This window comes from Nansenia antarctica (assembly GCF_963989245.1).
Source record: "Nansenia antarctica genome assembly, chromosome: 3".
Taxonomy (NCBI): domain Eukaryota; kingdom Metazoa; phylum Chordata; class Actinopteri; order Argentiniformes; family Microstomatidae; genus Nansenia; species Nansenia antarctica.
The window spans coordinates 65,874,595-66,017,898 of NC_137688.1; the positions used below are offsets into that span (position 1 = coordinate 65,874,595).

At 46.2% G+C, this 143,304-nt stretch overlaps 21 protein-coding genes and 2 pseudogenes across 24 annotated transcripts; 9 read left to right on the forward strand and 14 right to left on the reverse strand.

Annotated features, from left to right (window-relative positions):
- Window positions 1-8,112: 8,112 nt before the first annotated feature.
- Window positions 8,113-8,424, forward strand: LOC308152927 (histone H4; the record flags this gene model as incomplete). Its single annotated transcript, XM_080525999.1, has 1 exon — window positions 8,113-8,424. The coding sequence occupies one exon, from the start codon at window positions 8,113-8,115 to the stop codon at window positions 8,422-8,424; it is 312 nt and encodes a 103-aa protein (XP_080382125.1).
- A 795-nt stretch (window positions 8,425-9,219) lies between these two features.
- On the forward strand, window positions 9,220-9,594 carry LOC308152905 (histone H2B-like; the record flags this gene model as incomplete). The annotated part of the gene is made up of 1 exon (XM_080525977.1): window positions 9,220-9,594. The coding sequence occupies one exon, from the start codon at window positions 9,220-9,222 to the stop codon at window positions 9,592-9,594; it is 375 nt and encodes a 124-aa protein (XP_080382103.1).
- Window positions 9,595-11,397: 1,803 nt separating this feature from the next.
- Window positions 11,398-27,228, forward strand: LOC308154273 (uncharacterized protein; the record flags this gene model as incomplete). The annotated part of the gene is made up of 2 exons (XM_080527440.1): window positions 11,398-12,026; window positions 26,502-27,228. The coding sequence occupies 2 exons, from the start codon at window positions 11,398-11,400 to the stop codon at window positions 27,226-27,228; spliced, it is 1,356 nt and encodes a 451-aa protein (XP_080383566.1).
- LOC308152894 (histone H2A-like) lies at window positions 13,013-13,399 on the forward strand (the record flags this gene model as incomplete). Its single annotated transcript, XM_080525966.1, has 1 exon — window positions 13,013-13,399. One exon carries the CDS (start codon window positions 13,013-13,015, stop codon window positions 13,397-13,399), a length of 387 nt encoding a protein of 128 aa, XP_080382092.1.
- Window positions 14,376-14,786, forward strand: LOC308152874 (histone H3.2; the record flags this gene model as incomplete). Its single annotated transcript, XM_080525946.1, has 1 exon — window positions 14,376-14,786. One exon carries the CDS (start codon window positions 14,376-14,378, stop codon window positions 14,784-14,786), a length of 411 nt encoding a protein of 136 aa, XP_080382072.1.
- Window positions 21,283-21,594, forward strand: LOC308152923 (histone H4; the record flags this gene model as incomplete). Its single annotated transcript, XM_080525995.1, has 1 exon — window positions 21,283-21,594. The coding sequence occupies one exon, from the start codon at window positions 21,283-21,285 to the stop codon at window positions 21,592-21,594; it is 312 nt and encodes a 103-aa protein (XP_080382121.1).
- On the forward strand, window positions 22,262-22,636 carry LOC308152910 (histone H2B-like; the record flags this gene model as incomplete). Its single annotated transcript, XM_080525982.1, has 1 exon — window positions 22,262-22,636. One exon carries the CDS (start codon window positions 22,262-22,264, stop codon window positions 22,634-22,636), a length of 375 nt encoding a protein of 124 aa, XP_080382108.1.
- Window positions 24,508-24,882, forward strand: LOC308152919 (histone H2B-like; the record flags this gene model as incomplete). Its single annotated transcript, XM_080525991.1, has 1 exon — window positions 24,508-24,882. The coding sequence occupies one exon, from the start codon at window positions 24,508-24,510 to the stop codon at window positions 24,880-24,882; it is 375 nt and encodes a 124-aa protein (XP_080382117.1).
- A 4,991-nt stretch (window positions 27,229-32,219) lies between the features above and the next one.
- LOC308154274 (polyprenal reductase-like) lies at window positions 32,220-41,457 on the reverse strand (annotated as a pseudogene). The gene is made up of 6 exons: window positions 41,435-41,457; window positions 40,168-40,293; window positions 39,823-39,966; window positions 33,345-33,532; window positions 32,765-32,896; window positions 32,220-32,479 (listed from the first exon to the last, which is right to left on the reverse strand). The product of its transcript is annotated as a polyprenal reductase-like (transcript).
- A 129-nt stretch (window positions 41,458-41,586) lies between these two features.
- On the reverse strand, window positions 41,587-41,997 carry LOC308154275 (histone H3.2; the record flags this gene model as incomplete). The annotated part of the gene is made up of 1 exon (XM_080527441.1): window positions 41,587-41,997. One exon carries the CDS (start codon window positions 41,995-41,997, stop codon window positions 41,587-41,589), a length of 411 nt encoding a protein of 136 aa, XP_080383567.1.
- A 727-nt stretch (window positions 41,998-42,724) lies between these two features.
- LOC308152889 (histone H2A-like) lies at window positions 42,725-43,111 on the reverse strand (the record flags this gene model as incomplete). The annotated part of the gene is made up of 1 exon (XM_080525961.1): window positions 42,725-43,111. One exon carries the CDS (start codon window positions 43,109-43,111, stop codon window positions 42,725-42,727), a length of 387 nt encoding a protein of 128 aa, XP_080382087.1.
- Window positions 43,112-43,864: 753 nt separating this feature from the next.
- On the reverse strand, window positions 43,865-44,386 carry LOC308152864 (histone H1-like; the record flags this gene model as incomplete). Its single annotated transcript, XM_080525936.1, has 1 exon — window positions 43,865-44,386. One exon carries the CDS (start codon window positions 44,384-44,386, stop codon window positions 43,865-43,867), a length of 522 nt encoding a protein of 173 aa, XP_080382062.1.
- Window positions 44,387-57,719: 13,333 nt separating this feature from the next.
- Window positions 57,720-58,094, reverse strand: LOC308154277 (histone H2B-like; the record flags this gene model as incomplete). Its single annotated transcript, XM_080527443.1, has 1 exon — window positions 57,720-58,094. One exon carries the CDS (start codon window positions 58,092-58,094, stop codon window positions 57,720-57,722), a length of 375 nt encoding a protein of 124 aa, XP_080383569.1.
- Window positions 58,095-59,971: 1,877 nt separating this feature from the next.
- On the reverse strand, window positions 59,972-60,346 carry LOC308152911 (histone H2B-like; the record flags this gene model as incomplete). The annotated part of the gene is made up of 1 exon (XM_080525983.1): window positions 59,972-60,346. One exon carries the CDS (start codon window positions 60,344-60,346, stop codon window positions 59,972-59,974), a length of 375 nt encoding a protein of 124 aa, XP_080382109.1.
- A 668-nt stretch (window positions 60,347-61,014) lies between these two features.
- LOC308152937 (histone H4) lies at window positions 61,015-61,326 on the reverse strand (the record flags this gene model as incomplete). The annotated part of the gene is made up of 1 exon (XM_080526009.1): window positions 61,015-61,326. The coding sequence occupies one exon, from the start codon at window positions 61,324-61,326 to the stop codon at window positions 61,015-61,017; it is 312 nt and encodes a 103-aa protein (XP_080382135.1).
- Window positions 61,327-69,735: 8,409 nt separating this feature from the next.
- On the reverse strand, window positions 69,736-70,146 carry LOC308154278 (histone H3.2; the record flags this gene model as incomplete). The annotated part of the gene is made up of 1 exon (XM_080527444.1): window positions 69,736-70,146. One exon carries the CDS (start codon window positions 70,144-70,146, stop codon window positions 69,736-69,738), a length of 411 nt encoding a protein of 136 aa, XP_080383570.1.
- Window positions 70,147-71,118: 972 nt separating this feature from the next.
- Window positions 71,119-71,505, reverse strand: LOC308152885 (histone H2A-like; the record flags this gene model as incomplete). Its single annotated transcript, XM_080525957.1, has 1 exon — window positions 71,119-71,505. The coding sequence occupies one exon, from the start codon at window positions 71,503-71,505 to the stop codon at window positions 71,119-71,121; it is 387 nt and encodes a 128-aa protein (XP_080382083.1).
- Window positions 71,506-72,589: 1,084 nt separating this feature from the next.
- LOC308152857 (histone H1-like) lies at window positions 72,590-104,665 on the reverse strand (the record flags this gene model as incomplete). 2 transcript variants are annotated; one of them, XM_080525929.1, is made up of 2 exons in its annotated part: window positions 72,590-73,154; window positions 104,598-104,665. In XM_080525929.1, the coding sequence occupies 2 exons, from the start codon at window positions 104,663-104,665 to the stop codon at window positions 72,590-72,592; spliced, it is 633 nt and encodes a 210-aa protein (XP_080382055.1). The 2 variants fall into 2 exon arrangements, with proteins under 2 accessions (XP_080382055.1, XP_080382054.1); XM_080525928.1 differs by lacking the exon at window positions 104,598-104,665 and having other exon boundaries at window positions 72,590-73,222.
- Window positions 75,009-75,383, reverse strand: LOC308152904 (histone H2B-like; the record flags this gene model as incomplete). Its single annotated transcript, XM_080525976.1, has 1 exon — window positions 75,009-75,383. The coding sequence occupies one exon, from the start codon at window positions 75,381-75,383 to the stop codon at window positions 75,009-75,011; it is 375 nt and encodes a 124-aa protein (XP_080382102.1).
- On the reverse strand, window positions 88,389-88,799 carry LOC308152879 (histone H3.2; the record flags this gene model as incomplete). The annotated part of the gene is made up of 1 exon (XM_080525951.1): window positions 88,389-88,799. The coding sequence occupies one exon, from the start codon at window positions 88,797-88,799 to the stop codon at window positions 88,389-88,391; it is 411 nt and encodes a 136-aa protein (XP_080382077.1).
- On the reverse strand, window positions 89,771-90,157 carry LOC308153143 (histone H2A-like; the record flags this gene model as incomplete). Its single annotated transcript, XM_080526236.1, has 1 exon — window positions 89,771-90,157. One exon carries the CDS (start codon window positions 90,155-90,157, stop codon window positions 89,771-89,773), a length of 387 nt encoding a protein of 128 aa, XP_080382362.1.
- Window positions 104,666-107,847: 3,182 nt separating the features above from the next.
- On the reverse strand, window positions 107,848-108,222 carry LOC308153524 (histone H2B; the record flags this gene model as incomplete). Its single annotated transcript, XM_080526692.1, has 1 exon — window positions 107,848-108,222. The coding sequence occupies one exon, from the start codon at window positions 108,220-108,222 to the stop codon at window positions 107,848-107,850; it is 375 nt and encodes a 124-aa protein (XP_080382818.1).
- Window positions 108,223-135,077: 26,855 nt separating this feature from the next.
- Window positions 135,078-135,445, forward strand: LOC308154279 (histone H2A-like; annotated as a pseudogene). The gene has a single exon. The product of its transcript is annotated as a histone H2A-like (transcript).
- Window positions 135,446-143,304: the final 7,859 nt, after the last annotated feature.

The window sequence follows — 143,304 nt, forward strand, 5'->3', positions numbered from 1 at the left end:
AATTGAAAATCGAAACTTACTGCTGCCAACTTTCGTTTTTTGTTGTTGTTACTTTTCCCACTTTTCCCCGTCACTGACAGCAACACGCATGATAATCAAAAACATTTGATAGCCGTACCTTTTTCACACACATTGACCTAGACCAGGGGTCGGCAACCTTAAATGTTGAAAGAGCCATATTGGACCAAAAAACAAAAAAACGAATCTGTCTGGAGCCGCAAAAAATGTAAAGCCTTATATAAGCCTTATAATGAAGGCAACACATGCTGTGTATAAGTGTCTATATATTAGCCTACTATCAAAATAGTAGGCTACAAATACATAAGCCTTAGCACATATGCATACAACCGAATGCAAACGTATTGTGCTTTACAAAAGTGAAACACTAGGATAGCGTAAAGGGAGTCTGGGGGGTTCCCCCCAAACATTTTTTTAACAGAGTAGATGCAATTTCGTGTATTCTGGTGGGTTGATACTTTTATCTGGCTATACTAGCCTGAGAAAAAATATGGATAAGTTTGTAATTTCATCCAGAGGAAGTGAGCAAACCAAGAGATCGTCAGCCAAAAAATAGACACATCTACAGACTGTAGACTACAGTACCAAATGAAAACTAGCCTCCCTCGTCCTCTTTTCACCCACAGGAACGCCGGCGCTCCCAAATATCATACCTTCTTTAGAAGTTCATAATTCGGAAACGGTTTGAGCTAAAGACAAGCCGCTTTTTGCATTTAAAAGTAGGCAAATAGCGCTCACCGGGAAGCTCCCGTTCATCGATGTGCGTCGCCGATGTGCGTCTATAAATCTAGCCACAAAGTTGTAGACAATGTGGATAGTTTCTTGCTTTGCCTGCCGCAGTACTTCGTCAATCCCTGTGGATATAGGTCTACTCTTGAAAAAAACCTGTCACATCCAGTCTCATGTTGGGTCCAGTCAAAATACTAGTCATGCGCCAACATATCCGAATCCTATTGGCCCTCGTACAACATTACGTAAGCAGGGAGTTGTAGTTCAAGGAGAGACACCACGGCAACGTAAAAAATAAATAATCGTTGTTAATTTCCATTTGTGGTCAAAGCCACAGGGAGCCACTGAAGATGGGCAAAAGAGCCGGGGTTGCCGACCCCTGACCTAGACATAAGTAGCAGTGGCGGCTGGTGCTAAAAGTGTTGGGTGGGGCACAGCAGTGTTTCCTCCAGGATTTTCACATTAGTGGCGGGGGGGTCGTCTTTCGCGCGCACCACCACATTGTTTTATTTTTTTGTAAAAGCCGGAAATTGCAAAACGTCACGTTTGACGTCAGACATAAAAACCGGATATTCAGGACGTACATTTTTGCGCCCCGGCCTAGAAATAGGAGACAGCCAATTGGAGCGCTGCTACAGCTCACGTGTAAGCAAAAAGTATTCCGCCTGTCATAGACTTGCATTGACCGGCGCCCCGACGCCTCCCCCTATGTATTTTAACAGTGAATTTTACACACACACAGATCAAATGTTTATTGTATTGGAGGATTTTTAATGAATGCTGATAGGCGCCGACAGAATATCAGCCGCATTTTGTGAATAAACAATGTTTATTTAAAAAATAAACTTTTACAAATCGCAACTAGGAAGTGAAGGTGGGGAACTAGGAAGTGAAGGTGGAGTAGCGCCCTCTATCGGCCAGCCGCCACTGATAAGTAGATACACAGATAGTTGCATGTACCGTATGCATGTAGCCAAACCCTTTTTCTCTTTGTTATATTGTTGATAATATATTTATTGTTATTAGTAGGCTACTAATGTAATTATATGAAACTTTATCATGTTATTATAATTATATAATGAAACGTGATCATGTTATTATAATTATATAATGAAACTTGATCATGTTATTATATTTATGGATTGATTTATGGTTGACCATGGACCTGTTTTTAACTACGTTAATCTTTTAGGAAGCCATCTCTTCGACGTGATTGTGTGACCGTATGCTGTTTTTATTAAGCGAATCTGTCCGTTGATATGCTGCATTTTGTTAATAATAATAACCATTATTTGTATAGCACTTTTCCTGCAAAAGTTGCAGCTCAAAGTACTTTAATCATTATATAATCATCATTTAATCATTTAGTCATTTAAAGGCAATATAAAAAATATGGGTTTTTAGTCTTGACTTGAAAATATTTGCTGAGGTTGCATCCCTAATGTAAACTGGCAGTGCATTCCACAATTTGGGAGCATAAAATGAGAATGCAGCCTCACCAAATCTCTTCTTTTGTACATGTGGTACACAGAGAAAACCAGCGTCAGAAGACCAGGGGAGGGACTGGGAGAGACTGGGAGAGACTGGGAGAGACTGGGAGAGACTGGGAGAGACTGGGAGAGACTGGGAGGGACTGGGAGAGACTGAGAGGGACTTGGAGGGACTGGGAGAGACTGGGAGAGACTGGGAGAGACTGGGAGGGACTGAGAGGGACTGGGATGGACTGGGAGGGGACTGGGATGGACTGGGAGGGACTGGGAGGGACTGGGATGGACTGGGAGGGGACTGGGATGGACTGGGAGGGACTGGGAGAGACTGGGAGGGACTGGGAGGGACTGGGAGGGACTGGGAGGGACTGGGAGAGACTGGGAGAGACTGGGAGAGACTGAAAGGGACTGGGATGGACTGGGAGGGACTGGGAGGGACTGGGATGGACTGGGAGAGACTGGGAGGGACTGGGATGGACTGGGAGGGACTGGGAGAGACTGGGAGGGACTGGGAGGGACTGGGAGAGACTGGGAGGGACTGGGATGGACTGGGAGGGACTGGGATGGACTGGGAGGGGACTGGGATGGACTGGGAGGGACTGGGATGGACTGGGAGGGGACTGGGATGGACTGGGAGGGACTGGGGGAGACTGGGAGGGACTGGGAGGGACTGGGAGGGGACTGGGAGGGACTGGGAGAGACTGGGAGAGACTGGGAGGGGACTGGGAAAGACTGGGAGAGACTGGAAGGGGACTGGGAGGGACTGGGTGGCACTGGGATGGACTGGGAGGGACTGGGAGGGACTGGGAGAGACTGAGACAGACTGGGAGGGACTGGGAGAGACTGGGAGGGACTGGGAGGGACTGGGAAAGACTGAGAGGGACTGGGAGGGACTGGGAGGGACTGAGAGGGACTGGGAGGGACTGGGAGGGACTGGGAGGGACTGGGAGAGACTGGGAGAGACTGGGAGGGACTGGGAGAGACTGGGAGAGACTGGGAGGGACTGGGAGAGACTGGGAGGGACTGGGAGAGACTGGGAGGGACTGGGAGGGACTGGGAGGGACTGAGAGGGACTGGGAAAGACTGGGAGGGACTGGGAGGGACTGGGAGAGACTGGGAAAGACTGGGAGGGACTGGGAGAGACTGAGAGGGACTGGGAAAGACTGGGAGGGACTGGGAGAGACTGGGAGGGACTGGGAGAGACTGGGAGAGACTGGGAGGGACCGGGAGGCACTGGGAGGGACTGGGAGGGACTGGGAGGGACTGGGAGGGACTGGGAAAGACTGGGAGGGACTGGGAGGGACTGGGAGGGACTGGGAGGGACCGGGAGGCACTGGGAGGGACTGGGAGGGCAGTGGCGGCTCCTGCCAAATCTCTCAGGGGGGGCAATTGTTGCGTTGATGGTTAAGGTGACACGTTCAAGGGTAAATTCACCTAAATCAGCGGGCTTAAATAAATTGACTCTCACAGCCATTGGTATTCAGTTATCACATATTTTATTTTAGGTGCAGCAAATCCAGGATAAAGAGCAGTGGCACAGGGGCTGATAATGTGCAATGGATGGATAAAACTATTTACATACTACAAAATACAAAATATGGACGGCATACATACTGCTCACTTGTATTGAAATTTAGCTCGTCTCTCTTTCAAAGCAGCAAAACAATCAATGACCCTCTCATTAAAATCAGGCATCTTCCTGACTAGTTCCCTCTCCATTGAAAGCATGGCCAGTGCATTCAGGCGCTCCTGGCCCATTGTGTTTCGCAGGAAGTTCTTGATTCTCTTAAGGGTCGAGAAACACCTCTCAGCTTCAGCTGTTGTCATGGGAGTGGTAATTAGGATGTTCAACAGAGCTACAGTCTCAGAGAAAGTCTCCTGGAGGTTGTACCTGTGTAGAACCTGGTACAGTGCCAGTGCACCAGAGCAGCCCTTGAACTCAGCACTCTCATAGACAAGGGACAGCTCAGTCTTGAGCTTCACCTGGTTCAGCATGGGGTATGCCTTGACAGTGGTGTTCAGAGCCTCAACAGGGAATGCATGGCAGTGCTGTTGGAACATCTCTCCTTGGAGCAGCGTGGCACTCACAAGGTGGTTGGTGAAAGAAAACCTTTCTTTGGAGTGGGCCAGGATTGTGTCGCAGATCTGTCAAAAGTATGGGGTGTGAAAGAAAATGTGGAAATAAGCACTTTGGAAGTACAACACTGAATAAAGACTGCTACCATCCAATCCCTGAATGTAACTCTGATTGGTGGTGATTTTCCAACACTGTGTTTCAAAACTTGGACCTACCTCTTTAGACAGCCTCTGCTTCTCTTCTTCTCCCAAGACCCTCCTTGATGTTCTGGTTCCTGTGGCTTCTTGCTGCTGCTCTTGAGATGAGCTTTGGTCCCTGAAGGCAGACAGACCAACAGTGTTACGATTTCAAATAAGAAAATGTAGCTGAACAATCTGCTGTCTTGTAGTTGTAATTGTATCTACAGTAATTTCTGAAATGTAGTCTAACGATGATTTAAGGTCTCCAGGAGAGAGGGATCTGTTTTAAGTATAACAGTTGACTTTAGCTTTAACAGGCTGTGCACATGAGTCACTCCCGACCACTTAGATATCTTGGAGCTATTTAGGTAGATATGCTTATTCTTGAATAGAAATATGTAGGTCTATCTATTCACAAATTAAACCTCAGACATTTTTAGACATGTTCTATATATTAGCCTAATACATATATCTAAAAAAAAATGCTTAGTTGTAATTCGCTGACAAAATGTATTGTATAGTTTGATAAATGTAATATACTACATTACATTAAGTAACTACATATTAATATAATGTAACATAATAAATTAAATGCAAAGTTTTGTTGCAAAAAAGAAGCTTCGCATAGCAACCTACCAAATGAATAGTGGAATATCCTACTCCAATTACTCGGGCAAGCCCTAATTTTAATTCAACTCATTGTTATAAGCCTACTACTACTACTAGCCTTTCCCATTCATCATAGCATGCATACATTTGATTATTACAAAGTTCTATATTACGGAGAAGGTACAAACTATATTTTTTGATCTTACCTTATGGCCTGCATGCTGCTTGTGAAGCTTTGGACGGCATGTTTTTTGAAGACTGCGTCAGCTCGTCTAAAGCTACGCCGTATGACATGACGTAAGCACGTACGATTCTTTGTGCATGTCCCAAAATCCCATAGAGAATGCCCGAATGGCCTGAAGTTACCAAAATAGATTTACATGTAAGTCTACGAGAACAGCCTAGTGCAATTTCGAGTAGAATGAAAGTTGCACTGAAAGGGGCGGGACTTGAAGCTGATTGGAATATACTCCACAGAACACTAGCTGATTGGACTATGATATACTCCACAGAACACTAGCTGATTGGACTATGATATTCAGAAGCAACACTGTCTAGAAGTCATAGAAAAAAAAATCTCTCTCTTCTCCCTTTGGTGGGGCATTGTCCAATTGCCCTAATGAACCAGCCTCCCCTGTGGACTGGGAAACACTGGGAGAGACTGGGAGAGACTGGGAGAGACTGAGAGGGACTGGGAGGGACTGGGAGGGACTGGGAGGGACTGGGAGGGACTGGGAGGGACTGGGAGAGACTGGGAGAGACTGGGAGAGACTGAGAGGGACTGGGAAAGACTGGGAGGGACTGGGAGGGACTGGGAGGGACTGGGAGGGACTGGGAGGGACTGGGAAAGACTGGGAGAGACTGGGAGAGACTGGGAGGGACTGTGAGAGACTGGGAGGGACTGGGAGGGACTGGGAGGGACTGTGAGAGACTGGGAGGGACTGGGAGGGACTGGGAGGGACTGGGAGGGACTGGGAGAGACTGGGAGAGACTGGGAGAGACTGAGAGGGACTGGGAAAGACTGGGAGGGACTGGGAGGGACTGGGAGGGACTGGGAGGGACTGGGAGGGACTGGGAAAGACTGGGAGAGACTGGGAGAGACTGGGAGGGACTGTGAGAGACTGGGAGGGACTGGGAGGGACTGGGAGGGACTGTGAGAGACTGGGAGGGACTGGGAGAGACTGGGAGGGACTGGGAGGGACTGGGAGGGACTGGGAGAGACTGGGGGAGACTGGGAGGGACTGGGAGGGACTGGGAAAGACGGGGAGGGACTGGGAGGGACTAGGAGGGACTGGGAGGGACTGGGAGATGGGCTGATATACTAGCAAAAGATCTTTCAGATATTCTGGTGCTGTGCCAGTGAGAGCTTTATAAACAAGCAGAAGGATCTTGAAATCTATTCTGAACTTAACAGGAAGCCAATGTAGAGTTTCTAAATGCTGCTACACACACACACACACACACACACTCTCTCTCTCTCTCTCTCTCTCTCTCTCTCTCTCTCCCTATCTCTCTTTTACCTTTGCTATGTATTTTTCTCTCTCTTTCCTTCTCACTCCCTCTCTCCTTTACTTTCCTTCCTCTGATTTCCCTCTCCCCCTCAGTTGTTAGAAGCAGGAAGGACTCCTGACCTCAGTGCCTCATAAACTATAACCATAAACAAGACAAGTACAACACCACTATGGGGTTGAAAGTCCCCTCTGTGTTGTGTTCCAGGTAAAGGTGTGTGTGTGTTTGTGTGTGTGTGTGTGTGTGTGCAATACATTTACATTTACATTTACAATACCAAATATTGGGAATTTGCATTTACAATAGGCCTGTACTGAAGAATGTGGGCTCATGTTGACCTCACAAACACTGAGACAAAGCGGGTACATTCATGTAAGGTGCAGTCAGCTGTCTGTGTATCTATTAAATGTGTATCTGAAAGGTATGGCTATTTGAACTGATAACAGAGCAGGATGCACACAGACCATAACAAGTTGGATAACAGCTTATAACGGCAGCTGTTACCTGCACAGCAGTTTAGTAAATCCTTAAATTGTCCTTGTAGGAGCCGTACAATAAGATATTTCAGTGTGTGCTTTCCCCCTCCTCTAATGGTCAGCTATGACAGGTTTAGGCTAGTTAAGGATGACTCCACGGTGCAACTGGTCTGAGTGACTTTTAATTAGTACATCTCTATCTCTCTCTCATTTTGGGAGGAGAAAGAAGAGATCAGAAGAGATAGAGTGGGAGAGCCATATAAGGCGTGTGCAAATAGGCGGGAAATTAAGTGTAGGTGGGAAGTGTTTTTTTTTAGCAGTTGAGCTGAGCAATCAGTCTGACTGCCTCAAGCTCCAGCAGATTGAGGGGGAGTACAAACCACTGGTCCCTGGGGACTAGGACCATTGCACCCTTTGCCAGCAGATTCGCAATCTCCTCTCAGAGTGCCCTTGTCTTTACCGGGCAGGGCAAAACAGTCTCTCTCACCCCCCCTGAATAAATCAATAAATAATTCAGTCATTGGCTACCTATAGGAGTAAACCAATAGGAGCAGAGCTCTCCTATGGGGCAGAGCTCCACAAAATAGATCAGTTGAGCCTACATTTCCTACTACAACATTGCTAAAAGATTGAAATGGTTGCAGTCATAATAGTGTCTAAATTTGACCATGTGCTGTTGTAAGGAGTCAATCTTACCATTCCAAACATCTTGATTAATGTTATGTTCTTTTACTGATTGTGAGTGTGTGTGTGTGTGTGTGTGTGTGTGTGTGTGTGTGTGTGTGTGTGTGTGTGTGTGTGTGTGTGTGTGTGTGTGCGATGTCCTTTTGCTTCAATAATGCCCATAATGCCAAACGTTGTCCCTAGCAGAAGCTCCTCCCTCGACAAAAATCCCCCACAAGAAAAAAGAAAAAAAGAGGCAAGCGATAGCGCGCGGTTCCTGTACAGCCTGGTCTCAATCACGTCCTCGTAGCTGAGATAAATTCAACCCACAACTTCACCGAAGTCATAATCTTACTGAACTCAACATGTCTGGAAGAGGAAAAGGAGGAAAGGGACTCGGAAAAGGAGGCGCCAAGCGTCATCGCAAGGTTCTCCGTGATAACATCCAGGGAATCACGAAGCCCGCTATTCGCCGCCTGGCTCGCCGTGGGGGTGTGAAGCGTATCTCTGGTCTGATCTACGAAGAGACCCGTGGTGTGCTGAAGGTGTTCCTTGAGAACGTTATCCGTGATGCCGTCACCTACACCGAGCATGCCAAGAGGAAGACCGTCACCGCCATGGATGTTGTATACGCTCTGAAACGCCAGGGACGTACTCTGTACGGCTTCGGCGGCTAAACTATTCGTAAACTCAACCACCCCCTACAAAAAACAACGGCTCTTTTAAGAGCCACCCATCTCCACACAAGAGAGTTGATTCCATTATTATAACACATTTTGTCAGGCCTGTACATTCAACGGGTTTAGCTGTCATGAATAAAAACATACGTTGCCAAATCAATGTCAACGCAAGTAAATGCGTAGTCTTGGCATTCCACGACTAGAAATGACCATCCCACATTTGCACCCTAGAAAGATGGTTATTATGGATTATTACGCACACAACACAGTGCAGCCCCTTTTTCTATTGCGCATCTAGTGATAATAATAATGCATGCCCTTGTCGTACCATCCCAAAAGGACAATTCCTGGTAGTAATCGCTAGGCTGGTTGGGAGTTTGGGGGACTTGGGGCCAGTTTCACAGACAAGGCTTAAGCCTAATCCTGGACTAAAAAGCATCTTCAATGGAGATTTTACATTGAAAGTGTGATTTAGTCCAGGACTAGGCTTAAGCCTTGTCTGTGAAACCGGCCCTTGGTGTTCTATGTATATCATTCTCAATCTTCCTCTTGACGTTTTCATGTTCATATCGCCATCGGAAACAAGGCAACCCGACAGCCGGGTGAAAAAGTTAGGAAGGGGTGGGGGGAGGACCCCGCGCGTGCGCAGATAATGTATTTACCCGCGAGGCAGACTAGAGCTTTGGAAGTGGATGTCAGCAGCCGCCTAATTTGCATAGCCCCACCTTTATATTACGGGTGTGCGTTTGCGCGTCTTCATTCGTTTCTGAGAAGTAACGAGCCACTATCAACATGCCAGAACCTGCGAAGCCAGCGCCCAAGAAGGGCTCCAAGAAAGCCGTCACCAAGACCGCCACCAAAACCGGCAAGAAGCGCAGAAAGTCCAGGAAGGAGAGCTATGCCATCTACGTGTACAAGGTCCTGAAGCAGGTCCACCCCGACACCGGCATCTCCTCCAAGGCCATGGGAATCATGAATTCCTTCGTCAACGACATCTTCGAGCGCATCGCTGGCGAGTCCTCTCGCCTAGCCCACTACAACAAGCGTTCTACCATCACCTCCAGGGAGATCCAGACCGCCGTGCGTCTGCTGCTCCCCGGTGAGCTGGCCAAGCACGCCGTGTCCGAGGGCACCAAGGCCGTAACCAAATACACCAGCTCCAAGTAAACAGATTTTCGTCTGTATTACTTACCCCAAAAGGCTCTTTTAAGAGCCACCCACCCTATCAAAAAAGAAAGCAATTCCATAGTGAGATGACCTCGCGTGCTACAAATCAGTCGAATGTATATGCTGTACTAATTGTGTATTGTAACAAGTAAGTACAATTATACAGTATTTATACAGCACCTTTCCCAGACCAAGGGTCTCAAAGTGCTTTACATAACAAGGAAGAAAACACAAATAAAACATAATACAGGAGTGAAAGCCACAGCAGGTTAAAACAGGCAGAAAGCATACATAACATAACAAGCATGTATAAGGCATATGTATCAATTACTCGATGTTACAATTTTCAAAGACTCCAGTCCTTGAACGCGCAGGAGGTTTTGCGCGCCTTTTTTGTTCCTCACTTGTTTGTTGCTCACTAGTTGTCTAAAACGGTTTCCTCTATTAATATAATGGACAGGAGTGACTACACTGCATACATACGCATGGCCAAATTCTCGGGACAGGTGGATTTAAAAGAAATAATAAAATATAATAATAGTTTAAACGGCGTTCACATGTGGATCTACCATCACCTCCAGGGAGAATCAGACCGCCTGCCACTGCTCCACAGCAGATGGATGTGTGTATCTTAAACGGCGAAGACAAATGTAATCTTCTTGCACTTGAATAGCATTAAGGTTGATGCAGGCTCACTAGTCAGCTACCTGGACAGAACCTCAAGAACCAATGATGTGAACGAGTTCGGTCATGCATGTCTTGTCTATGTCTATTATTGTATTATTGGTGAATATTAATACGATTAATACGAGGCTCAAGGACAGCCAAGCAGCGGCAGAACCATTATATTATATTATGTTACATTACAAATGTGATGTAATTTAAACACCCCGGTCCACAAAGACCCACACACACATGGAGAGAGGAGGCAGGCTGACTACGTCACCATCGATAAACAACACATACATATAAACATTTAATTTATTGAATTTACTTATTACTATTATTATTTATTTATTTACAAACAAAGTTATGATTGCAATTTCAGCTAGTTACCAACTAGTTTAGTAGCCGAACATTTTCATCATAAGGCTGCTGATGTCCTCAACACAATTCTGGTGATAATATCGCAATTGATTCCTCAGAATCGACATGCAGCAAGCATAGTCTATCTATGGCTTTCACCTGTCTTGTCTAGATTTAATGGGAGGGAGAGGGACACCATCTGAAAAATCACCTATACGGACAAGCTCTCAGCCCCATCCCCGCGACTGTGTTTCACGACCACCAAAATAGCTCATATTTATAACACCCCGCACCACATCGGGGGACCCTCAACCTTTGTACTCCCTTGCCAGACAACATGGCTACCTGGACAACGAGTGCTGGTCGCAATCATATGCACTTTTAGCCACTTTAGGAGACAAATAACACAGGAAAAGCTGTGCGCACCGCTCCCTCCGACGGTGCAACGGTGGGGTTTTGATCGAGTCACAACAAAACTCACGAGGCCTTCGCGGCTCACATGACTTTATTCTAACCGGAGGCAAGTCTGCTCGCTGGCCCGTTTGCATTTGGACCTCAACTCGGCACCACGGGTGACTTTTGGCCCGTTATTCGCGAGGAGAAAACACAGGCGCCCAAACATTTCGGCAGCTACGACTGCTGAGCAGGGATGGCTGAGTCTGCACGGTTCTCATGCCGCGTTTAAGGACAGCCCCCTGCTCCGGGTTGAGCTTCATTCTCACAGAGCAGATTTGCAGACTAGTTGGTTTACCGGAACGAACGAGACTTTCTACAGACATGGCAGAAGTCGCACCAGCACCAGCCCCCGCGCCGGCCAAGAGCCCCAAGAAGAAGGCAGTAACCAGGCCCAAGAAAGCTGGCCCCAGCGTCGCCGAGCTCATCGTGACGGCCGTGTCCGCATCCAAGGAGAGGAGCGGTGTTTCTCTGGCCGCGCTCAAGAAGGCGCTGTCGGCCGGTGGCTACGACGTGGAGAAGAACAACTCCCGCGTCAAGGTCGCCGTCAAGAGCCTCGTCACCAAGGGCACTCTGCTCCAGCTCAAGGGCACCGGGGCCTCCGGCTCTTTCAAGCTCAACAAGAAAGCCGCCGAGGCGGTCAAGAAGCCGGCGAAGAAAGCCGCCGCCCCGAAACCCAAGAAGGCGGCCGCAAAGAAGCCCGCCGCTGCCAAGAAGTCTCCGAAAAAGGCAAAGAAGCCTGCTGCTGCGGTCAAGAAGGCTCCCAAGAAGGCAAAGAAGCCCGCGGCAGTCACCAAGAAGGCCACCAAGAGCCCCAAGAAAGTCAAGAAGGCCACACCGGTCAAGAAGGCTCCGGCTAAGAGCCCCAAAAAGGCCGTCAAGGCAGCCAAGCCCAAGGTAGCCAAACCCAAAACGGTGAAGCCCAAGGCAAAGAAGGCAGCCCCAAAGAAGAAGTAAACATTCAAAGTGTTCTTTCCGACACCATTTGTACCACAAAAAGGCTCTTTTAAGAGCCACCCACATTTTCGTAAAAACGCATTATCATCCATGACGACAGGAAAAGTCGAGTGTTTATTTTAGTATTTTACACCAGTGTCAACCACGGACTTACACACACGACAATCATGGTTTTACTTATTGAGTAAATAATGAGCAGTAATGAGAGATTTGACATCTAGGTCTAGTTTACACTTTGACGCTATAAAGTGTCACTCGGTAGATCTGTGTGCGGGAGAGGATGGTGGGGGTATGACAGTGTCCATAATGATAAAGTTGCATATAATATCAACATATACAGTTAGTTCCTCTTTCCGTTACACCAATAAGTTATATTTGGACAGAAAGGCGGGAGATAACAGAACACTTTTCGCTCAGTCAGGAGTAACGTACTACAGAGAGCTGGGAACGCACTTCACAATGTACATATTATATACGTATCAATTATATATTATTATTATTATTATTATTATTATATTATGGCATATACTAGTTTTAGTATATTGAATATGTCATGTCAGGTCTTCTGACGCTGGTTTTCTCTGTGTACCACATGTACAAAAGAAGAGATTTGGTGAGGCTGCATTCTCATTTTATGCACCCAAATTGTGTCTCCACTGCCAGTTTACATTAGGGATGCAACCTCAGCGTATATGTTCAAGTCAAGACTAAAAACCCATCTTTTTAATATTGCCTTTAAATGACTAAATAATTAAATTAAGATTATATAATGATTACATTTCTATTAATATTTCTGGCGCGCGAGGGAAACTCACAAAGACAGAAGTGTCACAATCTCTGTCTCTTGATTGGATGAGGTGACATCGACCCAGTGGCCAATGAACGCCGTCAAGGCGAGCTATAAGAACGACGCGCCAAGCGGCGGAACTGTTATCTGAAATTATTTTCTTCATCTTGTTTGAGATCCCGCTAAACCGTCACCATGTCAGGAAGAGGCAAAACTGGAGGCAAGGCCAGAGCAAAGGCAAAGACCCGCTCTTCTCGCGCCGGGCTTCAGTTCCCTGTGGGCCGTGTCCACAGGCTCCTACGCAAGGGCAACTATGCTCATCGTGTGGGCGCCGGCGCACCGGTTTACCTGGCCGCCGTGCTCGAGTACCTGACTGCTGAGATCCTGGAGTTGGCCGGCAACGCCGCCCGCGACAACAAGAAGTCTCGTATCATCCCCCGTCATCTGCAGCTGGCCGTCCGTAACGACGAGGAGCTGAACAAACTGCTGGGCGGTGTGACCATCGCTCAGGGTGGTGTGCTGCCCAACATCCAGGCAGTGCTGCTCCCCAAGAAGACCGAGAAGCCCGCCAAAGCCAAGTAAAAGTTATACTACGGCTTTGACCCCACTACTTAACCCCAAAGGCTCTTTTAAGAGCCAACCACTTCTCTCTCCAAAAGTGCAGTCCATCTCTCCCTCCACTGTTTGTCTGCGTTATGAGTGTTTCATGTTGTGAAGAACACTAATTGTGATTTCATGTACGAGGCAGAGAACGCACCCATACATATTACACAGGGTTGGGCAGAAAACATCCTCGTGAGGTCACTGCCTCAGCATTTGAAATAACGTTTAGTCCTTTTTTACGGTTTTAAACATCACCCCTTCCTTGTGTAGTGGACCTTGTTCTTCCATAATAATAGTTTGCGTTTGTTGGTTCATCATTTGTATGAACTGGGTGAGGACAACTAGTTATGAAACTTTAGATTAAAATTAGAGGACAACAATGTTGAAATTATAGATTTAGAATAGAGGACAACAATAATGAAATTATAGCTTTAGAATAGAGGACAACAATGATGAAGTTATAGATTAAGGATAGAGGACAACAATGTCCACAACAGCAGCGAGATTAAAGGACGTCCAATGGCACACAACCACCGTAAAGACAAAATAAGTGTCTGCACCACGCTGATCTCTGTACATAATGTTTACACTGTTCTTGTTCATTTGTATTCATATAGTCGTACATTACATACTTTTTTGTATCTTCACATTTGTTTTGGCTTTAAAAAATAATAATTTAAAGGATAGATTATCATTGACAAAAGATATCGGAATTACATCTCTTTGAAGCCAACGGTTTGGGGGAGGGGCCAAACAAAGGAAGCGCGCGGCAGGGTATAAGTGTTTGAATTTGTGGACGGTGCTCGTGTCCAATGGCAGCCGGAGAAGGAGGCGCCAACGAGCCAATGAGCTCGTCTATAGTCGCCAACCAATCGGGGCACGACTGGGGGTTTATAAATGTACAACGTTCTGTTGAGATTGGTTATACTCCAACTGACCGAAGGAAGATATCGTCATGGCCAGAACCAAGCAAACCGCTCGTAAATCCACCGGCGGCAAAGCCCCAAGGAAGCAGCTCGCCACCAAGGCTGCCCGTAAAAGCGCCCCGGCCACCGGCGGCGTGAAGAAGCCTCACCGTTACAGGCCCGGCACCGTGGCTCTGAGGGAGATCCGTCGTTATCAGAAGTCCACCGAGCTGCTGATCCGCAAGCTGCCCTTCCAGCGCCTGGTGAGAGAAATCGCCCAGGATTTCAAGACCGACCTGCGCTTCCAGAGCTCTGCTGTGATGGCCCTGCAGGAGGCTAGCGAGGCTTACCTGGTTGGTCTGTTCGAGGACACCAACCTGTGCGCCATCCACGCCAAGAGAGTCACCATCATGCCCAAAGACATCCAGCTGGCCCGCCGTATCCGTGGAGAGCGCGCCTAAGATCACCACCCTGATCTAACAGTAGATCCCCAAAGGCTCTTTTAAGAGCCACCTCAATATTTCCCTCAAAGGCGTGTTTCTATTTACCACCCGTGTAGGGCGTTAATCTATAGGTTATACGACTCATGAGTAGCCTGCAGGGATGCTGACCGTGCCATCTCGGTAACCGAAATACATGTAGGCCAATTCACAACAGCATAAGGCCTTAATGTGTGAATTCGTTGTGATGGTCTAACTATGATAAGCACTCCTTATGTAAAATAATCCGAAGTAAATCAGGGTCAGTCAGTGTATTCTGTAGGTCACGGATTTTCTCCACACAAGGTCTGTGATTTACTTCGGCTAAAGCTTAATGGTGCTGGGAGGACATCAAAATGCGGTACCCCCATAGGCTGTTCTTAAAATAGATAGTATATGTATATATACAGTGTTCAGACCCCTTCAATTTTCCACATTATGTGGTGTTATAGACTCAATTTAAAATGGATTAAATTAGAAGAATTTGCCATAAATCCACACAAAATGAGCACATGATTATAAAAGCATGTTGTATTGTATTGAATATGTCAGGGTTATTAAAACACGTAACACTGCATATGTGAATGAAATGTGCCAAAGTATGTATTGTAAATAAAGTTTAATCTGATTTGATGGTTAGGGTAATTTACATTGTACAAGGAAAACATTTAAATGTAGAAAATAATAATAATAATCTCTAAAAAAAAAAAAATCTCTTACAGTTTATTGAGAAAACATTAAAAACAAATGTCCTATTTGCAATCATTGGATCATTCAAATGAAGATGACCTGACCCCAGGAATATGTAATAGAGGTCCAGTCTGACCAGATATGAACATCCTCTGACTGTTGACACCATCACAGGATTGGGTTTCAATAATCTCAGATTCTAGACTTCACAGAGAGAGCTCAATCTGAGAGTCAACCCTCTGAGATTCATTGAAGTGGGAAATAATTACATATTACTCTTAAAACCAAATCACAGAATAGTAGGTTATGATAAAGCATCACTCACTTATGGGGAGCTCTAATATTACACAGCTCAGCACTGTCACCCCAACAAGGCCCAAAGACCCCTTCCAGCCCAATTGGGCTAGTTTAGGTTGCATTGTGCTGGTAAAATTGGGCTTGGGCTGGTGGACAGAATTTGGCCTGGTTTCCCATGATTTATTTATTTTTAAAATAACTTGACAGAGACTGTGTTAACTGTGTTAAATATGCTGTGATCACCATGCTAATGTGTGTTTAATTGCAGACCATGCTAATGTGCAATTAACACATTTTATTATATTGCCGATTCAATTGGGGGTTGGTTTTAAAATGGCACATTCATTGAGACTATAGAGGATGTCACATGGAAATGGATTTCATATGATAATACCATGATTGAATTGAGGTTATCTTCCATGATCATATTTTGCCATTGCATTGAACATGAAACAAGACTAAGCATTGTCATTACTTTGACACAGCATTGCTAATCGAAACAATCAACAAATATTATTTTTGGTATTTGAGCAGTCCCTTTGTTTACTCTATTCTATTCGTTTTTGATATGTATAATTATTATATATTCTATGCTATAATATTTGGTCTGGTTTTTATCAATTTGGGCGGATTTTGAGCACTTATTGGGCTGGTAAACATCAGACCAATCTGGCAACACTGCTGACCACTCCTCTCAACCTCCCAGTAACAGCGTCCAGACAGACCCTTACGATATCTAGCTAGCTACATAGCTAGCTAACTTAGCTAGTGCTAACAGCTGAACTGCAAAACTAATTCGCTTCATAACTTAGCAAATAACGTTACATTGATGAACAAAACATCCATTAATTGACTAAACATATCCATTAGGTAATGAATTCTAAACGTAATAACATAATTAATTAAAACCACATTTAACATTACCTGAACAGGCACACCGCACAGCACAAGAGACAGCTCAGCAGGCAAATTCAAATCTCTCCACGTGAAATAGGGTGCAACCATTCGGGTGCATGACATTTTACATTGTTTACATTTTTGGCATTTAGCAGACGCCTTATTCCAAAGCGACTTACAACAATCAACCATTCGGGTGCATGAAATAGGGTGCAACAGTTTAAAAAAATAAAATAAAGATCCAATAATAAAAATACAACAAATTATATCAGTTGGTCTGTGTAACTGGGGTGGCAAGTAGGTTGGCAGGACTTTTTTCAATGGTGGCGGCTCCCACCCTTTGTTACCATTGATAACTACGCAGCACATACCGAGACCCCCTATTGAATCTCTCTGGAGGCTGGGGTTGGTACCTGTCTTTCCCAATTTTCACTGCATGGCGTGTGTCTCCCGAATTCACTGCATGGTGTGTCTGGGTCCAGTGTGAGCTCACAGGCATCTGGGAGAAGAGCAGAGACCAAATCAGAGAAATAAGAGGAGTAAGATATCGAGCCTGTTTTTCATGAGTCTCTCCCTCTCCTAGATCTCTCTAATTATATCTCAGGGTTTGTGGAGAGTATCAGTGGAGAGAGACTGTTAGCTACTTCAGGATAAAGAGACTCACCTTGTGAAAACTGCGCTCTGGTCTGGGGCTCTGGTGGTAGTAAGATATCCACTGCATTCACTACAGACACACAAACACATTCACAGAAAGAGAAAACATTCACTTCATATCATATTAGACACACATTATGTACTGTACACAAAGTGATGAGTAGGACATTGGTCTGAAGTTAAAGGGACTAGAGCAAAGTGATGATTAGGACCGTGGTCTGAAGTTAAAGGGACTAGAGCAGACGTGGTCCAACTAAGGCCCATGGACCGGATCCGGAGATGTCGGAGTTTTAATCCGACATCTTTTAACCAAAACAATAGATTTGATTCTGTTATGCCCTAATTAGTTTCAGCACAATATGAGGTCACATGCTATAAAGGTGAATTGTTTCAGTACAGCAGAACTCATGTAGATGGCAGTAGAAGTAGGAGCCCCTGCCTGTTTCTGCTCAATCTTAGTGTGTATGTTACGGTACATGTGGGAAAACTAGGGTTAGGGTTAGGTGCTAGGGTGCTACAGTTAAGGTTAGGGTTAGGGTTAGGGGTAGGGTTAGGGGTAGGGGTAGGGTTAGACATGCCAGCATGTACCAAGTCAACGTAGCACCTAACCCTAACCCTAGTTTTCACACATGTACCGTATTACCACATGTACCGTAACATGTAGACAAAGTCCGAAAATGAATGAATTAATGAATGAATGAATGGTCTTTATTGTCATTAATACAGTACAGGTACCATACAACGAAATTTAGGAGGGGGGGCTCCCCTGGTGCTAGGAAAAAAATACTAAAAACAAGAAGGGAAAAGAGCTGGTTTACATAAATAAAGGCTATATACACTATCCACTATACTATATGAATGAATGGTCTTTATTGTCATTGCTATAGTACAGGTACCAAACAACGACATTTAGGAGGGGTGGCTCCCCTGGTGCTAGGAAAGAAAAAAAAAAGGAAAAAAAAACCACAAGAAGGGAAGGAGCTGGTTTACATAAATAAAGGCTATGTACACTATCCACTATACTATACTGTACAGATAGACGACTAGGGTTGTCATATTGCACATAGTGTTATTGCACATTCATTTGAAGTGTTAGCCGCAGTTTGCAGGCTAGAAATGTACATATTTGTGCCTCAGCACTACACCTGATTTTTTCAGTCCAGCAGCTGCCATCAATCCGTCCAGACTGTCCAGGGCCCAGAACCTAGGTCTTTGCTGTGTTCAGGGCCTGGATGGCCCTGGGGTAGAAGCTGTGCTTCAGTCTGTTTGTCCTTGCGGCCATGGTCCTGTACCGCCTTTTCGAGGGCAGCCGGGTAAAGTGTTCGTACCCAGGGTGGGTTGGGTCTCTGGAGATCTTGGAGGCCTTCCTGAGACAGCGTGTGTTGTACAGCTCTTCCAGAGAGGGGAGGGGGGCGCCGGTGATCTTCTGGGCTGTTCTCACGACTCTGTAGCGCATTTCTCTCCGCGGTTGTGCAGCTGGAGAACCAGTTGCAGATGCCGTAGGTGAGGATGCTCTCCACTGCGCCGCGGTAGTAGGCCACCATTATCTCCTGCTTGATGTGTTCCTTCCTGAGGACTCTCAGGATGTAGAGCCGCTGTTGTGCCTTCTTGATGGTGGCTGTTGTGTTGTTCTTCCAGGACAGGTCATCCTGTATGTGCACCCCCAGGAATCGGAGGGCTGAGACTCTCTACTATACTATACAAATAAAACACTGTGCTGTACTCTATGCTATGCTATAAATATCCTAACATTTCCTATCTCTGAACCTTATACCTTCCCCACCTTCCAACGCAGCCCCACTTCGTAGTTGCTACTTGTAAAAGATTTTTAAAAATAAACATTGTTTATTCATAAAATGCGGCTGATATTCTGTCGGCGCCTATCAGCATTCATTAAAAATCCTCCAATACAATAAACATTTTATCTGTGTGTGTGTAAAATTTACTGGGAAAATACATAGGGGAGGAGTCGGGGCATGCGCAGATTATAGGTTTACCTAGGCTGCAGCCTAGGGCCACTACCACTAGGGGTAGTACAAATTTAAAAATGCGTGAGACTTGAGAGCCCTGAATATCCGGTTGTTAAGTCTGAAGTCAAACGTGACGTTTTGCAATTTCCGGGTTCAAACCAGAAATTCTCCGCACCAGAATACCAGTATACTACAGCGGTAGAATGACAGTTTAATCGTTTTTTAGACTGGGATCTATTCATACAACAAGGGACACAGCACTTTCCCGTTTTCCCCATATTGTCAGGGTATTTGAGCCTCAGAAAAGCGCTATATAAATATAATTAATTATTATTATTGCGGCATTTCGAAGACAGCGCCTCAGCCAACTTTGGACCCGGAAACACGTCGTGACTTAACAACCGATATTCGGACAGACAACAGGAGAGGAGAGCAACAGAGAGACAGACAACAGGAGAGGAGAGCAACAGAGAGACAGACAACAGGAGAGGAGAGCAATAGAGACAGAACTGAAGTGAGGTGAGCAACAGAGATAGTTCAGGATGATAACAAACAGTTCAGTATGACAGAGACAACTAATAGAAACAACTGTATGATTATAGAGTTTACATGTTCAAGGAAATATTGTATGATAATAGAAAGGTACACTTTAATTTAATTAAAGAAGTAACAAAGAACACATTTATTATCACAATTGCATTGTGTTCCATGTCTTTCTCCATTGAATAAATAATGCCTAGTTGAATGGCTAAACAAGACAACTGTCTGGACAGTACTGCTAGAATTATTCACCTTACCGCTGCACAGATAGACAAATAGTATAAGTCCATTCTGTTAACATTATGTCTACTCTGCTAACAAAGACTATTCCAGTTGATTTGTCAGTTGTTGTGCATTATGTTTTTGTTGTGTTTGCAGTTTGCCCTTTAATAAGTTATATATACAAATAATTAAGTTATATATATATTCTCATGCTAAAATCGACTGTAAATCCAGATTTTAAAGTTGATATTCTTCCCCGTGGAGCATGCCCCCATAACCTGTGCCCCACCCAAAAATATTATCACCAGTGGTTATCACTGTGGTCAGCTATGACAGGTTTAGGCTAGTTAAGGATGACTCCAGGGTGCAACTGGTCTGAGTGACTTTTAATTAGTACATCTCTATCTCTCTCTCATTTTGGGAGGAGAAAGAAGAGATCAGAAGAGATAGAGTGGGGGAGCCATATAAGGCGTGTGCAAATAGGCGGGAAATTAAGTGTAGGTGGGAAGTGTTTTTTTTAAGCTGTTGAGCTGAGCAATCAGTCTGACTGCCTCAAGCTCCAGCAGATTGAGGGGGAGTACAAACCACTGGTCCCTGGGGACTAGGACCATTGCACCCTTTGTCAGCAGATTCGCAATCTCCTCTCATAGTGCCCTTGTCTTTACAGTCTCTCTCACCCCCCCTGAATAAATCAATAAATAATTCAGTCATTGGCTACCTATAGGAGTAAACCAATAGGAGCAGAGCTCTCCTATGGGGCAGAGCTCCACAAAATAGATCAGTTGAGCCTACATTTCCTACTACAACATCGCTAAAAGATTGAAATGGTTGCAGTCATAATAGTGTCTAAATTTGACCATGTGCTGTTGTAAGGAGTCAATCTTATCAGACCATTCCAAACATCTTGATTAATGTTATGTTCTTTTAATGATTGTGAGTGTGTGTGTGTGTGTGTGTGTGTGTGTGTGTGTGTGTGTGTGTGTGTGTGTGTGTGTGTGTGTGCGCGATGTCCTTTTGCTTCAATAATGCCCGTAATGCCAAACGTTGTCCCTAGTAGAAGCTCCTCCCTCTACGAAAATTCCCCACAAGAAAAAAAGAGGCAAGCGATAGCGCGCGCTTCCTGTACAGCCTGGTCTCAATCACGTCCTCGTAGCTGAGATAAATTCACCCCACAACTTCATCGAAGTCATAATCGTACTGAACTCAACATGTCTGGAAGAGGTAAAGGAGGAAAGGGACTCGGAAAAGGAGGCGCCAAGCGTCATCGCAAGGTTCTCCGTGATAACATCCAGGGAATCACGAAGCCCGCTATCCGCCGCCTGGCTCGCCGTGGGGGTGTGAAGCGCATATCTGGTCTGATCTATGAAGAGACCCGCGGTGTGTTGAAGGTCTTCCTGGAGAACGTGATCCGTGACGCCGTCACCTACACCGAGCACGCCAAGAGGAAGACCGTCACCGCCATGGATGTTGTATACGCTCTGAAACGCCAGGGACGTACTCTGTACGGCTTCGGCGGCTAAACTATTCGTAAACTCAACCACCCCTACAAAAAACAACGGCTCTTTTAAGAGCCACCCATCTCCACACAAGAGAGTTGATTCCATTGTTATAACACATTTTGTCAGGTCTGTACATTCAACGGGTATAGCTGTCATGAAAAAAACATACGTTGCCAAATCAATGTCAACGCAAGTAAATGCGTAGTCTTGGCATTCCACGACTAGAAATGACCATCCCACATGTGCACTCTAGAAAGAAAATGGTTATTATGGATTATTACGCACACAACACAGTGCAGCCCCTTTTTCTATTGCGCATCTAGTGATAATAATAATGCATGCCCTTGTACCATCCCAAAAGGACAATTCCTGGTAGTAATCGCTAGGCTGGTTGGGAGTTTGGGGGACTTGGTGTTCTATGTATATCATTCTCAATCTTCCTCTTGACGTTTTCATGTTCATATCGCCATCGGAAACAAGGCAACCCGACAGCAGAGTGAAAAAGTAAGGAAGGGGTGAGGGGGAGGAGCTCGCGCGTGCGCAGATAATGTATTTACCCGCGAGGCAGGCTAGGGCTTTGGAAGTGGATGTCAGCAGCCCCCTAATTTGCATAGCCCCACCTTTATATTTCGGGTGTGCGTTTGCCGCCTCTTCATTCGTTTCTAAGAAGTAACGAGCCACTATCAACATGCCTGAGCCTGCGAAGCCTGCGCCCAAGAAGGGCTCCAAGAAAGCCGTCTCCAAGACCGCCACCAAAACCGGCAAGAAGCGAAGAAAGTCCAGGAAGGAGAGCTACGCCATCTACGTGTACAAGGTCCTGAAGCAGGTCCACCCCGACACCGGCATCTCCTCCAAGGCCATGGGAATCATGAACTCCTTTGTCAACGACATCTTCGAGCGCATCGCCGGTGAGTCTTCTCGCCTGGCCCACTACAACAAGCGTCGTACCATCACCTCCAGGGAGATCCAGACCGCCGTGCGTCTGCTGCTCCCCGGTGAGCTGGCCAAGCACGCCGTGTCCGAGGGCACCAAGGCCGTGACCAAGTACACCAGCTCCAAGTAAACAGATTTTCGTCTGTATTACTTACCCCAAAAGGCTCTTTTAAGAGCCACCCACCCTATCAAATAAAGAAAGCAATTCCACAGTGAGTTGACCTCGCGTGCTACAAATCAGTCGAATTTATATGCTGTACTGATTGTGTGTATTGTAACAAGTAAGTAAAATTATACAGTATTTATACAGCACCTTTCCCAGACCAAGGGTCTCAAAGTGCTTTACATAACAAGTAGAAACACAAATAAAACAATACAGGAGTGAAAGTCACAGCAGGTTAAAACAGGCAGAAAGTATACATAACATAACAAGCATGTATAAGGCATATGTATCAATTACTCGATGTTACAATTTTCAAAGACTCCAGTCCTTGAACGCGCCGGAGGTTTTGCGCGCCTTTTTTGTTCCTCACTTGTTTGTTGCTCACTAGTTGTCCAAAACGGTTTCCTCTATTAATATAATGGACAGGAGTGACTACACTGCATACATACGCATGGCCAATTTCTCGGGACAGGTGGATTCAAAATAAATAATAAAATATAATAATAGTTTAAACGGCGTTCACATGTGGATCTACCATCACCTCCAGGGAGAATCAGACCGCCGTGCGTCTGCTGCTCCCCGGTGAGCTGGCCAAACACGCCGTGTCCGAGGGCACCAAGGCCGTGACCAAGTACACCAGCTCCAAGTAAACAGATTTTCGTCTGTATTACTTACCCCAAAAGGCTCTTAAGAGCCACCCACCCCATCAAAAAAAGCAATTCCATAGTGAGTTGAGCTCGCGTGCTACAAATCAGTCGAACGTATATGCTGTACTGATTGTGTGTATTGTAACAAGTAAGTACAATGTATTTATACAGTACCTTTCCCAGACCAAGGGTCACAAAGTGCTTCACATAACAAGGAAGAAAACACAAATAAAACATAATACAAGAGTGAAAGACACAGAGGGTTAAAAACAGGCAGAAAGCATACATAACATAAGCCTGTATAAGCCATATGTATCAATTACTCGATGTTCCAATTTTCAAAGACTCCAGTCCTTGAATGCGCCGGAAGTTTTGCGCGCCTTTTTTGTTTTTCCACTCTGCCATTGTTTCTTTCAACTGCTGGAGTAGTGTACGCACTAGTCGTCTAAAACGGTTTCTGGTATTAATATAATGGACAGGAGTGACTACACTGCATACATACGCATGGCCAATTTCTCGGGACAGGTGGATTTAAACATAAATCATGAATATAATAATGGTTTAAACGGCGTTCACATGTGGATAATCTCGTACAATCAATACGTTAGCCTACCACTACCGCCAAGACATGCCCACTTATCTATCGATATGCCTTCATATCACCCCCATTATGTCATTAACTGGCCAAGTCAGTGTGACAAGTCAATAAAAGAGCAATTCCATAGTGTTTTGAGCTGACGTGCTACAATGAAGTCGACGTTATAGTATGGTATAGTATATATTATATAGTACTGGTGTTTAATAACTCGATGTTACAATCTTCAATGACTCCAGTCCTTAAGTGATATCCCTCCCAAAGACCTCTTAATCCCCACTACCTCCCAGTACAGGTTTCTCCACAGTAAATAAGTTAATAATGAAAACATGTAATTCTTCCTTGTTCTAGCATTGTGACTGCCTGGTCCTAACATAGATGTATTTTTCTTATGATGACTGATGGATAGGTGATTCTTAGACAACCTGGCTAACTGGACAACGAGTGTTTTTTCAAATGTTGTTCAGAACCAGACTCGACCAATAGAATCTAGTGTCAGGAGTCGCCTACTTTGCATAGCTCCCCCTTTATATAGCGGCTGCACTACCTCCACCCTTTCATTCGTTTCTGAGAAGTAACGAGCTGTTTTCATCATCATGCCTGAGCCTGCGAAGCCTGCGCCCAAGAAGGGCTCCAAGAAAGCCGTCACCAAGACCGCCAGCAAAACCGGCAAGAAGCGCAGAAAGTCCAGGAAGGAGAGCTACGCTATCTACGTGTACAAGGTCCTGAAGCAGGTCCACCCCGACACCGGCATCTCCTCCAAGGCCATGGGAATCATGAATTCCTTTGTCAACGACATCTTCGAGCGCATCGCCGGCGAGTCCTCTCGCCTGGCCCACTACAACAAGCGTCGTACCATCACCTCCAGGGAGATCCAGACCGCCGTGCGTCTGCTGCTCCCCGGTGAGCTGGCCAAACACGCCGTGTCCGAGGGCACCAAGGCTGTGACCAAGTACACCAGCTCCAAGTAAACCGATTTTCGTCTGTATTACTTACCCCAAAAGGCTCTTTTAAGAGCCACCCACCCTATCAATAAAAGCAATTCCATATTGAGTTGAACTTGCGTGCTACAAATCAGTTGAACTTATATGCTGTACTGACTGTGTGTATTGTAACAAGTAAGTACAATGTATTTATACAGTACCTTTCCCAGACCAAGGGTCACAAAGTGCTTTACATAACAAGGAAGAAAACACAAATAAAACAATACAAGAGTGAAAGCCACAGCAGGTTAAAACAGGCAGAAAGTATACATAACATAACAAGCATGTATAAGGCATATGTATCAATTACTCGATGTTACAATTTTCAAAGACTCCAGTCCTTGAACGCGCCGGAGGTTTTGCGCGCCTTTTTTGTTCCTCAGTTGTTTGTTGCTCACTACTAGTTGTCCAAAACGGTTTCCTCTATTAATATAATGGACAGGAGTGACTACACTGCATACATACGCATGACCAATTTCTCGGGACAGGTGGATTTAAAATAAATAATAAAATATAATAATAGTTTAAACGGCGTTCACATGTGGATCTACCATCACCTCCAGGGAGAATCAGACCGCCTGCTACTGCTCCACAGCAGATGAATGTGTGTATCTTAAACGGCGAAGACAAATGTAATCTTCTTGCACTTGAATAGCATTACGGTTGATGCAGGCTCACTAGTCAGCTACCTGGACAGAACCTCAAGAACCAATGATGTGAACGAGTTCGGTCATGCATGTCTTGTCTGTCTATTATTGGTGAATATTAATACGATTAATACGAGGCTCAAGGACAGCCAAGCAGCGGCAGAACCATTATATTATATTATGTTACATTACAAATGTGATGTAATTTAAACACCCCGGTCCACAAAGACCCACAAACACATGGAGAGAGGAGGCAGGCTGACTACGTCACCATCGAGTTATGATTGCAATTTCAGCTAGTTACCAACTAGTTTAGTAGCCGAACATATTCATCATAAGGCTGCTGATGTCCTCAACACAATTCTGGTGATAATATCGCAATTGATTCCTCAGAATCGACATGCAGCAAGCATAGTCTATCTATGGCTTTCACCTGTCTTGTCTAGATTTAATGGGAGGGAGAGGGACACCATCTGAAAAATCACCTATACGGACAAGCTCTCAGCCCCATCCCCGCGACTGTGTTTCACGACCACCAAAAGAGCTCATATTTATAACACCCCGCACCACATCGGGGGACCCTCAACCTTTGTACTCCCTTGCCAGACAACCTGGCTACCTGGACAACGAGTGCTGGTCGCAATCATATGCACTTTTAGCCACTTTAGGAGACAAATAACACAGGAAAAGCTGTGCGCACCGCTCCCTCCGACGGTGCAACGGTGGGGTTTTGATCGAGTCACAACAAAACTCACGAGGCCTTCGCGGCTCACATGACTTTATTCTAACCGGAGGCAAGTCTGCTCGCTGGCCTGTTTGCATTTGGACCTCAACTCGGCACCACGGGTGACTTTTGGCCCGTTATTCGCGAGGAGAAAACACAGGCGCCCAAACATTTCGGCAGCTACGACTGCTGAGCAGGGATGGCTGAGTCTGCACGGTTCTCATGCCGCGTTTAAGGACAGCCCCCTGCTCCGGGTTGAGCTTCATTCTCACAGAGCAGCTTTGCAGACTAGTTGGTTTACCGGAACGAACGAGACTTTCTACAGACATGGCAGAAGTCGCACCAGCACCAGCCCCCGCGCCGGCCAAGAGCCCCAAGAAGAAGGCAGCAACCAGGCCCAAGAAAGCTGGCCCCAGCGTCGCCGAGCTCATCGTGACGGCCGTGTCCGCATCCAAGGAGAGGAGCGGTGTTTCTCTGGCCGCGCTCAAGAAGGCGCTGTCGGCCGGTGGCTACGACGTGGAGAAGAACAACTCCCGCGTCAAGGTCGCCGTCAAGAGCCTCGTCACCAAGGGCACTCTGCTCCAGCTCAAGGGCACCGGGGCCTCCGGCTCTTTCAAGCTCAACAAGAAAGCCGCCGAGGCGGTCAAGAAGCCGGCGAAGATAGCCGCCACCCCGAAACCCAAGAAGGCGGCCGCAAAGAAGCCCGCCGCTGCGGCCAAGAAGTCTCCGAAAAAGGCAAAGAAGCCCGCTGCTGCGGTCAAGAAGTCTCCCAAGAAGGCAAAGAAGCCCGCGGCAGTCACCAAGAAGGCCACCAAGAGCCCCAAGAAAGTCAAGAAGGCCACACCGGTCAAGAAGGCTCCGGCTAAGAGCCCCAAAAAGGCCGTCAAGGCAGCCAAGCCCAAGGTAGCCAAACCCAAAACGGTGAAGCCCAAGGCAAAGAAGGCAGCCCCAAAGAAGAAGTAAACATTCAAAGTGTTCTTGCCGACACCATTTGTACCACAAAAAGGCTCTTTTAAGAGCCACCCAGATTTTCGTAAAAAAGGATTATCATCCATGACGACAGAAAAAGTCGAGTGTTTATTTTAGTATTTTACACCAGTGTCAACCACGGACTTACACACACGACAATCATGGTTTTACTTATTGAGTAAATAATGAGCAGTAATGAGAGATTTGACATCTAGGTCTAGTTTACACTTTGACGCTATAAAGTGTCACTCGGTAGATCTGTGTGGGGGAGAGGATGGTGGGGGTATGACAGTGTCCATAAAGTTGCATATAATATCAACATATACAGTTAGTTCCTCTTTCCGTTACACCAATACGTTATATTTGGACAGAAAGGCGGGATATAACAGAACACTTTTCGCTCAGTCAGGAATAACGTACTACAGAGAGCTGGGAACGCACTTCACAATGTACATATTATATACATATCAATTATATATTATTATTATTATTATTATTATTATTATTATTATTATATTATGACATATACTAGTTTTAGTATATTGAATATGTCATGTCAGGTCTTCTGACGCTGGTTTTCTCTGTGTACCACATGTACAAAAGAAGAGATTTGGTGAGGCTGCATTCTCATTGTATGCACCCAAATTGTGGAATGCACTGCCAGTTTACATTAAGAGGCAAACAGAATCATTTCTCTAAAAGCAGACGCCATATCAATATTCTCCCATGTTTTACACCAGCAGCACTAAGCGGCAGGGGACCCATTTGCATCTGATTAGGAGCTATAAATCTAGCTAGATCCTTCTCCAGCCTCTGGGTTTCATATGTGCTATTGATCTGCAATGGACTATAGACAGTTAAGACCAGGGTTCGAGTTATAAGCTGATCTCTGTGGGGGTCTCCAAAATAACAGTGCGAAATGTTCTCATGCACGCGCGAATCATGCCCACACAGCGATGGGACTTACAAGTTTTAATTAGCTATAGGCAGTAGCGGATTAAGGTGGTCAGTGGCCCTAGGCTACTCCTTTGTGTGAGGACCCCCCGCCCCCATACACAAGCCTCCCCCCTCCCCAAAATATACAACTCACGAGCACCCTGCACACACACCACTCATAATGCTTTACCATAAAACACTTAAACACTTTAATAACACAATAACACAACAGTGTTAATAATGCAAAGAATTTAAAAAAAAGTTCAGTGCATTCAGTTCTGTCTCTATTGCTCTCCTCTCCCGTTGTCTCTCTGTTACTGTCCTGTTGTCTGTCTCTCTGTTGCTGTCCTGTTGTCTGTCTCTCTGTTGCTGTCCTGTTGTCCGTCTCTCTGTTGCTCCCCTCAGCTCTAAATGACAGAAATGAATTAGCTAATTAGTTGGCATGTAAACATATAGTTAGGGTTGGGTACAGTTTGGGTTTTATTCGATACCGGTGACAAATCGATACTTTAAAAACGGTACCGGTACCGAAACATCATCCTCATCCTCATCCTCCTCCTCAAATACCAACATATCCTGACGCTACAGCTGCAGGCTACTCATTTCACCACATCAACAGCCCCACATGAAACAACAGCTATAAAAGCGATAGTCACACATGTATCTCGGCCAATAATTGTGTTATTTTTGCTATACAGAAGGAGCGAAAAATACATGTACACTAGGTTAGTAAAAAGTAAAAGCCACCTTACCTTTACGGAGACAAGATAGACCTGTTTGGTCTGTTTTCAGTAGGCTGCGGTCGCGGTCCTGGAACCCATGATGCTGACGTCCGATGTCCTTTCTTTATCCAAGATTGGATGAACGGGAGAGGGTCAAAAAATGTATATACTCCTGTATAGCTAATGAATGAATGTTTGCTTCTCAATAATAGGCTAGGTGCACGATCTCACTACTTCCTGAAAGGCAACTGGTATATGAACATATCCTGTCTCACTCTATTGGTTTAATTGATTAATCAGCTGTGCACTGTGTGTTCCAACGGTTTACCGCACAGCTGATTAATCAACCTTTTGCTGTTGCACAATATTCTACTGCGCCCCATGGTGTCTTGGTGGTGAAGTGCAGGCAGTCAAAGGCCTACTGTCATTCACAGGAGATTAATGGTGCACGTAGCTCTTTTGGAAAACGTGTTTATTTTACAATATTTATAATATAAATTAAATAATATTCATTACATTGACATTTTGATCAAATAATAGTTGTGGTAATGTATTATTAGCGACCCCCACAGATTTTTGATTTTACTGCCTTCATGGGAGCTCAGAGAGTCTCAGACCATCTCTATGGGAGCTCAGCTCCCATTGGCTCCCACATAACTCGAACCCTGGTTAAGACACCAGACACCCTGCTGTAAAAAGCACACACGCTGTTGTCAGGAGTGCAGGGTTTGGCATACATGTACGAAAAGTACTCCCGAATCTCCTCATAGGTGGCTGGAAATAACTCTCTCATAATACGTCATCCGTAGTGTAATGAATGGGTTAATTCATAGTCAGGACAGCGCATGCGCCTTAGAGAGAGTTCATGATATACCAGTAGGTGACTGACAGGTGTCGAGAGAACCGAAGTAAACTGGTTATACCTTTGTTGAACCCAGACTCAAGTGTCTTGAATGAATGAATGAATGAATGAATGAATGGTCTTTATTGTCATTGCTATAGTACAGGTACCAAACAACGAAATATTATTCTATGTCCAAGTGACATTACACGTAGTATCGTAGAAAAGCATTGACGCTCGCGATTCATTCACAACTTGAATTTTTAGGCAGCTTGCGAAAAAAGCGTTTGAATTAGCTATATCATCCAAATAATAGGATTACTTGATATATAATTAACAAATTGGCAAGCTAAGCTACATAGTATATATTAGTATCCGACGACGAGGTTTCGTTTACTGGGAGTACGGACCAGTTTTAAACTTGCGAATTGTGCTCACTGAAAGAGAGCTCGAACGCCAATGTCATTGGGTAGCTGTAAGGCAGACGTGTATGTTTGTCACTGACGTAAGCTAGTATGAAGTACTGTCATTGGTTGTTTGAACTGTCGATTATGTGTGTCATGGAAAATATTGTCAAGTTCGAGAGACTTGTAAACACCGAGATGGATGGAATCCTTTTATAATACAGGTGAGACTGGTGACATTTGACATTTAACCGACGCCTTTATCCAAAGCGATTTACAACAAATACATGTGTAGGGTGTAAGTGAATCACCTATCCATCAGTTATCATAAGAAAATGATGCTAGGACCAGAGGTCACAATGCTAGAAGAAGGAAGAATTACTTGTTATTATTATTATTTATTATATTATTATTATTATTACATTTTTTTTCAATTGCTTCCACACGGTTTCTGAAAGCATGGCTCATTTTCTCAAAACTCTAACCACAAATCCAAGAACTCACACACAAAACCCAAAACTTCACAAATCTCTTGCAAAAGTAAACACTGTATTTAAAATGTTATGTCTTCTCAAAATTAAATGTTTGTCGTCAAATGACACACACACACCATCAAATGAATAGACACTTCTAAGAACCAATTGAACACTGATATGCTCAACGGAAAACACTAGGCCTACTATTATAAGATTATCAGTAGGCCTTTTGCATTTTCAGTGTTACACTACATACTGCGCATACAGTAGCCTGTTGTAAACTGTTATGTTTTCATACTCAAATATAAAACACACAAATACAAGAATAGAATGTTTTTTTATTCTGAAACACTGTATACACCTCAGCAAACACAGTTGGATTTGTAAAATTCATACAGAACAAACAATAGACATAAGAAAATAAACCTTCTGCACAGTATATACTGTAAAGAAAAAGAAGATTAGGCTGCATCCTGCCTTTCGTTTCCGACTGGCCACAGGACCTCATCGACATCACAGGCAATGTTCTCCCTGACCACGAATCCACCCCTGATATGCTTTAGCAGCTATATCACCACATGCTTCCTCCATTGCTTGTAGGAGGGGCATGCGCTCATGCTCTACGTTCATATACTTTCCAACCCCAAGCTGAAAAAAACTCCTCAATAGGGTTGAGAAATAAAGAATACGGTGGCAGATGAAGAACGGAAAATGTGGGTGGTTGTGGACCAAAAGAACAGCAATATGAGTGAAAAGCAGGAAATGTGTTTCGCCACACAGGATAAGTGGTTGTCATGGATCAACCCAAAATTCTTGGCTGTCTGGGAGGAGGTCGCAGTAGAGTTCTCTACTGTGGTGGAAATGCCTTGGAGAGGGCCGGCTTTCCCAGGTTGCTGGTGAATAGCAAGCAACTACTCAAATCACATACAGATGAATTTCTGCTATATGGGCCAATGAAGACAATTCATAAAGGCTAGGCTACTGATTTGTGGTAGGACAGAATAATAAGTAGCCTTTATGAAATGTCGTCATTGGTGCATATAGAACAAATGTATCTATGTAATTTGAGTAGTTGCTTGCTGAAGTATCCATGTTAAACTTTCGTCTATTCTACTGTCATAACAGAAATAATTTCCCTTCAAATATAAAAATAAAGAAGAACAAAGAATACAAAACTGAACCTGATGACATGGTAGCAGACAGCACAAACATGAATAATAATGTTCTATTCAGACCTGAGCAAAAGACATATTTGAAATATGAAATATTAGAAAAGCTTGAGGTGTGCTTGATCTAGCTTGCCTTGCATGTAGCTCTAGCCTTTCTGTGACTATTCCAATGCTTTCATTGAGCCTGACATGGAAATCAAGCACGTAATGTTTTTCAAAATTCAAATGTTGCTCTGGTTTGTTTGTGTGTGTGTGTGTGTGTGTGTGTGTGTGTTGTCTGCGTTGTCTCAATTGTTGTACGAATTCCACCAACCTTGATTGTGGGGATAAAAAAAAGGATATTGAAACAATTAATTCAAAGTAATCCTTTCTACGTGAATATGGGTGTATTTTATTCCAACATAGGTTGTGCAAAAGACAACATTCACACAAAGGAGTCATAATAAATGAGGAATGAATGCTTTACGATGTTGTGGATAAGACTCAAATTTGCTCCGGTAAAACTCATGACAAAGCTGGGCAGCCAACGCCTGGTTGAAGAGCACATAGAGGACAACGAGCCACCAGGTGAGAGAGTGACCTCCGGAAACTACACCCAGAGACACGTAGATCAGCAGCTCAGCAAAGTAATGCGGACAAGAGACCAGCTCAAACCAGCCTCCGCTCGGCACTCTGTGGGCAAGAGTCTCCACTGTCCCTGAAGACATCAAAGAGAGCAACACAATGTTTATTACGATACCATACAACCCATCTACAGTGGGGGAAATAAGTATTGAACACATCATCATTTTGTCCACTAAATGTATTTCCAATGAGCCTATTCAAGTGAAATTTCCACCAGACTTTGGTATTAACTCAAACAATCCAGACAAAAAATCTAAACATTAAAGTCCATATGTAAATAAAGTTATGTGTAATCCCTAATGGCAACACATCTACTTGTGAGTCATGTTGAGGCTCTCAGTCAGCTGCATGAGCTCACCTGAGCCTTCGGTGCGCAGCCTAGCCAGCAGGATCAGGGAGCGGTGCTGGAGCAGCGAGGCCCAGGTGAAGAGCACAGCTCCAGCCACGTGGGACCACCCCAGCTGGGAGAGGAGAGGAAGAGTAGGGGTCCCTACAAAGACCACACAATCACCATCACATCTGCAGTAGCACACCATATCGTGGGTCACCAGAACAGCTGCTAAGATGCCTTATCTTCTAACCAAAATATTCATATTAAATATTACTTACTAACATAAGGTCATGAAGGTCCAATTTCCCAATTGTTTTTGCTCTTAAGCATCATCAAGACTAGAGGAAACAATTCAACAACTTGACTAAAAACCCATTACCAATATGCAAATATATATACTATGTTACGGTACATGTGGGAATACGGTACATGTGGGAAAACTAGGGTTAGGGTTAGGTGCAAGGGTGACTTGGTACATACTGGCATGTCTAACCCTAACCCTAACCTTAACCCTAACCCTACCCCTAACCCCAGTTTTCCCATATGTACCGTATTCCCACATTATGTGGGCCACATGTACCGTATAGGGATGTATATACACACTAACCTTTTCCAATGATATAATGATCCGAGCAAAGGACTGTCAGTCCTAGTAAGATGTAGTAGCTCAAGCCATATACTGAACAATATGAATGACCCCATCAGAGAAAATACTGACGAACAGACATTCCAACAGTCGCCTAAGGGAATGGACCCATAGCAGCACCTGCACCAGCACAGCTGACACTTGCGGAACTACACGCAGGAGAGGAAACACATGACAATATATTACAAACACATTACATTCTACAGACACAGTGTTGTGAAGGCCCACAGTTCAGAGCCAGTTTAGTTTCCCCAAACCAGCCCTATTTTGCCCCAGTTATTTTCCTTTGTTATTTTCTATACTATTCATATACGTTTTCGTGAAGTGTATGTATTATTATTGTAATGTTATGTATATGTTTGATGACGTAGTATATCCGGGGTGTGTCCGTGACCCGGATGTTAGGTTCGGTGGTGTATATATAAGAGACGGAAGTAGTCCGCGAGTCAGTGTGTGATGAGAATCAGAACGAGAGAGACCAAACGAGAGAGAGTAAAGAGAAGCCAATCTAAGATGGCGGATTCAGCAACACGCACCCCGTGCAGCAGCTGAAGACGCCAGGAAAGTGATTATTGAGTGTACCACTGTAGCCCGTTTAGTTGTGTTCCCGTTGGACCGCCTTGCCAGCAGCCGGCTGTTCAACGTTGGACCAAGCGAGACGCCAACTGGACATAATCGTCGCCTCCACGAGCGGACTGCGACCGAACACTGACTCCATCGGAGCTTCGACGCGGACCACCGGACCTGGGCCCTTCACCTCGTTGTGGACCACGAAGACGGCCCTTTCCCTCCGCGTTGCTACGTCACCCCCCCCCTTTCGTCTGCTACCTTCATCGACGCACATGCCATCCAACCAGGCCTCAACGCGCACCACAGCCCTGGACTATAAGCCTGTTCAGGCCAGAGACTATGAGTGAGTGATTGAGTGTGTGTGTGGCCGGCGGGGAGGGAATATATATCTGGGGATGTATACCTCAGTCATGTAAATAAATGTGTTGTTCATATGTGATACCGTTACCGTGTGTTAGTTGTTTGTAATGCTAATGCTAATTCCAAGGCTAATGCTAATGCTAATTCCATGCTAATGCTAATTTAATGCTAATGCTAACGATAGTAACTGCTAGTCTAACGGTTTGCTGGCGCCCCCTGCCTGTATCCTCCTACACTGCCTATTTAGCTTAGAGTTAGTTAGATAACCAGCCCCTTCCTAAATTATACAGTCCTTTTCAGCTACTCCCTGGTTACAATTGGTCCTTCGAGCCGGATCGGTAGTGTAGTGATAGCATGGCTGAGCGCAGCCAACCAGACCAGACAGTTACCCCCCCTTCTCCGCCCCCTGAGCCAGAGCCACGACCACAGAGAGTCCCGCGGTTGCCTCCGAGGTTACAGGAGTATGAGCTTGAGCTCGAAAGCTCACTGAGTGGTAGCGAGGAGCGCACTCCACGGGATACAGTGGTCGGAGAGGCCGAGGTGTCCGCCGGCGCGCGGGTGGCTAGCACTGAGACAGCCCTCAAAGAGCACCAGCCTGAGGATGAGATGGCAGAACCGCAGGGTCTTGCCGTGGAAACGGAAGAGCAGGAAGGAGAGGCCCGGTCCGACAGCGCCTGCGGGCGGAAGAGGGAGGGCCTCAGCCTTAACGATCTGCCTCCCAGTACGGCGCGCTCGAGACCTAGCTCCTGCCGCTCAGTGGCTTCCTCCCGGTCCAGGGTTTCCGTGGGCAGTTCTGCCTCTGGGGCGGATAGCCTGCACTCCAGAGGGAGTAGTGCCGCGCTGTCCGAATGTATGCGCCAACAGGCCGAGATGGCGTTAGAGCGGGAGCGCCAACAGGCCGAGATGGCGTTAGAGCGGGAACGACTCCAGTTCGAGCGTGAACGCCTCCAGCGCCAGGAGGCGCTAGAACGCGAACGCCTCCAGATGAACGGAGCGGAACGCGCGGCGGAGAGACAGCGCCAGGAGGCGCTAGAACGTGAACGCTTCCAGATGGAGCGCGACCGCCTCCAGACGGAGAGGCAGCGCCAGGAGGCGCTAGAACGTGAACGCCTCCAGATGAACGGAGCGGAACGTGCGGCGGAGAGACAGCGCCAGGAGGCGTTAGAGAGGGAACGCATCCAGTACGAGCGCGAGCGCCTCCAGATGGAGGGGGCGGAACGCGCGGCGGAGAGGCAGATGGCGAGAGAGCAACTGCACGCAGAGAAGATGGAGGAAATGATGCAGACCATGCGCGACGTGTGCATCAGCAGAGCTCCGTCGGCCCGTAGCTCCCGAGCATCATCCGCACGGCCCTCTCGAGTGCCATCTCCTGAACCCCCCGCCGATGGCTCCATGACCCCCGCCATGACTGTCCAACTACAGGCCCAGCTGACCACCTGGAAGGAAGAGGACCAGGGACCCGACCGCTACGCGGCCCAGAGGGAGCCAGCGTCGCTGCCCGGGAGGGGAGCCATCCCCCAAGAGCGTAGCACACCCCTAGGTCCTCCAGTGCACCAAAATGCATGCAGGCCGGACACCCAGACCGTCACTCCAGCCCCGATCATCCACTACAGGATGTTTCCCCAGGTGGAGGGACCCAAGTTCCCCTTCTTCAAGGACGAGGACAGGAGCCAGTATGTGGAGCTACGCATCTGCCTAGACACGCTCTTGGACGACTCCTGCTCAGAGTCCTACAAATATGCGATTCTCCTTCAGCATGTGAGGAACCCCAGAGCCCACAACATGGTTCTGGCCCATGCCTCCGCACCGACACCTTACACCAGAGCGCTCGCCGACTTGGATGCCCGCTACGGTCGTCCCTGGAACCACGCCCTTGCTGAACTGCAAGCCCTCGAACAGCAGGCCCCCATCAAGGATGAACGGGCGCTGGATGACTTCGCGCTCCGCGTGCACACCTTGGTTGGAATGCTGAAGACGCAGGGCCCAGCTGGCGCCAGCGAGATCAACAGCACCTCCAACGTAGAGCGGCTGCTCCGCAAGATCCCACGCTTCCGGCAGGAGAGGTTCCGGCGACAGCAGCGCGTTCGTAACCCCGGGAAGTTGGGTCTGAGCATGGCTGCCTTCGCGGAGTTCCTACTGGAGGAAGTGCATGACACCAACGTAGACGCCATGGGTTACGCTGAGCCGAAGAAGGAGAGGGAGAAGGGAGACCGCTGGGACGGGCCGAGCTCGAACAGAGGACGCCCAGTAGGAGTGCTGCACACGGAGGAGGAGCCTCGGAGAGAGAGGAAAGCCCGACCTGAGGGAAAGGATTCCTCTCAACCCCCTCAAAAGGGACGGAGAGGTCCACCGCCATGTCCGTACTGCACCAGCGAGCACTGGTTCAATGAGTGCAGTGACTTCAACAACATGAGTACCGAGGCCAAGCAGAGGTGGCTCGAGGAGAACAAGAGGTGCTGGAACTGTGGGCGCGACCATCTGGCTACGAACTGCACCTTGAGGAGAAAGGGCAACCGCTGTGAGGAGGTCCACCTCAACATCTTACACGAGGTCTCCCTCGCCAGGTCCACGGAGGGCACCAGAAGCCCTAGGTCCGGTAGCGCACCGGAAGAGGCAACACCTGTCTACTACCTAGACCCAGCCCGGAGCAGCGGCTCCAAGGTCCTACTGAAGGTGGTGAAGGTCCGACTGCACCACAACAACGCTGTGTACGACACGTACGCCGTTCTAGACGACGGGTCGGAACGGACCATCCTTCTCCAGGGGGCAGCGCGCCAGTTGGGGCTCCAAGGGACTGCGGAGAAGCTGACTCTGCGCACGATACGTCGCGACCTTAAAGAGGTCACCGGGGCGAGAATCAACTTCTCTATCTCCCCGGCGGGGCGGCCGTCGGACAGATATCGGCTTCGGAATGTCTTCACCGCAGACCAGCTAGCGCTCTCCCGCTACGACTACCCCCTGGAGAGATTACGCGCCAGATATCCTCACCTACGGCGAGTAGACCTACATCCGATAGAAGGAGCGGAGCCAACCCTTCTCATCGGCTCGGACAACGCTGAACTGATCGTGTCGCTCCGTCCTCCGCTGAGAGGACCACGAGGCTGCCCGATGGCTGTTAAGACTGCGCTTGGGTGGGCCCTCCAAGGCGCTACCGAGGGGAGAGATAGAGACGGGAGAGCTACGTCATCCCTCCATGTCCGAACCGAAGAAGCAAACCAACCAACCGGACCGCCTGGAGTGGAATCTATTGCTGCCAGTGCACCTGGAACAGTTAGTACCACAAATGGTTCACCACAGGATGACCAACCAAAGAAGAAGTCTCTGTGGACAGAGCATAAGTCTCTGGATGGGAAGACCTACTTCTACAACACAGAGACTAAACAGTCCTCAGGGGAGAAACCAGACGACCTGAAATCTCCTGCTGAGCAAATGTTGTCTAAGTGCCCGTGGAAGGAGTACAAGTCTGACACGGGAAAGCCTTACTACTACAACTCCCAGACTAAGGAGTCCCGGTGGTGGCGCTACCGTGCCATGGCGGCAACAGCTGTTGCCGAGGAACACCTGCAGGTGGCCATGCACCCTCACGTGGCCGAGGTCAGCATTGACGCACCCGTCAACTCCGTCGAGTACACGTCAGCCATGGAAGTCTCAGCCAGTATTGTAGACGCCTCCAAGGAGGAAAGGCCGGAGTTGGCGAAGAAGACGTACAAGTGGAACCCAAAAGAGGAGGCCAAGCAGGCCTTCAAAGAGCTTCTGAAGGAGAAGGGTGTTTCATCCAACGAGTCATGGGAGCAAGCCAGGAGAATGATCATCAACGACCCACGCTACAGCGCCCTGCCCAAGCTGAGTGAGAAGAAGCAAGCGTTTAAGGCCTACAAGGCTAAGAAGGAGAAGGAACAAGCCAAGCAGCTCAGGAAGAGGAACTGGGAGGCGCTGAAGAGCATCCTGGACAACATGGCCAACGTCACCTACCGCACCACCTGGTCCGAGGCCCAGCAGTACCTGCTGGACGACCCCACCTTCGATGAGTACGAGGAGCTGCAGAACATGGACAAGGAAGACGCTCTGATCTGCTTCGAGGAGCACATCCGCGCCCTGGAGAAGGAGGAGAAGCAGAAGACTCTGCTGAGGGAGAGAGACAACTTGTCCGAAGGTGCCGTGGTACTGGTGATCGACCAGTCCCTTCCACGCGCCGCCTGGCAGACAGGCAGAGTGACCAAGGTCCTGCCGGGTCCGGATGGAAGGGTGCGGACGGCCATCGTGGACGTTGGTGGTCGCACTTACACCCGACCTGTGGCACGCCTGATTGAGCTCCCTCCAATTAGCCAGGACACTATCACCTCCTACCTCACGCTGCTAGAGCAGCCTAGCCAGTGAGCCTTCCTTAGTTAACTGAAACCGAGGGTTTCATGGGGCGGCTGTTGTGAAGGCCCACAGTTCAGAGCCAGTTTAGTTTCCCCAAACCAGCCCTATTTTGCCCCAGTTATTTTCCTTTGTTATTTTCTATACTATTCATATACGTTTTCGTGAAGTGTATGTATTATTATTGTAATGTTATGTATATGTTTGATGACGTAGTATATCCGGGGTGTGTCCGTGACCCGGATGTTAGGTTCGGTGGTGTATATATAAGAGACGGAAGTAGTCCGCGAGTCAGTGTGTGATGAGAATCAGAACGAGAGAGACCAAACGAGAGAGAGTAAAGAGAAGCCAATCTAAGATGGCGGATTCAGCAACACGCACCCCGTGCAGCAGCTGAAGACGCCAGGAAAGTGATTATTGAGTGTACCACTGTAGCCCGTTTAGTTGTGTTCCCATTGGACCGCCTTGCCAGCAGCCGGCTGTTCAACGTTGGACCAAGCGAGACGCCAACTGGACATAATCGTCGCCTCCACGAGCGGACTGCGACCGAACACTGACTCCATCGGAGCTTCGACGCGGACCACCGGACCTGGGCCCTTCACCTCGTTGTGGACCACGAAGACGGCCCTTTCCCTCCGCGTTGCTACGTCACCCCCCCCCTTTCGTCTGCTACCTTCATCGACGCACATGCCATCCAACCAGGCCTCAACGCGCACCACAGCCCTGGACTATAAGCCTGTTCAGGCCAGAGACTATGAGTGAGTGATTGAGTGTGTGTGTGGCCGGCGGGGAGGGAATATATATCTGGGGATGTATACCTCAGTCATGTAAATAAATGTGTTGTTCATATGTGATACCGTTACCGTGTGTTAGTTGTTTGTAATGCTAATGCTAATTCCAAGGCTAATGCTAATGCTAATTCCATGCTAATGCTAATTTAATGCTAATGCTAACGATAGTAACTGCTAGTCTAACGGTTTGCTGGCGCCCCCTGCCTGTATCCTCCTACACTGCCTATTTAGCTTAGAGTTAGTTAGATAACCAGCCCCTTCCTAAATTATACAGTCCTTTTCAGCTACTCCCTGGTTACACACAGTAAGGAAACACTGAAGCAAAACAATGGAAAAAAAAGACAGAGAGAGGTTACCTTGCTCTACTGGCACGCCCACACCTGTCAGGAATCCCAATATATGAGTCAACCATAATGGGTATTGATACAACCATGTGCAGTGACAGGGCAATAAGCACCCCATTCCAGGCAATAGAGACTGCATAGAAGTGCCAGAACCATCTAAAAAGACCAGAATAATGAAAAGCAGTATCAGAAATGTGTAGGCTAATTCATTCTCAAGAATAGATGTTTTAATCATCCCTGAAAGCTATTGATCTTGTGTGCTGGGACCAACATTTACGTTAAATAGTAGCAACAATGCCTATATTTAGAGGAAAGGGTAATCTAAAAATGTCTAAAATATTTCTAATACCCTGTCACCTTTTGGGGACATCAAACACACGCAGCCAGTTGTCTCGTTTCAATTGTCGCTTGGTTTTACCATATCTGATTATGTCTTGGAATAATAGATACACGTAAGTTTTCTCAAATTCAGTCGTTAGAATCCTCCGTAGGACAACACGAATTAAGTTCCATCGACGCACAAGTAACAGTACTAGTGTTCCGTGGTAGACAAAAGTCGATGGCCCTTTCTCAATTGTAGAAACTCCATTCCTCGCGTCCTATCTCCTGTCCACTCGTCGCATCATAATTGAAATGCATTGGAGGAGAATATCTAGGTTGTTCCCCTATTCTCCTCCAATGCTATATGAGAAGCAGCAAGTGAGACACGCGAGAGGAAATGAGGAATCAAGTTTCTAACAGGGAAAGGGCCCTGGCTTTCAACTATATAATATATAACCCAATATATATACCGTAACCCAATGTTACCCAATACTCAAGTATTCTGGTTAGGACATAAGTGTTTAGTGATCCTAAAACTGTTGTTTGTTATATTGAGTGGGCTCACTATATCCAAATCATATTGGTATGCATAAAAAAAGACAGAACTCATTACTTTAAAAAATATATTTTTTTATTTGTATGTGTTGGGATGAGGGGTTGGGAGTGTGTGTTTGGGTGAAGGGGGGATAGTTGGGAGGTGTGTGTGTGTGTGTGTGTGTGTGTGTGTGTGTGTGTGTGTGAAATAAATGATTAAAATGTGTGTGTGTGTGTGTGTGTGTGTGTGTGTGTGTGTGTGTGTGTGTGTGTGTGTGTGTGTGTGTGTTGGGTGGTGGGGTTGTGTGTTTTGGGGGGTGGGGAGTGGAAATGGGGGGATGTGTGTGTTGGGGGTGTGTCTCTTTAACGATTTAATTTACACAGCCCTTGCCCCTTTCAATACAGACACAGTAAGCTCTCACGAAGCTTTCCCTGTCATTCAGATCTAGGACTGTGTACACGCACCGAAAAATGTCAAACAAATGCATTGCGATCGTAGGGACGTGGTACAAAGGAACACATTGTGCGTAAAACCATTTAGTATTATTTTTGTATTAGAAATAGCCTAATAATATGACATAAGCCGTCGAAATTGCAACAGTGCGCTTATCGAGTAAAATGTGTAGTCGTCATATGGATATCCTGCCCCCCCCCCAAAAACGACTGGAGCCCAACTAAAAGCTCATTCCGCACATTACAGCGAGGGATTTCAAGTCCTTTCCTAGCTTGTGACAGTAAAACTGTTCTGCTATTACTTGTCATATGGTACCCTCTGGCATTCTGCGATCTCATTCTACTTTAACCCATCTATCGTTTTATAAAAGAGTAGTTAATGGAAAAAAATCATTTTGAGAAATATTGAGGTGGCTCTTAAAAGAGCCTTTGGTTTTTGTTTATGAACATAGTCCGACACTCATCATCTTAGGCGCGCTCTCCACGGATGCGACGGGCCAGCTGGATGTCCTTGGGCATGATGGTCACCCTCTTGGCGTGGATGGCACACAAGTTGGTGTCCTCGAACAGACCGACCAGGTAAGCCTCGCTGGCCTCCTGCAGGGCCATCACAGCAGAGCTCTGGAAGCGCAGGTCGGTCTTGAAATCCTGGGCGATTTCTCTCACCAGGCGCTGGAAGGGCAGCTTGCGGATGAGCAGCTCTGTGGACTTCTGGTAACGACGGATCTCCCTCAGAGCCACGGTGCCGGGCCTGTAGCGGTGAGGCTTCTTCACGCCGCCGGTGGCCGGGGCGCTTTTGCGGGCAGCCTTGGTGGCGAGCTGCTTCCTGGGGGCTTTGCCACCAGTCGACTTACGAGCGGTTTGCTTGGTTCTGGCCATGATGCAAACTTCTTCTTGTAGAGTCAAAGTATAGATGTTCTTCACAAGTGAACTTGCTAAGTTTATAAAGCCGGAGCCGTCGTGCTCCGATTGGCCGGCGAATGTAGACGAGCTCATTGGCCCGCGAATGTAGACGAGCTCATTGGCCCGTTGTCACCTCCTTCTCAGGCTGTCATTGGACACGACCTCCGTGCACCCTTCCCGCCATAAATTAAAACTCTAAACCCCTCCTGCTCCCTCCATTGCGCGCTTCCCTTGTCCACCCGCCCCGCCCATGTGAATTATAATAATAAACATAATATGAAGATTTTAAACAAAATCGGTGTTATGGGAAAATCCATAATTATTAGTCAACTGGCAGATGATACCACTGTTGTGATACCACTTTCTTAAGGACAACGACCCCAGCTATAGCTTTTACGCTATTCTCAGATGCATTTGTTGTGTTTATGCTTATAGCCAGCATTCATCATGAAGGGAACATTGGTTGGCAACACCACGTGGCCAAATCAAGTGTTGTGGGTGCGTTCTCTCAGCCTGACGAAGGTATATGGTGACTGTTTAACTTAGTGATTGCAGGCTTCAACATGAGGCACACTAGGGTACTCATAGCGGACAAACACCGTTTAGAGATGAAAATACAAATTGCACTTTTTGAGAGACAAGTGGTTGGCTCTTAAAAGAGCCTTTGGGGTTAAGTAGTGGGGTGAAAGCCGTAGTAGAACTTTTACTTGGCTTTGGCGGGCTTCTCGGTTTTCTTGGGGAGCAGCACTGCCTGGATGTTGGGCAGCACACCGCCCTGAGCAATGGTCACACCGCCCAGCAGTTTGTTCAGCTCCTCGTCGTTACGGACGGCCAACTGCAGATGACGGGGGATGATACGAGACTTCTTGTTGTCGCGGGCGGCGTTGCCGGCCAACTCCAGGATCTCAGCAGTCAGGTACTCGAGCACGGCGGCCAGGTAGACCGGTGCGCCAGCGCCCACACGATGGGCATAGTTGCCTTTGCGCAGGAGCCTGTGGACACGGCCCACTGGGAACTGGAGTCCAGCTCGGGAAGAACGGGTCTTCGCCTTTGCTCTGGCCTTGCCTCCGGTTTTACCTCTTCCTGACATCTTGAAACTTAAAGCGGGTTCTGTGCTAGTTAAAGAAAAAGCGGATACTAGTTGCTCGCTTGGGGTGGTGTTCTTATAGCTCAGCCTGACCAGCGTTCATTGGCCACCGGGTCGATGACACCTCATCCAATCAGCAACCCGGATACGCGCGCCTCTTCCCGCCGCCCAGCGATTGGCCGCTGTTTCACTCGGCCTTTGTGAGTTTCCCTCGCGCGCCAGAAATCAAAGTTCAAATCAAACCAATCATTTCCTAATAATATACTAAATAGCGAAACAATACTCCTTATTGGCATTACAGCGAAAAGTGAAGTGCATTAGGCTCTCACAGCTCTCCCCATACGCAATGTAGTAGGCTACTACTAGAGCGAAAAGTTGACAATTTCTATCCAAATAACGTTATATAAAGCAAACTACCGTATGTCGATATTGAAAGGTATTTTGTGGAGTCTAGCATAGAACCTCCCCCTCCTCGCTCACGCAGAGACCGAGTGAGACAATATATCGTTTGTTTAAATATGTTTGTGTAAAGTATTAAACTCTCATTAAGGCCATTTCAATATTTAATATAGCTATTATTCTCGTGTGCATAGGTCAGTGATTGAGACTGGTGTAAATCGGACCTTCTTATTTGAGAAAGTTCCATTATGTCGACATGGATGAAAATGCACTTTTTATGGAAAGGTGGGTGGCTCTTAAAAGAACCTTTTTTTGTGGTACAAGTGTCAACATGAACACTGTCGTGTCAACACAAGTTTACTTCTTTGGGTCTGCCTTCTTTGCCTTGGCTGCTTTGGGCTTCGCTACCTTGACGGCCTTTTTGGGGCTCTTGGTCGGTGCTTTCTTGACAGGTGCGGGCTTCTTAACCTTCTTGGGGCTCTTGGCAACCTTCTTAGCGGCGGCGGGCTTCTTTGCTACTATCTTCTTGGGTTTTGCGACGGCGGCTTTCTTCACCGTTTTCTTGACCGCCTCCTTGTTAATCTTGAAAGAGCCGGAGGCACCGGTGCCCTTGGTCTGGACCAGAGTGCCTTTAGTGACGAGGGTCCTAACGGCGACCTTGACGCGAGAGTTGTTCTTCTCCACGTCGTAACCACCGGCAGACAGCGCCTTCTTGAGCGCGGCCAGAGACACGCCGCTCCTCTCCTTGGATGCGGACACGGCCTTCACGATGAGCTCGGCGACGCTGGGGCCAGCTGCTTTCTTGGGCCTGGCTGCTGCTTTCTTCTTGGGGGCCTTGGCCGGAGCGGCGACGGCGACGGCTGGTGCGACTTCTGCCATGTCTGTAAAAAGTGTCGTTTGTTGCGGGCTACAAATCACTCTGCGATGCTGCTCTGTGATAATGAAGCTCAACCCGGAGATGGGGGCTGGTCTTAAACGCGACATGAGAACCGTACAGACTCAACCCTCTATGCTCGGCAATCTTGGCTGACAAAATGTGCTGGCGTCTGTGTTTTCTCCTCGCCAATAATGGGCCAAAAGTCACCGATGGAACCGACTTCATGAGGTCCAAATTTGAACGGACCAGCGAGCAGACATGCCTCCGTTCAGAATAAAATCATGTGGGCCGCGAAGGCCTCGTGTATTTTGTTGTGATTCGCTCAAAACCCCGCCGTTCCACCGTCGGAGGGAGCGATGCGCACAGCTTTCCCTGTGCTATTTGTGTCCTAAACTGCTTAAAAATGGATCCTGCACTTTGCTAAGCGGACACATGACGTCATGCATTTATTCTAGTTATCATTTTGCAGTCTTAATAGCTTTAAGTAGTCAATGTCTTTGCTAGTATAAGTGGGGTGTCTTGTGTCAAAATGTATTTTGAGCTTACTTGGGACCATTGCTGCAATTTAAAGTTGTAAACTGCAGAGGTATTCTGGGATGAGACAGTTAGGGTCACCACTGTATGAAAGTATTGGTTTATTATAAGACAGCAATACCGTGATGTCCAAATCATATTGGTATGCATAAAAAAAGACAGAACTTTATTTTATTATTTTATTTGTACGTGTTGTGTGTGTGTGTGTGTGTGTGTGTGTGTGTGTGTGTGTGTGTGTGTGTGTGTGTGTGTGTGTTGGGTGGTGGGGTTGGGATTGTGCGTTTTTGGAGGTGGGGAGTGGAAATGGGGGGATGTGTGTGAATTGGAATGGAGGGGGGGGGATAGTTGGGAGGTGTGTGTGTGTGTGTGTGTGTGTGTGTGTGTGTGTGTGAGTGAGAAGAATGTCACTTAAGATCCATTCTGGTGTGTAGGCTTGCGAGATCGTCTAGCAACTGCAGCAGATCTCCATGTCCTGCTGGGCTGGCTACTGCGGGAGCGTTTGGCTGAGCTGCTGACGTCTCCTCCTTCACTCTGGCTGGCTTCTCAACTGATAAATAAAGCAAACTACCGTATGTCGATGTGGGCCTAAGAAGTCTCAACTGGCTTGGGCCTGCCGTTGGATAGGTTGCAGGGAAGATTGCCTGGCACCTGACTGGCCTCCATGTACGTCTGCTGCAGAGCACTCTGGGACAGGCCTGTGAGGCACTGTGAGGCCTGCTGAGATAGCCAGGGACATGATCTATCCTTCTGATAAGACTCTCGACCTAGAACAACCAGGGTGGACTCCTGCTTTGAAGCCCTCACAACGTTCTCTTGGTTCCTGACACATGGGAACGATTGTTCACACAAGTTTACAAGCACATTCAATGTTAAATGACCTACAGCTTATATAGGCCAATTACCTGTCAATTTGACTTTGCCGAGCATGCCAGGAGGAAGACCGTCACCGCCATGGATGTTGTATACATTATTATAACACATTTTGTCAGGCCTGTACATTCAACGGGTTTAGCTGTCATGAAAAAAACATTCGTTGCCAAATCAATGTCAGCTGAGTGGTCGGTGCCGGTGTCAGAATCAGAAAGCTCTGATGAGAGCGAGCGGCAGGTAGAGCACGTGCTCCCCGCCCTCGCCGGTTTGTGGGGGTCGCCTGATGGCAAACGCGGTGGTGCAGCAGCGACAGATGTGGCTGTCTCTCACCACCATGACCGGGGCGGACCGGATGGCCCTACTGAATGCTCCAATAGAGAGACAAGGGCTATTCGGTCCCGCCATGGACACCTTGACGGTGCGCCTGGCCGCGATGGAGGAGGCTAAGAGGCACCTTGCCAGCCACCTCCCCCTCCAGCGACCCTCCACCTCTTCTTCTTCCGCCGTGGTGACGATTAGACCGTCAACGGCTGCGAAACGGAGGTTTCGGTGTGATGCGGCACTGGCTCCACCTCTACAGACGGAGCCATGCCCCACTCGGCATCCCCAGCCCCCGCCGCTGACCACTGGGAGGGCCCGCTACGGCCCCCCACGGCAGTGTGGCCCGGTTTCACTGGCGGAGGGGTCGGTAATGACCCCACCACCGGTTTCCTCTTCATGGCTGCTACCTCATAAAGAGGTAAAAGAAGGAAAATCCCGACCTTACTTTTTCAGTAAAGGTGATTTTCCCATGTTATCTACCGGAGCGGAGACCCGCCTGCCTTGTCGGAGTGTGGTCCAATCGCTACCGGTTAGAAACAAAGCGGAGACTGGCCCAGCGTACCAGCGTGTGGCCAGCTCTCTGCCTAACAGACTTACCCCTATCACGACACAAACGGGGTTAAACACCCCTGTCTGTAGCCGTATAGAGGGACCGTTATTTACATCAATAACCCCTCCATGTCTATCAGGATCTGGCCCAGCTCATGAGCGTGCGGCCGGTTCTTTGATTATCAGGCATAATAAACCTGCGTCAATAAAGGGCATTGTTACACATAGCAAACACTCTTTACAGACGGCAGCCCATCCCTTTCGAAATGACCCCACCTTGGGCTGTGCCACCTCCTCGGTGTGCAGCGGCGGCTGGGGTCATACAGAAATTCAAGCTTTTTCTGTCGACTGCACCACAACAGACGGCCCAGCCGCTGTCGTTGCGTTATGCAGAATGGCTAGAAGGGGCAGGTATTCTGTCGGGCTGGCTGGACAGGACATTGAGGAGGGGATATGCACTACAGTTCATTCAGCCTCCTCCGCCCTTCAGGGGCGTGAGAGAGACTGTTTTGTCCTGCCCGATAAAAACACGTGCGCTCCAGGAGGAGATTACGAATCTCCTAACAAAGGGCGCAGTGACAATGGTTCCGAGGGACATGGGGTGGTACTCCCCGTATTTCCTTGTCCCAAAGAAATCCGGAGGCATGAGACCCATACTAGATTTAAGGGTCCTCAACGAGAGAGTGGCGAAACGCCCCTTTCGTATGTTGACGACGAGGCGCCTTCTGTCTTGTATACAGAAGGGCGACTACGGAATCAGCATAGACCTGAGGGACGCGTATTTTCATGTGCCAATCACAGAGAGGCACAGGAAATTTCTACGTTTTGCCTTCCAAGGGAAGGTTTAAGAGTACACGCGCCTGCCCTTCGGGTACGCGCTTGCTCCTCAAACTTTCTCCAAATGTGTGCAGACAGCACTCGAACCACTGAGGCGAAACGGGATACGCATATTAGCATATCTCGACGACCTACTGGTCTTGGCCCAATGCCCAAATCGAGCCATTCGGGACGCAACCTCACTGGTGCAGCACCTCACTCAGCTGGGGTTAGCTGTCAACTGGACAAAGAGTGCTCCGTGGCCGGCTCAACAGTTTTCCTATCTAGGCATTCAGTTGGATACTGCCAAGATGAGGGCCAGTTTATCGGCACCACGGAGAGCGACACTGACGTCAGCTCTCCGGGTGTGTCGAGTGACAAATACAATCACCGCTCTGTCAATGATGTCCTTACTAGGACTGATGTCTGCAGCCCATGTAGTGGTCCCCTTAGGCCTATTACACATGCGCAGACTGCAGAGGTGGTTCGCACGACTGCGACTGGATCCAGTGAGACACCGTCGCAAGTTGATTGTAATACCGAGATCGGTCAAGACCGACCTGAGCTACTGGAGAGACCCGCGCGTCATCGCGCGCGGAGTCGCCATGGGCAGACCGGCATCCCACTACCCAGTCTTCACAGACGCGTCGTTGACTGGGTGGGGAGGAGTGTGTCAGGCAGGTTCGGTGGCAGGAAGATGGGGACCGTTAGAGACGCGTCACATCAACCTGCTGGAACTCGAGGCGGTGAAGTTAACGCTACTTCATTTTGCCCCGGTGTTAAAGGATCTGGATGTGTTAGTCAGATCCGACAACAGGACAACAGTAGCATACATCAATCGTCAAGGGGGAGTACGCTCAGCGTCACTTCATCGCCTAGCGACAGATATATGGCTGTGGGCAGTCACACACCTGAGTTCGCTAAAAGCTCTCCACATTCCAGGTCTGCTCAACGAAGGAGCAGATCTGTTATCACGGGGAGGCCCGAGGGACGACGACTGGAGGTTAGCACCCTCCATTGTGTCTCTGATTTGGGCACGGTTCGGGCAAGCAGAAGTGGATCTGTTTGCGTCCCGGACGAATGCGCAGTGTCGCCTTTGGTTCTCCCTGCGCGAACAGGACAACCCGCCATTGGGAGTCGATGCATTCGCACACCACCCATGGCCGAGGGTCCTGTTATACGCGTTCCCACCCCTGACATCTATCCTCCCACTGTTGGCATGAGTGAGGTCAGAGAGGCTAGAGTTAATTCTTGTAGCCCCGGACCGTCCCGGAGCCCCGTGGTTTCCGGAACTGATGGAGATGTTGGTAGAGGGCCCATGGCCCATACCTCATCGACAAGATGCACTCTCTCAAGCCAGAGGCTTGGTGAGGGGGCCGCCTATGATGGGGGGCCCCCTCATGGCCTGGTTACTGAGAGGGATTTGTTAGAACGCAGGGGTCTGACAGACGCGGTCATTCAGACCATTCAGAGTGCGCGCGCGCAATCCACTGCAAAGGGATATGCGGCGCGCTGGCGAGTGTTTACACAGTGGTGTGAGGGACAGGACGTTGACCCAGTCTGCTGTCGGGTCGAAACGTTCTTGTGCTTCTTACAGTCGCTGTTTGACAAGGGATTGGCGGCGGGAACTATTAAAGTTTACGCGGCTGCCATCTCAGCTTGTCATGAGGGTTTTGCGACAACGACACTGTTCAGTCATTCGCTGGTTAAGCGTTTTTTGACTGGAGTGTGTAGGCTTAGACGCCCTCATAGGACTCTAATGCCAAAATGGGACCTGTCGATTGTGCTAGAGGCGCTGTGCGTGCCCCCATTCGAACCCATTGACACTGTGTCGTTGCGTTTATTGTCTCTCAAGACGAGTCTACTCCTCGCCTTGACTACGGCTAAACGAGTGAGTGATTTATGTGCTCTCTCGACACGGGCAGATTGTTTGATCATATCTGATGACGAAACAAAAGCTGTGTTACGCCCTAACCCGGCTTTTATCCCTAAGGTTAATCGTGGGTTTAGGGTTCAGAGCTGTGCTCTGAGCGCCTTTTTTCCTCCTCCTCACGACGGAGAGAGGGAGAGGCGTTTACATTGTCTATGTCCGGTGCGCGCGTTGGCACAATATGTGAAGCGCACAGCAGGACTGAGATCTTCTCCCCAGCTTCTGATCTGCTACGGCGGACAGAAAGCCGGGGCACCACTCTCGAAGCAGAGGCTGTCCCATTGGATTTGCGAGGCTATCGAAGGGGCAGCCCGTGCCGACTGGCATTCGGGCTCATTCCACCAGGGGCATGGCCACATCAGTGGCCATTCTTAGGGGCGTGGGAGTGGAGGAGATATGTGAGGCGGCGTCTTGGTCGTCGCCATCACCTTTTGTACGGTATTACTTGAAAGATATTTCTTCCTCATCCTTTTCTCATTCTGTCCTCAGTTTTGCTGATGACTGATGTAGTGGGGAAGGCACTTGGATTACCCTGGTCATGGGGATTCTATTCAAGTGCTGTCAGGATGAATACGGATGTGCCTGGGGAGGGGACCCTCCTCCAGGACATATTCCGTTAGATCAACAACCCTACGTGCTCACGTAAGGGTTAGATCAGTGATATTTCTTCCTCATCCTTTTCTCATTCTGTCCTCAGTCTTGCTGATGACTGATGTAGTGGGAAAGGCACTTGGATTACCCTGGTCATGGGGATTCTATTCAAGTGCTGTCAGGATGAATACGGATGTGCCTGGGGAGGGGACCTTCCTCCAGGACATGTTCTGTTAGATCAACAACCCAACGTAAGGGTTAGGTAAGTGATATTTCTTCTGCATCCTTTTCTCATTCTGTCCTCAGTTTTGCTGATGACTGATGTAGTGGGGAAGGCACTTGGATTACCCTGGTTGGGGATTCTATTCAAGTGCTGTCAGGATGATTAAGGATGTGCCTGGGGAGGGGACCCTCCTCCAGGACATGTTCCGTTAGATCTACAACCCTACGTGCTCACGTAAGGGCTAGATCAGTGGAGCAGACTCGGTGTGGGTTGGGCCAACTTTTTAAGGTTGTCTTGAACCAACATCAGTGGTCAGCTCCGGGTGCCGCTGAGATTGTTTTCGGACTAATAGTCTCAGTGGGGGTACATTTGGCCTCGCTCGCTCCGCCTAAACCAATAGGAGCAGAGCTCCCCTATGGGGCGGAGCTCCACGATATAGAACGATAGTTATGGAGATAGACTCCAGTTCTATGAGTGGAGTGGAGCCCCATAGGGCTGCTGGCCCACTTCGACTTGTTCAAACCCGGCTGTTTTGTATGTTTGGGAGAATGATGGAGCGAAGTACGCCCCTTTATATAGCACCCCAGGCGGGCGCAGGCATTGAAAAATGCAGTCATTGGCTACTTTAGCGGGGTAAACCAATAGGAGCAGAGCTCCCCTATGGGGCTCCGCTCCACTCATAGAACTGGAGTCTATCTCCATAACTATCGTTTCTTGCTATAGGCGGTCCTTTATATCAGGGAACGCCCATTGGGAAAAATATTATTGATCGCCCCCAAATATATCACTGTAACCCTAACCCTAAACACAACTATGTAATATATCACTGTAACCCTAACCCTAAACACAACGATGTAATATATTATTATTATTATTATTATTATTATTATTATTATTATTATTATTATTATAACCTTTATTTTACCAGGCGAGACAATTAAGAACAAAATTCTTATTTACAATGCCGGCCTGTAGAAATAGCACTGTACACACAACTATGTAATATATCACTGTAAACACAACTATGTAATATATCACTGTAAACACAACTATGCAATATATCACTGTAAACACAACTATGTAATATATCACTGTAAACACAACAATGTAATATATCACTGCAAACACAACTATGTAATATATCACTGCAAACACAACTGTCATTTCAATAAAAATACACAATGAAAACACTTGTGCTGATTATAGACGCTTAATGGCACGTTTGTGGTGACTAGACACCCACTGAGTGATCAGGGCGAATTCACTACATTACCCAGGTGCCTTAGCAGGGTGATGAGGTGTATTTAAGGCGACCAGGAAGTGTGAATGAGGAAGTGAATGCAGAGTGTGCAATAAACACAGCTCTTGTTTACACATTAACCATGTGCTCCTAGTCCTTCTTCATATCCCTCAAACCAACAACTACATTGGTGACCCTGACAAGTGAGTTTTTTGGACGTTTTTCTGAAACTTTTTTGAACATGGCTAATGCAGTTGCTCTCAAATTGCCTGAGTTTTGGGAGCAAAATGTTAGTGCTTGGTTTGTGCAAGCTGAAGCTCAGTTTGCCATCAGGGATATAACTGCAGAAGACACAAAGTATTACTATGTGGTGGCATCTCTGAAGGGTTCAACTGCCGCACGGGTGATAAACCTGATAGAAAACCCACCAGCCAGGGACAAATATACCACTCTTAAAGGGCACCTGAAAGGAATTTTTGGATTGTCAGAACCAGAAAGAGCCCGGCAGCTCCTATCTCTCCCTGGGCTTGGAGACTCAAAGCCCTCTGAGTTAATGGACCATATGCTGGCTCTGCTTGGCAATCATCAACCATGTTTCCTTTTTAAAGAGCTTTTTTTGCAGCAACTCCCAGACCAGATTCGTTTGCCTTTAGCCAGTTCTGTAAAGGCAAACCTTCGTGAATTGGCTAAAGAAGCTGATGTTTTTTTTTCAGCTGGGAGAAAGACTGTTTCAGTCACGCCCCTTACCAACACCAGCACTGCCTGGGAGGAATGCATGCATCAACCGCACACACACTCTGTCTCCGCCAGCGCTGTGGCCCGCCGTGAGAAGTCAAGTCTCTGCTTCTATCACGGCAAGTTCGGCAACAAAGCAAAGAAGTGCCTGCCACCTTGTAGCTGGTCGGGAAACGCGTTGGCCGCCACTCGTTAGCAGCCCTGAGTGTCGGCCCTTCCAGCGGATTGCTGTTCATTACTGACTCTATATCTGGCCGCAGATTTCTTTGTGACACTGGAGCTCAGGTCAGCATTCTGCCGGCGTCAGCCTTGGATATCCGAGCAGCCAAACTGGGCCCCAACCTTGAAGCAGCTAATGGCACCCCCATCCCCACGTTTGGCACACGCCCCTTAACACTGTGCTTTGCTGGACAACGTTTCTCTTGGGACTTTGTGTTGGCGAAGGTGTCCACCCCGCTCCTGGGTGCTGATTTTCTTTGTGCTAATGGGCTGCTGGTGGATGTGGGTAACCGTCAGCTTGTCAACGCTGAGACCTTCTGCTCACTGGCTTGTGAGCACACCACCGCTACATCGACAAGACTGGCCGCTCTCCTTTCACCGGCTGATGATGTCGCCCAACTCCTGCTGGAGTTTTCAGACATCACAACGCCAACGTTTTTGGCTGGCTCCATAAAACACAATGTGACACACTTCATACCTACCAGTGGTCCGCCTGTGCATGCTCGAGCCCGCCGGCTGGACCCACAAAAGTTGGCGATAGCAAAGGAGGAGTTCAGCTCCATGGAGAGACTGGGCATCATTCGTAGGTCTGACAGTCCCTGGGCCTCGCCTTTGCACCTGGTTCCCAAGGCCAATGGAGGCTGGCGCCCGTGTGGTGATTACCGGCGGCTTAATGATGCCACTACGCCTGACCGGTATCCAGTTCCCTACATTCAGGATTTCTCAGCCCACCTGGCAGGAGCAGTTATTTTTTCAAAGGTGGATCTCATTCGAGGATATCACCAAGTGCCAGTCCATCCTCAAGACATCACCAAAACGGCAGTCATCACACCGTTTGGCCTCTTTGAATATTTACGAATGCCTTTCGGCCTGAAGAATGCCGCCCAAACCTTTCAGCGGTTGATGGACTCAGTGTTGCGTGATCTGCCTTTTCTTTTTGTTTACCTTGATGATATCCTGGTGGCCAGTACATCCAAGGCAGAACACATGTCACACCTCCGCCTCCTTTTTGCTCAATTGCAGCAGCACGGCTTGATTGTCAATCCAGCAAAATGCCAGTTTGGGGTGCCCTCCATTGATTTTCTCGGCCATCACATCACTTCTGCCGGTGCAACCCCACTGCCCTTAAAGGTGAAGGCGGTGCTGCAGTTCCCACGCCCCACAACAGTGAAGGCCCTACAGGAGTTCCTGGGTATGGTGAATTTTTATCATCGCTTTATTCCACAAGCAGCCTGCCTCATGCGACCCCTGTATGGGGCCCTCAAGGGCAAGCCTCCCAAGCACATTGTTGACTGGTCCAGTGAAATGTCAGGATCATTCTCTGCCACCAAGGAAGCTCTTGCAAATGCAACCATGCTAGCACATCCAGTGCCAGATGCCCCCATTGCCTTGACATCTGATGCCTCAGACCGCGCAGTTGGTGCTGTTTTAGAGCAGCAGATTGACGGGGTTTGGCAGCCTCTCGCTTTTTTTAGCCGGCAGCTCCGTGCTAGTGAGCAGAAATACAGCACGTTCGACCGTGAGCTACTAGCCCTTTACCTGGCAGTCAGACATTTCCGTTTCCTCCTAGAGGCTCGACCATTCACTGCTTTTGTAGACCACAAGCCTTTAACTTTTGTCATGTCTAAACTGTCGGAGCCATGGTCAGCCAGGCAACAGCGTCATCTCTCCTACGTTTCTGAATTTACTACAGACATACAACATGTAGCAGGAAAGCAGAACGTCGTGGCTGACTGCCTTTCTCGCACCTTCACAAGCACCGTCCACCTCGGCATCGATTATGCCCGCATGGCTGTGGACCAAGATGCAGACCCTGACATTCAGGCCTTTCGGACGGCGACTACAGGGCTTCGGTTGGTGGATGTCCCTTTTGACGATAAGGGTACGACACTGCTATGCGATGTCTCTACTGGCCAGCCCCGTCCTCTGGCACCCAAGATGTGGAGACGGAAGGTTTTCGATGTCATACATGGCTTGTCACACCCAGGCCGGAAGCCATCACAGCGTCTGGTGACAGAAAAATTTGTCTGGCATGGCATGAAGAAGGACATTCGCGACTGGGTCAAAACATGCATCGCATGCCAGCTCACAAAAGTCCATCGACATGTGAAGGCACCATTGGAGCAGTTCACAGTCCCAGAAAGGCGCTTTGACCACATCAACGTGGATTTAGTTGGACCTCTTCCTCCTTCTGGAGGGTTCACCCATCTCTTGACAATGGTGGACAGAACGACACGGTGGCCAGAGGTGGTTCCACTGTCGGGAACAACGACAGCTGAGGTGGCCCGCGGATTCATTGGTACTTGGACCTGGTACATTGGTACTTGGACATTGGTACTTGGACCTGTGTGGTGACTAGACACCCACTGAGTGATCAGGGCGAATTCACTACATTACCCAGGTGCCTTAGCAGGGTGATGAGGTGTATTTAAGGCGACCAGGAAGTGTGAATGAGGAAGTGAATGCAGAGTGTGCAATAAACACAGCTCTTGTTTACACATTAACCATGTGCTCCTAGTCCTTCTTCATATCCCTCAAACCAACAACTACACGTTTTTACTTTTCAAAAGATTGCATATATTTTGTATTGACTATAAAATAGTATTAATGCATTTAAACATTGAGACAAGAAGCTGTCTTCTGTACCCGCTCTTTGGGGTAAGTAGTACAGACAAATCTGTTTACTTGGAGCTGGTGTATTTGGTTACGGCCTTGGTGCCCTCGGACACGGCGTGTTTGGCCAGCTCACCGGGGAGCAGCAGACGCACGGCGGTCTGGATCTCCCTGGAGGTGATGGTAGATCCACATGTGAACGCCGTTTAAACTATTATTATATGTTATTATTTATTTTAAATCCACCTGTCCCGAGAAATTGGTCATGCGTATGTATGCAGTGTAGTCACTCCTGTCCATTATATTAATAGAGGAAACCGTTTTGGACAACTAGTGAGCAACAAACAAGTGAGGAACAAAAAAGGCGCGCAAAACCTCCGGCGCGTTCAAGGACTGGAGTCTTTGAAAATTGTAACATCGAGTAATTGATACATATGCCTTATACATGCTTGTTATGTTATGTATACTTTCTGCCTGTTTTAACCTGCTGTGGCTTTCACTCTTGTATTATGTTTTATTTGTGTTTTCTTCCTTGTTATGTAAAGCACTTTGTGACCCTTGGTCTGGGAAAGGTACTGTATAAATACATTGTACTTACTTGTTACAATACACAGTCAGTACAGCATATACCCAGTGAGCAATAGACGTCTTTTCAACCTCGCGTCTACAATATAAACCAATATAGACCAGCTATATTACGGCTATATTTTCTACTTATCTTAAATGCATGAAAACCGTTATTAAACCCCTCTAAACTGTCAGAATACGTCCCAGACGTCATGTAGTATGAGATTCCATGTAGTCTAGCATAGTTATTCATGCGGAAGTGGTGGTTTAAATTGCGTCTATACGTCGCTGTCCTTTAACCCAGATAAATGCGGTCTGTGTCTAAACCTGTTTTAGTCTAGCAGCACGCTGAGTTTAAATTAATACCCTAAACGCCTGTAGATTGTCAAAATATGTACCAGACCGTCATTTAGTCTGAGATTCCATGTAGTCCAGCATAGTTATTCATGCGGAAGTGGTGGTTTAAATTGCGTCTATACGTCGCTGTCCTTTAACCCAGATAAATGCGGTCTGTGTCTAAACCTGTTTTAGTCTAGCAGCCCGTTGAGTTTAAATTAATACCCTCAACGCCTGTAGATTGTCAAAATATGTACCAGACCGTCATTTAGTCTGAGATTCCATGTAGTCCAGCATAGTTATTCATGCGGAAGTGGTGGTTTAAATTGCGTCTATACGTCGCTGTCCTTTAACCCAGATAAATGCGGTCTGTGTCTAAACCTGTTTTAGTCCAGCAGCACGTTAAGTTTAAATTAATACCCTAAACGCATGTAGATTGTCAAAATATGTACCAGACCGTCATTTAGTCTGAGATTCCATGTAGTCTAGCATAGTTATTCATGCGGAAGTGGTGGTTTAAATTGCGTCTATACGTCGCTTTCCTTTTACCCAGATAAATGCGGTCTGTGTCTAAACATATTTTCTACTTATCTCAAATGCATTAAAACCGTTATTACCCATTCTATTGTCCTTACGCTCTACTCTATGACTATGAGGCTGGGAAGACAAATCGGCAACACACTACATGAACTGAATTGAGATTATATAGAAAAATAGTCATAGTACCTGGTGTTGATGACTGCGGAGGAGAGTCTATCATTGTAGAGTCATCAGTGGCTTTTCAAACAAAGATCAAAGCACATGAACAACTTTAAACAGGAACAAGTAGCACAGAATGAGAGGAAAGACCAGTTATATTTTAAAAATACAAACGCATTGCTTACAGGCATATTATTCTTTGTCCTTTTCTTTTAATTCAAAGACGTTTTGAATACATGTAACCGGTTGGTTATTATTTCCAGTTTGCGGTTAATGTAATTTTGGTTAACAAATGCTTTCTTTCGCTACGATTGGAGACGGGTTACCACGTGACCATGGGACGTATTGAATTTCCCGGTTGGAACAGTGAAAAGTAGTATTTTTGTGATGTTTTGTACATTGGCACTACATTATTATTGTTAAAGCACTATTTTCTATTATTATTATATAGTGGAATGCCTAGAAACTATTGTTGTGGTTAAACCGTGACCTACATTGACGTGCCAGAGAATGACTACCCTCCCTCGAAACCATCGCGAATATCGCTTCTCGGCCTTTTGGCTAAGATCAAGTGTATCTGTTCTTATCAGTTTAATATCTGATACGTCCCTTACCCGGGGACGTTATATTAAATTGATTTTTGGAGCAGGGAGATGGAATAGGGGCTTGCTCCGTCCACACCACGCATCGACCTGGTATTGCAGTACCTCCAGAAACATAATATTTCAACGGCATTTCAAGGTCTAAATATAGGCCAAATTGGAAATTGAAACAACGTCTATGTTTAGACGTTGAAATTCCGTTGAAACATAGACAGGGAAACAACGTCTATGTTTCAACGGCATTTCAACGTCTAAACATAGACGTTTTTTAAATTTCCAATATGGCGGATATTTAGCCTCGATTTCGCCTAGACGTCTACGGGCCATTTAGACGTTGTTTAGACGTCTAATCAACGTAAAATTGCTCACTGGGTAAGTTCAACTGATTTGTAACACGCAAGTTCAACTCACTATGGAATTGCTTTTATTGATAGGGTGGGTGGCTCTTAAAAGAGCCTTTTGGGGGTAAGTAATACAGACGAAAATCGGTTTACTTGGAGCTGGTGTACTTGGTCACAGCCTTGGTGCCCTCGGACACGGCGTGTTTGGCCAGCTCACCGGGGAGCAGCAGACGCACGGCGGTCTGGATCTCCCTGGAGGTGATGGTACGACGCTTGTTGTAGTGGGCCAGGCGAGAGGACTCGCCGGCGATGCGCTCGAAGATGTCGTTGACAAAGGAATTCATGATTCCCATGGCCTTGGAGGAGATGCCGGTGTCGGGGTGGACCTGCTTCAGGACCTTGTACACGTAGATAGCGTAGCTCTCCTTCCTGGACTTTCTGCGCTTCTTGCCGGTTTTGCTGGCGGTCTTGGTGACGGCTTTCTTGGAGCCCTTCTTGGGCGCAGGCTTCGCAGGCTCAGGCATGATGATGAAAACAGCTCGTTACTTCTCAGAAACGAATGAAAGGGTGGAGGTAGTGCAGCCGCTATATAAAGGGGGAGCTATGCAAAGTAGGCGACTCCTGACACTAGATTCTATTGGTCGAGTCTGGTTCTGAACAACATTTGAAAAAACACTCGTTGTCCAGTTAGCCAGGTTGTCTAAGAATCACCTATCCACCAGTCATCATAAGAAAAATACATCTATGCTAGGACCAGGCAGTCACAATGCTAGAAAAAGGAAGAATTACATGTTTTCATTATTAACTTATTTACTGTGGAGAAACCTGTACTGGGAGGTAGTGGGGATTAAGAGGTCTTTGGGAGGGATATCACTTAAGGACTGGAGTCATTGAAGATTGTAACATCGAGTTATTAAACACCAGTACTATATAATATATACTATACCATACTATAACGTCGACTTCATTGTAGCACGTCAGCTCAAAACACGATGGAATTGCTCTTTTATTGACTTGTCACACTGACTTGGCCAGTTAATGACATAATGGGGGTGATATGAAGGCATATCGATAGATAAGTGGGCATGTCTTGGCGGTAGTGGTAGGCTAACTTATTGATTGTACGAGATTATCCACATGTGAACGCCGTTTAAACCATTATTATATTCATGATTTATGTTTAAATCCACCTGTCCCGAGAAATTGGCCATGCGTATGTATGCAGTGTAGTCACTCCTGTCCATTATATTAATACCGGAAACCGTTTTAGACGACTAGTGAGTACACTACTCCAGCAGTTGAAAGAAACAATGGCAGAGTGGAAAAACAAAAAAGGCGCGCAAAACTTCCGGCGCATTCAAGGACTGGAGTCTTTGAAAATTGGAACATCGAGTAATTGATACATATGGCTTATACAGGCTTATGTTATGTATGCTTTCTGCCTGTTTTTAACCCTCTGTGTCTTTCACTCTTGTATTATGTTTTATTTGTGTTTTCTTCCTTGTTATGTGAAGCACTTTGTGACCCTTGGTCTGGGAAAGGTACTGTATAAATACATTGTACTTACTTGTTACAATACACACAATCAGTACAGCATATACGTTCGACTGATTTGTAGCACGCGAGCTCAACTCACTATGGAATTGCTTTTTTTTGATGGGGTGGGTGGCTCTTAAAAGAGCCTTTTGGGGTAAGTAATACAGACGAAAATCTGTTTACTTGGAGCTGGTGTACTTGGTCACGGCCTTGGTGCCCTCGGACACGGCGTGCTTGGCCAGCTCACCGGGGAGCAGCAGACGCACGGCGGTCTGATTCTCCCTGGAGGTGATGGTAGATCCACATGTGAACGCCGTTTAAACTATTATTATATTTTATTATTTATTTTGAATCCACCTGTCCCGAGAAATTGGCCATGCGTATGTATGCAGTGTAGTCACTCCTGTCCATTATATTAATAGAGGAAACCGTTTTGGACAACTAGTGAGCAACAAACAAGTGAGGAACAAAAAAGGCGCGCAAAACCTCCGGCGCGTTCAAGGACTGGAGTCTTTGAAAATTGTAACATCGAGTAATTGATACATATGCCTTATACATGCTTGTTATGTTATGTATACTTTCTGCCTGTTTTAACCTGCTGTGACTTTCACTCCTGTATTATGTTTTATTTGTGTTTCTACTTGTTATGTAAAGTACTTTGAGACCCTTGGTCTGGGAAAGGTGCTGTATAAATACTGTATAATTGTACTTACTTGTTACAATACACACAATCAGTACAGCATATAAATTCGACTGATTTGTAGCACGCGAGGTCAACTCACTATGGAATTGCTTTCTTTTTTTTGATAGGGTGGGTGGCTCTTAAAAGAGCCTTTTGGGGTAAGTAGTACAGACGAAAATCTGTTTACTTGGAGCTGGTGTACTTGGTTACGGCCTTGGTGCCCTCGGACACGGCGTGCTTGGCCAGCTCACCGGGGAGCAGCAGACGCACGGCGGTCTGGATCTCCCTGGAGGTGATGGTACGACGCTTGTTGTAGTGGGCCAGGCGAGAAGACTCACCGGCGATGCGCTCGAAGATGTCGTTGACAAAGGAGTTCATGATTCCCATGGCCTTGGAGGAGATGCCGGTGTCGGGGTGGACCTGCTTCAGGACCTTGTACACGTAGATGGCGTAGCTCTCCTTCCTGGACTTTCTTCGCTTCTTGCCGGTTTTGGTGGCGGTCTTGGAGACGGCTTTCTTGGAGCCCTTCTTGGGCGCAGGCTTCGCAGGCTCAGGCATGTTGATAGGGGCTCGTTACTTCTTAGAAACGAATGAAGAAGCGGCAAACGCACACCCGAAATATAAAGGTGGGGCTATGCAAATTAGGGGGTTGCTGACATCCACTTCCAAAGCTCTAGCCTGCCTCGCGGGTAAATACATTATCTGCGCACGCGCGAGCTCCTCCCCCCCACCCCTTCCTTACTTTTTCACTCTGCTGTCGGGTTGCCTTGTTTCCGATGGCGATATGAACATGAAAACGTCAAGAGGAAGATTGAGAATGATATACATAGAACACCAAGTCCCCCAAACTCCCAACCAGCCTAGCGATTACTACCAGGAATTGTCCTTTTGGGATGGTACAAGGGCATGCATTATTATTATCACTAGATGCGCAATAGAAAAAGGGGCTGCACTGTGTTGTGTGCGTAATAATCCATATTAACCATTTTCTTTCTACAGTGCACATGTGGGATGGTCATTTCTAGTCGTGGAATGCCAAGACTACGCATTTACTTGCGTTGACATTGATTTGGCAACGTATGTTTTTTTCATGACAGCTATACCCGTTGAATGTACAGGCCTGACAAAATGTGTTATAACAATGGAATCAACTCTCTTGTGTGGAGATGGGTGGCTCTTAAAAGAGCCGTTGTTTTTTGTAGGGGGTGGTTGAGTTTACGAATAGTTTAGCCGCCGAAGCCGTACAGAGTACGTCCCTGGCGTTTCAGAGCGTATACAACATCCATGGCGGTGACGGTCTTCCTCTTGGCGTGCTCGGTGTAGGTGACGGCGTCACGGATCACGTTCTCCAGGAAGACCTTCAACACACCGCGGGTCTCTTCATAGATCAGACCAGAGATGCGCTTCACACCCCCACGGCGAGCCAGGCGGCGGATAGCGGGCTTCGTGATTCCCTGGATGTTATCACGGAGAACTTTGCGATGACGCTTGGCGCCTCCCTTTCCGAGTCCCTTTCCTCCTTTACCTCTTCCAGACATGTTGAGTTCAGTACGATTATGAGTTCGATGAAGTTGTGGGGTGAATTTATCTCAGCTACGAGGACGTGATTGAGACCAGGCTGTACAGGAAGCGCGCGCTATCGCTTGCCTCTTTTTCTCTTGTGGGGAATTTTTGTAGAGGGAGGAGCTTCTACTAGGGACAACGTTTGGCATTACGGGCATTATTGAAGCAAAAGGACATCGCGCACACACACGCACACGCACACACACACACACACACACACACACACACACACACACTCACAATCAGTAAAAGAACATAACATTAATCAAGATGTTTGGAATGGTCTGATAAGATTGACTCCTTACAACAGCACATGGTCAAATTTAGACACTATTATGACTGCAACCATTTCAATCTTTTAGCAATGTTGAAGTAGGAAATGTAGGCTCAACTGATCTATTTTGTGGAGCTCTGCCCCATAGGAGAGCTCTGCTCCTATTGGTTTACTCCTATAGGTAGCCAATGACTGAATTATTTATTGATTTATTCAGGGGGGGTGAGAGAGACTGTTTTGCCCTGCCCGGTAAAGACAAGGGCACTCTGAGAGGAGATTGCGAATCTGCTGGCAAAGGGTGCAATGGTCCTAGTCCCCAGGGACCAGTGGTTTGTACTCCCCCTCAATCTGCTGGAGCTTGAGGCAGTCAGACTGATTGCTCAGCTCAACTGCTAAAAAAAAACACTTCCCACCTACACTTAATTTCCCGCCTATTTGCACACGCCTTATATGGCTCTCCCACTCTATCTCTTCTGATCTCTTCTTTCTCCTCCCAAAATGAGAGAGAGATAGAGATGTACTAATTAAAAGTCACTCAGACCAGTTGCACCGTGGAGTCATCCTTAACTAGCATAAACCTGTCATAGCTGACCACAGTGATAACCACTGGTGATAACATTTTTGGGTGGGGCACAGGTTATGGGGGCATGCTCCACGGGGAAGAATATCAACTTTAAAATCTGGATTTACAGTCGATTTTAGCATGAGAATATATATAACTTAATTATTTGTATATATAACTTATTAAAGGGCAAACACAACAAAAACATAATGCACAACAACTGACAAATCAACTGGAATAGTCTTTGTTAGCAGAGTAGACCTAATGTTAACAGAATGGACTTATACTCTTTGTCTATCTGTGCAGCGGTAAGGTGAATAATTCTAGCAGTACTGTCCAGACAGTTGTCTTGTTTAGCCATTCAACTAGGCATTATTTATTCAATGGAGAAAGACATGGAACACAATGCAATTGTGATAATAAATGTGTTCTTTGTTACTTCTTTAATTAAATTAAAGTGTACCTTTCTATTATCATACAATATTTCCTTGAACATGTAAACTCTATAATCATACAGTTGTCTTTCTATTAGTTGTCTCTGTCATACTGAACTGTTTGTTATCATCCTGAACTATCTCTGTTGCTCACCTCACTTCAGTTCTGTCTCTATTGCTCTCCTCTCCTGTTGTCTGTCTCTCTGTTGCTCTCCTCTCCTGTTGTCTGTCTCTCTGTTGCTCTCCTCTCCTGTTGTCTGTCCGAATATCGGTTGTTAAGTCACGACGTGTTTCCGGGTCCAAAGTTGGCTGAGGCGCTGTCTTCGAAATGCCGCAATAATAATAATAATTAATTATATTTATATAGCGCTTTTCCGAGGCTCAAATACCCTGACAATATGGGGAAAACGGGAAAGTGCTGTGTCCCTTGTTGTATGAATAGATCCCAGTCTAAAAAACGATTAAACTGTCATTCTACCGCTGTAGTATACTCAGACCCGTCACCAGGGCCCAGTCTTAGGGTGGGCCAATGAACTGCATGGGGGGGCACAATTAGTATTAACTATTTTATATAATCCGATATGCTATGGTATTCGTCATGCAACACTGACATGCATAGTAGGTTGCAGAGGCTAAATTGGACACGTAGCCTACCGATGAAGACTAGACCTAAAATTATCAGAATGCAGCAAATAACATAACAATAAACACAGGCGAAGCTGGTTTATTACAAGGCCTTGTCGACCCGAGTAGGCCTAAGCAAAAATTATTTGAATGCAAGTTACTTTATAGCGTGGAGAGGCCAAGTTGTGCATTACAATGCGCACAGGTCAACAATTGGCACCAACCCGGCACACTTACAAGAACAAGAATTAAATAAATGCCAGGGATAGCCTACGTAACTAAAATTAGGAGACTGGCACGCAATCAGTGCACTTCCAAAAGGGATACAGTATGACCGACCGATCGTGTGATCATCACATTAAAACCACCCATCTACAGCAAATAGGATCAGCCAGATCCTCATCATTGAACACGTTATACACAAAGCACATTAAATATAGCATAACCGTGCAAACAGCTCATCTCTCCAGTTGAAAAAGCTGTCGAGAATACAACTAGCAAAACATCACCACGGCGTGTGCTCACACGGACACACACACACACACACACACACACACACCCGGCTCAGAAAAGAAGGAGGCGGCGTTTTTCAGTGCTGAATCTCCTCATCAGTAAGTCCTTCCACTCATCCTTGAACTTGTGGGTGAGGTCCTTTTCGAAGGCAAGCTGAATCAGTTGAGCCTTGCGCTTGTGCAACATGCTGCGCCGATGCTCAGAGAAAACATTTTTAAGTGTTGAAAAATAGTTTTCACAAGTCGCGGTAGACGCTCCCAAAGTTAGGGCGAGTGTATAAGCTTGGATGACAGTTGGCATGGCCTGGAGTGCTGAGTGGAATGTATACTGAGAATATTGGCTATTGTCCATTGTCCATGGGCAATAGCCCTTTGGGGGGAAACGAGGTGTCCTCCATCTTCTTTACCAGGAACCCACCACGAGCCACAGCATATTCAGATTCAACCACTTCAGTTCGAGCTAATCTTAGGAGAGGAGTGACCTTCGATGGATCCATGAAATCCTCGGCCTCTGGGTTTAAAGCAGCCAGCGCACCAATGAGCTTGCAGCTGCGCTCTCCAAAACGCGCATCCATCTCTCCTTGCACAGCATCAATAACACTGTAAAACACTCTCAGGAACTCTGTCTTTTCGCCAGTGTCCCTCTGTGACTGTCCAACCGTTCCTTCAACTACAAATGCACCAAAGCTCTTGTTAATTGTGCGTCTTCTCTTAGTTGGACAGCTGGGACCAGCCTCGTCAGTGGCTGAGGCTGGAGGAGAGCAGAGGTCCCAGAGCACAGTAAACTCATCCTCTGTGCGCAGTGATTTTATGCATTCAGATGCACTGTTCACAAGAGTAACCGCAGTGAACAGGTCCATGTTCTCGCTTTGTAGCAGTCTGTTTGGTGGCTCGAAAAGTAACAAAACTTTCATCGGGGGGCTAGCAAGGCTAGTAGTAGCCCTAGCCCTAACAGTTGGGCTAGTAGGACTTACCTCACTAGTGGTAGCCGTCGGTGTGCTAGTGTCAGGCTGCCCACAGTTGCTAATGCTGGTGCTACGTATGTCCATCGGGGTTGGGTGCAGCTGCACCTTTCGAGGATTTACCGGTAATCCACTTTCTTATATCCATCTTTATTCAAAAAGCTTTATCCATCAAAAAGCGCAGATTTCACTCAACTGCTCAGTGCTCACCTGCCTCACACAACTGAAATGGCGGGAGCAGCAGCGTGCGTAACGTGCAACTTTCAACTTTCAACTTTCAAATGATTGGTTGTCACTAGAATCCCGTCCAACAAAATGAAAAACACACTATTGTTTCTCAATTTTAATGTCTTCATTTAACATAAAATATTTTTTTTTTTTTTTTATTTTATTTTTTAATATCTGGCTGCCAGTTGGGGGGGCACCAGCACGTCTGTGGGGGGGCCTGGCCCCCTGAGGCCCGCCCATAGTGACGGGCCTGAGTATACTGGTATTCTGGTGCGGAGAATTTCTGGTTTGAACCCGGAAATTGCAAAACGTCACGTTTGACTTCAGACTTAACAACCGGATATTCAAGGCTCTCAAGTCTCACGCATTTTTAAATTTGTACTACCCCTAGTGGTAGTGGCCCTAGGCTGCAGCCTAGGTAAACCTATAATCTGCGCATGCCCCGACTCCTCCCCTATGTATTTTCACAGTGAATTTTACACACACACACAGATAAAATGTTTATTGTATTGGAGGATTTTTAATGAATGCTGATAGGCGCCGACAGAATATCAGCCGCATTTTATGAATAAACAATGTTTATTTAAAAAAATATTTTACAAGTAGCAACTACGAAGTGGGGCTGCGTTGGAAGGTGGGGAAGGTATAAGGTTCAGAGATAGGAAATGTTAGGATATTTATAGCATAGCATAGAGTACAGCACAGTGTTTTATTTGTATAGTATAGTAGAGAGTCTCAGCCCTCCGATTCCTGGGGGTGCACATACAGGATGACCTGTCCTGGAAGAACAACACAACAGCCACCATCAAGAAGGCACAACAGCGGCTCTACATCCTGAGAGTCCTCAGGAAGGAACACATCAAGCAGGAGATAATGGTGGCCTACTACCGCGGCGCAGTGGAGAGCATCCTCACCTACGGCATCTGCAACTGGTTCTCCAGCTGCACAACCGCGGAGAGAAATGCGCTACAGAGAGTCGTGAGAACAGCCCAGAAGATCACCGGCGCCCCCCTCCCCTCTCTGGAAGAGCTGTACAACACACGCTGTCTCAGGAAGGCCTCCAAGATCTCCAGAGACCCAACCCACCCTGGGTACGAACACTTTACCCGGCTGCCCTCGAAAAGGCGGTACAGGACCATGGCCGCAAGGACAAACAGACTGAAGCACAGCTTCTACCCCAGGGCCATCCAGGCCCTGAACACAGCAAAGACCTAGGTTCTGGGCCCTGGACAGTCTGGACGGATTGATGGCAGCTGCTGGACTGAAAAAATCAGGTGTAGTGCTGAGGCACAAATATGTACATTTCTAGCCTGCAAACTGCGATACTTCAAATGAATGTGCAATAACACTATGTGCAATATGACAACCCTAGTCGTCTATCTGTACAGTATAGTATAGTGGATAGTGTACATAGCCTTTATTTATGTAAACCAGCTCCTTCCCTTCTTGTGTTTTTTTTTTTCTTTCCTAGCACCAGGGGAGCCACCCCTCCTAAATGTCGTTGTTTGGTACCTGTACTATAGCAATGACAATAAAGACCATTCATTCATATAGTATAGTGGATAGTGTATATAGCCTTTATTTATGTAAACCAGCTCTTTTCCCTTCTTGTTTTTAGTATTTTTTTCCTAGCACCAGGGGAGCCCCCCCTCCTAAATTTCGTTGTATGGTACCTGTACTGTATTAATGACAATAAAGACCATTCATTAATTCATTAATTCATTCATTTTCGGACTTTGTCTACATGTTACGGTACATGTGGTAATACGGTACATGTGTGAAAACTAGGGTTAGGGTTAGGTGCTACGTTGACTTGGTACATGCTGGCATGTCTAACCCTACCCCTACCCCTAACCCTACCCCTAACCCTAACCCTAACCTTAACTGTAGCACCCTAGCACCTAACCCTAACCCTAGTTTTCCCACATGTACCGTAACATACACACTAAGATTGAGCAGAAACAGGCAGGGGCTCCTACTTCTACTGCCATCTACACGAGTTCTGCTGTACTGAAAGTACAGCAGACAATTCAACAATTCACCTTTATAGCATGTGACCTCATATTGTGCTGAAACTAATTAGGGCATAACAGAATCAAATCTATTGTTTTGGTTAAAAGATGTCGGATTAAAACTCCGACATCTCCGGATCCGGTCCATGGGCCTTAGTTGGACCACGTCTGCTCTAGTCCTTTTAACTTCAGACCACGGTCCTAATCATCACTTTGCTCTAGTCCCTTTAACTTCAGACCAATGTCCTAATCATCACTTTGTGTACAGTACATAATGTGTGTGTAATATGATATGAAGTGAATGTTTTCTCTTTCTGTGAATGTGTTTGTGTGTCTGTAGTGAATGCAGTGGATATCTTACTACCACCAGAGCCCCAGACCAGAGCCCAGTTTTCACAAGGTGAGTCTCTTTATCCTGAAGTAGCTAATTAACTGATACTCTCCACAAACCCTGAGATATAATTAGAGAGATCTAGGAGGGGGAGAGACTCATGAAAAACAGGCTCGATATCTTACTCCTCTTATTTCTCTGATTTGGTCTCTGCTCTTCTCCCAGATGCCTGTGAGCTCACACTGGACCCAGACACACCATGCAGTGAATTCGGGAGACACACGCCATGCAGTGAACATTGGGAAAGACAGGTACCAACCCCAGCCTCCAGAGAGATTCAATAGGGGGTCTCGGTATGTGCTGCGTAGTTATCAATGGTAACAAAGGGTGGGAGCCGCCACCGTTGAAAAAAGTCCTGCCAACCTACTTGCCACCCCAGTTACACAGACCAACTGATATAATTTGTTGTATTTTTATTATTGGATCTTTATTTTATTTTTTTAAACTGTTGCACCCTATTTCATGCACCCGAATGGTTGCACCCTATTTCACGTGGAGAGATTTGAATTTGCCTGCTGAGCTGTCTCTTGTGCTGTGCGGTGTGCCTGTTCAGGTAATGTTAAATGTGGTTTTAATTAATTATTATGTTATTACGTTTAGAATTCATTACCTAATGGATATGTTTAGTCAATTAATGGATGTTTTGTTCATCAATGTAACGTTATTTGCTAAGTTATGAAGCGAATAAGTTTTGCAGTTCAGCTGTTAGCACTAGCTAAGTTAGCTAGCTATTTAGCTAGCTAGATATCGTAAGGGTCTCTCTGGACGCTGTTACTGGGAGGTTGAGAGGAGTGGTCAGCAGTGTTGCCAGATTGGTCTGATGTTTACCAGCCCAATAAGTGCTCAAAATCCGCCCAAATTGATAAAAACCAGACCAAATATTATAGCATAGAATATATAATAATTATACATATCAAAAACGAATAGAATAGAGTAAACAAAGGGACTGCTCAAATACCAAAAATAATATTTGTTGATTGTTTCGATTAGCAATGCTGTGTTCATGTTCAATGCAATGGCAAAATATGATCATGGAAGATAACCTCAATTCAATCATGGTATTATCATATGAAATCCATTTCCATGTGACATCCTCTATAGTCTCAATGAATGTGCCTTTTTAAAACCAACCCCCAATTGAATTGGCAATATAATAAAATGTGTTAATTTTACATTAGCATGGTCTGCAATTAAACACACATTAGCATGGTGATCACAGCATATTTAACACAGTTAACACAGTCTCTGTCAAGTTATTTTAAAACATTTTTTTTCATGGGAAACCAGGCCAAATTCTGTCCACCAGCCCAAGCCCAATTTTACCAGCACAATGCAACCTAAACTAGCCCAATTGGGCTGGAAGGGGTCTTTGGGCCTTGTTGGGGTGACAGTGCTGAGCTGTGTAATATTAGAGCTCCCCATAAGTGAGTGATGCTTTATCATAACCTACTATTCTGTATTCTGTGATTTGGTTTTAAGAGTAATATGTAATTATTTCCCACTTCAATGAATCTCAGAGGGTTGACTCTCAGATTGAGCTCTCTCTGTGAAATCTAGAATCTGAGATTATTGAAGCCCAATCCTGTGATGGTGTCAACAGTCAGAGGATGTTCATATCTGGTCAGACTGGACCTCTATTACATATTCCTGGGGTCAGGTCATCTTCATTTGAATGATCCAATGATTGCCAATAGGACATTTGTTTTCAATGTTTTCTCAATAAACTGTAAAAGAGATTATTTTATTTTTTAGAGATTATTATTATTATTTTCTACATTTAAATGTTTTCCTTGTACAATGTAAATGACCCTAACCATCAAATCAGATTAAACTTTATTTACAATACATACTGTGGCACATTTCATTCACATATGCGGTATAGCCTAACGTGTTTTAATAACCCTGACATATTCAACACAATACAACATGCTTTTATAATCATGTGCTCATTGTGTGTGGATTTATGGCAAATTCTTCTAATTTAATCCATTTTAAATTGAGTCTATAACACCACATAATGTGGAAAATTGAAGGGGTCTGAACACTGTATATATAGGATTCTTAATAGGACTGGTTGTTAACCTACAGAATACACTGACTGACCCTGATTTACTTCGGATTATTTTACATAAGGAGTGCTTATCATAGTTAGACCATCACAACGAATTCACACATTAAGGCCTTATGCTGTTGTGAATTGGCCTACATGTATTTCGGTTACCGAGATGGCACGGTCAGCATCCCTGCAGGCTACTCATTTGAGTGGTATAACCTATAGATTAACGCCCTACACGGGTGGTAAATAGAAACACGCCTTTGAGGGAAATATTGAGGTGGCTCTTAAAAGAGCCTTTGGGGATCTACTGTTAGATCAGGGTGGTGATCTTAGGCGCGCTCTCCACGGATACGGCGGGCCAGCTGGATGTCTTTGGGCATGATGGTGACTCTCTTGGCGTGGATGGCGCACAGGTTGGTGTCCTCGAACAGACCAACCAGGTAAGCCTCGCTAGCCTCCTGCAGGGCCATCACAGCAGAGCTCTGGAAGCGCAGGTCGGTCTTGAAATCCTGGGCGATTTCTCTCACCAGGCGCTGGAAGGGCAGCTTGCGGATCAGCAGCTCGGTGGACTTCTGGTAACGACGGATCTCCCTCAGAGCCACGGTGCCGGGCCTGTAACGGTGAGGCTTCTTCACGCCGCCGGTGGCCGGGGCGCTTTTACGGGCAGCCTTGGTGGCGAGCTGCTTCCTGGGGGCTTTGCCGCCGGTGGATTTACGAGCGGTTTGCTTGGTTCTGGCCATGACGATATCTTCCTTCGTTCAGTTGGAGTATAACCAATCTCAACAGAACGTTGTACATTTATAAACCCCCAGTCGTGCCCCGATTGGTTGGCGACTATAGACGAGCTCATTGGCTCGTTGGCGCCTCCTTCTCCGGCTGCCATTGGACACGAGCACCGTCCACAAATTCAAACACTTATACCCTGCCGCGCGCTTCCTTTGTTTGGCCCCTCCCCCAAACCGTTGGCTTCAAAGAGATGTAATTCCGATATCTTTTGTCAATGATAATCTATCCTTTAAATTATTATTTTTTAAAGCCAAAACAAATGTGAAGATACAAAAAAGTATGTAATGTACGACTATATGAATACAAATGAACAAGAACAGTGTAAACATTATGTACAGAGATCAGCGTGGTGCAGACACTTATTTGTCTTTACGGTGGTTGTGTGCCATTGGACGTCCTTTAATCTCGCTGCTGTTGTGGACATTGTTGTCCTCTATCCTTAATCTATAACTTCATCATTGTCCTCTATTCTAAATCTATAATTTCATTATTGTTGTCCTCTATTCTAAATCTATAATTTCAACATTGTTGTCCTCTAATTTTAATCTAAAGTTTCATAACTAGTTGTCCTCACCCAGTTCATACAAATGATGAACCAACAAACGCAAACTATTATTATGGAAGAACAAGGTCCACTACACAAGGAAGGGGTGATGTTTAAAACCGTAAAAAAGGACTAAACGTTATTTAAAATGCTGAGGCAGTGACATCACGAGGATGTTTTCTGCCCAACCCTGTGTAATATGTATGGGTGCGTTCTCTGCCTCGTACATTAAATCACAATTAGTGTTCTTCACAACATGAAACACTCATAACGCAGACAAACAGTGGAGGGAGAGATGGACTGCACTTTTGGAGAGAGAAGTGGTTGGCTCTTAAAAGAGCCTTTGGGGTTAAGTAGTGGGGTCAAAGCCGTAGTATAACTTTTACTTGGCTTTGGCGGGCTTCTCGGTCTTCTTGGGGAGCAGCACTGCCTGGATGTTGGGCAGCACACCACCCTGAGCGATGGTCACACCGCCCAGCAGTTTGTTTAGCTCCTCGTCGTTACGGACGGCCAGCTGCAGATGACGGGGGATGATACGAGACTTCTTGTTGTCGCGGGCGGCGTTGCCGGCCAACTCCAGGATCTCAGCAGTCAGGTACTCGAGCACGGCGGCCAGGTAAACCGGTGCGCCGGCGCCCACACGATGGGCATAGTTGCCCTTGCGTAGGAGCCTGTGGACACGGCCCACAGGGAACTGAAGCCCGGCGCGAGAAGAGCGGGTCTTTGCCTTTGCTCTGGCCTTGCCTCCAGTTTTGCCTCTCCCTGACATGGTGACGGTTTAGCGGGATCTCAAACAAGATGAAGAAAATAATTTCAGATAACAGTTCCGCCGCTTGGAGCGTCGTTCTTATAGCTCGCCTTGACGGCGTTCATTGGCCACTGGGTCGATGTCACCTCATCCAATCAAGAGACAGAGATTGTGACACTTCTGTCTTTGTGAGTTTCCCTCGCGCGCCAGAAATCGAAGTTTAAATCAAACTCGTCCCACGTAATAATAATAATAATAATAATAATAATAATAATAATAATAACTTTATTTGTATAGCGCTCTTCCTGCAAACGTTGCAGCTCAAAGTGCTTTAATCATTATATAATCTTAATTTAATTATTTAGTCATTTAAAGGCAATATTTAAAATATGGGTTTTTAGTCTTGACTTGAACATATGCGCTGAGGTTGCATCCCTAATGTAAACTGGCAGTGGAGACACAATTTGGGTGCATAAAATGAGAATGCAGCCTCAACAAATCTCTTCTTTTGTACATGTGGTACACAGAGAAAACCAGCGTCAGAAGACCTGACATGACATATTCAATATACTAAAACTAGTATATGTCATAATATAATAATAATAATAATAATAATATATAATTGATACGTATATAATATGTACATTGTGAAGTGCGTTCCCAGCTCTCTGTAGTACGTTACTCCTGACTGAGCGAAAAGTGTTCTGTTATCTCCCGCCTTTCTGTCCAAATATAACGTATTGGTGTAACGGAAAGAGGAACTAACTGTATATGTTGATATTATATGCAACTTTATCATTATGGACACTGTCATACCCCCACCATCCTCTCCCGCACACAGATCTACCGAGTGACACTTTATAGCGTCAAAGTGTAAACTAGACCTAGATGTCAAATCTCTCATTACTGCTCATTATTTACTCAATAAGTAAAACCATGATTGTCGTGTGTGTAAGTCCGTGGTTGACACTGGTGTAAAATACTAAAATAAACACTCGACTTTTCCTGTCGTCATGGATGATAATGCGTTTTTACGAAAATCTGGGTGGCTCTTAAAAGAGCCTTTTTGTGGTACAAATGGTGTCGGAAAGAACACTTTGAATGTTTACTTCTTCTTTGGGGCTGCCTTCTTTGCCTTGGGCTTCACCGTTTTGGGTTTGGCTACCTTGGGCTTGGCTGCCTTGACGGCCTTTTTGGGGCTCTTAGCCGGAGCCTTCTTGACCGGTGTGGCCTTCTTGACTTTCTTGGGGCTCTTGGTGGCCTTCTTGGTGACTGCCGCGGGCTTCTTTGCCTTCTTGGGAGACTTCTTGACCGCAGCAGCGGGCTTCTTTGCCTTTTTCGGAGACTTCTTGGCAGCGGCGGGCTTCTTTGCGGCCGCCTTCTTGGGTTTCGGGGCGGCGGCTTTCTTCGCCGGCTTCTTGACCGCCTCGGCGGCTTTCTTGTTGAGCTTGAAAGAGCCGGAGGCCCCGGTGCCCTTGAGCTGGAGCAGAGTGCCCTTGGTGACGAGGCTCTTGACGGCGACCTTGACGCGGGAGTTGTTCTTCTCCACGTCGTAACCACCGGCAGACAGCGCCTTCTTGAGCGCGGCCAGAGAAACACCGCTCCTCTCCTTGGATGCGGACACGGCCGTCACGATGAGCTCGGCGACGCTGGGGCCAGCTTTCTTGGGCCTGGTTGCTGCCTTCTTCTTGGGGCTCTTGGCCGGCGCGGGGGCTGGTGCTGGTGCGACTTCTGCCATGTCTGTAGAAAGTCTCGTTCGTTCCGGTAAACCAACTAGTCTGCAAATCTGCTCTGTGAGAATGAAGCTCAACCCGGAGCAGGGGGCTGTCCTTAAACGCGGCATGAGAACCGTGCAGACTCAGCCATCCCTGCTCAGCAGTCGTAGCTGCCGAAATGTTTGGGCGCCTGTGTTTTCTCCTCGCGAATAACGGGCCAAAAGTCACCCGTGGTGCCGAGTTGAGGTCCAAATGCAAACGGGCCAGCGAGCAGACTTGCCTCCGGTTAGCATAAAGTCATGTGAGCCGCGAAGGCCTCGTGAGTTTTGTTGTGACTCGATCAAAACCCCACCGTTGCACCGTCGGAGGGAGCGGTGCGCACAGCTTTTCCTGTGTTATTTGTCTCCTAAAGTGGCTAAAAGTGCATATGATTGCGACCAGCACTCGTTGTCCAGGTAGCCAGGTTGTCTGGCAAGGGAGTACAAAGGTTGAGGGTCCCCCGATGTGGTGCGGGGTGTTATAAATATGAGCTCTTTTGGTGGTCGTGAAACACAGTCGCGGGGATGGGGCTGAGAGCTTGTCCGTATAGGTGATTTTTCAGATGGTGTCCCTCTCCCTCCCATTAAATCTAGACAAGACAGGTGAAAGCCATAGATAGACTATGCTTGCTGCATGTCGATTCTGAGGAATCAATTGCGATATTATCACCAGAATTGTGTTGAGGACATCAGCAGCCTTATGATGAATATGTTCGGCTACTAAACTAGTTGGTAACTAGCTGAAATTGCAATCATAACTTTGTTTGTAAATAAATAAATAATAATAGTAATAAGTAAATTCAATAAATTAAATGTGCTTATGTATGTGTTGTTTATCGATGGTGACGTAGTCAGCCTGCCTCCTCTCTCCATGTGTTTGTGGGTCTTTGTGGACCGGGGTGTTTAAATTACATCACATTTGTAATGTAACATAATATAATATAATGGTTCTGCCGCTGCTTGGCTGTCCTTGAGCCTCGTATTAATCGTATGAATATTCACCAATAATACAATAATAGACATAGACAAGATATGCATGACCGAACTCGTTCACATCATTGGTTCTTGAGGTTCTGTCCAGGTAGCTGACTAGTGAGCCTGCATCAACCTTAATGCTATTCAAGTGCAAGAAGATTACATTTGTCTTCGCCGTTTAAGATACACACATTCATCTGCTGTGGAGCAGTAGCAGGCGGTCTGATTCTCCCTGGAGGTGATGGTAGATCCACATGTGAACGCCGTTTAAACTATTATTATATTTTATTATTTATTTTAAATCCACCTGTCCCGAGAAATTGGCCATGCGTATGTATGCAGTGTAGTCACTCCTGTCCATTATATTAATAGAGGAAACCGTTTTAGACAACTAGTGAGCAACAAACAAGTGAGGAACAAAAAAGGCGCGCAAAACCTCCTGCGCGTTCAAGGACTGGAGTCTTTGAAAATTGTAACATCGAGTAATTGATACATATGCCTGTTATGTGCTTTCTGCCTGTTTTAACCTGCTGTGGCTTTCACTCCTGTATTACTGTTTTATTTGTGTTTTCTTCCTTGTTATGTAAAGCACTTTGAGACCCTTGGTCTGGGAAAGGTGCTGTATAAATACTGTATAATTGTACTTACTTGTTACAATACACAATTAGTACAGCATATACATTCGACTGATTTGTAGCACGCGAGGTCATCTCACTATGGAATTGCTTTCTTTTTTGATAGGGTGGGTGGCTCTTAAAAGAGCCTTTTGGGGTAAGCAGTACAGACGAAAATCTGTTTACTTGGAGCTGGTGTATTTGGTTACGGCCTTGGTGCCCTCGGACACGGCGTGCTTGGCCAGCTCACCGGGGAGCAGCAGACGCACGGCGGTCTGGATCTCCCTGGAGGTGATGGTAGAACGCTTGTTGTAGTGGGCTAGACGAGAGGACTCGCCGGCGATGCGCTCGAAGATGTCGTTGACGAAGGAATTCATGATTCCCATGGCCTTGGAGGAGATGCCGGTGTCGGGGTGGACCTGCTTCAGGACCTTGTACACGTAGATGGCATAGCTCTCCTTCCTGGACTTTCTGCGCTTCTTGCCGGTTTTGGTGGCGGTCTTGGTGACGGCTTTCTTGGAGCCCTTCTTGGGCGCTGGCTTCGCAGGTTCTGGCATGTTGATAGTGGCTCGTTACTTCTCAGAAACGAATGAAGAGGCGGCAAACGCACACCCGTAATATAAAGGTGGGGCTATGCAATATAGGCGGCTACTGACATCCACTTCCAAAGCTCTAGTCTGCCTCGCGGGTAAATACATTATCTGCGCACGCGCGGGCTCCTCCCCCCACCCCTTCCTTACTGTTTCACCCGGCTGTCGGGTTGCCTTGTTTCCGATGGCGATATGAACATGAAAACGTCAAGAGGAAGATTGAGAATGATATACATAGAACACCAAGTCCCCCAAACTCCCAACCAGCCTAGCGATTACTACCAGGAATTGTCCTTTTGGGATGGTACAAGGGCATGCATTATTATTATCACTAGATGCGCAATAGAAAAAGGGGCTGCACTGTGTTGTGTGCGTAATAATCCATAATAACCATCTTTCTAGGGTGCAAATGTGGGATGGTCATTTCTAGTCGTGGAATGCCAAGACTACGCATTTACTTGCGTTGACATTGATTTGGCAACGTATGTTTTTATTCATGACAGCTAAACCCGTTGAATGTACAGGCCTGACAAAATGTGTTATAATAATGGAATCAACTCTCTTGTGTGGAGATGGGTGGCTCTTAAAAGAGCCGTTGTTTTTTGTAGGGGGTGGTTGAGTTTACGAATAGTTTAGCCGCCGAAGCCGTACAGAGTACGTCCCTGGCGTTTCAGAGCGTATACAACATCCATGGCGGTGACGGTCTTCCTCTTGGCGTGCTCGGTGTAGGTGACGGCGTCACGGATCACGTTCTCCAGGAAGACCTTCAACACACCGCGGGTCTCTTCATAGATCAGGCCAGAGATGCGCTTCACACCCCCACGGCGAGCCAGGCGGCGGATAGCGGGCTTCGTGATTCCCTGGATGTTATCACGGAGAACTTTGCGATGACGCTTGGCGCCTCCTTTTCCGAGTCCCTTTCCTCCTTTACCTCTTCCAGACATGTTGAGTTCAGTACGATTATGACTTCGATGAAGTTGTGGGGTGAATTTATCTCAGCTACGAGGACGTGATTGAGGCCAGGCTGTACAGGAAGCGCGCGCTATCGCTTGCCTCTTTTTTTCTTGTGGGGAATTTTTGTAGAGGGAGGAGCTTCTACTAGGGACAACGTTTGGCATTACGGGCATTATTGAAGCAAAAGGACATCGCGCACATACACACACACACACACACACACACACACACACACACACACACACACACACACACACACACACACTCACAATCAGTAAAAGAACATAACATTAATCAATATGTTTGGAATGGTCTGATAAGATTGACTCCTTACAACAGCACATGGTCAAATTTAGACACTATTATGACTGCAACCATTTCAATCTTTTAGCGATGTTGTAGTAGGAAATGTAGGCTCAACTGATCTATTTTGTGGAGCTCTGCCCCATAGGAGAGCTCTGCTCCTATTGGTTTACTCCTATAGGTAGCCAATGACTGAATTATTTATTGATTTATTCAGGGGGGGTGAGAGAGACTGTTTTGCCCTGCCCGGTAAAGACAAGGGCACTCTGAGAGGAGATTGCGAATCTGCTGACAAAGGGTGCAATAGTCCTAGTCCCCAGGGACCAGTGGTTTGTACTCCCCCTCAATCTGCTGGAGCTTGAGGCAGTCAGACTGATTGCTCAGCTCAACAGCTAAAAAAAAACACTTCCCACCTACACTTAATTTCCCGCCTATTTGCACACGCCTTATATGGCTCTCCCACTCTATCTCTTCTGATCTCTTCTTTCTCCTCCCAAAAGGAGAGAGAGATAGAGATGTACTAATTAAAAGTCACTCAGACCAGTTGCACCCTGGAGTCATCCTTAACTAGCCTAAACCTGTCATAGCTGACCACAGTGATAACCACTGGTGATAACATTTTTGGGTGGGGCACAGGTTATGGGGGCATGCTCCACGGGGAAGAATATCAACTTTAAAATCTGGATTTACAGTCAATTTTAGCATGAGAATATATATAACTTAATTATTTGTATATATAACTTATTAAAGGGCAAACTGCAAACACAACAAAAATATAATGCACAACAACTGACAAATCAACTGGAATAGTATTTGTTAGCAGAGTAGACCTAATGTTAACAGAATGGACTTATACTCTTTGTCTATCTGTGCAGCGGTAAGGTGAATAATTCTAGCAGTACTGTCCAGACAGTTGTCTTGTTTAGCCATTCAACTAGGCATTATTTATTCAATGGAGAAAGACATGGAACACAATGCAATTGTGATAATAAATGTGTTCTTTGTTACTTCTTTAATTAAATTAAAGTGTACCTTTCTATTATCATACAATATTTCCTTGAACATGTAAACTCTATAATCATACAGTTGTCTTTCTATTAGTTGTCTCTGTCATACTGAACTGTTTGTTATCATCCTGAACTATCTCTGTTGCTCACCTCACCTCAGTTCTGTCTCTATTGCCCTCCTCTCCTGTTGTCTGTCTCTCTGTTGCTCTCCTCTCCTGTTGTCTGTCTCTCTGTTGCTCTCCTCTCCTGTTGTCTGTCTCTCTGTTGCTCTCCTCTCCTGTTGTCTGTCTCTCTGTTGCTCTCCTCTCCTGTTGTCTGTCTCTCTGTTGCTCTCCTCTCCTGTTGTCTGTCCGAATATCGGTTGTTAAGTCGCGACGTGTTTCCGGGTCCAAAGTTGGCTGAGGCGCTGTCTTCGAAATGCCGCAATAATAATAATAATTAATTATATTTATATAGCGTTTTTCCGAGGCTCAAATACCCTGACAATATGGGGAAAACAGGAAAGTGCTGTGTCCCTTGTTGTATGAATAGATCCCAGTCTAAAAAACGATTAAACTGTCATTCTACCGCTGTAGTATACTGGTATTCTGGTGCGGAGAATTTCTGGTTTGAACCCGGAAATTGCAAAACGTCAAGTTTGACTTCAGACTTAACAACCGGATATTCAGGGCTCTCAAGTCTCACGCATTTTTTTTATTTTTTTACTACCCCTAGTGGTAGTGGCCCTAGGCTGCAGCCTAGGTAAACATATAATCTGCGCATGCCCCGACTCCTCCCCTATGTATTTTCACAGTGAATTTTACACACACACAGATCAAATGTTTATTGTATTGGAGGATTTTTAATGAATGCTGATAGGCGCCGACAGAATATCAGCCGCATTTTATGAATAAACAATGTTTATTTTTAAAAATCTTTTACAAGTAGCAACTACGAAGTGGGGCTGCGTTGGAAGGTGGGGAAGGTAGTAGGGTGTTAGGTCAGGTGACAGAATGTGGACGCTAGGAAGAATTCGACAAAAATAACATGAACTACAAATATCAAATGCACTTTTGTGGCAATTATATGACAATATATTGTTACATTTCAACATTAAAATATACCTCTATATGTTTTTTTAAGTGTTGTATTATTTCGTCAACATCCGTTTTAATAATCACAAGTTATGAGATTATGTTTACAGCGACAGACCCGTCGAACGCTCGGTTTCGTGAGATTTCACTTTTTAGTGATCGCCGCAAAACCTAGTGTGGTCAGACATCTTTATTTCGCAAACTGCAGTAATAAAAACTGGACTGGAGTCAAGTGAGTTTTCCTTGGCAAGACTCATCCCGACCTCCACAAGTGTGTTGTGAAAGCAGACAACGAATATTGACTGAAATACAAGGTAAGTACCATTTCACTTCGATGTTATGACAGGATTTTTTACAGATATGTATTCACAACATAGCTTGTTAGAAACTGCAAGTTCTAAGCTACATTTTGATATACAGGTTGTTAGTGGTTGACCCAGATCCGTAATGCAATCCGGGTTTTCTATGTGATAGCAAGCGCTGAAACAAACGAGCTGTCAGTGGATCAAAGCGGCAGAAGCTAGCGGCCGGCAGAGATAACGTTCGCTTGCTTCAATTTGATGATAATAATAATAATACTACTACTACTACTACTAATAATAATAATAATAACAACTTCTATTTGTACTCTCTCTCTCTCTCTCTCTCTCTCTCTCTCTCTCTCTGTCTCTGTCTCTCCCTTTCTCTCTCTCTCCCTCTCCCTTTCTCTCTCTCCCTCTCTCTCTCTCTCTCTCTCCCTCTCCCTTTCTCTCCCTTTCTCTCTCTCCCTCCCTCTCCCTCTCCCTTTCTCTCCCTCCCTCTCCCTCTCCCTTTCTCTCTCTCCCTCTCTCTCTCTCCCTCTCCCTCTCCCTCTCCCTTTCTCTCTCTCCCTCCCTCTCCCTCTCCCTCCCTCTCTCTCTCTCTTTTCCTGCAAACGTTTCAGCTCAAAGTGCTTTAATCATTATATAAATCATCATTGAATTATTTAGTAATTTAAAGAGGGGTTTTTAGTCTTGACTTATATTTAAAATATTTAATGTTTAGTTTAGCTAAACTAATCACTGTCATACAAAGCTGTAGCTAGCTAGATATATTAGTTACTGGAGCTTCTGCTGAGAGAGAGAGAGAGAGAGAGAGAGAGAGAGAGAGAGAGAGAGAGAGAGAGAGAGAGAGAGAGAGAGAGAGAGAGAGAGAGATGTGCTTATTCTCTGCGATTGAGTGAGTGAGAGAGGGAGAGAGCAAGAGAGAGACGCGCTTCTGCTCTGTGAATGAGAGAGAGAGAGAGAGAATTGGTCTGTGAGATCTCTGGTATCTAAAATAAATGTAAAAAAACCTGATCTGACTGATTATCCAAGTATAACCTGATGCCACATTAAAGCAGTTTAATGCAATTCTGACTGTTGTTATAGTGGTGGTCAAAATTATTGGCACCCTTGTTAAAGAAAGGTTGTTGTATTAAATCATATGTATCCTCACTACACAATGCATAACAATGATGTTTGATTATTGACCTTAAATTAAAATTCTTACAAAAAATTGAAACAAAAAACTGTATGATCATGAACGTTTCCATGTCTCCTTTTTCCAGATTTGGTGGGGTACAATGGATTGTGCATCCAGTGACGCTGAGGAGTCAGGCAGCCTTACCAATGATACAGTGCTCAGTCTGCGAAATAAACATGGGATGTCAAAAGAACTGTACAATGCAGTGAGACAGCTGATACCTCAAACGGAGGTTAATGATCCTGCCTTATACATGTGTGTGAGCAGGATGCACAAAGCCGTCACTCAGTTGAAGAAAGGGAAAAATAAAGAGGAGGTGACAAGATATCTCCAACAGCCATTTAAAATCCCAGTAGCAAGGAAAGACGATGAGAAAGGCCAAGATAAAAAAAAAACAGACTCACAGTTAAACAAAGCAGGAAAACTAATGAAGAAAATAATCACAGGGCTAGAACATGAAAACTCCAAACTAAAAGAGGAAAAGGAACATCTGGAGGTTAAGCTGGAGGGCACTGTAGAAAAGGACAAATCAGAACTGGAGAAAGCACAGTCAGTATGCAAGACATTAACAGCAACATTGGACGTGACAAATAAAGTAGCTAGAGTGAGTGCAAAGGTTGCAACAAGCAAGGTGCGCAACCTCAACAAAAAATTAAAGACAAAAGTAGAGCAGGTAAAAACACTAAAAGAAACCATTAAAGGATTATGTCAAAAGTTAAAAGATGCAGAGAAAGAAAAAGAAATTGCAGAGAAGGAACAGACAACATTTGAGGAAAGACAGAGAGAAACAGAGAGAAAGCTTGATGAACTCAAACGGAAAATGAAATCCTCTGTTGACAGTTGTCGCAAAAAGAAAAGAAAAATGACAGACAAACAGACCAAGGAAATGCAGGACCAGGAAGACCTGAATAACACATTATTGGAGCTGGAGGAAAAGCAAAAACTAATTGAAAAAGAAAAAAAAGAGTTAGAGCAACTTAAATGCATAGACACAATTATCACCTTTGAAGACGGGAGATACACTAATGAAATCCGGGAGGTCGTAATGGCTCTCTTATCGATGAACGTCTCAATGAGAAAAGTTGATGCAGTGATTAAGACTGTGCTAAACAGGTTGGCTGGGCAAGATGTCCAAAAGATCCCAAGCAACTGGCTGAAATCACAGCTTCTGCTTGAAGCTAGAGGTCTGGCAGACATCCAGGTACGAACTCAGAGGCAGGGGGTTCAGCAGATGACAAACTTCAGAGCCAACAGGCTCACAGCCGCAGAGGACGACCCCCTGCTGGCGGGAAAGCTGAACACCTTCTACGCCCGGTTCGACGAGGGGCGAACGGAGGTAACCACAACACAAACACCACTCTCTCCAGCTCTCAGCAGCCTCACCCTCACAGAGCATGAAGTGAGACGCGTACTGAAGGCGGTGGACCCCAGGAAAGCCTCGGGGCCGGATGGCGTCCTGGGACGGGTGCTGAGGGACTGCGCCGACCAGCTGGCCGGGGTTTTCACCAACATCTTCAACCAGTCCCTGTCCCAGGCCACCATCCCACCCTGCCTGAAAACCTCAACTATCATCCCAGTCCCGAATAAAAGCACGGTGAGCTGCCTAAACGACTACCGCCCGGTGGCACTCACATCAATCATCATGAAGTGCTTCGAGAAACTAGTCCGGGCCCACATACTCACACGCCTCCCGCCCAACCTGGATCCATACCAGTTCGCCTACAGAGCCCACAGGTCCACAGAGGACGCCATCGCGACGACTCTCCACGCCACTCTATCCCACCTGGAGAGGGGAAACAGCTACGCGAGACTGCTCTTCGTGGACTTCAGCTCCGCCTTCAACACCATCCTTCCAGACAGGCTAGTGACCAAACTACTAGACCTGGGTCTATCACACTCTATGTGCGTGGATCAAGGACTTCCTGACCGACCGCCCCCAGAGGGTGCGGGTGGGCCCCCACACCTCCACAGCCCTCAGACTCAACACTGGGTCCCCCCAGGGCTGCGTGCTAAGCCCCATCCTCTACAACCTCTACACCTACGACTTCACCCCCGTCCACCCCAGCAACTCCATCGTTAAGTTTGCAGACGACACCACCGTGGTGGGATGCATCTCGGGGGGGGACGAGGCGGCGTACAGGGATGAGGTAGAGCAACTGAGCAAGCTGTGCAAGGTTAACAACCTGCTGCTGAACAAGTCAAAGACCCAGGAAATCATCGTAGACTTCAGGAGGAAAAAGTCCGAGATCCAGCCCCTGCTCATCGACGGAGAGAGCGTGGAGAGAGTCTCAACCCTCCGATTCCTGGGGATGCACATGCGGGATGACCTGACCTGGAAGGACAACACAAAAGCCACCATCAAGAGGGCACAACAGCGGCTATACACCCTGAGAGTCCTCAGGAAGGAACACAGCAAGCAGGAGATACTGGTGACCTTCTACCGCGGCGCAGTGGAGAGCATCCTCACCTACGGCATCTGCAACTGGTTCTCCAGCTGCACAACAGCGGAGAGAAATGCGCTACAGAGAGTCGTGAGAACAGCACAGAAGATCACCGGCGCCCCCCTCCCCTCTCTGGAAGAGCTGTACAACACACGCTGTCTCAGGAAGGCCTCCAAGATCCCCAGGGACCCGACCCACCCTGGGTACGAACACTTTACCAGGCTGCCCTCGAAAAGGCGGTTCAGGACCCTGGCCGCAAGGACAAACAGACTGAAGAACAGCTTCTACCACAGGGCCGTCCAGGCCCTGAACACAGCAAAGACCTAAGTTCTGGGCCCTGGACAGTTTGGACGGATTGATGGCAGCTGCTGGACTGAAAAAATCAGGTGTAGTGCTGAGGCACAAACATGTACATTTCAAGCCTGCAAACTGCGACACTTTAAATAAATGTGGAATAATACTATTGTGCAATATGACAACCCTAGTCGTCTGTCTGTACAGTATAGTACAGTGGATAGTGTACATAGCCTTTATTTATGTAAACCAGCTCCTTCCCTTGTGATTTTTTTTCTTCTTTTTTTCTAAAAGTTTTTTTTTTTCCTTTCCTAACACCAGGGGAGCCACCCCTCCTTAATTTCGTTGTTTGGTACCTGTACTGTAGCAATGACAATAAAGTCCATTCATCCATTCATTCATTCATTCATTCATTCATTCATTCATTCATTCATTCATAGCTGTCCTTTGATCATATATCATCTTTGATTATAACTCATTGTTTATTAAATAAATAAATAGCCTATATGAAAATGGGCTTTTCATAACTCATGCATGGTCACAATACTGATTCGCCTATTATAGAAATAGTTTTCATAATATGGATTTTAAATCACAATTATTTATGAATTAATCACATATGACTTAAAATCAACACAAAGGGAGCATTGTTAATTATACTATAATAGTATACTATAATAAGTTAACACTTTATTTTAAGTGATTGGGGTGAATGGAGCTGTTAAAACGGTTTTTAATCAAGATTTTCCCACCGATTTGCGTAAATTAACACATACATTTGCATATTATTCATTAAATTAGCATAATATTTTTATATTTATTTGTTGTAAATGTCATGCATAGTAGTTTCTATCATCCCTAAAAATGTCATTACAGTGTGACCAACCTATCTTAAGCTATGAAGTAAAGTATGTAAAATATAGTGATAAAAAGGTCCATTTGGTGCCATTCCGGAAGACAGGTGTCCATTGTTAGGTGCGCGACCTTTTTGACCTGTCTTGGTTCACAAAATGGGTTGTATCTCAGCAACCGTATGTCCTATCATCATAAAACAAAGTGCTCTGTGCTCCTGAGAGTATGCTCTAGAACAATGTATATCAATTGTACCAGCAGAAGCAATCTTTAAAATTGGTACCTAACACCCTATAAGGTTCAGAGATAGGAAATGTTAGGATATTTATAGCATAGCATAGAGTACAGCACAGTGTTTTATTTGTATAGTATAGTAGAGAGTCTCAGCCCTCTGATTCCTGGGGGTGCACATACAGGATGACCTGTCCTGGAAGAACAACACAACAGCCACCATCAAGAAGGCACAACAGCGGCTCTACATCCTGAGAGTCCTCAGGAAGGAACACATCAAGCAGGAGATAATGGTGGCCTACTACCGCGGCGCAGTGGAGAGCATCCTCACCTACGGCATCTGCAACTGGTTCTCCAGCTGCACAACCGCGGAGAGAAATGCGCTACAGAGAGTCGTGAGAACAGCCCAGAAGATCACCGGCGCCCCCCTCCCCTCTCTGGAAGAGCTGTACAACACACGCTGTCTCAGGAAGGCCTCCAAGATCTCCAGAGACCCAACCCACCCTGGGTACGAACACTTTACCCGGCTGCCCTCGAAAAGGCGGTACAGGACCATGGCCGCAAGGACAAACAGACTGAAGCACAGCTTCTACCCCAGGGCCATCCAGGCCCTGAACACAGCAAAGACCTAGGTTCTGGGCCCTGGACAGTCTGGACGGATTGATGGCAGCTGCTGGACTGAAAAAATCAGGTGTAGTGCTGAGGCACAAATATGTACATTTCTAGCCTGCAAACTGCGACACTTCAAATGAATGTGCATTAACACTATGTGCAATATGACAACCCTAGTCGTCTATCTGTACAGTATAGTATAGTGGATAGTGTACATAGCCTTTATTTATGTAAACCAGCTCCTTCCCTTCTTGTGTTTTTTTTTTCTTTCCTAGCACCAGGGGAGCCACCCCTCCTAAATGTCATTGTTTGGTACCTGTACTATAGCAATGACAATAAAGACCATTCATTCATATAGTATAGTGGATAGTGGATATAGCCTTTATTTATGTAAACCAGCTCTTTTCCCTTCTTGTTTTTAGTATTTTTTTCCTAGCACCAGGGGAGCCCCCCCTCCTAAATTTCGTTGTATGGTACCTGTACTGTATTAATGACAATAAAGACCATTCATTAATTAATTCATTCATTCATTTTCGGACTTTGTCTACATGTTACGGTACATGTGGTAATACGGTACATGTGTGAAAACTAGGGTTAGGGTTAGGTGCTACGTTGACTTGGTACATGCTGGCATGTCTAACCCTAACCCTACCCCTAACCCTACCCCTAACCCTAACCCTAACCTTAACTGTAGCACCCTAGCACCTAACCCTAACCCTAGTTTTCCCACATGTACCGTAACATACACACTAAGATTGAGCAGAAACTGGCAGGGGCTCCTACTTCTACTGCCATCTACACGAGTTCTGCTGTACTGAAAGATTAAATTCAACAATTCACCTTTATAGCATGTGACCTCATATTGTGCTGAAACTAATTAGGGCATAACAGAATCAAATCTATTGTTTTGGTTAAAAGATGTCGGATTAAAACTCCGACATCTCCGGATCCGGTCCATGGGCCTTAGTTGGACCACGTCTGCTCTAGTCCCTTTAACTTCAGACCACGGTCCTAATCATCACTTTGCTCTAGTCCCTTTAACTTCAGACCAATGTCCTAATCATCACTTTGTGTACAGTACATAATGTGTGTGTAATATGATATGAAGTGAATGTTTTCTCTTTCTGTGAATGTGTTTGTGTGTCTGTAGTGAATGCAGTGGATATCTTACTACCACCAGAGCCCCAGACCAGAGCCCAGTTTTCACAAGGTGAGTCTCTTTATCCTGAAGTAGCTAACAGTCTCTCTCCACTGATACTCTCCACAAACCCTGAGATATAATTAGAAAGATCTAGGAGAGGGAGAGACTCATGAAAAACAGGCTCGATATCTTACTCCTCTTATTTCTCTGATTTGGTCTCTGCTCTTCTCCCAGATGCCTGTGAGCTCACACTGGACCCAGACACACCATGCAGTGAATTCGGGAGACACACGCCATGCAGTGAAAATTGGGAAAGACAGGTACCAACCCCAGCCTCCAGAGAGATTCAATAGGGGGTCTCGGTATGTGCTGCGTAGTTATCAATGGTAACAAAGGGTGGGAGCCGCCACCGTTGAAAAAAGTCCTGCCAACCTACTTGCCACCCCAGTTACACAGACCAACTGATATCATTTGTTGTATTTTTATTATTGGATCTTTATTTTATTTTTTTAAACTGTTGCACCCTATTTCATGCACCCGAATGGTTGCACCCTATTTCACGTGGAGAGATTTGAATTTGCCTGCTGAGCTGTCTCTTGTGCTGTGCGGTGTGCCTGTTCAGGTAATGTTAAATGTGGTTTTAATTAATTATGTTATTACGTTTAGAATTCATTACCTAATGGATATGTTTAGTCAATTAATGGATGTTTTGTTCATCAATGTAACGTTATTTGCTAAGTTATGAAGCGAATACGTTTTGCAGTTCAGCTGTTAGCACTAGCTAAGTTAGCTAGCTATTTAGCTAGCTAGATGTCGTAAGGGTCTCTCTGGACGCTGTTACTGGGAGGTTGAGAGGAGTGGTCAGCAGTGTTGCCAGATTGGTCTGATGTTTACCAGCCCAATAAGTGCTCAAAATCCGCCCAAATTGATAAAAACCAGACCAAATATTATAGCATAGAATATATAATAATTATACATATCAAAAACGAATAGAATAGAGTAAACAAAGGGACTGCTCAAATACCAAAAATAATATTTGTTGATTGTTTCGATTAGCAATGCTGTGTCAAAGTAATGACAATGCTTAGTCTTGTTTCATGTTCAATGCAATGGCAAAATATGATCATGGAAGATAACCTCAATTCAATCATGGTATTATCATATGAAATCCATTTCCATGTGACATCCTCTATAGTCTCAATGAATGTGCCTTTTTAAAACCAACCCCCAATTGAATTGACAATATAATAAAATGTGTTAATTTTACATTAGCATGGTCTGCAATTAAACACACATTAGCATGGTGATCACAGCATATTTAACACAGTTAACACAGTCTCTGTCAAGTTATTTTAAAACATTTTTTTTCATGGGAAACCAGGCCAAATTCTGTGTACCAGCCCAAGCCCAATTTTACCAGCACAATGCAACCTAAACTAGCCCAATTGGGCTGGAAGGGGTCTTTGGGCCTTGTTGGGGTGACAGTGCTGAGCTGTGTAATATTAGAGCTCCCCATAAGTGAGTGATGCTTTATCATAACCTACTATTCTGTATTCTGTGATTTGGTTTTAAGAGTAATATGTAATTATTTCCCACTTCAATGAATCTCAGAGGGTTGACTCTCAGATTGAGCTCTCTCTGTGAAATCTAGAATCTGAGATTATTGAAGCCCAATCCTGTGATGGTGTCAACAGTCAGAGGATGTTCATATCTGGTCAGACTGGACCTCTATTACATATTCCTGGGGTCAGGTCATCTTCATTTGAATGATCCAATGATTGCAAATAGGACATTTGTTTTCAATGTTTTCTCAATAAACTGTAAAAGAGATTATTTTATTTTTTAGAGATTATTATTATTATTTTCTACATTTAAATGTTTTCCTTGTACAATGTAAATGACCCTAACCATCAAATCAGATGAAACTTTATTTACAATACATACTGTGGCACATTTCATTCACATATGCAGTATAGCCTAACGTGTTTTAATAACCCTGACATATTCAATACAATACAACATGCTTTTATAATCATGTGCTCATTGTGTGTATTATTCATAATTATTCATTATGGCAAATTCTTCTAATTTAATCCATTTTAAATTGAGTCTATAACACCACATAATGTGGAAAATTGAAGGGGTCTGAACACTGTATATATACATATACTATCTATTTTAAGAACAGCCTATGGGGGTACCGCATTTTGATGTCCTCCCAGCACCATTAAGCTTTAGCCGAAGTAAATCACAGACCTTGTGTGGAGAAAATCCGTGACCTACAGAATACACTGACTGACCCTGATTTACTTCGGATTATTTTACATAAGGAGTGCTTATCATAGTTAGACCATCACAACGAATTAACACATTAAGGCCTTATGCTGTTGTGAATTGGCCTACATGTATTTCGGTTACCGAGATGGCACGGTCAGCATCCCTGCAGGCTACTCATTTGAGTCGTATAACCTATAGATTAACGCCCTACACGGGTGGTAAATAGAAACACGCCTTTGAGGGAAATATTGAGGTGGCTCTTAAAAGAGCCTTTGGGGATCTACTGTTAGATCAGGGTGGTGATCTTAGGCGCGCTCTCCACGGATACGGCGGGCCAGCTGGATGTCTTTGGGCATGATGGTGACTCTCTTGGCGTGGATGGCGCACAGGTTGGTGTCCTCGAACAGACCAACCAGGTAAGCCTCGCTAGCCTCCTGCAGGGCCATCACAGCAGAGCTCTGGAAGCGCAGGTCGGTCTTGAAATCCTGGGCGATTTCTCTCACCAGGCGCTGGAAGGGCAGCTTGCGGATCAGCAGCTCGGTGGACTTCTGGTAACGACGGATCTCCCTCAGAGCCACGGTGCCGGGCCTGTAACGGTGAGGCTTCTTCACGCCGCCGGTGGCCGGGGCGCTTTTACGGGCAGCCTTGGTGGCGAGCTGCTTCCTGGGGGCTTTGCCGCCGGTGGATTTACGAGCGGTTTGCTTGGTTCTGGCCATGACGATATCTTCCTTCGTTCAGTTGGAGTATAACCAATCTCAACAGAACGTTGTACATTTATAAACCCCCAGTCGTGCCCCGATTGGTTGGCGACTATAGACGAGCTCATTGGCTCGTTGGCGCCTCCTTCTCCGGCTGCCATTGGACACGAGCACCGTCCACAAATTCAAACACTTATACCCTGCCGCGCGCTTCCTTTGTTTGGCCCCTCCCCCAAACCGTTGGCTTCAAAGAGATTCCGATATCTTTTGTCAATGATAATCTATCCTTTAAATTATTATTTTTTAAAGCCAAAACAAATGTGAAGATACAAAAAAGTATGTAATGTACGACTATATGAATACAAATGAACAAGAACAGTGTAAACATTATGTACAGAGATCAGCGTGGTGCAGACACTTATTTTGTCTTTACGGTGGTTGTGTGCCATTGGACGTCCTTTAATCTCGCTGCTGTTGTGGACATTGTTGTCCTCTATCCTTAATCTATAACTTCATCATTGTTGTCCTCTATTCTAAATCTATAATTTCATTATTGTTGTCCTCTATTCTAAATCTATAATTTCAACATTGTTGTCCTCTAATTTTAATCTAAAGTTTCATAACTAGTTGTCCTCACCCAGTTCATACAAATGATGAACCAACAAACGCAAACTATTATTATGGAAGAACAAGGTCCACTACACAAGGAAGGGGTGATGTTTAAAACCGTAAAAAAGTACTAAACGTTATTTCAAATGCTGAGGCAGTGACATCACGAGGATGTTTTCTGCCCAACCCTGTGTAATATGTATGGGTGCGTTCTCTGCCTCGTACATGAAATCACAATTAGTGTTCTTCACAATATGAAACACTCATAACGCAGACAAACAGTGGAGGGAGAGATGGACTGCACTTTTGGAGAGAGAAGTGGTTGGCTCTTAAAAGAGCCTTTGGGGTTAAGTAGTGGGGTCAAAGCCGTAGTAGAACTTTTACTTGGCTTTGGCGGGCTTCTCGGTCTTCTTGGGGAGCAGCACTGCCTGGATGTTGGGCAGCACACCACCCTGAGCGATGGTCACACCGCCCAGCAGTTTGTTCAGCTCCTCGTCGTTACGGACGGCCAGCTGCAGATGACGGGGGATGATACGAGACTTCTTGTTGTCGCGGGCGGCGTTGCCGGCCAACTCCAAGATCTCAGCAGTCAGGTACTCGAGCACGGCGGCCAGGTAAACCGGTGCGCCGGCGCCCACACGATGGGCATAGTTGCCCTTGCGTAGGAGCCTGTGGACACGGCCCACAGGGAACTGAACCCCGGCGCGAGAAGAGCGGGTCTTTGCCTTTGCTCTGGCCTTGCCTCCAGTTTTGCCTCTTCCTGACATGGTGACGGTTTAGCGGGATCTCAAACAAGATGAAGAAAATAATTTCAGATAACAGTTCCGCCGCTTGGAGCGTCGTTCTTATAGCTCGCCTTGACGGCGTTCATTGGCCACTGGGTCGATGTCACCTCATCCAATCAAGAGACAGAGATTGTGACACTTCTGTCTTTGTGAGTTTCCCTCGCGCGCCAGAAATATTAATAGAAATGTAATCATTATATAATCTTAATTTAATTATTTAGTCATTTAAAGGCAATATTAAAAAGATGGGTTTTTAGTCTTGACTTGAACATATGCGCTGAGGTTGCATCCCTAATGTAAACTGGCAGTGGAGACACAATTTGGGTGCATAAAATGAGAATGCAGCCTCACCAAATCTCTTCTTTTGTACATAAACCAGCGTCAGAAGACCTGACATGACATATTCAATATACTAAAACTAGTATATGCCATAATATAATAATAATAATAATAATATATAATTGATACGTATATAATATGTACATTGTGAAGTGCGTTCCCAGCTCTCTGTAGTACGTTCTCCTGACTGAGCGAAAAGTGTTCTGTTATCTCCCGCCTTTCTGTCCAAATATAACGTATTGGTGTAACGGAAAGAGGAACTAACTGTATATGTTGATATTATATGCAACTTTATCATTATGGACACTGTCATACCCCCACCATCCTCTCCCGCACACAGATCTACCGAGTGACACTTTATAGCGTCAAAGTGTAAACTAGACCTAGATGTCAAATCTCTCATTACTGCTCATTATTTACTCAATAAGTAAAACCATGATTGTCGTGTGTGTAAGTCCGTGGTTGACACTGGTGTAAAATACTAAAATAAACATTCCTGTCGTCATGGATGATAATGCGTTTTTACGAAAATGTGGGTGGCTCTTAAAAGAGCCTTTTTGTGGTACAAATGGTGTCGGAAAGAACACTTTGAATGTTTACTTCTTCTTTGGGGCTGCCTTCTTTGCCTTGGGCTTCACCGTTTTGGGTTTGGCTACTGTCGAATCTTTTCTCTGTTTCAGTGATCAAAGAAGAGGTAAAAACTCCTGGCCAAAGTTAAAGAGTATTTATTCAAAAAAGATCGGGTCCTCAGATTACAGGCACACAAAACAGTCACAACGTGATTCGAGGTAGACAGCAGACAGAATGAGCTCCTCCTTGAGCACAGGGTTTTATAGCGGCCCTCAGCCAATCACATCACAGTATGTTCTTGGCCAATCGTGGTCCTTCCTTCTAGGCCTCTGATTGGCCTAGACCCTCGGGGGCGTGCATGTGCGTGTGTGTGTGTCTGCGCATGTGCGACAATTGAAAATCTACCCGCGATCATTTGTAATGAAATAATAAAGTATTAATAAAGTATATATGAAGTAATAAAAATATACGTGTAATATGTGTAAAATATACGTGAATATATGTGTAAGATATACGTTATATAAGAAGGCTATTAATGTGTAAAAATATACGACACATCCCCCCTCGGACCACCCAGAGGGTGTTCCGAAATTAAATGATCACATAAACCAAAACAAAAACACAAACCCCACATATCACAGCTAAGAAAATATAAAAAAATAAAAAATAAAAAAATAAAAAAATAAAAAAAAATAAAAAATAACTATTAAGAACCCAAAGACATCATGCAAAAAATAGAAACCAACCAATAATAAAAAGAATCTTGAAAATAACAACCACAATTAAACTAAACACAGTCCATCATGCACAAATTAATATAGAAACTTCCAACGACCGATGTTTTCTTTGTCCTTGAAGCGCCAGGGACAGAGGTTACTAGCACATGAACCCAGTTGGAGAACAGCCTTTACCGCTGTCTCAGATTGATATCCTTTCCCAGTCAAGAGCGTTTTCTTCGTTGTGCTAGGAACAGAACCGCTTTCCTATCTTTGCATAACCACCACACCACTTCTCAACTGACATCAATCACATGATATAGAAAGAAACAAACAGTAATCGAAGCAAATAATCATAAAACATCACTTAATAAACAAATCATCAAAGGAGGAAACAAAATCAGAAAGCAAAACAGAATCCAGCTTTTGCTCATCAGCTATGTTGGTCAACATTAAAGCATTAATAGGAACATCAGAAATACACTTTCCACAACATTTGATCAAAATACCAAGTAACATAATACAGATGATAATGACAACAAAAATAATAGCGACGGACCTGATCATATTACCAATACCTGAAAAAGCAGAATCAAAGAAATCTAACATATTCCAACCGTGTTCTTTATGTAAATCCTCTACACCCTTCTTGTTAGATTCACGAAAATCATACAAAGCGTTACCAGAATCCGAAATATAACTGCAGCATTCACCGCCTATCAAAGCACAAGTACCACCCTGACTGGCCAAAATAATGTCCAAAGCCATTCTATTTTGGAGAGCTACATTCTTAGTTTCAGTCAATTCAGTGGCCAGGGCAGACACTACAGCATCCGAAGCATTAATGTGTTTTTCAAGAACGGATGATAAGGCACTTAATTCAGTCTGAGAGTTGTAGACACCATAACTTGGGAATATTAGGCCAAAAAACTTCTGAGCGGTAGACAACGCCCTACGACTACGATGGGTTGCTTGTTTGTGAAGTACAGACATCTCCTCCCGAGTAACTTTCCTAATCAAAGGTATCAGATGAGCCAAATAACAAACACCCTCAATCAAAGCAGGAAGCTTAGAGAATGCATCATTATCACACACAAGAAACACATGTTCCGGGAGTTGAAGCTCCGTACCAGGATACGGGAAAATGGTTCCACCTATACAAGACGCAGCCCCTAACTGACGAACCGAGCTGATCTTGGGCCGTACTTGAATGTCAATACAGGTTGTAATATTTACGAGAGGCATGACTTTAAGCTGCGTGGTGCCTTTCTGCCGTCTGGTAGTATTGGTATCATGTAATTTCATTTGAGGCACCATAGCACAATCAACAACTTTACATTTCAATCCAGAAATAACAACTGAACCCCTCCACCGTGTAGAAGTCACACTCCCAGAACATGACAGATGAGGACTCAATGCAGTACCATTTAATTGAGCGAACATAGCTTGGATAATATATATCTTCTTCGGACCTGTTGGTTGTGACAAATGTGTAAGCCTATCAATAATAACCTTCCCCACACCGCTAGGCCTATGGTGTTTGTTAACCGCTGCTGTCAGACGTTCCAACACACCAATATCCACACCTGCATAGGAAGAATTTAAAGGAACCAGAATCGTGCTGGGCTGACAAGAAGAGCTCTGGTTCTTGCCCTGTAAAACAAATGGGGCTAAACCCTGCCAATTATAATGAAGCCATTCTGCTTTAGTTAACGGTATGGGGAAAAACATAGGAGCAGACGCACTTACAGGGACCTGTTGACAAATCCAGCAATCAGAATAATTCATTTTTGAAGCAAAATCTTTCATGATACTAGTGGCAGAATTAGGGTGGGACCGTGTCCCCAGGTGATTAGAATCATACAACAAATAATCGTCAGTAGCGACTACAATCGCCTTCGTAGGAGCCTTCACAGCAACATTTTCAACCTTTCCTGGTAACTCATCGTGAACATATTTATGCACCAATATCTCACAGTCCAACCTATAGTGGTGTGGAAAGTCAGGCCTGGTCCTACAAACTTTGTCCTTGAAATTGTTGGATTTACTAGACACCTGTTCACCGATATCACGTCTAGCACACCAATACGAGTTCAACCCCTGGTCAACATTAGTTAATGTCACACGAGTTTCTTGCGTGTTGCTTGAGTATTGATCAAGTGTAACATATGTAGTATCCAATAAATACCACTCGCTCGCTTCGGCGGTATAGATCAAACAATCATCAACAGTACAACGTGAATGTGGGCAAGCAAAAGCTCTACTTGCTATGATCATTCTTCTCTGACGTCCAGGCATAACAGTGTGTGAGTAAAGTGTAACATTGTCCAAAGAAGTCAATGGGGTAGGAACACTAAGGGGTATATTAGTCTCTGAAACGGCATGGCTTGAGTTTCCTCCTAATTGGCCTTGGTGTTTTACGGGGTCTGTCTGGTTGAGGTGTATCACTGACAGGTCTGTGTCTCTCAATGGTACCTCGGTCCGGGCAGCCGCCCGGGTTGCTGACATCTCCGTCTGGAGCATTGTCAGGGTCGGAAGGGGTGACAACAGGGGCAACACCAGGCTTGGTAGAACCCCCAAGAGGGGTGTCGCAGTCACTGGATCCTTCACGGTCTCCGTTGGCCCACTCATCAGTGGGCTGGACAGGGTCTGGGACGAGGCCCCCGGCATCATCTGCATCATGGCGCAGATACTCACCAACATCTTCGTCAGCCTGGATGTCCAAGCTGTGGACTTCCTCGTCCCCAGGGGTCTCCTCACCATCCTGCTGAGGTTCTCCCTCATCGTCCTCATTGGGTGCCTTGATGCAGTGATGAACGTGATACCAGGTGGGGGACCCCTTGATTTGGAGGGCAGTCCCAGTGCACCGAACGACCTCGTATGGTCCTTCCCGTCGAGCCTCATGCCACTTCCGTCTGTAGACCTTCACGTATACCTTGTCACCCGGTTGCAACGCGTCCTTCCTCTCCTGTGCGTTCACCTCCTCTTCACGTTCCTGTTTGTGGAGCACATAAGAAGAGATACTCTTTTGCCGGTTAGTCATGTACTGTACATAGGCTTTCATGTCACTCTCCAGGAGAGCCAAACTTGGCCCTTTCCCACTGGTTCGTACACAGGGAGCTGTCATTATCCTCCCCATTACCAGTTCATGGGGAGTCAAGTGCAGCCCTCGAATCTCACTGGAACGACAGGCCATCAATGCAAGAGGGAGTCCTTCCAACCAATTAAGACCTGTATGCTTACAGACCTTAGAAAGACGGTTCTTAAGGACCCCGTTCATCCTCTCTACTATCCCCTGGCTTTGAGGTGAGTAAATACACCCAAGTCTCTGCTTGATTCCCAACTTTTGTAGTATAAGCTTTACCGTCTTATCCACAAATTCCTTACCATTGTCTGACGATATCCTATCTGGAATTCCAAACCTAGGCATGACTTCCCTGCATAGGAACTTTGCTACAGACTGAGCATCCTTTCTTCGAGTGGGGCAAGCTTCTACCCATCTGCTGAACCTGTCTACTACAACTAGCATGTACCTGTATCCTGCAACAGGTTGAATCATGTCCACATAGTCAATCACTAAATGTTTCATTGGCCCGTTTGGGGTAGGGATATGCCCAGTTCCCACTGGTATTCCAGGTCTGATATTGTTCTTCAAACAGACCACACATTGACCAAGGACATGGTCTATTTGTTCCAACAAATATGGAGCCCAAAAACCATATTCCTTGGTGATCTTGCGTCTAACCTCCCCCCTGGACACATGTGCTAATCCATGGGCTTCCTGTATAAGTATGCCTAATAAATCTGGGGGTGCCACAACCAGTCCCTCATGATTTCTCCATAGACCTGTGTCATCCTGACTAGCTCCCCTTGTTAACCATAGGTTTTTGTCTAGCGCATTTGCCTCACTCTGTAACATCAACAAATCCTCAAGCGTGACCATGCCCTGTAACTGTACTTCATGTGTGACCAGCAGAACTTTACCTGCTTTGTCTGCTCCTGTAATAGCTTTGGCTGCATCATCTGCAGCCCTGTTACCTTGTGTGACATGTGATGAGTCAGATCTGTGTGCGGCACACTTCACTATGGCTAATTCCCTTGGTTTCATCATGGCTTGTAACAGCTTCATGATTTGAGCGTGGTGCTGAATAGGCGAACCATCAGTTTTCTTAAAACCCCGTCCCTTCCATACAGCTCCATGTAAATGACACACATTGTGGGCATAGGCAGAGTCGGTGTATACTGTCACTCTTTGTCCGGTTCCCAAATTGCATGCTTCTGTGAGGGCAATCAATTCAGCCAACTGAGCTGAACAAGGCTGAGGAACAGCCTCGGCTTGTTCCACAATGAACTCCGAATTTTGGGATCGGACTATGGCATACCCGGCACGTAAATGTTCTCCTACCCGGTAACAAGATCCATCAGTCCAATACTCAACGTCAGCTTCCTTTAAAGGCAAAGCTAGTAGATCTGCTCTAAGCTTAGAGTACCTCGTAGCTTCCTTCACACAATCGTGTGGTTCCCCATCTTCTGGGGTTGGCAAGGTCTCTGCTGGGTTAAGTGTGTTACATCTTAGTAATGTTACATCTTCCCTTTCCAACATCCTGTAATAATCCCTAATCCTAGGCATCGTCAAAGTGTACTTGCCTTGATTCAAGAGGTTCCTTAGACTGTGGTGGCAGAGAATGGTAATTGGGTACCCCATTGTTAAGGTTGTTGCCTTCTCGTACATAAGATAAGCCCCGGCCATTGCTCTGTAACATGGCGCGAAACCCATTTCTACCTCTGAATATGCGACAGAGTAATAGGCTATGGGCTGTGGACTAGGTCCAATGCCTGTTGGTTGCGTAAGAACAGCGCAGGCATACTTCCCCTCGGCTGAAGAAGAAACATACAATCCAAATTCTTTGGAATAATCTGGAAGCGCTAAAGCTGGCGCTTCTTGCAATTTGTGTTTAATTGTCTCAAACGCCAAATCAGCTTCCCTTGTCCAAGTAATGCAAGATTGGAGGTTATCACTACCTGTTTCCTTAATCATCCCCCTCAATGGAGCGACTAGTCTAGTGTAATCCTCCACCCATGCTGAACTATACCCAGTAATGCCCAAAAACATCATCATTTCCCTAACCGTTCGTGGTTTTGGAGCCTTCTGAATAGCTTCCAAATGTTCATTTGTGACGCTGCGATGTCCCTGTGTAATGGATTGTCCTAAGTAAGTTACCTTTTCCTGACAATACTGTAGCTTCTTTTTAGACACCTTGTGTCCCTTCTCCGCCAAAACCTTTAACAGTTTAACGGAATCCCTGTGACATGTTTCTTCATCTGGGGCACAAAGGAGTATGTCATCCATGTACTGAATGGCAGTACTACTTATCATCTGTTCTAACCCGTCTAAGTCCTCCCTTAAGACCTGATTAAAAACATGAGGACTGTGTTTGTACCCCTGTGGCATTCTGGTATATTGATAATGCTGACCTTTGTAGGTAAACCCAAATAACCCTTGACTTTCTACACTAAGAGGTATAGAAAAGAAAGCCCCGCATAAATCAATCACTGTAAACACTTTGGCTGTAGATGGAATCTGAGTCAACAGCACATGAGGATCAGGAACTTCAGCTGGATAGCTGACGACTACCTCATTCACAGCCCGTAGGTCATGTACCAGACGATATGAACCATCAGGTTTCGTCACTGGCAGAAGAGGTGTATTGCTTAACGGATATTGAGTTATCTTCAGGACTCCTGCCTCTAACAGTCCTTTGATCTGTGGCTCAATTCCATCAATTGCTTCCTGTTTCAATGGGTATTGGTTTTTCCAAGGGGGTTCTGCACCCGGTATGAGTTCAACTCTCAATGGACGAGCTGATTTCACAAATCCAATGTCTGTACTGTTCTTTGCCCACAGGTCGGCTGGCACATTCTGCATCATTTCTTCTCTGAGGTCTCTGTCAGCTTGTACAGGAAGGATTAGCTGGTTCATTAGCTTCACAGTCTGCGGATGTCCTATTCCTTGAGCAGAGATCATCAGTTTTGTGAACTGTCCATCAATGCTCCTCCAGATAGCAGGGTTTTCTTTTGTCGTTACAAATCTGGCTTTTTCTGAGTCTGCCATCATTGCCCCTAAATGCTTCTGCTTATAGTGTTCAGATATCATAAGTGTCACATGAGGGATGCTACCCTCAATCTTATGCTCCTGATCTAGATAAGTGTCACTGTTTATCTTCATAGCCACTCCCTGAGGGCCTAGGATTATACAACTTGTACTAAGCTGTACCTGTTTTGGCTGATGCTTCAGCCACTCATCTGGGGTTGCATCTGCAACTTCTCTAAAATACTGGAGTGTACAATGCAATGGATCAGTAGGCCTTCTGGCCTCTGCCATGTGTGCCAGGATATAATTGTCCCACATCCTTGCTGGTTCCATTAGGTCTGGGCTAAGCCCTCCCACCCAATATACCATAGATGCGTTGTTGTCCATCATGACAGACAGCTGTCTGTTCTCTTGTGGCACTGTCACCTGACAGCCATCAGGTGTGCATTTCACGGTACAATTTAACTGGCATAGTGCATCTCTCCCTAGTAGCCCTATTGGCGTGTGTTCTGATACAAGTATTGACAGATCTGCTCTCTGTCCTTTGTACTCTAAGCTTACAAGCTCAGTGGTAGGGATCAGCTGTTTAATTCCCTCGAATCCGATTGTCTTCACATATTTCCCAGACATAGGAAGGTGCGTGGCGTCTTCAGGCTTCAGACAGGTGTAGGCTGCTCCACTGTCCACCATCAATTCTAATGGACGTTGGTTGACCGACACCCATATTGTAGGTTCATCTTCAGGCCTGTTTGTCACCACCAGCTGGCACCCCCCTTTCGGATCTTCTGGGCACCCCTATATCGCAGCTGCTGGGCCTCCATAGGGGTTCACCACTCCTGGAGCCGGTGCAGCAGGGGGCCTATATCCTCCTTTCTGTTTCCCCCCTGCGCCCCCCTGGTTCTTCTTAAAGCAGGTACGTTTTAAGTGTCCATACTGGCCGCATACGAAACATGGTCCTAGCACCTTCCTCGGTGCTGTGGTCCATCCCTCTTGTGGTGGTCCTTGGCCAGGCTGGTTGTATGGCTGGTATGGAACCACTTGCACCCCTGGTGGCCCCTGTGGGTATGGATTCCCCCCTTGTGGCCCCTGTGGGTATGACTGGGGAGGGACGATTTGCAGTTGCTGTGGCTGAGATGGGACCTGTAGGGCTATAGTCTGCTCTCTCTCTCTGGTTTTCTTGCCTTCTGTCAATTGCACTTGAGTTAGTTTTCTGAGTGAGTCCTCGTCTTGTGCCTTCTGTGTCTGAATCTTCTTTCTAAATAATTCTACTTGGTGTGCTATGTTGTCTATATAAACAGCCTTGCTCATGTGTCGTAGCCCCACCACTTCTGCTAACTTGTTCTTAACTGGGGTAGGGAGACCTTGTTGAATCTTTTCCCTGATTATGGCTTTTTCTAACGGGTTATCTTCGGCATCCTTCCCTGTCACACTTCTCCATTGAGAGTGCACACGGGCAACAAACCCCCGGGGATTTTCATCTCCCCCCAGTGGCTTCACAATGACATTGTCTGGGTGAATGTGAGTAGGGTATGTTTCTCTGATTGCCTTCCACAGCTTGCCTCTGTTTGCTGCGAAGAGTTCTGGATCATAAACGGATGTATCGATATATCTATGAAGTCCCGCCTTCATCAATATTTCCTGCATGGTATCCAATCCTGTAATGGTAGCTAAGAGTCTTTTCAAGTCTCCCATAGCAGCGTGCGTTCCTGTCAATCTCACGTCGACTTGCGTCGTCCAGGGGTGGCCACCATCTTCCAGGACTGGGAGTTTTTCTATCACTTCTGACAGATCTGTATGATTCCAAGGACGATATTCCATCTGGTTACCTCGAATCAGCACTGGGAAGTTCCCCTGAGTTTCCTCTTCTTCCGATGCTGTTTCATAATCGCTTACTTGTGGCTCCGTTTTTACTTCCCGCCTTGGTGTCGCTCCGGACCTTGGGGAGTTCAACCGGGATGCAGGTGATGCTGCCGCTTGAGATTGACGACACGTTTCTCTCTCTACGTCTAGGTCCTGCAGCTGTTGTCTGTAGTCTTCTTCGTTTCTTAGGATTTTCGCACGGAGTTTTCTTGCCCTCCTTTCTCCCTCCTCTTCCTCCCTGTCTTCCTGCAGCTTCTTCTTCTTTTGCTTTAAGCTCTCTCTTCTCTTCCCTACCTTCAGAGACTTCTGCTCATCTTCAGAACTATTTTCTTCTTTTCCCTTCTTATAGCGTATTTTCCCTCCCTGCTTTTCGGCCCTGGCTAGTAGTTTTCTTATCGGAGCACTGTAGCCTCCTTGTGCATTGCTGTCATCACTGGAATCTTTGCTATCACCTCCACTGCCATCTTCACCGTCATCCGTCTTGTCCCTCCTGTCGTCCCCTTTTCCCCTCGGCTCCTCCTTCTTTTTCTGTTTGGCACCTGACCTGTTCTCTGGTTCGAAGTCCACGGTCACTCTCGCTCTTCCCCTCTCTAGTACATTTTCATCCTTATCTTGGATAGTGAAGGTTCCGCTCGTACTTAGGACAGGGACCTGAGGGTAGATCCGCTGAGAATTGTCCTCCAGTCTCTTGGCATAGGGAGGAGGACTGGAGATTGGAGCTGTGTGTGAGAATGGAATGTTCACTTTCTCTTCCATTGCTTTGGCCAATTCATCTCTTTTTTCTGGATCCATGTGAGCTGTTTTCTCATTCCAAGCTAATGCTACTTTCTGCCCCTCTACCTTGAAGAGGTCTAAAATAGCTAACTCTAACCTGCGTTTCTCTGATCTAATCTTTCCTTTTTGATGCGCCTTATGTGCATTGATAAGTATCTCCAATGTTGCAATTAATTGTAAATCAAAGGTGCCCTCTGCTGGCCATGGTTGTTCAATGTCTGCCCAACGAATATTCCATTTCGTTGACATTTTGCTAATCTCCTTAACAAGAGGATTCATTTTTTCCACTATAGCCACAGGGGATGAATTTGCTAATATTCCCTTGTCTGTATTAACAGCCCTCACAATGTTACTGGGTTTGGCTCCCATGTCTGAAATATTTATACTGCTTAATATGCTGCAAATATGCTATAAGGTGTACTTTTCTTACAACCCACCTTCTGTTGCTGTATCTGCTAAACAGATGCTAGTCCAACTCTTAACTGTGTCAACTGTCCACACAGAACACTACAATTCCAGAACAACGGATTGTTTCAGTGGTATTGTGTATTATTGACTTAAATGTAATCTATGTGTGTGTGTTTTAATCTAAATGTTTTTTCCCTTATTATGTATGAATGTGTGTCACTTAATTGCTCAATCAATATTAATTATAGTTCAGGTCAACTTAATTATTAAACTACAAAGGCTGTTCAACACAATTATCAAATTACAAAAGCAGGTCACGCTCTAAGTCTTTCTGATCCACAACCCCTTGATTGATCAATCCTCAGATAGAAACTGTTCTGCTATTCTTTAATCAAGAACTGTGAAAAAAGAACTTAACTTCAAATAAAAAGATGTAAAACACTAATATTAATTACAATCTGTAAGGAAATCGACTTGTTATTTGAAAGGAACAAAATGATCAATTATCAATTACAATCTGTAAGGAAATCGACCTGCTACTCGGAAGGAATGCACAATCAACTAGACTTAGTCATTTACACTTCATTGATGTAATCCTGTGAAAGAAAACGTCATCCCTAGACCACTATAAACCAATTGATCAAAGTTTTGTGAAAACTGAAAATGAAATAATCTGAATAATTAATTCAATCAATTTGTAATTACTTAAATTAATTGAAGTAACCATCCATTTATTATTGTAAAAGACTATTTCGTCGACCTCAGGCGGATGCACTGATGGAGGACCAGTGTTCCAAAGTGTCTTATCGTATTCCGTCCACTGGAGGGCAGCAAACAATTAAAAATTGTCTTATCGTGTTTCGTCCACTAGAGGGCAGTAAATAATTAAAAATGTCCTATCGTGTTTCTTCCACTAGATGGCAGTAAATAATTAAAAATGTCCTATCGTGTTTCTTCCACTAGATGGCAGTAAATAATTAAAAATGTCTTATCGTGTTTCTTCCACTAGATGGCAGTAAATAATTAAAAACGTCCTATCGTGTTTTGACCAGTAGAGGGCGCCACACCGAAAATGTCTTACAGAATGACTATATCTTACCTAAAACTCACAATCTATCTTTTTTACTTTTACAATGTATACATAAATCAATTGTTAAGTGAAAGGAATGAATGATTAGTTAGAATTATTCACTATATCATCATATACATTGATTTAAAACTTATGGAATCAATCAATTGTTTTGGGAAACAGAAAATGAATGATCTGAATAATTAATTCAACTGATAAGTAATTAATTAAATCAATGTAATACTGAAAAGTCATTCACAACATCAATCTATGCATTAACCTTTTAGATTCTTTCACCAATACTCTGTAAGCGGGCCTATTCGCTCCGCATGCTCTCTCTGTGTTTGAAATGTGCTGGCCCCGTGTACCCTCCTGTTTTCCGAGTAACCGTACCTTTAAACTTATTTGAAATACCCCGAGATCAATTCACTATATCCCTGTCTTTTTCAATACTAGTCTATGTGTATGGTTTTATCGTTATCTTTAAGAGATGAGTACTGAAATCTATCAAACCCGCGCGTGTGTATTTGAAAAAATGGATGTCAGGGGGGAAAGAAGCCACCCAACACTCCTTTGTTCTACTTACCAAACCGCTGTGGACTGTAAGATTAATCTTCACAACACTGCTTTTCCACAATAATTATTATTCTCCACGACACAGCAATTCCAAGAATATCTTTCAATGCAGTTCAACGTATTATTTGCCAAGATAATCTTATTCAAATACTCCTAGAATGGCGTATGCTTTCTACTAGGCTCTGTGTGTCCACTGAGTCTGCATGCATTCAGACAAAGGAAAAAAATGGCGCCCTTTCAACTATAGGCCCTGTCTCCACGTGTCTGACATGCATTCACACAAAAGAAAAAATGGCGCCCTTTCAACTAGCGGCCTGTGTCCGCGGGTCTGACCTGCGTTTCAGACAAAGGAAAAAATTGGCGCCCTTTCAACTAGCGGCCTGTGTCCGCGGGTCTGACATGCGTTTCAGACAAAGAAAAAATGGCGCCAATTTCTACTAAAGCCACGTTTTTCCTCCGTGCTCTCAAGTAACTTAACAATGTATATCTTTAAAATAGCGCTATTTTCTGCTCACTAACACGGACTCTGCTCTTTCAAACTAGGAATTCAGATTCCATACCATTGAATAGAGCTATCTCCTGACAAACACGGACTAAATTCTTACTTACAAACCACATTAACCAAGAATTCTCATTCTTTTACACTCCATCAGACTATTGTCTGATACAAACCACATTTATTAGCCCGCTGAGAAAAACGTCTCTCCCTCAGCTTTTGTGCTAATTCCTTGTTCCCAAAACAAGCCTACAGCAGCTCCTTCTCTGCTGTACCACAATACCACACACACGATAAAAATCGTACAATTAAAACGCTTTTCCCAATACAGGTTTTACAACCCGGCTCTCTCTGACTAACCTCTACCCAGTTATATACTTCAAGATCCGTTTTAAATATAGCTTATTCGATATACACAGTCTATTTTGCACAGCTCCGCCTTGTCCTTGCGAATTCAGCAGAGACTTACCCTTTGATGACTTGAAGAGTTGCAAAACGACCGGTCATCCAAAGCTATGGATTCTCCTGCTTAGGCTCGCCACTTATGTCGAATCTTTTCTCTGTTTCAGTGATCAAAGAAGAGGTAAAAACTCCTGGCCAAAGTTAAAGAGTATTTATTCAAAAAAGATCGGGTCCTCAGATTACAGGCACACAAAACAGTCACAACGTGATTCGAGGTAGACAGCAGACAGAATGAGCTCCTCCTTGAGCACAGGGTTTTATAGCGGCCCTCAGCCAATCACATCACAGTATGTTCTTGGCCAATCGTGGTCCTTCCTTCTAGGCCTCTGATTGGCCTAGACCCTCGGGGGCGTGCATGTGCGTGTGTGTGTGTCTGCGCATGTGCGACAATTGAAAATCTACCCGCGATCATTTGTAATGAAATAATAAAGTATTAATAAAGTATATATGAAGTAATAAAAATATACGTGTAATATGTGTAAAATATACGTGAATATATGTGTAAGATATACGTTATATAAGAAGGCTATTAATGTGTAAAAATATACGACACTACCTTGGGCTTGGCTGCCTTGACGGCCTTTTTGGGGCTCTTAGCCGGAGCCTTCTTGACCGGTGTGGCCTTCTTGACTTTCTTGGGGCTCTTGGTGGCCTTCTTGGTGACTGCCGCGGGCTTCTTTGCCTTCTTGGGAGACTTCTTGGCCACGGCGGGTTTCTTTGCCTTCTTGGGAGACTTCTTGGCAGCGACGGGCTTCTTTGTGGCCGCCTTCTTGGGTTTCGGGGTGGCGGCTTTCTTCGCCGGCTTCTTGGCCGCCACGACAGCCTGTTTGTTGAGCTTGAAAGAGCCGGAGGCCCCGGTGCCCTTGAGCTGGAGCAGAGTGCCCTTGGTGACGAGGGTCTTGACGGCGACCTTGACGCGGGAGTTGTTCTTCTCCACGTCGTAGCCACCGGCCGACAGCGCCTTCTTGAGCGCGGCCAGAGACACGCCGCTCCTCTCCTTGGATGCGGACACGGCCGTCACGATGAGCTCGCCAACGCTGGGGCCAGCTGCTTTCTTGGGCCTGGCTGCTGCCTTCTTCTTAGGTGCCTTGGCCGGCGCGGGGGCTGCTGCTGGTGCGACTTCTGCCATGTCTGTAGAAAGTCTCGTTCGTTCCGGTAAACCAACTAGTCTGCAAAGCTGCTCTGTGAGAATGAAGCTCAACCCGGAGCAGGGGGCTGTCCTTAAACGCGGCATGAGAACCGTGCAGACTCAACCATCCCTGCTCAGCAGTCTGCTGCCGAAATGTTCGGGCGCCTGTGTTTTCTCTTCGCGAATAACGGGCTAAAAGTCACCAGTGGTGCCGAGTTGAGGTCCAAATGCAAACGGGCCAGCGAGCAGACTTGCCTCCGTTTAGAATAAAGTCATGTGAGCCGCGAAGGCTTCGTGTGTTTTGTTGTGACTCTCTCAAAACCCCACCGTTCCACTGTCGGAGGGAGCGGTGCGCACAGCTTTTCCTGTGTTATTTGTCTCATAAAGTGTCTTAAATTGCATACGATTGGGACCAGCACTCGTTGTCCAGGTAGCCAGGTTGTCTGGTAAGGGAGTACAAAGGTTGAGGGTCCCCCGATGTGGTGCGGGGTGTTATAAATATGAGCTCTTTTGGTGGTCGTGAAACACAGTCGCGGGGATGGGGCTGAGAGCTTGTCCCTATAGGTGATTTTTCAGATGGTGTCCCTCTCCCTCCTATTAAATCTAAACAAGACAGGTGAAAGCCATAGTTAGACTATGATTGTTGCATGTTTACTCTGAGGAATAAATTGCGATATTATCACCAGCATTTTAATCCTGACACGATGATATTTTGAGACGTGTGTCGTCCGTGTCGAGGATGTATATCAGCAGTCTTATGATGAATATGTTCGGCTACTAAACTAGATAGTAACTAGCCTTAAAATTGCGATCATAACTTTGTTTGTAAAAATAATAATAAATGAAGGCAGGCAGGCGAGTTGTTTGTCTAACTTCCCCCTATCGTCATGGACAAGACATGTCTCCTGTGAGGAAGTCTCCACAATCAATTGCCATATTACCAGCATATCACTGACACGATAAATGGTTGATTCGTTCCCTGTGACTTGTGTCGTCCGTCTTGAACAACATTGTGTTCATCCTGAATATGAAATGTCCGACAATGAAGACGTTGAACATATCAACGACCTAAGAGTAGTACTATAATGGACTAAGTAGGCCTACAGCCTTACAGTTGCATCAATCTCTCGCTAATAAACGCTTTATTTATGTCGCACTTTTTCCCCCAAAACAAGTTACAGCGTACTTCACATAAAACGAAAATATAAATGAAACAGGTTGAAAGAGGACCAAGTGTGCACAGATGCAGACATTCATACACAAATGGGTCCTCAAGTTAAAGGGAAACACAGGCCTAATAAAGCTATCAAGCTGGACCACTCCAAGTCGTTGCACACACCTGTCACACATTTCGCCAGCCTAATGTCATCGGGATGATATGATTGCCTAGATCAGAAAAACAACAACATTGTGTTGCTTTATTTATAGATCTCTCCAACGCATTAGATATGGTCGACCATTACCTACCCATTCAGAGGTTGTCTGAAATAGACCTGGATCAGGCTTCATGCTTCCTAACCCTAACCCTTCTATAGAAGGTTTGAACATTACTGAATAGAGTTAAGACATAGTGGGCTGGTTTCACAGACAAGGCTTAAGGTTTGTCCCAAACTAAAAAGCATCAATGGAGATTTTATATTGAAAGTGTGATTTAGTCCTTTGGATTAGATTATCTGTAAATAATTGTAAAGGGTATTGATATGCTGATGACACTGTTGTACAGTAGGCTATTACCCCCATGACTGACCAGGCTCTTTCTGAGCTACAGTCTGCATTCACTTTGTTTGTAATTCTGGAAAGACAAAATCTATGTTACTTACCAAATCACAGAAACATGTATCTGATGATTCACTTACGTCAAATGTATTTGGTGTTAGGGTTAGGGTTCCAAGTCACGTTGGATAAAGATGTTTGCTAAACAACTTCTCCCTCTTCATTACTCCCTTTTATAGTGGGGGAAATAAGTATTCAACACATCAATAATTGTTGTAATTCAACATATTTATATTGCAGCTATTCACATTACATTAAGACCAGACATTGGTATTAAGTTAATCAAACTACACAGCTAAAGAAACTGTAACATTCCTGAAAAAAGTTCCTACATACCTACAGTGAAGTTGGGAGGTTGATGCGTCACGGCGTTGGGCTGCTTCTCTTCACACGGTGGAGCTCTGGTGGAACCCAGAAGACCAGGGAAGATGCTCCTGGTCTCCCAGCAGGACAACGATCCAAAACATCTCAGCTGGTTCCAGAGGGAGGAAGTAAAGGTGTTGGACTGTCAACCGGCAGCTTAAATCCAATATAAAACGTGTGGAAGCCACTGAAGATCAATATTCACCAGCAGACCCCCAGAATCTTCAAGACTTAAAGACTCAGTGTTGAAGAACGGCTAAAATCCTCATCACTCACTTTCATACAGCGAGCATCTCGAAGCATCTTGAAGCATCTCGAAGCATCTTGAAGCCATCACTGGAATGAGGCTGAACTAAATTTCAGTTAGAGTTCAATACTTCTTGCCTGTGTCATCCCCTTTATTGCTACAGTGGATTATTACCATTGCTTCATCTGTATGGTCTTATTGAGTTGATATCATGTCTGGTCTTAATGTCATGTGAATAGATGCAATAGCAATATGTTAAGTTAAACATGTTGAATACTTATTTCCCCCACTGTAAAGTCCTCCAGGCCCTACTTACCTAATCTCATTATTACAATTCAGGGTAATGAAGTTCATCTGTGTTTAAGTTCTCAGACTTGGTTAACTCTTGAGGCTCCCCACTAAATTGGATAAATCCGCTTTTAATTCCTGTGCACCTAACTGCTAGAACAATCTACAGAAAGGACATTCAGTTGGCTGTTCCGGTGCCACTTGTGCAGTTTAGGGTGTTGAATGAGGACCTCCATGGTGATTTAAATGTGATTTATCTTAATATCGTGGTTATATATGATGGGTGATTCCCCAGTAATATTAAACAATATATATTGGCCATGCGTGCACAGCTTAGTTACCCGTTCATTTGACAGACAGGAGGGAGAAAGTGTGGCGAGATCACCTGCACGTTCAAGTACTACAACATTGTATCACGCGAGATCAACCCGCTATGGAATTAGTCTTATGTTGAAAGGGTGGGTGGCTCTTAAAAGAGCCTTTGGGGTTAGTGGAGCAGGCAGAAGCGCTACTACTTGGAGCTGGTGTACTTGGTCACGGCCTTGGTGCCCTCGGACACCGCGTGCTTGGCCAGCTCACCGGGGAGCAGCAGACGCACGGCGGTCTGGATCTCCCTGGAGGTGATGGTAGACCGCTTGTTGTAGTGGGCCAGGCGAGAAGACTCACCGGCGATGCGCTCGAAGATGTCGTTGACAAAGGAGTTCATGATTCCCATGGCCTTGGAGGAGATGCCGGTGTCGGGGTGGACCTGTTTCAGGACCTTGTACACGTAGATGGCATAGCTCTCCTTCCTGGACTTTCTGCGCTTCTTGCCGGTTTTGCCTGCGGTCTTGGTGACGGCTTTCTTGGAGCCCTTCTTGGGCGCTGACTTCGCTGGCTCGGGCATGTTGATGATGGCTCGTTTCTTTTCAGGAACGAATGGCGGGGCTGTGGTCACCTACCCGATATATGGGGGAGCTATGCAAATTAGGCGGCTGCTGACACACGCTTTCGAGCTTGACTCAGGCGCTCAACAAACATACGCTTGCCTCGCGGACACATAAATGATCTGCGCGCGCGCGGGCTCCTAAGTCTCCTCCCCCACACACCCATTACGCTGCTTTACCACTCGGCTGTCCGGTTGCCGTGGTGTTTTTTCACTTTCTTCTTCCTCATCTTCTTGGATGCGTCCTATAATGTGGAATGTTCTGTTCAAGTTACTGTGTCCGATTCCTCGTCTTGTCATTACTCCCCCCTCTTTTCTATTTCCTCCCCTGTTTTTCTCACTACCCACAACATGGAGGTGTCTTCCTCTTATCTCCTTTTGTATTGGCTTCCATATGGCAGCAGTTATTATTATTAACCAATGTGAGATCCAGTGTCGACACCTTTCCTGTGTTCACATCTATTCTTCTTTTACCTCCGTCATTGAAACATTGAAACATGTGTAACGATGGTCAAACAGGCAAACTTCTTTCAACCAATTATTTGTATTGATCTGCATGGAAGACATATAAAACACAAATCTTCCTCTGGTCTGCAACTCTTGTGAATCCATTAAGATGGCAGCCATATTCTGGTTGTCCCACCGTGTATGTATATTTCACATCAGAATAATTTGTTTACAGAAAGAACACACATTTCCCTCAAACATTACAAATAACAATTACAAACAACATGTGGAGCAACATACCTGCATGGAAGACATATAAAACACAAATCTTCCTCTGGTCTGCAACTCTTGTGAATCTGCGCATTCAAAATAACATACAATAAATGTTCTGTTTCACATCATCACAATACATCACATCATCACAATACATGTAAAAACAAACAGCACAGTACTACACCAACATTTTCACCCTACATTACAAGATTCTCCACACAAACAACAAAACACGAGGAGCATTTTACATCGCGCACATACCCATTAAGATGGCAGCCATATTCTGGTACCACTGTAAGTACGGCAACAACAGAAGGACAAAAGAACGCGCAGACCTGCAGTACACCCAAACTCCAAAGGGGGCTCCAACAACAACCAGGGCTGCTCAAGCACGGCGAAACTCATCTACATTCACCACAACTAAACATACATTCCCAACTCTGTTACACCCATCTCCCCTGAATTTCGCCAACCTTGAGCAGCAACTATACATTTAAATACTACTTTTTACTTTTTACACTATTACATAGGGCCGCCAAAGGACAGGACAGCCAACTTGAAAAGTATCCTATAAGGATGAAGTGGAAAGAGAGGTAAACTATCTCTCCAACCAACTACTGGCGGTAGGATGCGTTCTACACCCCACAAGACCCTTTTTTCACTGTGTATTACTAGCCTTCAAGAGGCCACAACCTCTTATGAAACAATCAGAATAACGAACAAACCTATATGTCATAGGATGTCAGTGTGCACAGTGTATACATGCACTGAACTGAGCTTCGGCTTATCTAACTGTGGAAAGCCTGGAACACTGACCTACAAACAGCTCGAATGTTTGACTTAGTGTCTTGCAGGGACGTGCCGTCCATATAAGCAGGGTAAGCAGTGCTTACCCAACGAAAAAAGAAAAAAGGAAAATATTAAAATAAAAGTGCATGTAACCGTTTGTTTGTTTTCATTAAAAGAGTCGTATTTTAGGGAGAGTAAAGCACTCCCTACTCTGCTTTGCATATAAGCACTCCGCTCTCTGCTTTCCCTCGCGTACATTCGAATGCGTGAACATTTATTTTTTATTTTTTTCCGATGCCTCAACTCGCTGTTTAATGTGACCAGGGTAAGCATGCTTACAGCCAATCAGAGTAGGTCTTTCATTCCTATAAGAGCTACTGATTGGCTCTTATCACTTTCAAGTTCACTTAACATTTCACCTCTCGCCCGGCAGAATAGCTTATGCCAGCTAGCTCAAACGATCTAAATAATAATAATCAATAAGGATAACTTGCTTGATTTTGTGAATATGGACATTACTGTCAGCGACCTAAAGGGATTTCGTAGACTGGACTGGACTGGAAAAACACAACTACTGGCTAAAGGCCGCCCGGCCGCTCGCTCACCGATGTTCACACTGACCCAGAAAGGGAGAGTCGCCAGCGGCTACAAGCAAGCCTGGTATGAGCGGTTTATATGATGTATATGATTCGCGAGGCTGGTGGCGATCTGTGCTTGTTTATATGGTTTGAGTACTTTGAGAGGGAGGGTCTGTGATGTGATGTCAAGTGCCTGTGTGACAAAGTGTGAAAAGAAAGTGTGTTGTGTTTACTATGGAGGATGGAAACGGTGTGTGTCTGTGTTGTGCGTGTGTGCGTGTGCGATGTTGAAACTGGACTTGTAGATTTCAGTAGGTTGGCTACTTGAAAAGATCTTTGAACAATGAGCACCCCTGATATAGTCGAAACTGGCAACTTTTTTTTTTTTTTTGGTAATCTGATCACAAAGTGACACTACAGTTTATTAGCGGGTTCTAGGGCATCAAAATTGCATTTCCTTGAAACTGCGTTCCCTGATAGCGTGTATGTGTAATTACGTGTATTTCTATATCTTATGCTTACCCAATCTAAAAGCTCACGGCACGTGCCTGGTGTCTTGGATAATGTCTTGTCCTGACAAAATATAAATCAATCTGTCAACTGGTTTGATAAGGCGACCAAACTTGGACTTGACCTGTGTGACTGTACTAGGATGTTCACACTGTGTGACAGAAGCTAGAGTGTCAGTACGCTGTGTGTCACTAGCATCATCTGTCTGATTTGTGTTACCAGAAACATCAGTACAATCATCAGCGCTAACCACAAATCTAGAATCAGAGTTAATGGACTGATCTACCATTTGCTCCTCAGCCATCTGCTCGGGGACCCTCTGAGGGGCAAACGAGACTGAAGACACTACAGTGTTAGTAGCCTCTGTCCGTGAGTGGTCAGGGAATGGTAACTGGGTGACCCACTCTAGGGTTCTTCCCTTGGGATCCGTGGGCTCTGGAACAGTCAAGGGAACATCCCTCTCCCGAACAGCTCTTCCCCCATACTCCATGTCTTCAACCTCCCCTCCCTCACTCCCAGGACAGGAATCCACTCTCTCCGACTCGAACGCGGTTCCTCTACTCACTTCCTATCCACCACAGTGTATACAGTAGACTCCCAACGGTCAGCCACCTTTCTCTTTCCTCTCTCTCTCTTGTTCGCCAACAGCACACGGTCTCCGACGTCAATGGTGGGCCCTTTCACTCGTCTGTTGTAGAGCTCTGTGTGACGGTGCTGTTCTTTTATGACATGTTCCTGGGCTATGACCATAGCTTCTCTCAGATCCTTCGTGATACTTGTCGTAGCTGACCACAGCTGGATCATTCAGGACTGTCCGGAAGAGTATATCGACAGGGAGACGAGGAGTACGCCCGAACATCAGATAGAAAGGTGCATAGCCAGTTGACTCATGCGCTGTGCTATTGTACATGAACGTCAGAGTTTGCAAACGCCTCGGCCAGTTGATTTTTGCAAACGTTCCACACTACCGTGACCCATCGGGTGATACGGGGTTGTGTGCGACTTTCTGACACCGGAGACTCTGAGCAGCTCACTCACTAGTTGACTCTCGAAGCTAGCTCCCTGGTCGCTATGGATACGTTCTGGGAACCCAAAGACGCAGAAGAACTTGTCCCATAGAACTCTCGCCACCTGTTTGGCTGACTGATCTTTGCAGGGGAATGCCTGGGCCATTCTTGTAAAATGGTCAGTAACAACTAACACATCAACTGACTTGTTCCTTGAGTCCTCCGCTGACCAGAAATCAATGCAAACCAGCTGAAGTGGCCTGGTTGATGTGATATTCTGCAAAGGCGCCCTCGCAGCAGGTTCAACAGTCTTACTGACAATACACCGCTGGCAGTTACAGACGTAGTCTCTTACGTCTCTGTCGAGGTTGAGCCAGAAGAACCTCTGTCTGGCCAAGCCAAGACTCCTGAACTGACCTTGATGGCCGGCATGGTCATGAACACCTCTCAGAACTTCAACTTTCTTAGACTCAGGAACCACATACTGGCGGCGTTTTGACTTCACGACTTGATCCCTCGAGACTCTGTAGAGTATCCCATTGCTCACAACAAGTTTCTCCCAGTGCTTCAGGTACCTCATGACTGTGACTGATTCCTTATCTCTCTCTCTCCTGGAGGGTCTCCGATGTCTCTCCACATAGTACAAGACTCGAGAGAGAGTCCTGTCTCTGAGCTGTTCATCCCGGAGTTCCTTCTCACTGTAAGCAGGAAGTGAGTCCTGACCACCTGGGACTAACTGAGGCAAATGGTGCAAGACTGCTACAGCGCGCGTTCTTGCTCCGACCTCCCACAGATCGTCATATGACTGTAGAACAACAGACACTTCATCCATCTCCATAGACTGAGCGTGGACATGCAGAGGTGATGGGACACTTTGAGCGTAACTCTCTGCCTGGCGTGGAGTGTCACCACTATCATTGGACGACCGGAAGGCGTCCTGTACAGAAGCACTCGACACATCCTGGACTTCGGAGAGGAGATTCTTGTAGGGCTCTTCAAGTAATCTGTGACTGACTCTCTGCTTGACGAAAGGCACACGACTCAAGGCATCAGCGACAACATTCTGTGGGCCTGGCATGTACTTGATGTCGAAGTTATAGCTCGCTAACTTAGCCACCCATTGTTGCTCGCAGCAGTCCAGCTTGGGCTTCGTCATGATATGAGTCAATGGATTATTGTCCGTCCAAACAGTGAAATCATGCCCCTTCAACCAGTGGCTGAACTTGTCACAGACACTCCACTTCAAGGCTAGGAATTCCAACCGATGGGCTGGGTAGTTTCTCTGAGACTGAGAGAGGGACTTGCTGGCGAATGCGATTGGCCTCGCTCGGTCTTCACCCTCTTGGATCTGCGACAGGACAGCACCGATGCCATCAAGGGACGCGTCCGTTGACAGCATGAAGGGTGAAGTCAGGGTGAGCCAGGACAGCCGTCTCAACCAGCGCCGTTTTCAGCTTCTGGAAAGCCTGCTCCGTTTCGGGGGTCCAGTCAGTAACATTCAACTTCCTGCTTTGTGACCTTTGTTTGGACTGTTTCTCCTTCCCTTTTCTCTTCTGGCCCGTCAACAGAGAGAAGAGAGGCTTTGCAATAGCGGAGAAGCTAGGCACAAAGTGCTGGTAATAATTGATCATCCCCAAGAAAGATCTTATTCATTTCTGTGAGGGGGTTACACCGTCCGCTTCCATCAGGTCAGCACTTGTCATCTTTGCGATGCTCTCAACTTTGCTGGGATCAGTCAACACACCGTTGTCATTAATTATGTGGCCGAGGAATTCGACGGATTTCCGGAGAAAAAAACACTTCTTGGGGGCCAATTTCAGGTTATGACCACGCAGTCTACTGAACACCATCTCCAAGCGTTCCAGAGCTGTCCTCTCATCAGGGGCGTACACCAATAAATCATCCAGATAAACCAGTAAGCTCAGATAGTTCTGGTCTCCGAAAATGCTAGTCATCATACGCATGAAGCTCCCAGGACTATTACAGAGGCCCTGCGGGAGGCGATTATACTCATACAAGCCCATAGGTGTTGTAAAGGCAGAGTACTTTCTGTCATCCTCGTGTAGTGGCATGTTATAAAACCCTGAGGTTAGATCCATAGTACTAAACAAGGAGTTACCTCCAAGTGCAGCTAAGCAGTCGGCCTGGTGAGGGAGAGGGTGAGCATCCTTCAGGGTCCTCTTGTTCAGCCAGCGAAAGTCTGTACAGATACGGAGATCTCCGTTCTTTTTCCATACAAGAACCAACGGAGATGCATATTCACTGGTTGACTTCCTGATTATATCTTTCTCCTCCATCTCACTCAGTACTTGGCGCAACTTCTGATACTGACTGGGGGGCACTCGTCTGAATGGGAGCCGGAATGGCCTGTGATCTGAGAGGTGAATGCGATGTATAAAGCCCTTTGCCTCTCCACAATCCAGGTGATGGCGTGAGAAGATGTCCTCGTAGCACACAACCAGGTCAGCCATCTTGCTTCTACACTGTTCAGACACGTCACAGGAGTGTATGTCGAGCCCACTCAATCCCATGTACTTCAGTTCCTCATCAACAGTGCGGGCCGCATTTTCACTGGACGGGGTTACTTGACAGCAACTGAGTAGTGGGACCTCAGCAGGTCCGGTCTCATCCATGTCCTCGAGCGCAATGCAGGAGAAGACGTCGGCCAATTTAGCATTGCGCCTTACCAAGACGGGCCTGTCGGACGAGTTGATCAGCTTCAATGGAACCCATCCGTCTCCCCACAAAGGAGTAACAACTCTGGCCACCAGAACCCCTCTTGGAGCTGAGCGACACGATGTGGGCTCTGTCATCACAGCGCTACCAGGAGACACAATAGTGGACTTGGGTAGCTTGCCCCACATCAGGTACTCCCGACCAGGCTCAAGACACACGGCTGAGTTGCACCTGACTGTGCCTATCTTGTCAGGTATGACGTCACCTCGCCAACGGTTCAGACCAGCGAGCATCGAGAGAAACTGTTCAGATTCTGGATCGCCAGCAGGACAGGGCGTAGACACAGCCTTCCAGTAGCCATCACATTGCTTATACTGCCGGAGGATATATTTAATAACATTGGTGCCTAGTATCAACTCATCATGCTGGCCTTCAACTACCAGAGTGGGAACCATAATCCTACAGCCATACACCTCCATTTCCACGTTGAAAGCTGACTCAGGCTTGACACGGCGACCACCACAGCCAACAAGCACCACATTTGAACTGAACTGGTTATGTTCTGTAGCAACTCCAACCTCTCTAAGCTTTCCCTCTGCCGTCTTACTCATTGTACAAGCCATAGACCCACTGTCTAGCATAGCATTCAGAGTCACTGTATTACCAACTGTCACAGGTGTGTAGAAAAGGCTGTCACTACCACTAATTGTATGTGTATTCTGATAAACAATATCTTCAGAGTTATCACTTGAGCTTTTGAGAGCTATATACACTGTCTCAGCACTAGATTCGTCCTCACAATGGGAGTTTACTTGGCGACCTATACTTTCTCCCTCTGAATACAGGCCACCTAGTTTCCCTGAGGCTGAGGTGCTCGGGACGACCTGGTGGGACACTCAACTTTTGTGTGACCTGGGGCTAAACAGACAAAGCACAGCTTCTCTGACATGCAGTGTGAGATGGTAGTGTGTCTACTGTCATCACAGACTCGGCAGGCCTTCTCACGGGCGCCACCCTGGTATCTTCCGCCACGAGGAGCACTGTCACGCTGCTGCACTTTCCCCATCATCTGCTCCAGCCTCTCCATAATGCGAGCAAGAATCCTGTCTTCAGATTGCTGAGTGTTCTGGGCCACAGCAGTCGCGGAGGAGGGGCACGGAAGCTGGCCTAAAGCATGGTCCTGGGAAGGAATGAGGGTAGAAGGCGGACACTGTGTGTGGTACACTGGACTATGGGCAGGAGCAGGGGGGTACTGGGTGGAACACTGCTCAGACACAGACTGAATCGAAGGCTCTGGATGAGACTGCACAGTGTGGAGGGCGGTGGCATGGCTCTTCAATGTCACAGAACTACCGGTCCTGCCAGAGGCTCTCAGCTCCCTCTGATAATTATCAATCTTCAACTGTATGTCTCGTGAGCTCCACTCCTCAATAGCCTTGCATTCCAGAATACGGGATAGTCCAGAGTCCGGGCAATGCCTGACAAACATCCGTGCTACCTCTTCACCCATGTTCTCCATCCTCCTACCTTGTCTGCGAAGGCCCTCACCAGCTACATCAGCTGCTTTGTTGATCCTCAACCAGTAGTCTACAGGGTTCTCATTGGGTCTGGGTAGAGTGGCATAGAAATCTGACAACGGGAGGCATGATGACACATCACTGAAGTACTTGAGAAGGATATCATAGATGAGATCAGGGTTCTGCTTCACATCAAGTGTCTGACCGCTACGCAAACCAACCCTCACGACATCCTTTGCCTTACCCATCAGCCTTGCCAGTATCTCCTCAGCCTGTTCATGCATTGGACATTTCTGCTTTCTCAGATAAGCTTTAGACATGTCAATCCAGTCCTGGACTGAACACTTATCAGAACTATCACCTCGGAACATTGGTGGTTCCCTGTCTGATTTTACATACACAGTAACGCGCGGAACCTCCTGTCTAACAACATTAGGATCAGTTACAGGATCTGGAGGCGATGTGCAGTTGAGGTGTGCACTGCTCATACTACTTGAGTGAACTACACCAGCTGAAATTAACTTGGTTACAATGGACTCGCCAATCTGAGCACCTACATACCCAGCCATCACCTTGTCTTGAGACATCTTAAGACACATTTGTCAAGACGTCTTGAGACACGTCTTAAGACGTGCCTTTAGACATGGATCTTAAGATGTCTTGGAAATATGAAGATGTCTTGGCTTGAGATGTCTTGGAAATATGAAGATGTCTTAACTTAAGATGTCTTGAGATGTCTTGGAAATATGAAGATGTCTTAACTTAAGATGTCTTGAGATGTCTTGGAAATATGAAGAACACAATGAATGTCATAGTATTGTCTCAGCATTTTATTATTTAAAAAACAACATACACAAATACATAATCATACTGTGGATTACTAATTGATAAAGACATTTACAGGAAATTGCAGGAACTATTATAAATAGGAACAAAAGATTCAAGAATGCTTTATTGTCTGTCACAGAGTGACAGAAATTCTCCTTTGACAGGCAGAAGTGCAGCGCAAGAATACAGTTTCCACATTAAGACACACATAGGTCACATACATTAATACAATAAAAACAGACAGATATAACAGTGTTTATGTAGTGCCTATTCAAAAAGTCTAGTCATTTAAAAATAATAGTAATAAAAACAGTATTATGATTTAAAAAGCTAAAATGCTAAAATGCAGTGTGCTTCCTATTTTAAAATGTTCAGGGCGGTGGTTGCAGTGGGAATGAATGATTTTTTATATGTGTTCTTCCGGGCCAGTGGAGTTCTATAACGGCGGCCTGATGGAAGTGGCTGAAATGATTGGTGGAGGGGGTGAGAGGGGTCCTGTGTGATTTGTGTGGCTTTTCTGATTAGTGACCGGTTGTAGATTTCAGACAGGGGGGTTTGAGGTGAGCCGATGATTTTACTTGCCTGATTGACTATACGGGAGAGTTTGGTTTTGTGTTTAACAGTGAGGGAGTTGTACCAGGATGTGTTATTGAAGGTGAGAATGGATTCAATGAGTGATTTGTAAACCAGGGTTAAAATGTCCTTGCTGACGTTAAAAGCCCTGAGCTTCCTCAGCAGGTGGAGGCGCTGCTGGGCCTTTTTGTAAACTGAGTCAGTATGCTGGGAGAAGGACAGAGAGATGTCAATCTCTGTCCCCAGGTACTTGAAAGACTGTACCTGTTCAACCAGCTGGCCGTTGATGCTGAGGGGCTGGAAGAGGTGGTGACAGTCTGCCTTCTCCCTGTTCCCAAAGCACAGCTCCTTGGTTTTGCTGGTGTTGAGCTCCAGGGAGCTTTGCTGGAACACCAGGGCTAGGTCTTCTGCTGCCTGGTGGTACTTGGCCAGGGCGTCGGCCCCAGTCAGGTGGGCCACCAAGGCCATATCGTCTGCATATTTCAGCAGCACCATCCCTTCTGTGCTGCAGGTGATGTGGTTGGTGTAGACAGCGAAGAGTTGGGGGGATGAGACGCAGCCTTGGGGGAGGCCTGTGTTTAAAATCATCTTGCTGGATGTGAAGCCGTTTACCTCCACCTGCTGTGGTCTGTCTGTTAAAAAGTTCTTAAGCCATAAAATCAGTGTGGGGCTGACGTCAAGCTCTGCTAGGTGGTGTAGCAGAATGTCAGTTTTTACAGTGTTGAAGGCAGAGGAAAACTCCATCAATAAAACCCTGCTGTGGGGGTGCGCCGAGTCCAGTTGTCTGGCCACAGTGTCCAGGAGGGTCAGACTGGCGTCCTCCACGCCCCGCTTTGCCCTATAGGCAAACTGTAGAGGGTCCAGTTTCTCTGCCAACATGGTGGAGAGGAGGTCGCACACTGCTCTCTCCATGCATTTGCAGAGCACAGACGTCAGTGCAACTGGCCTGAAGTCCTTTGGGTCTTTGGCTTGTTTTTTCTTGGGGATTGGGATTATTGTGGATTCTTTCCACTGTCTCGGGACACATCCCGAGTCTAGGAGGCACTGAAAAAGCTTGGTGCAAACCCCACTTAGCTGAGTGGAGCACTCTTTCAGCACCCTGCCTCTGAGCCTGTCTGGGCCTGAGGCTTTGTGTGGGTTCACTTTGTTCAGGATGGAGGTCACCAGCTGCTCATCTATGGTGAGAGCATGAGGTGGGTTGGAGGTGGAAGGGGTCCAGGTGGTTGATGTGCTGCTGCTGTCAAAACGGCTGAAGAAGCTGTTGAGCTGCTCTGCAAAGGAGGTGGGGTCCGTGCAGTCAATCGCTGCAGGTTTGGGGGCTCTCCCCATCATGATGTTTAACCCCTGCCATGCCTTCTTTGCATTTCCAGAAATTAGCTTCTGCTCCACCGTTTCTTTATAATGGACCTTGGCTAGTTTCGCCTTCCTTTTAAACTCCTTCTCCAGTTCCCTCACCTTGAGCCTGTCTCCCTGTAAAAATGCCATTTTCTTATTAATCAGACACATTTTCATGTCTTTAGTGACCCATTTTTTATTGTTTGGATGGAGGGTAATCTGCTTGGTGGGAGTGACTGTGTCTTCACAAAATAGAATATAGGATGTCACCACATCGGTCATATCATTTAAGTCGTCCCCACAATCATTAAAAAACAAGTCCCAGTCAGTCTGTTCAAAGCATCCCCTTAGTGATTCGGCTGCATCCTTATTCCATACTCGGACGGTTTTTGTTACCGGTACACCTGTTTTCAGTTGGGACCTGTACTTTGGAAGCAGGAGGATGACGTTGTGGTCGGAGCGACCAAGGGGGGGGCGGGGTTTCGAGATAAATGCATTTGGGATATTTCCATAACACTTGTCCAGTATATTCTGCATTCTGGTGGGAGTTGTGACATATTGTTGCAGATTAGGTAGGTGCGTGGTGATGTCACATCTGTTAAAATCTCCCAACACAAACACTGGTTGTTCGGCAGACCGATTGACTGCCGTGTTGTAACTGTCCGCTATGCGCTCAGCAGCTAGGGCGAAATCAGGCCCGGGTACATACACTAAGATCACGGTGATCTGGGAGAATTCTCGGGGCAGATAGTGCGGTCTAAATGACACCGTCATCAATTCATAATGTTTGCAACTCTCAGTCTCTCTCAACGTAAAGTTTGTTGCCCACTTGTTGTTGACAGCTATACAGAGCCCGCCCCCAATTGATTTCCGCGTTCTCGTTGCGTCTCTGTCAAAACGTATAATGTTATAGCCTTCCAAATTAAAATCGACGTCCTCGGACAGCCACGTTTCTGTGAAACATAAGAGGCTGGATTGTCGATAGTCCGAGTCGGACCTCAAGAGTATGGAAAGCTCTTCAGTCTTATTCCGTAGCGATCTGACATTTGACAGGAGGATGGCAGGTAAATGATTATGTGTACAACATTATTATATGAACAAAATGATTATATGTACAAAACCTTTTGTAGGTAGGACACTATTGGACCTCGGCCCAAATCTAGTACTGAACCTGACCCCCCATGCTAAACCATTTGGAAGTACAGTATACTAGGACTCCAATTCAGACACACTGGGGGGCTGTCACACATCTACTAACTCTAATTATGTAAAATACAAATAAATAAATAAACAAGAATGTGTTGTGTAACAACTCCCCCAAGATTCCCCTCCACCACAGAGAGACTAAACTGTCCTTCTGAAAGAGACTACACTGACATCCTCCATCCCAGACAGACTACAATGACCACCATCACAGTGTGACATGGGAGAGTTACTCCATATGAGAGTGGAGAAACCTATTCTTCAGGTAGCATGTGTTCCTGATGTTGTGGACTACTCTTTTATCAACAATTTCACAGTATTGCCCATTGGTGGCAGTTGACTTCATACCTATCCCAACAAGTTGGCGTGGTTCCCAAAAACATTTATGATGTAGGAACAGGAGGGTGTCAGTGATGGCTGAGGGTGGGAAGAGAAGCTTGTACTCTTCACAGCCTGTCAGGGGATCTTCTCTGTGGAGTGGCAGGAACACGGTCCCTTCAAACAGGAGCTGTGGATTCTCTGAAAATAAAAGACATCAAGTATTAAGGTAGGCTATAGATTCCTTTCAGTAAGACTATTTTACCTGACATGGGAGCCCATATGCCTGTGATTTTCACCGGTTGCCTGTGGTTCCTGTCTTCACCAAGTAGGGTTGAGTTGGGTTGGCGTTGTCTCCACATTTTTTTCTTTTTGTGGGTGCAGCTTTGTGGGTGCAGCACTGGCCAGAGAAGTCATTACACATCCTCTCCACCACCTCCTTCACCACCTCATCCTTGAACTACCAGAGAGAGGAGGAGGAGAGAGACATAAGGAGGAGAGAGACATAAGGAGGAGAGAGACATAAGGAGGAGAGAGAGAGACATGAGGAGGAGAGAGAGAGAGACATAAGGAGGAGAGAGACATAAGGAGGAGAGAGAGACATAAGGAGGAGAGAGACATAAGGAGGAGAGAGACATAAGGAGGAGAGAGACATAAGGAGGAGAGAGAGAGACATAAGGAGGAGAGAGACATAAGGAGGAGAGAGAGAGACATAAGGAGGAGAGAGACATAAGGAGGAGAGAGACATAAGAAGGAGAGAGAGAGACATGAGGAGGAGAGGAGGAGAGAGACATAAGGAGGAGAGAGACATGAGGAGGAGAGAGAGACATGAGGAGGAGAGGAGAAGAGAGACATGAGGAGGAGAGGAGGAGAGAGACATGAGGAGGAGAGGAGGAGAGAGTGACATAAGGGTGAGAGAGGAGGAGAGAGAGAAAATCATATTGGGCCAGAATAAAAAAAAAGATATATGGTCTGACAGACAGTACATATCATCTTCACCAATCATGTGTAAATCTGAAACATTTGACAATCACCCATAACTAGCGTACTGTCCATAATGGATAGGATAGGGCTTTCACACCGGCAAAGAACCGTGCCGAATACACGGTGCTGTAAGCTTTTCGTTCCAGTGGCCGAGGAGAGTGTACTATTTTCGGATAGACATATATGCATGCTCTCAGGATTCAAAACATTACTTCCCGGGGTGCCAGAATGATGCCTGATGGCTCAAACTGACCGTATACTGGTGGTGGAGTTATCCAGCATAGTCTTGTATTTTTACCAATTTCCTAGCCGGTGTTAGCCGGTGTTATTCGCGGACAAAGACGGTGCCCGGGATACACTCTTTGCGGGTTAATAACGTCGCCTTACCGGGGCTTACGGTGAAAATTCAAATGTGTCCGGACAGGGGAGAGGACAGGGAATGTAAATCACTTTGAATGGAGTCGATTGGAGACCCCCATCGATGTCGACACTGCTCGGAGTGAAAAGAACTAGCTAACGCGCTAACTAGCATGCTTCGTGAAGGACATTGCTTCATTTACACAGAAATAAAACATCACAGGGTGTGTGTGTGTGTGTGTGTGTGTGTGTGTGTGTGTGTGTACGGTTTGAAATACAGCACATGTTATCTGCAGACATAAATAAGAAATATAATATGTACCTTTTATGTCGCCTCTTCACTCCACAACCTCTTTAGAACTGCTTTTCGGAACTTCAAAAACACGTCTCCGGTCTGTTCCACTTATTAGTCAGGTTTGTTATATAATTTCGTGGGAATTTTTTGGGGATTTGCTAATCTATACATTTTTGGAAAGGGCATTGTATGAGGAATCAGAAAATATATGTTTCCATTTGCACAGATGTCTGAAAGGCGGCCATCTTGGCATTTAAGAAATGGCCGCCATAATACACACGTTTTGTAATATCTTGGCTTCTAAATAAGCTAGAACATTTTAACTGCTAAACCTACATTTCCAGGGTCAAGGAATCCAATGGTTGTAGTTACAAAGCTATTTTTTGTATTCTTTTTTTTTTTATATCATCACATAAAAATGTGTAACATTAAGATACTTTAAGAAATTGTCGTTTTTCTATTACTTCCATACGTGAGTCCACAGACCACAGTATGATCACGACAACCTTCTGCATTAGATAGTCTCGATGTTATGATTTCAACTTTTGTTGGCTTTTTGGGGGGATTTGCTAATCTATACATTTTTGGATGTTATGGCAACAGCCAGCAACCAGTAAGGCAATACAGAGGCAGGTAAATCTTTAGCCTAATGGCATATTTAATGATCTTCTTTCGGCGTATGGGTAGTTGTTTTCCTCTCCACTCCACCATGCTCGGGGCCGAGGGGCTACCCTTTTACCACCCCGAGACCTGGTTGAGGGGCTCACCCGGGCTATATTTCTGGACACCCCTCCAGAAGCCACGTCATCGTCTCGTCATCTAGTACCGACAGAACATGCATCCCGTTGGGTGGGTGGTACACCGGGCAATCCAGGATAACATGGTCTGCGGTTTGGTCCTCTGCGCCACACTCGCACGACGCATTTGGGGCCAAGCCCCATCTGTGCATTGATGAGCGGAAACGCCCGATGCCGGTCCGGAGACGATTGAGCCTCACCCAGGATAGCCTTGGCAAGTCCATCCCGAGGGGCTCAGGGCCGGCGACTGGGATATGGTCGCGGAGTTTGGAGGTGTTTGCCTCCCACTCCGCGCGCCACATATAATCCGCCCATCATGCCACACTGATGTTAAGATCTCTGCATTGCTGCCTGAGATCCTGTGCGGCAGGCACAAATGGGTGTCTCGACTTGAGACGCCGGGAGGGCTCCGCTGTTATAGTGAGCCTATCGTGGAGCAGATGGTTATTAAGCTCCACGGCCCGGCAGGCGAGACGTGCTGTGGCTCCCATGCGGCGGAGGCCTGCGGGTTGGATGCCTGCTACGATGGGAAGGTTGTCCACGGGGGTAGGACGCAGGCATCCTGTCACAAACCGCAAGGCTTCGTTTATAGGCGAGTCGATGAGGCGGGTGTGGGCACTGCGACACCATACTGGGGCGCAGTATTCACTAGTTGAATAGAGGAGGGCTAGGGCTGCCGTGTGCAAGGTCTTTGCGCCGGCGCCCCAGCCTGAGCCAACCAGTCGCCTCATCAACGCCACACGAGCTGTTAACTTCTTGCGCAGTGACTCGAGGTGCCGGCGAAACGTGAGCGTCCTGTCCAATGTCACGCCGAGATAGATTGGCTCAGCGGAACATGGCAGGGGAGTTCCATCTAGGTATACTCTAAGCTCACATTTAGCCTCCCTGTTGTTAAGGTGGAAGGCAGCCGACACCGTCTTTGCCTCGCTAAGCTTCAATCTCCATTTCCGGAAGTATGCCACTAGTGTCTGCATGTCCTGGCTCAGAATCCCCTCCACAGACTGCCAATTTCCAGCAGAGTACACCACTGCGAGGTCGTCTGCGTAGACGTACTTCCGCGAGAGTGTGTTGGGCAGGTCATAGGTGTAGATATTATAGAGGAGGGGGGCCAGGACCGATCCCTGAGGGACGCCGTTCTTAAGGCGTCAAAGCCTGCTTAGCTGTCCGCAACCGGTGGTAAGGGTAAAGCTGCGGTTACGGATGAGCTCCATGATCATTCTGACCATGTGCCTGTCCGGCAGCAGGCGGAGCAGCTTGCAGGTGAGGCCGCGATGCCATACGGTATCGTAGGCAGCCGCCAGGTCTATAAAGACGGCCCCGTCTCGAGGATCTTGAAGGGGATGCATAACAGAGAGATGGGACGGTAACTCTTAGGGTCCCCTTCAGGCTTATTCGGTTTAGGGATCGCAACAACTAGGGCTCTTCGCCAGATTTTGGGGATCTTGAGTTGGCGCAAACAGGAAGTGAGGAACGCTCTCAGGCAGGACTTCAAGGCGGGTGCGGCATGGAGAATAAGCTCCGTATATCATATTTAATGATAAAAATAGGGAATGAAACAAAATAAATGAATGGGAGGAATGTGGGGAGTGTATGGTGTGCTGGTTGTTCTGTTTGTGGGATGTGTATTTACTCTATGTATAATGACAGGCGGGTTGTGTCTCTTGACTATGTATAAGCGTTTATGCTATGTGTGATGTGATATGTGAATGGCGAGTCCAATGCGTGCCAATGTGAGCTGGGCTGTTAGATTAGTTCATCATCATCACTTTCGTGCGTCACAGCTTGGGAATCGTCATCGTTCTGGCACTGGCTGCTGCACATGTCGTACAGGCTAAGTTCTTAGCTCTGCATGAACATCTGCCAGAAGAACAGTCAGTTTTGCATTTGCATTGTACCATCTCAATGATGGACTTTGGGGCTGGGAGGACGTCTGTGGTTGTTGGTTTAAGCATGCCATCCTCATGTTTGGAGTACCAATTTTGCAGGGGATCCAATTAGCCTATGGATCCTGCAGAGCAATGGCTGCCTGTGCCCATATACTTTTTTTTTTTAAGAAGAAGAATACCAAAAATTGCTTTGTAACTCCAACCATTGGATTCATTGACCCTGAAAATGTAGGTTTAGCAGTTAAAATCAATGTTCTAGCTTATTTAGAAGCCAAGATATTACAAAACGTGTGTATTATGGCGGCCATTTTGTAAATGCCAAGATGGCCGCCTTTCAGACATCTGTGCAAATGGAAACATATATTTTCTGATTCCTCATACAATGCCCTTTCCAAAAATGTATAGATTAGCAAATCCCCAAAAAATTCCCACGAAAGTTTAAATTGAAACATAGTGAACCTGACTATATCGTTCCCCCCCAGAACACTTCCGTTGTGAGAACAGTTCTATATCGTGGAGCTCCGCCCCATAGGGGAGCTCTGCTCCTATTGGTTTACCCGCTACCTAAAGTAGCCAATGACTGAATTTTTCAATGCCTGCGCCCGCCTGGGGTGCTATATAAAGGGGCGTACTTCGCTCCATCATTCTCCCAAAAAGTTCAGCAAGGGTTTATATCTGAAGACTGAGAAGGACGACTACTAAGACTGGAGGACCCGCCAGACTTTTCCCTTCAAGATGGATCGTCCGCCGCCTATGGAGAAGTTCCTCCGGGACGCCTGCCGCTGCGACTTCCAAGCAGCGGAGGACACTTTTCAGCGGAGGAGACTTTTCCCTTCAGCGATGGATCGTCCGCCGCCGACCACGAAGAAGTTCCTCCGGGACACCTGCCGCTGCGATTTTCTACCAGCGGAGGACAAGCAAGAACGGCGTTCTGGGCAGGCACCTCCCCAAGTAGGGATGGTCCCGCCCGCTCAGCCGGCCCTGACATCACGCCGCCCTCACCCAGCTGAGTGGTCGGTGCCGGTGTCAGAATCAGAAAGCTCTGATGAGAGTGAGCGGCAGGTAGAGCACGTGCTCCCCGCCCTCGCCCCCCCATCACTCCACCACGACTTCCAGGGCCTCCTGGAAGCTGCGGCAGGCGTGTTGGCAATTCCCCGTCCCGCCTCCCCTCCCCCAACGGACAGCGTGACAGGTTTAACGCCACCCTGGTAGACAAGAGCTACGCTCTCGGTGCGCAGGCGGCGGCAGCGGCGAATAACATTGCCGTGTTTAACGCCGCCATTGCGAAGATCACCACAGACCGACCCAACGGTTTGTCTGCAGCGGAGGCGGTGCTTCTGAGCAAGCTCAGTGCCGCGACGATGTACCTGGCCCAGGGCGTCGCGGTTTGTGGGAGTCGCCTGATGGCAAACGCGGTGGTGCAGCAGCGACAGATGTGGCTGTCTCTCACCACCATGACCGGGGCGGACCGGATGGCCCTACTGAATGCTCCAATAGAGAGACAAGGGCTATTCGGTCCCGCCATGGACACCTTGACGGTGCGCCTGGCCGCGATGGAGGAGGCTAAGAGGCACCTTGCCAGCCACCTCCCCCTCCAGCGACCCTCCACCTCTTCTTCTTCCGCCGTGGTGACGACTAGACCGTCAACGGCTGCGAAACGGAGGTTACGGTGTGATGCGGCACTGGCTCCACCTCTACAGACGGAGCCATGCCCCACTCGGCATCCCCAGCCCCCGCCGCTGACCACTGGGAGGGCCCGCTATGGCCCCCCACGGCAGTGTGGCCCGGTTTCACTGACGGAGGGGTCGGTAATGACCCCACCACCGTTTTCCTCTTCATGGCTGCTACCTCATAAAGAGGTAAAAGAAGGAAAATCCCCACCTTACTTTTTCAGTAAAGGTGATTTTCCCATGTTATCTACCGGAGCGGAGACCCGCCTGCCTTGTCGGAGCGTGGTCCAATCGCTACCGGTTAGAAACAAAGCGGAGACTGGCCCAGCGTACCAGCGTGTGGCCAGCTCTCTGCCTAACAGACTTACCCCTATCACGACACAAACGGGGTTAAACACCCCTGTCTGTAGCCGTATAGAGGGACCGTTATTTACATCAATAACCCCTCCATGTCTATCAAGACCTGGCCCAGCTCATGAGCGTGCGGCCGGTTCTTTGATTATCAGGCATAATAAACCTGCGTCAATAAAGAGCATTGTTACACATAACAAACACTCTTTACAGACGGTAAGTCAGACGGTAAATCCCTAAGGAGGTTTTTCCATGGTATCTACCAGAGCGGAGACCCACCTGCCTTGTCAGAGTGTGGTCGAATCGCTACCGGTTAGAAACAAAGCGGAGACTAGCCCAGCTTACCGGCGTGTGGCCAGCTCTCTGCATAGCGGACTTACCCCTATCACGACACGAGGCGGGTTAAACACCCCTGTCTGTAGCCGTATAGAGGGACCGTTATTTACATCAAAAACCCCTCCATGTCTATCAAGACCTGGCCCAGCTCATGAGCGTGCGGCCGGTTCTTTGATTATCAGGCATAATAAACCTGCGTCAATAAAGAGCATTGTTACACATAACAAACACTCTTTACAGACGGCAGCCCATCCCTTTTCGAAATGACCCCACCTTGGGCTGTGCCACCTCCTCGGTGGGCAGCGGCGGCTGGGGTCATACAGAAATTTAAGTTTTTTCTGTCGACTGCACCACAACAGACGGCCCAGCCGCTGTCGTTGCGTTATGCAGAATGACTAGAAGGGACAGGTATTCTGTCGGGCTGGCTAGACAGGACATTGAGGAGGGGATATTCACTACAGTTCATTCAGCCTCCTCCGCCCTTCAAGGGGCGTGAGAGAGACTGTTTTTTGTCCTGCCCGATAAAGACACGTGCGCTCCGGGAGGAGATTACGAATCTCCTAACAAAGGGCGCAGTGACATTGGTTCCGAGGGACCAGTGGGACATGAGATGGTACTCCCCGTATTTCCTTGTCCCAAAGAATTCGGGAGACATGAGACCCATACTAGATTTCAGGGTCCTCAACGAGAGAGTGGCGAAACGCCCCTTTCGTAGATACCTGAGGGTCGCGTATTTCGTGTGCCAATCACAGAGTAGCACAGGAAATTCCTACGTTTTGCTTTCCAAGGGAAGGTTTACGAGTACACGCACCTGCCCTTCGGGTACGCGCTTGCTCCTCGTTTTTTCTCCAAATGCGTGCAGACAGCACTCGAACCACTGAGGCGAAACGAGATACGCATATTAGCATATCTCGACGACCTACTGGTCTTGGCTCAATGCCCAAATCGAGCCATTCGGGACGCAACCTCACTGGTGCAGCACCTCACTCAGCTGGGGTTAGCTGTAAACTGGACAGAGAGTGCTCCGTGGCCGGCTCAACAGTTTTCCTATCTAGGCATTCAGTTGGATACTGCCGAGATGAGGGCCAGTTTATCGGCACCACGGAGAGCAACACTGACGTCAGCTTTCCGGGTGTGTCGAGTGACAAATACAATCAACGCTCTGTCAAGGATGTCCTTACTAGGACTGATGTCTGCAGCCCATGTAGTGGTCCCCTTAGGCCTGTTACACATGCGCAGACTGCAGAGGCGGTTCGCACGACTGCGACGGGTTCCAGTGAGACGCCGTCGCAAGTTGATTGTAATACAGAGATCGGTCAAAACCGACCTGAGCTACTGGAGAGACCCGCACGTCATCGCGCGCGGAGTCGCCTGAGTTCGCTGAAAGCTCTCCACATTCCAGGTCTGCTCAACGAAGGAGCAGATCTGTTATCACGGCGAGGCCCGAGGGACGACGACTGGAGGTTAGCACCCTCCATTGTGTCGCTGATTTGGGCACGGTTCGGGCAAGCAAAAGTGGTTCTGTTTGCGTCACGGACGAATGCGCAGTGTCACCTTTGGTTCTCCCTGCGCGAACAGGACAACCCGCCATTGGGAGTCGATACATTCGCACACCACCCATGGCCGAGGGTCCTGTTATACGCGTTCCCACCCCTGACATCTATCCTCCCACTGTTGGCACGAGTGAGGTCAGAGAGGCTAGAGTTAATTCTTGTAGCCCCGGACCGTCCCGGAGCCCCGTGGTTTCCGGAACTGATGGAGATGTTAGTAGAGGGCCCATGGCCCATACCTCATCGACAAGATGCAGTCTCTCAAGCCGGAGGCTTGGTGAAGGGGCCGCCTATGAGGGGGGGCCCCTCATGGCCTGGTTACTGAGAGGGATTGTTAGAATGCAGGGGTCTGACAGACGCGGTCATTCAGACCATTCAGAGTGCGCGCGCGCAATCCACTGCAAAGGGATATGCGGCGCGCTGGCGAGTTTTACACAGTGGTGTGGGGGACAGGACGTTGACCCTGTCTGTTGTCGGGTCGAAACGTTCTTGTGCTTCTTACAGTCGCTGTTGACAAGGGATTGGCGGCGGGAACTATTAAAGTTTACGCGGCTGCCATCTCAGCTTGTCATGAGGGTTTTGCGACAACGACACTGTTTTTTTCAGTCATTCGCTGGTTAAGCGTTTTTTGACTGGAGTGTGTAGGCTTAGACGCCCTCATAGGACTCTAATGCCAAAATGGGACCTGTCGATTGTGCTAGAGGCGCTGTGCGTGCCCCCATTCGAACCCATTGTCACTGTGTCGTTACGTTTTATTGTCTCTCAAGACGAGTCTACTCCTCGCCTTGACTACGGCTGAGCGAGTGAGTGATTTGTGCGCTCTCTCGTCAAGGGCAGATTGTTTGATCATTTCTGATGACGAAACAAAAGCTGTATTACGCCCTAACCCGGCTTTTATCCCTACGGTTAATCGTGGGTTTAGGGTTCAGAGCTGTGCTCTGAGCGCCTTTTTTTCCTCCTCCTCACGACGGAGAGAGGGAGAGGCGTTTTACATTGTATTGTCCGGTGCGCGCGTTGGCACAATATGTGAAGCGCACGGCAGGACTGAGATCTTCTCCCCGGCTTCTGATCTGCTATGGCGGACAGAAAGCCGGGACACCACTCTCGAAGCAGAGGCTGTCCCTTTGGATTTGCGAGGCTATTAGCGAATCGAAGGGGCAGCCCGTGCCGAAGGGGCAGCCCGTGCCGATAGGCATTCGGGCTCATTCCACCAGGGGCATGGCCACATCAGTGGCCATTCTCAGGGGAGTGGGAGTGGAGGAGATATGTGTGGCGGCGTCTTGGTCGTCGCCATCACTTTTTATACGGTAATACTTGAAAGATATTTCTTCCTCATCCTTTTCTCATTCTGTCCTCAGTTTTGCTGATGACTGATGTAGTGGGGAAGGCACTTGGATTACCCTGGTCATGGGATTCTATTCAAGTGCTGTCAGGATGAATACGGATGTGCCTGGGGAAGGGACCCTCCTCCAGGACATGTTCCGTTAGATCAACAACCCTACGTGCTCACGTAAGGGTTAGGTCAGTGATATTCTTCCTCAATCCTTTCTCATTCTGTCCTCAGTTTTGCTGATGACTGATGTTGTGGGAAGGGCACTTGGATTACCCTGGTCATGGGGATTCTATTCAAGTGCTGTCAGGATGAATACGGATGTGCCTGGGGAGGGGACCCTCCTCCAGGACATGTCTGTTAGATCAACAACCCAACGTAAGGGTTAGGTAAGTGATATTTCTTCCTCATCCTTTCTCATTCTGTCCTCAGTTTGCTGAGGACTGATGTAGTGGGGATGGCACTTGGATTACCCTGGTTGGGGATGCTATTCAAGTGCTGTCAGGATGATTACGGATGTGCCTGGGGAGGGGACCCTCCTCCAGGACATGTTCCGTTAGATCTACAACCCTGCGTGCTCACGTAAGGGCTAGATCAGTGGAGCAGACTCGGTGTGGGTTGGGCCAACTTTTTAAGGTTGTCTTGAACCAACATCAGTGGTCAGCTCCGGGTGCCGCTGAGATTGTTTTCGGATTAATAGTCTCAGTGGGGGTACATTTGGCCTCGCTCGCTCCGCCTAAACCAATAGGAGCAGAGCTCCCCTATGGGGCGGAGCTCCATGATATAGAACGATAGTTATGGAGATAGACTCCAGTTCTATGAGTGGAGCGGAGCCCCATAGGGCTGCTGGCCCACTTCGACTCGTTCAAACCCGGCTGTTTTGTATGTTTGGGAGAATGATGGAGCGAAGTACGCCCCTTTATATAGCACCCCAGGCGGGCGCAGGCATTGAAAAATTCAGTCATTGGCTACTTTAGGTAGCGGGTAAACCAATAGGAGCAGAGCTCCCCTATGGGGCTCCGCTCCACTCATAGAACTGGAGTCTATCTCCATAACTATCGTTCCGTTGTGTTGTGAACTGAATTGCAGCGTTTTTCTACACTTCCGTTGTGTTGTGAGCTATATGCAGCGCGTTTCTCTATTTGCAGCGTTTGCCCTTGTCGGCCACCGGTGGCCGACAAGGGCAGACGCGCTGCAAAGACCAAAACAAATACATTAACAGCAAACGCGCTGCAAATACAGAAACGCGCTTTTGCAGCGCGTTTGCCCTTGTCGGCCACCGTATTGTAGCGTTTTCTTGTTGCATGTGTTGTCGGGGGTTGTATGTGTTTTTGACTTTGTATCTTTTCTGTATTTGCAGCGCGTTTCTGTATTTGCAGCGCGTTTGCTGTTAATGTATTTGTTTTGGTCTTTGCAGCGCGTTTTCCCTTGTCGGCCACCGTAGGGTCCCGGTTTAGTGCAGTTCGGATCAGTTCGGGGTCAGGTCGGGTCACTTTTGATCTGTTCTGGTTTTCCATTATACACACAGACCCGGAGCTAGTAGGAGGAGTAGACGATAGTAGGCGGAGTTACGCGTCATAACAGCGCGCCATGGTGGTGACGTATATTTCCACGAGACAGTTTCACAACACACCACAGCACCAACAATAGCAGCATGGAGGAAGTTGCAGCTATCCTATGCCTGTGGTATATCATTCAACATTGTATTTTGGAAAAGAGAATCCAGAACACAGAAGAGAGAAGACGGAAGAGGGAATCCAGAAGACAGAAGAGACTTTACAGAAGACAGAAGAGAGAAGACCGAATGAAGGATGCTCTAAAGAGGAATGCTGAAAAGAGAAAGAAACTGATGTGGGCTATCGTAAGGAGCTTTGATCGTCAGCGTAAACAACAAACACAGGTGGGTTTTGTTATCCTTCACGGCTATTTCTAGTATATGACTGGTTTGGGTTTATTCCGAATTGACAAAACACATTATCTCTGATCTATTCCAGATGCTTCATTTTTTGCGAAATCTTCGCAGCGCCCCGTCAGCGTGGGCCATCAACAGAGCTAACGAGTGGTGGGATTTCGTGGTCCCTGCTTTCACCGATGCTCTGTGGGTACAGAACTTCAGAATGTCGGAGGGAACATTCCTGTATCTGTGCCATAAACTTCGACCAGCCATGGAGAGACGAGACACAGCCTTCCGTTTGTGTGTCCCCCTCAACAAAAGAGTAGCGATGGCACTGTGGAAATTGGCGACCAACTCCGAGTACAGAAGTGTATCACATCTGTTTGGTGTCAGTATCACAACTGTGTGGCGGTGTGTGAGAGACTTCTGCGCTGCTGTACAAGCGATACTAGTACCAGAACTCATTCATGTTCCAACCCAGGCAAAGTTTGAGGAAATGGCTGACTACTTCGAGCATAGATGGGGGGTTCCACAATGTGTTGGTGCTATTGACGGATCTCACATCCCCATTTTGGCAACAAGAGAATACCACTGTGACTATTTCAACCGTAAGGGCTGGCACTCAATCATCCTGCAAGCCGTTGTAGACGGAAAGGGATTGTTCTGGGATGTCTGCACAGGGTTTACAGGGAGTATGCATGATGCCCGTGTTCTCCGTCGGTCCGAGCTGTGGGAGCAAGCCAGCACTGGAAACCTTTTCTCAGGTCGCACAAGGAACATTGGTGGATGTGACATTGGTTACTACCTTCTAGGGGATGCTGCATATCCCCTGCACAGCTGGCTTTTGAAGCCATTTTCTGATAACGGACGACTGACTGAAGAACAACTACAGTACAACATGAAAACAAGCAGAGCAAGGGTTGCTGTTGAGAATGCCTTTGGCAGACTCAAGGGCAGGTGGCGTTGCCTTATGAAGCGGAATGACTGTGATCTGGCCCTGGTGAAATCAATGGTGATTACATGCTGCGCTCTACACAACCTTTGTGAAGCCCAAGGTGAGGACTACATACAGGAATGGAGTGTTCATGACACACCAGAACCATCCTTGGTGGCGCGGCCACAAAGTGCTGAGACTGAGGGACTGGGTGTGCGTCAGGGGCTGATGCGCTACTTTACCTCCCTGTAGCATCATTGTGATTGTCTGCATGTTTGAATCATTGCTAGTGGACATTGTTCTGCACATATGTTGTTCTACACATAATAAAGTCATGTTTTTTTAACCCTTAAAACCACTGCCTTCACTTGTCTGCTTTATGAACTGTAGCAGCATTGTTATGCTCAGCATATGAGATGGCGACTACTTTAGGTCACTGTGGCATCATTGTTAGGTACACACACACACAGAGATTAGATCACGGTATTTATTAAGGTGCAAAGTGTAGTGAAATACAATTAAAACACAGCAAACGTGCAAAAACACTGCAAACGTGCAAAGTCACTCTCAAACTATTTACTAATATTTGTCAGACATAAGTCAAAAGTCAGTCTTTCTACTTCCTTGGGCGTCCTGCCATGACATTGATGACATTGAAGTCTCCAAAGACGCCCAAAAAACCGCTGTGGAAGGCTGCAGCCACCTTCTCCTGCCTCTGCTCCCTGGCATCCTCCCTCTGCTGGGCGGCCTGCTCCTTGGCATCCTCCCTCTCCATCAGCGCAGTGAGATGCTGCTGGGCGGCCTGCTCCTTGGCATCCTCCCTCTCCATCACCACAGTGAGATGCTGCCTGTTGCACTGCTCCGACTCCTTCATGAAGGCCAGGTGTTCAAATTGCCAGGTCCCTATTTTCCTTTTGGCTAAAATAAGAAGTACATTCAAGGTCACAAGTAATACATGAAGTACAGCACAGTGTTTTATTTGTACAGTATAGTAGCATAGTATAGTGGATAGTGTACATAGCCTTTATTTATGTAAACCAGCTCCTTTCCCTTCTAGTTTTATTTTATTTTATTATTATTTTTTCCTAGCACCAGGGGAGCCACCCCTCCCAAATGTCGTTGTTTGGTACCTGTACTATATCAATGACAATAAAGACCATTCATACCTGAGCGATTATGGGTCACAGGACAGGGGGTGCTGGGCCTGGGCCTGGGGCTGGGGCTGGGACTGGGCCTGGGACTGGGGGTGGAGGTGGAGGTACCCGGAGTATTCGGGATGCACTCGTTGTCCGTCTCCACCTGTGTGTCCTCTGAAAAGCACATTATATCAACACTAATTAATAAAACATCCCGTTAAGCAGGAAAAATAGAGTTAAGACGAGCTGCTAGCCAAACAAAGACTTGACAAACAATGGCTGCTGTTGTTAGCTCGCTAGCAGATAGCACGTTGACAAACAATGGCTGCTGTTGTTAGCTAGCTAGCAGATAGCACGTTGACAAACAATGGCTGCTGTTGTTAGCTAGCTAGCAGCTACAACAAATACAGTTAAGATAGTAGCTAGTTAGTAGTAGATTGGTATCATACGTCTATTGTATCATATCATACCTTGCTCCTCCTGGATAGTACCGGCCATGGTGGCCTCCAGCAACGACACTGCCGGGACCATCGACGCCGTCAGTTCTATGCTCGCGTGATTCGGTCGTAGTCCGATCACTGCATCTATAGCGTCGTACCAATGCGAGGTTCGTGGTTCAACTCCACTGCGGCCGTTGTGGTCCTTGATTTTCTTGTAATCCGCTTTGAGTTTCTTCAGTTTATCTCTGCACTGCTTGGGTGTCTTGTGAACGCCAATGTCCAACAAACGGCGAGAAATTGTCTGGAAGATCTTCGCATTACGAACGGTAGAGTACAGATCTCGCTGGATTTGGTCTTCAGACCAAATACAGATGAGGGCCTGGACCTCGTTTGGTGCCCAACTCGAACACGATTCCATAATTAAAAAGAATAGTAGAAACAGTCAAATTAACAGTAAAGAACTAGTATCTAGTACGCTGTTGTATGCTGTTCGCTGCCGGCTGAGTTTTAAAAATGGCGGTTAGAGATTCGAGGTGATTTCCATCGGATGACGATTTTCCATTGACCAATCAACGGTGTGCAGCGTCACACGTCACACGCAGCCTGGCAAAGAGACCCGGATATGAAATTTTAGACCCTGCTCTGATGTGGAGCTAAAGAAGCGAGCTGACCTGGGACCGAAGCGACCTGGAACGACGAATGGAAAAGGGGAACGAAGCGGGCTGACCCGGGTCAGCACCAAGTCAGCACCGTAGTGGAAAAGCGGCTTATAACTAGCACAGAACCCGCTTTAAGTTTCAAGATGTCAGGAAGAGGTAAAACCGGAGGCAAAGCCAGAGCAAAGGCAAAGACCCGTTCTTCCCGAGCTGGACTCCAGTTCCCAGTGGGCCGTGTGCACAGGCTCTTGCGCAAAGGCAACTATGCCCATCGTGTGGGCGCTGGCGCACCGGTCTACCTGGCCGCCGTGCTCGAGTACCTGACTGCTGAGATCCTGGAGTTGACAACAAGAAGTCTCATATCATCCCCCGTCATCTGCAGTTGGCCGTCCGTAACGACGAGGAGCTGAACAAACTGCTGGGCGGTGTGACCATCGCTCAGGGCGGTGTGCTGCCCAACATCCAGGCAGTGCTGCTCCCCAAGAAGACCGAGAAGCCCGCCAAAGCCAAGTAAAACTCCCAGTAAACGAAACCTCGTCGTCGGATTCTAATATATACTATGTAGCTTAGCTTGCCAATTTGTTAATTATATATCAAGTAATCCTATTATTTGGATGATATAGCTAATTCAAACGCTTTTTTCGCAAGCTGCCTAAAAATTCAAGTTGTGAATGAATCGCGAGCGTCAATGCTTTTCTACGATACTATGTGTAATGTCACTTGGACATAGAATAATAAGACACTTGAGTCTGGGTTCAACAAAGGTATAACCAGTTTACTTTGGTTCTCTCGACACCTGTCAGTCACCTACTGGTATATCATGAACTCTCTCTAAGGCGCATGCGCTGTCCTGACTATGAACTAACCCATTCATTACACTACGGATGACGTATTAGGGCCAATCCCAATTCACCCCTAGCCCTTCGTTTTCACCCCTATGGCTCGATTTGCGCGTTCACGTTTAGGGGGAGGGCTGTCCCAATTCATATTTCATCGAGGGCTAGGGGTAAGGGGGAGGGCTAACTATTACTTCGTTTCGAGCGATTCCAGGACCAGACTAGCTTCGAAGGGCTAGGGGTACGCTACCCCTTGATACCAGGATGCATTGCGAATCATCTACAAATATAAAATCCTCAATTTTGGCCGCCATTGGCTACAATCTGTAATTTGGCTCTACAAGTGTTAATATGTCATTTTATGAAGTTTTTATATGTTTTTAGGCGAGAAAGTAACCATATATATTCACAAAATGTGTCCAGTTTATCAAAATAACCCGTTTATCCTAGATACTACGGAGGATGTTATCATAGTGTTGTTAGCATAGTGTTTGTGATGCTAACGGCCGCCATCTTTCGTCATCAACCCAGGAGAAGAAGATCCTCATCTATCATCATCTTTATCCTCCTCCTGGGCTTAAACACGACTAGACTAGTGTGATCATGTCATATTACTGTGTTAGTAGAAATTATGCGTTGGTTTAGTAGTATAGTACATGCAGAGGCGCCCCGTCCATAGAGGCAACCAAGGCAATTGCTTGGGGCCACCAAACAAAAAGGGCCTCCAAATTGTTTTCCCCCAAAAAAAAAAAACACTTTTTTTTTTCCACATTTTTTTTTTTTCCAGATGGGAGTGTTACATTAGTTTTCTTAAGATAGGATAATAAATACATCTGTTCAATGGGCATTTGCCAAAGTAGCCTACTGTTAATCAGTATTTATCCTGTATAGAATAGAATAGAATAGACTTTATTGTCGTTGTACAGTTGCCTATACAATGAAATTGTAGTGGCTCTTCCGAAGGTGCAAAAAAACAGAAAACATATTCACATATTCACAAACATATACACATATAAGATAAACATTTATGAACATGTCTTATGTCTACTGTTCAGTGTCTACTGTATGGTGTATATGAAGATGTTATGACGTTTTATCATGAAAATAATGAACAGCAAGCTAGATCCAAAACTAGGGCCGGTGGAGGAGGGCAATTGTCACATTGGACATTTATTGAATAGAACAGTCAAACTTGGCGACGTACAAAAATAATCCATAAGCGATCAAAACCAGAAAAATAACAAACAATGCGTATAGAATATGCGTATAATGCGGTCAACAAAAATACATCGCTCCCCTCTCTCTCCACTACCACCATGCAAGGTGCGCAGGTGCTTAAATTACCTTGCAATATCACCCCCCATAACCATATGACTTCTCAATACGGTGATCTAGGCAATAAACAAACAATCAAAGTAAACTCACAATAAACCCATTAGCCTGTTATACTAAATACCCCCTAAATCATATTCATACCTCCTACAACACCTCAGGCCTTTGGGTCGGGTGGTTCATGGAGGCAGACTGAAAGGACACACATTCATTGCCTATTTCATAAATGTTCTCCATATAACGACGTCGATCATTGATCGGCAACGACACTATATAATTGTTTGCCTGACTGGCAATCGGATTTGGGCAGTCTGGGGATTTACACGGCAAATCAAATGAAGAACTACAAATCCCTGATGACAGGGAGATGACGTATGACTGCTCTGATGAATCAACCCCTATTTCATTATTTTCTCTATATAGCGACGTCGATCATTGATCGGCAACGACACTATAATATAGTTTGCCTAACTGGCCATCGGATTTGGGCTCCTAATATCTAAAAAGCACTACGGTTTTCTTATTTTATCGGATTAAAGTAGCAAAGACCAGAAATTCCCATTGACCGCCAGTCAAACTTCTCCCCTTCTATCACCCAAAAAGGGGCGTGATCATTCTGATGACAGGGAGATGACGCGCAATTGCTCTGATGAATTGTAGTTTATTGATAGCTGGCTAGTCTCGCGGTGCCAGCCGTTTCCACTTCCGCTTTGCTCTCGCTCCAAACGTCTGGAGACCTTTATCCATAGAACGGATTCTATGTGCCGCCCGGAGCGAGCGGCAAATCTAGGACACTGATAGGCCGGACCGATGGGAAGCACCGCCCCCCCGTCCTTCTCATTGGTTCAGCGGGGCAGTTTTTTTTTTTAAAGTTAACTATTCATTTGTTACGTATTTATTTGACATCTGGGTACAAAATATAAATAGTTAATACATCATGTAGCCTATATTAAAGCCTTTAAAAATGATTCATGATAAGATCCATCATTTACATGCATTTAAATGCATCATTTACATGCTCCATGTTGCATGTAATTTGTATGCTACTTGTGGTCCAGTATGTCGCAATGTGTACTAGGTGTGCTACTGTACCTGTGGTCATGTACTGTTTTTACTGTTTTTATGTAATGTGCTTTGCATGTTTTTATGTGCTTTTATTATGTCAAATGTAATTGTTGTATTGTGGCTGTCTTGGCCAGGGCTCCTTTGTAAAAGAGACGCTAGTCTTTCAGACTGTTTTTTTTACTTACACACACACGAGCGCGCGCATATGCGCGAACTTCGTAAAACCGTATTATATTTTAGTGTCAGGGAAATAAATACATTTAAAAATGTCCACATCGTCACCCGCCTAAGACCCTTACCAGGGGCCTCCATAATGTTGTTTGCTTAGGGCCCCCAAAAGTCTAGGGGCTCCACTGAGTACATGAGAGCTACGGCGCTAGTTGTTGTGCTAGTTGCATTGACTGACTGTGTTCGCGAATGCTATGCTATTGTTGTGCTATCATGTGCTAGTTGATTGTGTGTACTAGTTTTCACTGAATAAATCGTGATTTCTTTCAAAGAAGGTAGCAGGTGTGTTTATGTCCATGTCAAGGAGAAGGTACGACTTGTATGACAGTAGTGTGATTAGGACATAAGTTAAGGATATTAGTGTAGTTGTACTTTAGCCTGTGGAGACGCGATAGCATTAGCTCCACACGGATTTAACATGAACAGTAGTCATAGACACTTGTAGTAGTAGTAGTAGTTGTTGTATAACAAGGTGAATAGTGAGTTAACATGTTTATTAGTTGTATCCCTTCCTTGTTGTTGAACATGTCTGTGACTGAGATAGACTAGATACTACGGAGGATGTTATCATAGTGTTTGTGATGCTAACGGCCGCCATCTTTGCTATCTCCTCCGGTCACAGGAGAGAGAATTCGCCGGCAACACAACGCGTCACCCGTACCGCGTCTAAACCACTGTTGATGACGTAGGCGCCGTGAAGGGCTGTCCCAATTAATAGGGCTTAGATTTCAAGGGGTAGGGCTTGTGACGTATTCGAAGGCCTTGCCTTCGAATCGAGTGACACTCGAAAACGAGCCATAGGGGTAGAAAAGGGAATTGGGATTGGCCCTTAGTCGTGAAGGGTTGTCCCATTTCCCCCGGGGAACCACTACGGCTTGTGGTTCCAAAACGAGTGACTCCAAAACGAGCCGAAGTGGTAGAAAAGAGAATCGGGATTGGGCCATAGTTAGCCCTCAAAATGAAGCCATGGCTCGATGAAATATGAATTGGGACAGCCCTCCCCCTAAACGTGAACGCACAAAGCAAGCCATAGGGGTGAAAACGAAGGCCCAATCCCAATTCACCCCTAGCCCTTCGTTTTCACCCCTATGGCTCGATTTGCGCGTTCACGTTTAGGGCGAGGGCTGTCCCAATTCATATTTCATCGAGGGCTAGGGGTAAGGGGGAGGGCTAACTATTACTTCGTTTCGAGCGATTCCAGGACCACACTAGCTTCGAAGGGCTAATGGTACGCTACCCCTTGATACCAGGATGCATTGCGAATCATCTACAGAAATCTTATGTCGCTCTATTCAATGCGGAAATGTCATTTTACTTTCTCTGTAATTACTTATTAATAAAGATTTGAAAAATTATGATAACCATCGTATTGTCTTAGTTTAATGTCATTACAATGCATTATAGACCTTTTATTTATAACAAGCTTAACCCAAAAATCGCTTTTATGTCGGTGCTGTGTCTAACGTTACAGTAACGCAACGCTGCATGACAGTCGAGCATTTCAGAGATTACAGTCATAAATCAATTATTACCTGTGGCGTTTGACAGCGGATGATGGTACACATATGTAAAGTTATCTATCAAACGTTCATCTGACTACATGATGCACATTTTGACCTATTTCCACCCGCAATCTAATCCGAGCAGTTGTTATTAGGTAATATTATTAATGGGTTGTATCATTGTATGTAACTTACAAATGTAACTACAGCTAGAGCGCAGACTGGCATCGGCACGGGTGAACTATACCACAATGCATTGCATGTCATGTATAAAAAGATCAATGCCACAATACCTATTGACAACGGCGAAGAAGAGAAGAGAAGAAAGAGACAAGAGACAAGTTTAGAGACCACAAAAAAACAACAAGATACAGAAGATGCCACCAAAAACTGAGATACACAAATGTAAGTATTTACTTCGTTAATGAAGTTTGTGAAAAGTTATGACCATGGTATTGTAATGTCCAAATTGTAACTATATACGACTGTCGCATCTGGCAGGCCCATGCAGAACACGAGTTCGTCAGAAAGCAATAGCGTTGGTTCTTTCGATTCTGAACAATGATACAACTATGATACAACTATGTTCCATCATTAGGGACTCCGGAGCAAACCAGACAACTCATCAATTTCAGGAGTGAAAATGAGAAAAAAATTCTTAAAAGCAAAGCGGCCTCAAAAGGCCTTTGGGAGTGAGTAATTGGTTTTAAAGTTTCTTGACTGCATACAAACGTCTATGTTTGTTTATAGTTTTTTACATTCTGTTAACATACATTTAACACACACACATACAGATAACACACACATACAGGTAACACACACACACATACAAGTAACACACACATACAGGTAACACACACATACAGGTAACACACACATACAGTACAGGTAACACACACACACACATACAGGTAACACACACATACAGGTAACACACACATACAGGTAACACACACATACAGGTAACACATATACACATACAGGTAACACACACACATACAGGTAACACACACATACAGGTAACACACACATACAGGTAACATACATTTTTTTATTATTGTTATGATACAGGGCGTTTATTAAACAAATTGGGCTGGAAGGGAAGATGTCCCACCAGCAAGTGTCCAAGAAATGGGAGAACCTGAAAAGGAAATATAAGGTACTGTGTAGGCTACTGTAATAAAGGCATAAAGGCATTATTTGTCATTCTTCTCATTATTAACATTGTGTGTTTATTGCAGGAGTTGAAAACCCCAAAGACCGGGTCAGGCACAGAGGCTGGGGAAGTAACAGCGGCCAATTGGCAATTGAGCTAGGCCATCCATCGACCCCCCTTTGGTGGTCAGCTCTTTGGTAAGGTTTGAAGATTAGATACAATCACATTTACCAAGTAATGCAATAGTAATTCATCCATTTCTAACATGTATTTCCTTCTCATTTGTTTTTTTTTCTTTCAGGAAATGACCAACCCCACCTCAGCCTCTCCCTCCGCCTCTTCCTCTCCCTCCGCCTCTTCCTCAGCCTCCACCTCAGCCCCAGCCTCCACCTCAGCCTCAGGCCCAGCCTCAACCTCAGCCCCCGCCCCAGCCTCAACCTCAGCCAGCCCTCAAACCCCGAGGAAGAAGAGGAGGACGACCGCCCTAGACACCCTGGTAACCCTGGTGGAAAAAGACATGGAGCTTGAACAGGAGCGTCATAAATAATTTTTAGCGCTGTTCAAACAGCTAGTGGATACAATTCCTGACAAGTAGAGTAGATTTGTTTAGAGGGGCTATTCCATCAACTTTGCTAAAGGAAAGTCCATATTTTTTGGATTTTCCTTTAGCAACGTTGATGGAATAGCCCCAAAGTTGTTAACAGTTAATTAAACTTGTTGTTTTTATTGTGCTGTTCGGGGGGGTATTCCATCAACTTTGCTAAAGGAAAGTCCTTATTTTTGGGATTTTCCTTTAGCAACATTGATGGAATAGCCCCCATGATACTTACATGTGTTGTTGTTGGACTACTAAAGTATTTGTTTCAAACCAATTGTTGGTGGATTCATTATGAGCATGAATAACAGATTGTCTTATATAATCAAACCACATTTTCCCATTTAGCTAGCAGTTAGTTCACTGTAAAAATCCTAAAATTGTAAGACAAATATTTTTGTAATTTTTTTTATTTGAAGAAATCACACAATTAAGACATAAAACAGATTGAAACAAGCCTAAAATGGTATCAACATGGCTAACATACAATTATACATTTCTGGGTCACAAACAGCATTGTACTATGGTGCTTGCACATGGCCCGAAACCAAGGCAGCCAGTCTGTCCCTTGTAGCATTCCCAGAGGTCTCGTTACCTGCTAGGGGCTCACCGGGAGGTTGGGGGTCAAACATGTCCTGTGCATCTGGATCTAGCTCCAGCATGTCTCCATTATCGAGACACACATTGTGCAAAAAGGCACAGGACGCAACTACCACAGGTGCAAATATTGGTTTAACCTCCAAGGCTTTGAACAGGGTAGATCTCCATCTGGTCTTCATCATTCCAAAAGCCCTTTCTACAATGCTGCGGCCTCTGGAATGATAATTATTGAAGCGCCCCTGTATTTGTCCAATAACGGGATCCTTGTATGGTGTGATGAGGCAGATTGGTGTGTCCAAACAGGGATAGCCACCATCACCCAGAAGCATGTAACCCCTGGGAGGGTACTGTCTGGTCCTGTAAAAGGTACTGTTCTTCATGATGCGTGTGTCATGAACCGACCCCGGGTAGCCTACAAAGATGTCAAGGAATCTACCCTTCGAATCACAAATTGCCTGCATGTTAATAGAAAAGAATCCTTTGTAATTTAAATAGTCAATTCGGTGTAGTAGAGGGGGTTTGATCCTGATATGGCAGCCATCTATTGCACCCACAACGTTGTTGAAGGCAGGGCTTCCTGATAGCAGGGCAAATCCTTGCCCAACAGCATGAAGCTCTCCTGCCGGTGGGAGAGAGATGGCTCGCTTGAGGTTGTTCCAAATGTGCTGTGCAACTCTGTGGATGATGCGGTGGACTGTGGCTTTTGGCACATTGAAGACACGGCATGTAACCTGATAGGACAGTCCATGAGCCAGCCAGTACACATAAATGAGGACTTCCATCTGATTTCCCCAGCCATGATCCTGTTCCCTCTGTAGGAGCCTCTGCAGACCATGCATGGCTCTTCTGCTGAGGCGGTAGTCCTGTCTCAGGTCAGCCTCTACATTCAACCATAAACGCAGGATGGGCAGGTCCTGACTCAGCTTGCAGTATCTCATAGGATGACCAGTCTGTAAAAGGAAATATGTTCACATTCCTTAGTCTGAATAGGAAAGATTTTACTGCAGGACATTTCTCCATTCCCCATCCCCCAATCAATGTCCCCATCCCCCAAGCCAT